Source organism: Hemiscyllium ocellatum, chromosome 6, assembly GCF_020745735.1.
Source record: "Hemiscyllium ocellatum isolate sHemOce1 chromosome 6, sHemOce1.pat.X.cur, whole genome shotgun sequence".
NCBI classification, from domain to species: Eukaryota; Metazoa; Chordata; class Chondrichthyes; order Orectolobiformes; family Hemiscylliidae; genus Hemiscyllium; species Hemiscyllium ocellatum.
In genome coordinates, this window is record NC_083406.1 from 60222712 (window position 1) to 60340438 (window position 117727).

At 40.7% G+C, this 117727-nt stretch overlaps 1 protein-coding gene across 1 annotated transcript; it reads right to left on the reverse strand.

Moving 5' to 3' along the window:
* Positions 1-9813: 9813 nt before the first annotated feature.
* On the reverse strand, positions 9814-103416 carry LOC132816927 (coiled-coil domain-containing protein 81-like). The gene is made up of 15 exons (XM_060826952.1): positions 103235-103416; positions 102906-102967; positions 102367-102520; positions 99336-99592; positions 74407-74492; positions 70010-70176; positions 64001-64118; positions 53037-53157; positions 45561-45707; positions 31159-31266; positions 26993-27162; positions 24341-24419; positions 19790-20013; positions 12525-12650; positions 9814-9943 (listed from the first exon to the last, which is right to left on the reverse strand). Exons 1-15 carry the CDS (start codon positions 103311-103313, stop codon positions 9814-9816), a joined length of 2028 nt encoding a protein of 675 aa, XP_060682935.1. The 5' UTR covers positions 103314-103416.
* Between the last annotated feature and the right edge of the window lie 14311 nt (positions 103417-117727).

The window sequence follows — 117727 nt, forward strand, 5'->3', positions numbered from 1 at the left end:
AAGTAATAGATCAACCTGCTCCAGAAAATCCATGTTATGATCCCAAAGTTTCTGATCTTAGAGTAGGATAGAGGCTGGCACAACATCAAGGGCTGAAGAATTTCTTTAAAGAGTTGCAGACCATGACTAGAGCTTGTCAGCAACCTATAAGTTCACTTATTTTGGCAGCACACTCTCTTGCGCTATCCATACTGACACTGAGACAAATACACGAATTGCCAAAAGCAAAATTTTTTAAGCATCACTTTGGAAATACAGAAACATGAGTTTGTAGAGTCTATCTCACTGTACTCCTCACTAGCAAAACTTGGACCATGTATCAGCATCATACTGTGAAGCTCAATCACTTTCACTTGACCTGCAATCAAAATATCAGATAGTGAAATGCATATTCATGCTGTCATGCCAAGCATCCAGACCACATTGATAGGTGCAATTCTGAGTTATGGGTGTAAGTTTGCTCGCTGAACTGGAAGGTTTGTTTTCAGATGTTCCATCACCATACTAGGTAACGTCATCAGTGAGCCTCCGGTGAACCACTGGTGGTATGACCTGCATTTTATTTATGTGTTTAGGTTTCCTTGGGTTGGTGATGTCATTTCCTATGGGGATGTCACAGGAGTTAGCCTGGTCATGTAGCCAGAATACCTAACATTGAATTTGCCAAAGTAAATCCTTCATGTAGAGCTTAAGTTTGAGTTGAGATCTCATGGTGGTCAAAGGATGTTCTACAAAGACCCTCTGAAGCTTCATTTAGTGGCTTTAATATTGACTTTGAGTTTTGAGCACCCTACCCAAAATCACTGCACATCATGTGCAAAATCTATTTTTTTCTGTAATTTTCATACAGATTTATACGAAGTCTACAGAAATTACATTTTAATTTTTAAACATTGATTTATTGATTTCTCGCAAAATGACTAACAATCAGAACAGTTAAGTATTAAAAACACACACACAATAATAGCAATTTGACAAGTATTTAACTTTTGCCACATTTAATAATACAACTGGGATAATGTTTACTTAAGTAATGCAACATTTTTTCCCAGAATTTTTTACTTTAAGTAAAACTTATTATTTAGGAAGTTGAATCAAAGAGTAGCCGTTTGTCAGTGCAAAATCATGATACAGTATAAAACTCTAGAAAACCCCTTTGTAGTTCCTACTCTATTATTTATGTTAATAAAAGTTACAGAGAAACTATTTATATCTTATGTTGCATACTTTCTGCCATTTAAGATGGCCTCTTTTCAGATAATTAGTAGAATTTAAAAAATCAAAAGAGCATAATACACAAAAATAATCTTTGCCCTGCACAGTGGAAAATATAGGAGAGGATTTAGTTAGTGCTTACTTCCCATCTGTCCTAGTATATCCTGGCTTGATGTAAAGTTTGTTTTGTTTCAGTAACATTCCTCATTAACTGTTTTTAGATGTTTTACCAAATTAAAATGTTGTTGAACTGTTAGTTGTTGTTGCTTGTTGTTGATTAGAACTTTACTCCTTGACTAAGTATCTTCAACTGTTTAGGGAACCTAAAGCATTGCTTTTGGAATATTAATAAGTCTTTACCATGATGCTGGTTCAGGCCTTTCCTCATCTTCTCTGGCAGATGTCTTCAAGTGGTGACCAGAGAAAATGTAAAATTCTAATCAACAACAAGCAACAACAACTAACGGTTCTACAGCATTTTAATTTGGTAAAGCATCTAAAAATAGTTGATGAGGAATGTTACTAAAACAAAACAAACTTTACATCAAGCCAGGATATACTAGGACAGATGGGAAGTAAACACTAACTAAATCAGCACAGCATACAAACAGAACTGCACACTGGTACACTATATGATACAAATCAGTATGAATTATAAAATATTATCTATGAAGCTTCTCATCAACCTCTGTTTTATGTGTATAACCATTTTTTAGTTGCAGTAAAGTTCCTTGATTTACTCAGTCATTACTGAAATAAACAAAGAAAGGCAATGCCAAATACTGCTTAAAAAGTGAGATCTGAACTTTGCTGGGGTATACCATTTACTCTGATATTTCATTAAACTAATTTTCATTCAGTTATAGAATAACTTATCCTGCTTCCTTTGGCAAGCCAGGGAACATGCCTATCTCATTTTTGTACCTGCACTCCAGTTCACAGATGAGAATGACCCATTTTCTGAATTGCACTGGGGTTAACTTAATTAACCATTCATTCCAATAACAATTGTTTTAAGTTCATGTTTTCAGAGAGCTTTTAAATTGTATAGGCAGAGAAAAATTTTTATAGCACTTTTCCCAATATTTCCCAACTCCCATAGATGACTCTTACTATAAAATCATACAAATGTTAAGGCACAGAAAGAGGCCACATCACATCTCTGCCAGCCAAAAGATGAACCATCCAACCTAATCCAACTTTGCAACATCTGGTCCAATACCCTGCAGGTTATGGAACTTAAGTGCATATCTAGATACTGTTTAAATGTGTTGAGGGTTTCTCCCTGTACTTCCCTTTAAGAGTGGGTTCCAGACCGTTACCATCCTTTTGGTGAAAGTATTTTTACTCAACTTGCCTGTGCTCTTTCTACCAATCACTTCAGATCTATGTCCTTAGACACTGACCTCTGAGCCAGTTAAATATACCCTTTCCATCTAGACAAACCAGGCACCTGACAATTTGTACATCTCAATCAAATCACTGTTCGGTCTCCTCTGTTCCAAGAAGAATAATTTCAGTCTATCCAACCTTTCTTCACAGCTAAATTTTTCCAATTTTGGCAACATCCTCATAATTCCCTTTCGTATACACTCTACTACAATTACATCATTTCTGTGTAATGTGGTGACTGAAATTGCACACTCAAGTCATGGTATAATTATTAAGGGCTTATGCCAGAAACGTTGATTCTCCTGCTCCTTGGATGCTGCCTGACCTGCTGCGCTTTTCCAGCAACATATTTTTCAGCTCTGATCTCCAGCATCTGCAGTTTTCACTTTCCCCATGGTATAAGTAATGCTTATACAGCAGTAACAGACTTACTTCCCCACTCTTATAGTCTGTACCTCAGCTAATATAGGAAAAGATTCCATATGTCTTCTTAACTAATTTATTGATCTGTTCTGTTGCTTTCTGGGATTCATGGATGTGCACTCTAAGGTTGCTCACTTCTCTAAATTTCTCATTTTCTCCCATTTATTGTGCATTCCTTTGCCTTGCTTGATCTTCTCATATGCATCATTTCATACTTCTCCAGATTTAATTCCATTTGTCTACCTAACAACCCATCAATATTTTTGTACAATCTACAGCTATCCTCCACACAATGAACTACCTGATTGATTTTTATGCAGTCTTCAGACTCTTGATTGTGCCAAAACATGCCAAAAAGTCAGAGGGCCTAGAACGGAGGTTTGAAAACCCTTTCAAACTTCCATTTGCAAAAACATCCATCAGTAGTTACATTTTATTTCCTGTCATTCACCAATTTTGTATCCAACTTGTATTCCCCTGAACCCCATGGGAGTTTTTTTAATCCATCTGTCAGGTGGAACCTTCTGAAAAGCTGTGCTTAAATCCATGTAGACCACTTTAACTGTATGGCCTTATCAATCTCTGTGCAGAGTACTTTTTACCTTGCTTATCTTGATCATATGTGAGAATATGGCTCACAAAAAAAAATAGGAAAAACGTGTCAAATGTGATTTAACTTTGGATATATAAGGCAGAATTCAATTCTCAGGTTTCAGTGGTAGATCCAAAGCCATTGCTAAATTAGAATGAAGTGGCTGGCCAAGGAGCAAGATGGAAGCACTAGGGTCCATCTAATCATGTGATGGACTGGACTGGCAGGCATCAATCACAGAATCAGTTGATGAAAAGACAAGTTCCAGTTTTGGACGTAATGCACAAGCAGGTCAACTACTTCTGCTCTTTCATTGGTAGAGTCTTCCACGTCCCATGAGAATGATATATAGCAGAGATATAGTTGAGACATGCAGTGTTCCTTCTGCCACAGGACATTCTGGCTCATTTTTTGAGCTGATGCCTGCAGAAGGGAGCCCTGATAATTAGGAGCACAGTATTTCTAGACAGTAATGGAGACTGAACCATGTGTCACAAGTCAGAAGAATGAGACTCTGAAGTCATGTTTACCAGTGAATGAAGAGATATTTGCAACAGTCATGGACAGGAGGAGGGAATATGCATATAACTAACTAACTGTGTTTTCTGAAGGTGGTTCCATGCTCCATAGTAACAGGCAGCAGTTGAGATTGGGACAGCACTGTCTACCTCTGAATAGGAGGATGAGAATCCTCATACATCATTCCCTTGGCACCCGCCATCAGGATAGAAACACTCACATTAATGAACCAACATTTGCATGTGAACAAATGAACAGGGGTAAGAATGGGTTACCAGCAATGTGTTCACTCCTATTTAAAAATACTCAAATGCTTTGCTTCTGCCACCCTTACAGGAAGAGAGTTCCAAGGACTCTCATCCCTCTGCACAAAACAATTTTGCCTAATCTCTGTTCTAAATAGATGACCCTTGATTTTTTTTTAAATAGTGACAGTAAACAGATCTTGATTCATAAAAGAAAACATCGCTGCATTTGAGATCTGCACAGTCAGACTCTTCAACTGGAGCTTATCCGTTCCATCCATTCCTTTTCTTTCTATGCATTTTCGTCTTTTGTCCTCTTTTTGCTTCCTGACCTCAGACCTCGCAGCCTTGGAACTCTCGCCATTGGAATTCCCAGCCTCAACTCAGGCCTCGTGTGGTAGCCTCCCATCCTAGCATGGCAGGCTCTTGGCCTGGCATAGCAGTCAGCTTCAAAGCCTCTTGTCCCAGCGTGGTTTCCTCTCAGCTGGTATGGCAGCAGCCCAGCATGTTGGCCTTCAGGCAGTATGTGGCAGTCTCTCAGCCTGGCATGGTCTCAGCATGGACCTTCCAGCCTCAAGTTGATACCAGAGTGATCTCCTGGGCATGTGAACCCTGAGGTGAAACCCTGCGTGGTCTGGAGTCAAGGCCCAATGAGAACTGGAGGTTAGGTGCCAGCATGGACTGGATCAGAAGACCATTCTTCTGAACGTTTTTTTCTCTATTTTATAATTCATTCTTAAAATCTGCAATGGTCTTCTGGACTTCTTTATCTATTTTTCCAAGAATTGTAACTGAAAAAGCTATATGTTGAGATCTTTGTACCTAAGGTTGCACTGTAAACTGTGACTTGTACACTTTTCACTGTACTCATTTGAGTACATGTGACAATAAAGCTAATTATAATTATAATATACTTTATGAAGATCCCTCAGGATCGTGTGTGTTTCAAACATGTAATCACCTAATCCACTAAACCCCAGTGTATACAGGCCTAGCTTGTCCAACCTTTCCTTGTAAAATAACCTTTGCATTCCAGCTATTAGTCTGGTAAACATTTTCTGCATTGCTTCAAAATGTATTCCTTCCTTAAATAAAATTACAAATACTATGCACAATATTCCAGATGTGGTTTCATCAGTGCCCTGAATAACCTAAGCATAACCTCTGTACTTTTGTATTCAATTCTCTTGTAATCCATATATTAACTCTCCTGTGTACTTGCTGTACCTGAGTACTAACATTTATGCTTCATGCACAAGGGCAAAAGGTTGCTCTGCACCTCAGAGGTCTGCAATCTATTACATTTAGATATATACTTTTTTATTCTTCTTACCATATGGATCATTTCACATTTTCCCATATTGTTCTCCATTTGTCACGCCTCCGTCAACTCACTTAACCAACCTATAACTTTTGCAGATTCTCATATCCAATTCATAACTTACTTTCTAACCTATCTTTGCAATTACATTCAGGGTCGCAAGCTACAGGGTGCAAACCTGATGCATCTGAACATCTAATAGAGGCTATGACAGCCAAAGCCACAGAATTGTGAGATGCGAGGCCCATGCTGATGATCGATCTCAAGTGTTAACCACCTGAAATCTGTTGGAATTGCACTGAGAATATCTGGTGGTGTGCTGGAGGCAATGCAAATTGAAGTGTAGATGATGGATATGTCTAACCAGGCCATGAGTATTGCCATGTCTCAGAATGTCCTCCACTCAATGAGTGGTGGTGCTCATGGAGGGCTAGATTAGCCCCATTCACAGTGAATGCCAGAGATGTAGGCAGACCTGCATACCTTTGCCTTGATTATGCACTTAACACTCTCCCTCCATGTCTTCCTTCATTTCTGGAATGCAGATAGGTGGATCAGCTTCCAGCTGCAAATGGGGACTTCTCTGAAAGTGGTGATAGAGCATCCCCTACCCCACCGTCAGTGCCAAAAGAATCTCAAGTAGCCTCAGTGGCAAGGAGGGAGCCTCTAGGTGTGTAGAATCTCTTTATCATGCTGGAGGTCTCTAGAGGACAATATTAACAGTTATCCCAAGTCACAGGACAGGGAGGCCAGCAGCCTATCTTGACTTCAGCAGCAAGTACAGGGATCAAATTCCATAGAAGCTCATGTAAATATCTTGAAAACAGTACCTGGATGCAGCAGGCAAGGTACTGATATTAAAAGGCTATACATTTATCAAAGTTGTGCTGCTTCATTAAATAGTATTTATGTTGTTGATGTAGTGAATGTTTTTTTCTCAGTTCAAATGTATACCTTGCACTCCCACCTGCCTGCCTGTATTGGAGAGATTTGGAGAGATAGAGTTTGCCCATCACTTCAGATGGTGCATAAAGTGCCAATGGAGAGGCTGGGAGCTAGGAGATGGTGAATAATAACTGTCAAGTATAATTATAATGTTAATGCTTTGTATAAGGTGATGTCGATGTAAATAAAGCCAACATGGAGTTCTTATTGAACAGGTATGTCAGGAGTATCATGTTGAAAGTTAGTGTGAACCATAGGACTCTCTTGCACATCTCTGTTACAGGGAATTATCATCCTGTGCGCCTATTTTGAAACCTCCCACCCTCCTTGTCAGATGAGCAGTGCCAGTTATTCAAATAATCCTTATGCATGCCACCCCTTATGCTCTGCGAGTTTGTACAGAGCTTAACATCTCATAGTAAAAGAAAGCTTCTCTTGTGCATATTGCAGAGCTATCGACAGTCCAAGCAACAGAATTGTAATAATAAAAAGAAAAGGCCTGTTCGATCATTGCTCAGATCAAACCCTTGGCTTCCTCACCTGCATCATTATCCATACTTACATGGGTACATCTTGTACCAAGGATCCATTCCTAAGGCTGCAGCATTTGAAATTGTGAATAGATTACGTATTATAAGGGAATGGGCAAACATCTGTAAGATGCACTTTTTGTGTTCACAAACTAATTTAATGTTGAGTGAGTGGAACCTCTTCCAGCTAATGAACTGCTGGTTGGTCCAAGAGAGCATCCATGGTCACATGGGTGTAATCAATTATACCTTCGCTGTAATGGTTGCCGAAGCCAATAGCCCTCTCTGGCTGGAGAAATAGAAGAGTCTAAAATCTCTAGTGCTCTTGAACAATATATTGATCACCTCCTCAGTTCACCAATAAGTTGCAGCTGGGATATCCAGCACATGGGTCTTGTGGAAGAAAAATTCCAGAAGATGATCAATGCAATGGTAATGTTCAGATTCATGGACTTTGTATGTCCATCCAATGAGACACCAGCTTTTTCTGCAGAATCATACACAGGTTCATGAAAGCTTCCCTCAATAGTGGTAGTCTCCTTTAGCATTGACAGTTCAGCAACTGGAGTTACTTCAGCCCAATCTAGAAAACAGGTTGGATACATCATGGAATGTGACTGTGCAGCCAGTATATTTGGCACTTTTCTATGGTTTGCTGTACCAAAGGCTGGCTGTCTTGATGCCAGTGTTGCTACAGTGTGCCTCTGGTTCTGGATCTACTTTCCCTTCGCAATTTGGAAGGAGAGCCAGGAAGATTGGATTGACAGTTCTTGCTATCTGCCTTTAATATGCACTATGCCTGCAGGAATTGTCCAGTGGGTCAATCCACCTGCACCAGTCTGCCAGTGCCAGTGGTAGCCCTGCTGAGAGATGGCAGTCGCAATCACTGCTCCTCACATTGCTGGTCTTCAGCTTCTCAGGGCAAATTTACAGATCACATAAAGTAAAGGCTGTCTGCCCCATTTTTTTTCTGAATGTTTGCATTAAACCGTAAGGTAACTTTGAAGAAGACTGACTTCGACTTGTAAACATGAGGGCTCACCTGGTTCTGTTTTCTTTGAATGGCCAAGGAATACCATGTCACTTTCTAAATTCCAAAATTAGTATTGTTATCAGATGTATATAAATTTGACTTAAGTACCATACCTGGTAAATGAGAAGAAATAGCTTGCCACTGCATTGTAGCAGCACTACTCCTCCAATTGGCATTATATAGCATTACTGTCCAGTAGAGGGCTGACATGCCCCAACATTATTCAATTCATGTAAAAAATGAGGTCTGCAGATGCTGGAGATCACAGCTGCAAATGTGTTGCTGGTCAAAGCACAGCAGGTTAGGCAGCATCTCAGGAATAGAGAATTCGACGTTTCGAGCATAAGCCCTTTAGGGCTTATGCTCGAAACGTCGAATTCTCTATTCCTGAGATGCTGCCTAACCTGCTGTGCTTTGACCAGCAACACATTTGCAGCATTATTCAATTCATCCCAACTTCATGTTCCACTCTCTTTGAATTCCACATACACTGTGGTTCAGTGTTCAGCACTGCTGCCTCACAGCACCAGGGACCTGGGTTTGATTCCTGCCTCGGGTGACTGTCTGCGTGGAGTTTGCACATACTCCCCGTGTTTGTGTGAGTTTCCTCCCATAATCCAAAAGATGTGTAGGTTAGGTGAATTGGCCATGCTAAATTGCCCATAGTGTTAGGTTTATTAGTCAGGGGTAAATGTAGGGGGGTGAATCTTCAGAGAGTCGGTGTGGACTTGTGGGCCGAAGGGCCTGTTCCACACTGTAGGGAATCTAATCTAAAATCCAGATGTGTAGCATGTAAAGTTTTGTTTTGCACTTTTGCTTATGTCATCCATAGTGCTTATAGATTGTCATCCTATATTTTATTCATTTTTTAACCTTTCATTAAGTTATATATTTCAGCTAATCAACAGAAAGTTTTATCAGCAACTGCATCAAAAAAGGGCTTGGCTGGAAGTTGGTTGGGTTGGGGAATATCAAGCACTGGTCAAGCTTTTCAGTGTTCAAGAATTAAATATGGAGTGAATGTGCACACCATTTACTAAACCAAGCCATCCCAAGGTTTCTGCCCAAAGTCTGAGTTTGACTTAGCCAAATTTGTGTCCAAGAGCAATATATTTGGAGACTATACTATTTACAGATAGAGATTGCACTTCTCAGGACTAACATGAAAATTCATTTGAATATTAGCTAATCCATTCAGATTTCAGTGGCAGTTCCAAATCTTTTCAACAAAAATTGGATGTTTCCAGAAGACTGGAGCAACTTTATAAAGGTTTGAAGAAATCCAAATCGTTACATGAAATCTGAAGATCCCAAAGCAAAAAAAAAATTTAGTTAGCCTCAATGCATTCAAGAGTAGAAATGATTGAAGTGCCAATGTTGCAAAATGGATTTATTCTAAAATGATGGAAAATCTACTTGATAAAACAAAAAGTGATTAACAGTTCAACATATACTCCCTTGCAAAAGTAGTTCCACGAAAATCTAAAGGAAATATGCTGAACCAGTTTACATTATTAATTCAGATACTGTGAAAAGTGGGAATTCCCATGATTTTGATAGAATTTGACTGTCCATTGTATTAGGAGTAAGTTAATTCACTAATTTGTTCCAGTTGTAATGAATGTACTGTTCCAAATATTTGACTGGCCAATGTTTGATAAACGTCGTTGACACTGAAAGCAACGTCGATATTTATTACACTGATCAAGTAGGAAAAGTCCTCTAGCCCTGTAAAGTAAATTAAAGATAATTAGCATTGGCTTTATGTTAATTAACGCTTACTTCTTTAACATAACCACATTTTAAAAATTTAATTATAATTTTTTTACTAAGGTTGTCCTGCTAATTTTATGATTGCTTTGACATCCAAGAGTTTGACAACTCATTTTTAATCCTTCTGAACTGACTGAATATTAGGAAAATATCTATTTTAAGTAGAAATTTAAAGGAAACTTTTCAGCCTTCATACGCAGTTTATACTAAGTGGGACTAGAACATGGTGTATAATTGCTTACTGCACTGTTCCCCATCTTTGTTGCCCAGATCCTACTACTGGGATGTACCATGGTGCTTATCATGATATATCTTCAAATATGGGACAGGAATAAGACACCATTTTTTTTATAAACAAGATGGAGCGTGGCAGCTATTTAACACTGTTCACTGGGATGGAATGATGCATGGAGTTGATTGCAAGGCTGTGGAATCTATTCAGATAATCATTTAGAACAAATTAGGAGCAATACTTATAGATCAACCACCCAGCATTGTCATAGCTAGAGGCAAACCTTCTGTTGAATGACACTTGATCCAAATGAGCCAGTGAAATACAAAAATGCATATTTGTCAGCAATTGAAAGATGTTTTTTGAACCTTTCGCACAAATATTTTAATATCTTCTTCTCTATAATGTTAGGTGTGTGATTTATACATGTTGTAATATCATTTATTTTAAAGTTTGGATTTGAAATATTATCATGTGAGTTTTAGTCTATGTGTTTGAAGGGATTAATTATTAACTTGTAGATTTTCTGTAGCCATAAAGATTTACTTTACGAACAGTATGAGAGAGATGTGGTGCTGGAAAAAAACAGCAGGCCAGGCAGCATCCGAGGAGCAGGAGAATCTACGTTTTGGGCATAAGCCCTTCTTCAGGAATGACTGAAGAAGGGCTTATGCCCGAAACGTCGATTCTCCTGCTCCTCAGATGCTGCCTGGGCTGCTGTGTTTTTCCAGCTCCACATTTTTCAACTCCGGTCTCTAGCATCTGCAGTCCTCACTTTCTCCTAGTATGAGAAAGATTTAGAGTTCCTGGTGTATAATGGAGTTTTGTTTTCACTGGAAGAGTTTTTCATAATATGAACAAAGTAAACGCATTAGGCTTTCAACTTAGAAGTTTTGAGACTGACTTTCTTTTCCGCTTAATTAAGATAAAAATTTTGGGTTTCAGTTTAGCAGTTTGCAGAAATCTCAGCTGCAGGTGGATATGTAAAACAGCTATTCCTGAGAAAGGCAGATTGTTTACAGCAGATAAGAAATAGGTTATCTCAGTGTTAGGAGTTTAGTTTAAAAGTATCAGACCATAAATGTTTGGTTAAAACCCTGAAAGGGTTATGTGAAACTGTGAAGGCTTCACGAAGTTCCACTGTTTTAAGTAATGCAATGGTGTTGGGATTGATAGGATGGTATTTTACCATGTTGTGAAATCTTTAAGTGCCTGTTATGTTTAAATGATTTGGTTTATTCTATTTTATCTTCATTGTTTTTGCATAATAAACTTCATTTTATTGTTAAAATCAAAGCTGCAGCATTTTATGCTTGTGTCTCAGTGAAAGACCACATTGTTTAAACCAGAATACATACCACAATCTGTCAAGCACATTTCAGTCTTCAATCTGACTTGTCCAGTAATAATATCAGCTATGATCTAAATAACATTCAATTTCCAATTTACATTATTAATGAAGAATTTAGCAGGGTGATAAATAGCTCAGTTTCACAAATCTCAGATTAGAAACAGGACTGTTATTAAAGTTATTTTTATATAGTCGACAAAAACTTTGTCTATCATTTCTTTCTTGATGATTATGAGCTTTTTATATGATTAGAAGAAATGTTTCACCTCCCCACAGTATTCAATAAGTCTAATCTGGCAGGTATTTAAACCAGGAACCCCAAACCTTTTCATCTAAACCTGGGAGTATACATTTGGTGATATTCATAAGCTCTGCTTCTGTCTATCCACCCACGTCACACTCTCCCCAACGCAGCATTAGTTCTCTAAGAACACTTTCTATGAGAATACTAATAAGAACTTATTATTTTATTTCTCCACACACTATTCCCCAATATTTGTCTGTTTCAAAATTTTCCCTTTTCCCTCACATGCCTGTTTTTCTTTGTCCATTGCATTTTTATTTTTAAGTGTGGTTCCTTTACGAGCTAGTAATATGGTCCTTTGTATTCTAACTTGATTTTCGCTTTAGCCAATCACCAACAACTGGGATAGTGAGAGTTCCAGTGATCAGGCGAACATTTTCTGGTAATGGCCCAGATTTTGAGATAAGAGTACTAGCAATCATCATTCGTAAAGTCTGAAACAAACAGTAACTCCTGATGATCACATATGTGGATAACTGCAGAAATCAGGAATCATTGTTGTTATGTCACAGTTCTCTTCGAAATGGTTTGACGCATTTACCTTACCAATATATTGCATAGAATGGCTTAAAGTACTCTAGTTGCATGATAGATACAATCACGTTGCTTTAAAGTATTATGTGTTAGCTGTGGTAGTTCATAATCTTACTTTGAGTATCGATTTTCTTCATAGTTTTTCAGTCGCTTCATTGTTACATTATCAGTCCATGCTTTTTCTAATGCTTTACGCATTCTCTGCAGATCTTCATAGCGTTTTTTATGTTCATTTATTAAGCTGTGGAAAATAGAAAACACCATTACCAAGTAACATAGCTGCAGATAGATACTTAGCCTCCTATATAAATTTCACGTTTACCAAACCTCACTCCAAATGAAACCTACGGCAAAATGAGCAACATAGAACATAAAAGTTACTGTGCAGTACAGGCCCTTCGGCCCTTGATGTTGCACCGACCTGTAAAATAACCTGATGCCCATCTAACCTACACCCATTATTATCCATATGTATGCACAATGCCCATTTAAATGCCCTTAACATCAGCGAGTCTACTACTGTTGCAGGCAGGCTGTTCCACGTCCCTACTACACTCTGAGTGAAGAAATCTATCACCCTTCAATTTAAAGCTATGTCCCTTCATGATAGTCTTCACCGTCTGAGGAAAAAGGCTCTCACTATCCACCCTATCTAACCCTCTGATTATCTTATACCTCTCGACCAAGTCATTTCTCAACCTTCTTCTCTCCAAAGAAAACAGCTTCAGTTCCCTCATAAGACCTTCTTTCTGTACCAGGCAACATCCTAGTAAATCTCCTCTGAATCCTTTCCAAAGCTTCCAAATCCTTCCTATAATACAGTGACCAGAACAGTACACAATACTCCAGGTGCAGCCTTACCAGTGTCTTGTACAGCTGAAGCATGATCTGATGGCTCCAAAACTCAATCCCCTACCATAAACGCCTACCCACCATATGCCTTCTTAACAACACTATCAACTTAGGAGGCAACTTTCAGGGACTTATGCACCAGGACACAGAGATCTCTCTGTTCATCTACACTGCCAAGGATTTTGCCATTAGCCCAGTACTGTGCATTCCTGTTATTTCTTCCAAAGTGAACTACCTCACACTTTTCCACATTAAACTCCCTTTGCTACTTCACAGCCCAGCTCTGCAGCTTATCTATGCCGCTCTGTCACCCACAACATCCTTCGGCACTATCCACAACTCTGCCTACCTTAGTGTCATCGGACAATTTACTGACCCATCCTTCTACACCCACATCCAGATCGTTTATAAAACCTACAAACAGCAGTGGTCCCAAAACAGATCCTTGTGGCACACCATTTGTGGGAACATTTGCTATCCTCCAGCACTACTCCTGTCGACAATGATGACATAAATATCCCAGAGAATCAGAGGATAAATCCCACCCGGCCCAGGGATCTTATCTACTTTCAGATTTTCCAAAATTGCTAAAACCTCCTCTTTGTCAACCTCAGTCCCATATAATCTTGTAGCCCGTAGCTCTGTATTCTCACTAACATTGCCCTTTCCCAATGTGAATACTGATGAAAAATATTCATTAAGCTCTTCCCTTATGTTCTCAGATTTCACACACAACTTTCCACTACTATCTTTGATTGGCCCTAATCTTAATCTAGTCATTCTTTTATTCTTGATATATTTATAGAAGGCCTTAGGGTCTTCCTTGATCCGTTCCACCAACAACTTCTCATGTCCCCTCCTGGCTTTTCTTAGCCCTCTCTTTAGATCTTTTCTGGCTAACTTATAACTTTCCAGCCCCCTATTGGAGTCTTCACACCTCATCCTCACATAAACCTTCTTCTCCGTCTTGACAAGAGCTTCAACTTCTTTAGTTAACCATGGCTCCCTATCTCGACAACTACCCCCTGCCTAATAGATATATACTTATCACGGACCCTCAGTAGCTGTTCCATGAATGAGCTCCGTATTTCAAGTGTGTCCATCCCCTGCAGTTTTCTTCTGTATCCTGTGCATCCTAAATCTTGCCTAATCATATCATACCCTTGCAGTATATACCTATCCCTGCCCATTGCTATTATAAACATAACATATTTTACATATGTTTAAATATTGATCTGTATGTAATAATGTTAATTGATACTTCAATATGTTTTCAACATTACAATATACAAATAGAGTTGGTTCTGCTAATAATGTGGTCGTTCCGTTCTCATGCAATCCCATGTGATAAGAAATTGCATAACAGCAGTACTATTTAAATTAATGGGACCAATACATACTTTAAAAGTTTGCACTTTAGAAACAGGTGGCTGCATAGTCAAATATGTACTGACAGTCTGGAGCCACCCTGCACAGTTTGTGACATTTGTCCCAGACATGGCAGACAAGGGCAATTTCACATCCCATCTTCTGTACAAGAACCTGGCAATCTTTATGCGTGAGGTAATGCAAACAACTGCCATCCCTACGCCCAGAAACCCCAGAGGAGGCCATAATGCAAGACCCTGCAAGCATGGTCTGAGGTTGCCACCCAGGTATTGCCTCCACCAAAGTAAGTGCCACCACCTTTATTATTAATTAATTTTCCTCCAAGATGAGTTGAGGTTTCTTGACATTTGGTTCCTCATTCCTTTTGAGGAGAGGACCCTAACTGTGACCACTCCAAATGGCTAACTGTTGTCCAAGCCACTTGACTGGCAAAGTAGGGCTGTGCATGACTTAATATGCCATAGCCCCTGCCTGAAGGGTGTCTCCCTTGATAAGACAGTTGAAAACAATGACAAGTTGCCAACCATGACAGGTTGTGCCTGTGCCAAACAACTGGTTACTCTGGCTGAAGGGGCAATGCACAAAAAGGCAAAGCAAGTCAAGGCAGGGATGCTGTGAACATCCAGATAGACACAAATTAAGTGAGTGCTAAGACAGCAAGTGAACTGCACTGGTATGCAGCTTGATCCAATCTGTAAGTTGGATGTCTGTTCTTGGACACAAAGTGTCCTTGCAGCATCATTGCAATGATAGTTGCAAGTATGCCCAGAAGTATAGTTTTAAAGTGCAGAAGCTATAAGTGGGTTGGAGATGTATCTTGATGATGCAGAGAGGCTGGCAGGTTTCTGATGCCAAGGTCAATAGACATAGGATGAGTGTGGTTGCTGCTCATGGATTGTGCCCTGAATTGCTGACTACTTGGTGTCCAAAGTGGGAAGTTCTTTGGACCAGGTGGCCAATGGGAGTTGGTAGGCACCTGTTCAGACTTCCATGTTGAGAATTCTCAGTATCTAGTTTCCTCACAATAATATAGGATGATGCATATTAATGAGGTGAGATTTCCGTTAACGAGGCTGCCGACAAGCGATAATCCCTTTTAAAAGGCATTTTGCTGCTATATAACAAGAACCTCATCTCAGTGCCCAGAACTCAGTTGGAAAAACTGATTGTCCCTGATGCCAAGTTAGCCTCACTCAAACTCTCATGCAATTACACCAGATTTCTCACTACAGCCAGTGTCATTCATGTCCCAGAAGGTTCTGCCTGAAGATTATGAGGGTGCCTTAGATACTAGGCCTATCACCTTTGGGATCCAGATCTATTCTGTCACTCAAGTGTGACCTCATCATATTGGATGGAATTCAATACACAGCTCAGCATTAACCCTTTCAGTTATTAATACCTCATACATCTCCACCCAAATATTTCCTTTAAATGGCCATATTTTTCCTATTAAGGTCACATATTCATGCCTGCCATCTTTAGTCCAAATGTGTCAAGCATCATGTATGGTGACATCTATTTGAGTGGTTAGCTGCCGCCCCCACTAAGACTGCCCTTCTTCCATTTATTTTTATTGTCCCATGGCTTACCTATGAGGACAACTTCTTTGACTGGATCAGAAGTGAGGCTACAGTTTTATTTTACCTATCAGCAACTCTGATGGAGGTAGCTTACACTTAAGTGAGGTAGACAGGTTGCTGGGAAGAGATGTCAAAGAGCAGCCTTGAGTTCTATGTTCAGAAATACAAATGATCTTTGTTCAAGCTCTTCACCACACGTGTGGGAGAGGCCAGAGACCACTCCAAATCTGGCCTTTACATAGGGCACAGTCACTCTCTTTATACACAGCTCAAATCGGAAGAGAGGTCAATGATGCTCTGATTTCCCCAATGGGATGTAGCATTTTTACACACTTCATGTTACAATAATAACTTATAACATTGTCATTGTTCCTTCCTTCATACATTCAATCCTGTAAAACACTTGATCAATGATGGACACCGTCGTGGATAGACCTGGGGTCCCCGTGATCTCACGATGTTTACCCGTTAATTCACATTTAAAAGTTAATGGTTATACTCATTCTCAGACATTTCTCGGACTTGTTTATCTGTAAGGGCTGCTCAAATTCTCTTACTCATTTTATTAATTGCATTCCCAATCAAATTCTGCTACTGATCTCATATTTCTCACTGTCCTAATCATAGGAGTTACAAAAGGAAGTTAGTTCTTTCTAACTGCTATAAGATTCATATTATAAAGTTAGTTACATGTAATATGTAAAGTTTTATGTTTACACCTGGGTTAGCATTCTTTAGTTAATGAATTGTGAGTAGTTTTGGTCCCACCTGACCTTGGAGCTCAGTTAAATACCGCCCCTCTATCTTCCAGCTACATTATAACTCATTATAGTCACATACCATCTTCTGAAATGAAATTTACTGCCCCTACTCTGGCTAAATCTTTTTACCTAATAAGACATCAGCTTTTTCATTGATAAGACTAAAACTCAATCACTTTCACAGCTCAATGAACTTGTCTGATCTCCTAGAGTTTTACAAGACATATCCCAAACTTATCGTTTGTCTCCATTATTGTGGGTCTTATTTTTCATTTTAATGCTTGCTACAAACTTTAGGATTCCTGTTCTCACACATCTCTTACCAAACTTTCTCCCATACTCATCTGCAGCTGTGGCTTTTACAGAACTGCCTGTATATTAATTTCTAAGATTCTTTGTTCAAAATTTGTTCAACTTTGAGGTAACTCCTTCCCAAAGCTACCATTGTGCTAACTAATGGCCTCACTTTAATGCTGGATCAGGCAATCTAATTCTGTTATTGCAGCCATATTTATGCCAACAGGCAAACATATTGTGCCATCTCTGACCAGGGCTGCCCCAATACAAGGAATTTAGCAACAGTATAAAAGTTAGCATTTTTTTTTAAATCAAAGTGGTTTGACTGCCAGGATCCCACACTCAACTTCCATATTTGGTTATAGGTACTAAGGCAAGCTTGTAATATGTTCAAATCCAGAACTGACTAGAGTAGGATGAAGCACTTGTTAGCAAACTATGGTGTATTGTCTTACAGGACCTTGACTGAGATTCCAAGGGTTGTGAATATTTTATAAAAATGCTGACAACTTCAACTGTTGTGATGATCCATAACTTGTACATCTCTGGCCAGTATGAAAAATAACAATGATATAAGACCCCACTGCCAAACATGGAAAGGCCTGGTCTAATGTATTCTCATGACCTGGTGGAGAAAATGGTGAGACTTACACTACTTGGGTCTGTGAATAACTCAAATTTCACAGTTAGCTGTGAGCCTTTAAATCATTTTTGAGATATCTGGTTACCATACTGATGACCATGTTCTGGCTCCTGTGAAATTGATTATTCTGCTTAACTAGTCAATGCTATCACATCATAAATTACATCTTGTTATTAAGACAACTGTTTCCTTTCATTAAGACTCTCTAATGATTTGTCCTCAAACACTGCTAACAAATTGGTCCTTAAACATAGTACAGAGAAAGAGGATTGGTATCAACACTCTACCTGAACCACACGCTGCCAATGGTTGGTTCTGCAAACAAATGACACTTTTCATGGAAACACAGGAGATGTTACACCTATCCTTTCATACCCTCTCCACAGAACATCCAAGACCTCACACACTCCTTAAAATAAAAGTAGTGATTTACACATATTTCTTTTAAACTAGCATACTGTACTCATTGCTGAAAGTGTAGTCTCCTCTACATCAGGGAGCCCAAACACACATGTCTTTGAAGAACGTGTCCATTCAATCTGCAAGCTTCACTTCTAGCTTCCATTGGCCTATCGATTCAATTCTCTGTCTTACTCTCATGCTGACATTTCTGTCCTTGGTACTGTACTGTTCCAGTGAAGCTCAAAGTAAGCTTGAGGAACAGCACCTCATCTTTAAATTAAGCACTTTATATCCTTCTAGAGTTAACATTGAGTTCAACAATTTCAGACCTTAATTGCTCATTTTTGTTTCTTTGTGCTGTATTTTTCTTTCAGTCGTCAGCACACCTACTCGAGGTACATCTTTCATTGCTTTGTTTATTTTCTTGTCCCATCACCATTCCCTTTGACTCTGAAGACTAACTCTTCTGTCATTCAGTCTTGCCTGAATTCACCCATACATAGACCTTCCTTTTTATTCTTGTCCAACTACCTTGTGCTCCAGACTTATTACCAACCTTTTCCAATTCTGATGTCAGGTCACAGACCTAAATGTTAGCTCTTTTCTCTCTGCTGATGTTGCCATAATCAGCTGAATATTTTATGTTTTTTTTTATTGGACAAACTTGTTATTTACACAAGTACCTCTTCAATCTACCAGAAAGTAGACTGAGCAAATGTGGTAGGATGAGGTTGGATAGGAATTGTTAAACTACCTTGTTTAATATCAGGTGAACACACAAGACAACTGCTATATTCAGACCTTTTATGTGAACTAGTACAATTTGCGTTTACATGAAATTAACAATGAATTGAAATGTCAGTCATGTCAGTCCATCAGCTTGACGCAGATTTAGTTTTCAACTCCTCTCTTGTATACACCATCCTTCTTGGAGACGTTTACTGCCTGACTGCTCTTATTTGCTTCAAACAAATATTGACTACTAGAGGATAATTTCAATGTTAGGTGAAAGTGTAAACCCTGCAACATTAGTTCAATCATCTATTAAACAATTCTGATTTTAATTTTCATTCATGATAAATAAAATAGAAGGAATTCCAACCCCTTTCTCATTTTTTCCTTTCCTATATGTGCTGCAAAACATGAATATCTCATAATGTCAAGCAGTAACGGGTTTGCGGGCTTATTCCTTAAGTAAAATATATAGTTACCCACTAAGACACAGGTTGGTGACTTCAGTGATCTCTCCCTTTCCTAAGCTTGAGGGAGTGGAGGTTCAATTTAAGGAACATCTTTGAATTCATTGGAAAATTTGGTAAAGAAAAATGCAAAACACTGGTCAGAAGAGTTAAGTTCACTAGCTTTGTTGATTTGCCATTGTTCATGCAGAAGTAAACATATAAAACATCTATTAAAGATAAGCCATGCAAAACAAGATTAGAATTTAACTTACCCTTTTCTGTTTCTTTCCAACATATCTAATTCAGTTTTCTGTTCGTACAATTGATTCAGAATGGTATTCCTCTTACGGTCAGCAGCAGCCTGCATCTGCTCTTTGTAAAGGTTATAAGCAATTTGCTTTTGTTCTTCCATCTTTCCAGCTGGCTCAGAGTTACCAAAGATTGGTTCAGAGGAATCAGGTACTGATGCTGGTAATTGACGTGGTTTCTCTTTTCTCTAGATGTGGAAGGGATAATTATTACATATATGAATAAGTGTCTTTTGTCATATTAGCTGCAGCCAAATAGTAAATAATCAGCAAGTTAGCACATTGTAAGTCAAAAGTAATTAACAATAACCACACCAGGCAGAATTCTAACTATTAAAGAGGAAGAAGGTGATGGGTTAAAGGCTGGAAAATACTGGTCCAGTTGGAAATCTGGCATGATCTCATCAACATTTGTCAAGTACCTTTGAAACGGAGTGAGAGACCACAATTTTTCTGTAGGCACAGTCATTAAAAATGCAAACAAACAGTTTATTTGTGGCTGCTTTTTCAATCAGCGCTTGAGTTTCCCAAACTGTGTGAAGAAGAAGCAGGGCAAACAAGACAAAAGCTTTGCCGAGAGTCGTTTATCAATGACATTGACAGACTGAGATCCTTTAAACAGTTCAACTACAGAACTGTAGGCTTGCCGATGGTGAAAGGCTTGTGCTCCCAGGACCTGTTCTGAAAGCCTCATTTCTTGGTTTACAGGTGACTGCTAAATTTGGAAGTCATTTCATCGACCCTGCAAACCCTATGCATAGCCTACTCACTCACTAGGGATACATCACCACCTTTTGCACACTTGCTCCAGCGCAAACAACTGTGATACCCGTCCAATTAATCTCATTCAGTTCTTCCCTTTGTCTCATTTCAGGAGAAAACAGCCAGAACAAAGCAAAGAGAGCCCGGGGTGGAGGAGGATCAACGTTTGGCTTCTCACCCCCTATGAAGAGAGGATCCTGGCTCTCAAAGGTGAAGAGAGAGACCACTTTTGCAGGAATGCCAAAACATCCCTATGCAGACAACTGAGTATATAACACTCTTCAATCCACTGCAACTCCCACAGCAATCCACTGTCAGTCTCATTAATTCCACACTACCCCCAATCATTGGCCACAACTTGGTCTCTCTCTTTTGTCTTTCATGTAGTGCCAGCATCCTCATTATCGACATTGCAAAATGGCTGGCATACCACAAAGCCATCTCCACAACCTCTGAGCAAAAGTACCAAGGCCTGAGAGGAAGAATCAGCAAGGATGCCTCTTGCACATCCTACCACCTCAGATACTGACACCTCATTGGGAACTTTAGCCATAGAAAATGTGGAACCCCAATCTGTTGAGCACCTCAATGTGACAGCTTCAGAGCTGGTCGAGGAAGAAATGCCCAAGCTGCTGGGATGTGGAGGATTGCTGAGGGCCTGCCACTTGCTCTGCCTCCTAAAGGGGAGGGCCTTGTACTGTCAGTAATCAAGGGCTTTGTCCATATGTACAGGAAGGAACAGCAGCAGCAGACAGACATGTGTGATACTATGGCCTTCGTTGCCCTGAAGCTGCAACAGTGCAGTGAGATATGCAACTGTCAGGCTGCCTCCATGGACACAATGGTGGCTACTAAGAAGAGTCTCAGAGTCTGCCTAGGACATGCACATACCTACAGTCATTCCCCCAGTCTTGTGTCCTTAGGACTGAAAGCAGGATGACAGGGGAATGGGGAATCTGTTGAGCATTCTAGGTGCTCATCCTCACAAGGACACAGGGAACGAGTCACCCAGCTAATGAACATTGTCCCCTCTGAAGTCTCCACTCAAGACACTCCAGATGTCACTAGACGCTCTTCCTCCACATTGCCTGACTTCTTCAACTTTGGAAGTTCTCCCCGAGAATGGTTGATTTGCCTCTGGCTAGAAGATTCTCTGTGTCACCAGTAAATAAACACCTATTAGTCAGCCCAATCAAATCTCTAGGATCAAGGGGTTCCACTGCTGAGCAGGCTCACTACACCCCAGTATGGATCCAAGAAGTACATGAAGAAGTAGTGAGAGAGACAGAGACAGAGAGAGTGAGTTTATGAAGAGCACTTTGGTGACACAGAGGACAACGCACCATATATTATCTGGCACTTATTAAAAATAGTACTTCTTTGACCTTCCATTTAGTAGTTTGTTTTGTAGCCCCAAATGTACCTGTGCCAGCATGATGCCTAACTTCATGTCTACACAAGTACACAGATTGCACCATGGATCAATGGCTGTATTGAGAGCCTGCTGCAGCTATCTGAAAGTAAGATTAATAAAGCATATACAGGCAATGAGTCCTGCTGACACCATCAACCCTCTTTCCTTGCCCCAGGTCCAAAAATGTTGGTGTAAATAAGGTGACCAGCAATGTCTGGGATAGAGAGCTGTGCAGCATACAGGGAGCCAATGCATTAGGATGCCAAAGGGACACAGCAGATCTATGTTCCATACGGTGCATGGGTTGGTGAATAATGTATTGTTTCCCTTGAAAATTAATGGATCTTGCAGCGCTTTCCTCAATGGTTGAGCAACGAATCCTGTCCAATCCATCTGTGTTTGCAGCTGATTTCTTCCTCATTGTGCACTTTCAATTTCCAGCATAATGTAAGCTGACAGTGAGTGCTCCTCGAACAGTGATTTCCAGCCTCTATCTCTATAGGTCCATGAGCTTCCAAACATCCAGGTCTTCATTCTGTAGTCCTTGCCGTGAACCCCATAGGTATGCACCTTCCCAAGTCACCCAATCAGATTCCACAGCCTGTACTTGCCTATCTTTGCCTCCCAGTGATGACCATATGAGGTGTGATCATACATTGTACCCCTCTTCCTTGATGCTAGGGTACTCTTGACCATGAACAAACCCCACTCCCACATGACACCCTTTCAATCTATATTTTACCTTCTATCCCTTGTAGATAATGTTGCTCCTTTCACCATTGTCATCCCCTCTTTTCTCAGCCTGCAGCCCTTAGTCCCACAGACTAACTTACCACCTCTCTTTCCCACAACCCTCTTGTTCTCCTTCCATCTCACTTTGCCCTTAGTTTTTCTGGATGGACCCGCTGGACTGACTGTTGCTCATCTCTTGAACGTTCTAAACTGGACAAGAAGTGACCAGACAAGTGGAGTACTAGTGGCGTACAGATCTCCTGAAAGGGTTAGCCATACCAACATACTAGCTGCTGTGGAGCAACAGGACTGATCATGATCCACTCCCTAGTCTACAAACGTATGGACTACCTAACCAAGATTACCCAGACATGCCCCTGACTGTGATCAATCACTTCAACTAAGAGGATAAGTGTCCGTCTTTGACTTACTGTGTGGGGACCCCCAGACTGATGGGTTACTTCATGAACTTCGGTGAAGACTACTCCTCTGACATTTTGAGATATCAGTGCTTGCTGAATGCATATGCAGTGTGTTCATTGTGTAAGCCGCTGGCACATGGTTCAGGTGTGAGATTGATGCTGTATACTGCAATACAGCCCTTAAATAAGGACTGTTGACCAGTAAATGAGTTACCTGGTTCTGTGACTTCACTAATTAGCATGGCAAGACAAGGCAGGCATGGTCCAAACATGCAGGTATGCACTACACGATTGAGAGCTAAGAATATAAGCAAGCAGCCATGCACTGCAGTCTGGTCCAAACTATGAGCTGGGGCCCTGGCCATAAGCACAAAGTGTCCTTGCAGCAGTCTTTCAATGCTAGCTGCTTGGTGTCTGTACTTCCTACACAGTTTGCAAATGTCTTGGAAATAAGCCATGGTGGTCGCAAGAACATGGCAAATTCTAGACTTCAGTGTCAAAGGATGAAAGGTATGTGCATCTGATGCCTGTGGATTATGCCCTGAGATGCTCTCTAGTCCTAAGCAGTATAGAAGTCCTTCAAATAAAGCAGCGAGCTCTGATTTGCATGGTTGGGCTTGCACCATTTCTAGCTTGTTTGGTGGAATAGGATGCTGAACATTTATGAAGTGAGTTGAGTCATTAAGAAGGAATTTGAGAAGCAATAAAGCCCTCAATCTGGCAATTTGCTACTGTCTTGCAAAAAAAAAGTACCAAGTCTCCTATAAGATCCCACCTGTTATCATGTTCAAAGTCTAGATTGTGTCCAAAGGCCCATAAATGCCTCATAAAAACAACTTGACCTCAAAATCTAATTTCAGTAAATACACAAACTGAAAACATAAATGCAACCCAGGGTGGTTTGCAGAAAGCTTTGTGGCTGGTGATTTATTTATCTCACATGGTAAAACTAAGTTGAAATTGAAGGTTAGGGTCTACTCCCTTATCTTGTCTGGGGGAAAGCTTTGAGAGCAAACATGGTAGAAGCAGGCATGGCAATAATAATATGGGTACAAGGCAGGAAATTTTGCTTTGGTTTTTTTTCACTGTAGTATATTGTCTTTGCCCCTTCAATAATTCTTACATAGATGTCTAAACGAACACTAATTATTATTTTATGTATGCACATATTTCTTAATTATTTACCTGCACATCCAGTGCTTTCTTGTAGGCCTCTATTTGTTCATGCCTCTCCTTCTGATAGTACTGCCTCTGGACAGCAAGACTATAAAACAAAGGATAATATTTAGAAAAGAATCATACATGGGACCAGTTTGTAATTTTACATTTGACAAAATATGGATCAAAATTGTTCAGAAATCTCTGAGAATTCCATAGACAATAAAAAGATTGAAAAATAAGAACAAACACCAAAAAATAATTAAGAAGCTTACTAAAGAGATTGGGCAGAGATTTACAGAAGGCCAGTCAACAGATTGATAAGAAGTCTATCCCACAGCCAAACAGAGTGCGGGTGGCCTAAATTGTTACAATTGGAAGGAGCTGCTAGCTAATCTGATTATCTTCAGTCCTTACAAAACCACAGCTCAGTTGGGAACACTGCCAAAACTGCAAGCAGTCCTAAAATGAAATAATTTAACAGACCCAGCTAAGTTGGGGGCATGGAATGGGGAGAGTTTGTGATATTTTTGATGTTCTCCCAGAAGGGCAAATAAAATTCAGCATATGATCAAGAAATCCGTTTTGATGAAGTTTTTAATGGCAAAGATTAGAGAGATATAAAAAGTAAGAAGACTTTTGGAAGAAAATTCAAGAATGCATGAATGCAATGACTAAAGATTTGCTGTGATGGTACAGTAAACAGATTATACCAGCATACACAGAATGAAGTTAGAAATGTAAATCATGCAGGCAAGAACATAAGGTTGAAGGAGATTACAAAAATAAAATAGATTGACACAATATAGAGAACTATATAGGAGCATGAGAATTTTCTTTAAATCACTACAGTGGGAATAGGACCAAGTGGAGATCAGCAAAGATAGAGGTAATAAATGATAGGAACTTTGGATAGAATATGAAAGATCCCATAGTTTTTTCAAATATGGAAATGAACCTACACAGCCAAGAATCTAAGGTAGCATACAATCATGTTACAATTATGAAGTTTATAATATTATTATATTTTGGGACTAAAATTTTACATTTAGGGTAAATGAATGGGTTCATGTGACCTGTCGTTTTGTTTCATTTATTTGTGGAATGCGGGCAGTGCTGCCTGACAAACATTTTATTGCCTGCCATTCATTGTGCTTGAGAAGGTAGTGGTGAACAGCCTTCTTGAACCATTGCAGTTCATATGCTGTAGGTTAATCCATAATGCCCTTAAAGAGGGAATTCCAGGATTTTGACCCAGCAATAGTGAAAGAACGGCAATATATTTCCAAAGCAGGATGGTGAATGGCAGGAAGGGAATTAGCAGCTGGTAATGTTTCCATTCATCTGCTGCCCTTCTTCTAGACAGAAGTAGTCATGCATTTGGATGCTCATATCTCAGGATCTTGGGTGAATTTTTACAGTACATCTTATACATTGTACATAATGCTGCTACTGAACATCAGTAGTGGATGGATTGGATGCTTGTGGATTCACGTTGTGAATTCTGCCTTACACTAATCCTGGTGATTTAATTGTTCATGATCAAAGGAAGGTTTAGTTTGTTTTACTCAGAATGTATTTATGCTGGGAGATAATAACAGCCTCTGATTAACAATGAGTAGATTTTGAGCTCCCAAAGCCCCAGAATCATGTCAGAGATATTGGGTTTAAACAATTGTGTTGTAAAGTGTACATTTACTTCTCAGATGAAAGGGAATTCAGATCAAGAATATTTATTCAATACTTTCACAACACCTGGGGGAAGAGGGCCAAGAAAGCCATTTTGGGGTAACGTTTCAGGATTTCCTTGAATGCAATAAATATTTCAGACAGGAGTTTTTGTGTGGTCAGCTAAACTATAAACTGGTTAGTTTTGTGAGCAGCCATTGCCAGGTATGTGAGGGAAACGGTCTTGAGTAAAGGAAATGTAAACCCTGGCCATCTAAGGCTTCCAGGATATTCATTCTGGCATGGCTGGTGGAATCATTTAGTAAATTTTACTGCTGATGGTGGGTTTGAAGAATGCTGTGAAAATTGAAGAAAATGCCTGGAGGTGGTCTCAAATGTTTCTTGACCAAATGGAAATATGGGAAACCACTGGAAACAGCCTTAGACAGTTTATTAAAAGGGCTGCAATTCTAAAGTGTGATGGGTGCTAACGCTGGAAAAGAATTGTCATTTATTAATTTAAAGTGTAAGTACCTACAAATGAAATTAGAATTTAGTCAATATGCTTTCAGTCTTTTGTTATAGTAAAACTCCTAAAATTTGACATTTTTAGTGCCATTCATTCAGCTATCAATTGAAAGTTTAACTTTTTTTTAACTTTATAGGTTTCCATGGAGGTCACAATAATTAGCACCACTATGAAAGTAAACGCTTTCAAAAATTATAACATTTTTGAATAATTTATTCCAACTTCAGCCTCTTCTGACCATTTTAGCTCCTTCCAATATTCTTGTTCATTCATTTGAAATTATGCACGATCAATGCTGGATTATATCATCCATTTTCTAGGTATGAAAGAGGTTAATACAGAGTTCACTATTACCTTCTCATGGGAGATTAAATGCTGGCCTTCTGAATGACATTCATATAATGTGGCTACTTGCCTTCATGGTAAAATTGCAAACTTGATGTATATAGGCTATGTCCCAACAATAAATTGAAACAACCTACTCTTCAGCCAATTGAACTTGTTCCAAGCGATCCATAAACTCTTCATCCTGTCTCTTTTTTTCCTCTCTTTGCTTTTTCTCTTGAATTTGTTCAGTTAGGCACCTTGCATACTGCTGTTGCTTCAGAAAGACTGGTGGTGTCAAGAGTCTGTTTTGAAATATGTATCCTTTCTAAAAGCAAACCCCAAACATTATTTCTCAGATATATTAGACATAAAATAAACAAATTTTCAATGCTGTATTGAATTTATTACTTTTCAAAATTGTAATTTTTAAGAAGTAAAAGCATACTTTTCAACAATTGTTTTTCAAAAATAAATACAAGTTACATTGCAAACATTTAAATACCAGATGTGCTTAATTGCATATATTCAAAGTAATTGATGTTGAATGCAATAAAATGCCTTTACACAAAATATCCTGCTGTCTCAACTTGAAATCATAGACAAATATTTAAATGATATATGTTTTAAAAGCTCAATTTACAATGCAAAATGCATTTATAGTAAATCAATATGGGCCAACAACTTCTGCATTAATTTACCAATTTTATATTTGAGGGTGGTGATACCATAGTCTTATACTCACTAGACTAGTAAATCAGAGACCCAGGCAATGCTTTGGTGACTTGTATTCTATAGCATATGGTGGAATTTGCAAAATGTCTGGAATTACGACTTAGAAATCTAATAATGATCATGCAACTGTTGTCAGTTGTCATAAATAGTTTGGTGCACTAATATCCTATAAAGAACAGGCCTATGTGTGCAGCTTCCTTTTAGGGAATGAAAACCACCACCCTTACCTGATTTGGCCTACATATCACTCACTCTAAATTTTCAACAATGTGATTAACTCTTAACTGCTCTTTGTCAGTTGCATCGAAATGCTAAAACTTTCCTAAAATGGAATGAAACCAGATTAGTCATTTGGCATCAACTTAGGTACTAGCAAAAAAGCAACAACTCAGCCATGCTGATCTCACAAACTCCTCCTTATTGACATCTGGGGGGTAGCGCCAAAATTGGGAGACTAATCGAACAACAGCTAATATCTTCATACTTCGGAATCATACTTTGCAGACCAAGTACCATTCAACACCTTTACTATCCATGGGTATGTCCTGTCCCACTAGCAGGACAGACGCTACTAGACTGGGTATGTGGCAAGTGCTGAAGGAACCAAGCGAAGAAAAAACATGCTTGACCTCATCCTCACCAATGCGTCTGCCTACGATAGTATTGCTAGGAATGACCAATGCACAATCATGTGGAGACAAGGTCCTGTCTTAACTTTAAGGATATCCACCATTATATTGTGTGGGATTACCACTGCACTAAAATTGGATAGATTTTGCACAAGGCTGGGCATCCACGAGATGCTGTGGGCCATTATCAGTCTCAGAATTATACTCAAACACAATCAATATCGCATACCTCCTGCTTTAATAGGATCACCTTTGGTTCAATAGAGTGATAAGAAAGGCATGTTAGGTTCTGTGCCAGGCATATGTAAGAATAGGGTGTCAACCTGGTGAAGCTACAACATAAGCCTGTTTACATGTCAGACAGCATAAGCAATTTGACAACTGATGAATCAGATTTAAGCTCTACAGTCCTGCCACAGCCAATAGTGAATAGTGGTGGACCATTAAACAATTCACTGAAGAAGGAGGCTCCACGAATATCCAACATGTCAGTACAAAAGCTATGGTAAAAGATTTGTAACAATTTTGGCCAAACGTGCTAAGTGGATGGTCCAACTTGACCTTCTAAGGAGGCCCCCAACCATCTTCATCTTCATCAGTGACCCTCCCTATGTTGTATGATCAGATGTAGGATATTTGCTGTTGATTGCATAATGTTCAACAACATTCGTCCTTCCTCAAATTCTGAAGCTGTCCATACCCAAATGCAGCAAGACCTGGACAGGGCTTGGGTCAGATCCCTGGCTTGGGCTGACAAGTGGTAAGTGAAATTCACAGCACACACATCCCAGGCAGTAGCAATTTCCAGTAAGACAGAATGTAACCATAACTCCCTGATGTTAAATGTCATTACCATCACTGAATCCCTCTCTATCAAAATCCCATTACCAAGGATTACTATTGATTGTGAACTGAACTGGACTACCTATATATACAGGGCTACAAGAGCAGATCAGAGATTAGAAATCCTGCAGTGAGTTACTTTTCTCCTGGCTCCTTAAGTCTATCCACCATCAACAAGAAAGAAGTTATAATGTGACGTAATAGTCCCCACCTGCCTGGATGAGAGTGGCTCCATCAACAATCACGAAACCTAATATCATCCAGGATGACACGGCTTGCCACATCTGCAAACTCTCCATCCCTCCATCACTGGCCCACTGTAGCAACAGCGAATACCAGCCACAACATACGTTGCAGAAATTCATTGAAGTTCCTTTGTCAGCACCTTCTAAGCCCATGACCACTACCATATAGCAGGACAAGTCGTGTTCAACTATAGGCCACTGCTAACAGGTATTCTCCCTTCTTCCCACTTTCATTCACACCCACTCATTCTACTTTAGCACCACTGCCAAAATTGCAGGTGGCCTAAATTGGTGGCTGCAAATCTTCTGAACAGCATCTAGAACACCACCACCTGCAAGTTCCTGTCCAAGCAACTTACCATTCCTGACTGCGAAAGATGCTGCCTGAACTGCTGTGCTCTTCCAGCACCACTAATCCAGAATCTGGTTTCCAGCATCTGAAGTCATTGTTTTTACCCTGCGAAAAATTTTGCCAATCCTTCAGTTTCACTGGATCAAAACCCTGGAACGCCCTCCCTAATATCATTGTGGGCATTTCTAAACCAAATGAACTGAAGCAGTTCAAGGACTTAGCTCACCAAGACCTTTTCAAGGACAACAAGGATTGGGCAAGAAAGGCCACGTCAAAAAATGAACAAAATAAATAAAAAATGGCCTAATGATGTTTGAAGTACTTTCAATGCTGTATTGGTTTGGGCAATGCCCTTGATACATCTGGAACAGTCATTAGGTTCCTTGCATACATTAAGAGATTTCATAATTGTTTCACAACTTTAAACAAAACCATGCAGGACTGAGCACAAAATGCCTTATATCCTTCAGTTTTTCAGAATCTTCTACTGCTCAACTAGCTGTCCTGAAAGAAAATACTGGAGGCTGACAGCATAAAGGTAAGTTCTTAAATTTCACCTTACCGTCATGTTCAACTGTAGGCAGGTATTCTCCCTTCTTCCCTCTTTCATTCACACCCACTCATTCTACCTTAGCATTGTTGCCAATATTGCAGGTGGCCTAAATTGGTGCCTGCAAACCCTCTAAACAGCATCTAGAGGCCCAATCAGCTTCTGTGACTTGAGAAAATGAAGTTGATGAAGTTCAAAGCCTGATTTCAGATAAACGTAAAGAGCTAATAAGACTTGTAGCTATCAATGCTTCCATAAAGAATTTGAACATTTCCACAAGATTTTCAAGATCTCTCTGAGATTACCAATCTGTGGTAATAATGGTCAAAAGCACCTCCAGAAAGTAAATCCATTTTCAGGTATGTGGCAGATGATATACTTCCAATAAATTCCTAAACCAAAACCCAAGGGCTATCATAAAGTTTAGATGTCTTCAAGTCTCATTCTAAAAATTACAGTGGCATCTGTTGCACCTCCAGAGGCAGCTTACCCATGTGGTTGCACAGAACTTGGGTCAGCTCTGATTCATTGAATCGCTGCTATGGAAATGCACAAGGGAGTTATTGTTCCCAAACTTTTATTTAATTCAAAAAAGACACAATGTCTGGATATGTTCCCTTCTCCTACAGAGCACAAGTTCCTAAATATGGATATGTGGCTTTGAACAAACATAAGTGAGTCATATTCCAAGCCCAATTGAGATTCTTAAATTGGTTGTTGGTGTACTTCTTGTACAATTCAGTTTTCAACCTTTCAAATTCTCTACATTGCCCTAGTTCCAGCAGAATTTCTATGTGCATGAATCACAAAAATCTTAAACACAAAGAATAGACTGTCATTTTTGCCATTGAAAAGTCATTGGATTTTCACTTTCAAATATTTAAGTTTTGGGTCATTATGATTACAGATAAAATATACTTAAAGCAAATAATTCCAGAAACAGCACTTTCATGCATTGTTTATGTCTTACATAAGAGTCTTTGCACTTTGAATTCTTCTTTCTCTTTTTGGCTTCAGCGATTCCTATATTGAATGCTGAAATCTTTTGATTGATTTCTCTGTTAGCCAACATTTCACACTAAACATAACAGAAATACATTAACTGCAATTAAGAACAAAATGGATAAAAATGTCAAGAGTATATTTATAGCACACATTGCCATTTAAAGTACACAAAATTAATTATTTCCTATATCTGTATACATACAATCAACAGTGATTACACTGTCACCATTAGGCTAACTTCTAATTCCATATTTTATTGAATTCAATTTTAATCATAGAGGAGCCATAGATTCAAGGTGAGAGGGGAGAATTTTAAAGGATATGCTAGATAAATTTCTTACTCAGATGGTGGCAGGTACCTGGAATGCACTGCCCAAGAGGTGGTAGAAACAGACATGATAGCAAATGCAACAGGCATTCAGACAGACACATAAACAGGCAGGGAATAGAGGGATGAGGACCTTGTGCAGGCAGATGGGATTAGCTGAGAATGGCATCATGGTTGGCACAGTCATGGTAGGCTGTCAATGCATAATTAACGTTTAAGAAAACTATCACAGAATTACAGCATTTGGTGGAATTTAATTCCCAATCTTAGAGCCTGGTTTGGAGGTGTAGGGATGTGTGTTGTATCATGAGGTAGGAAGGTGCAGGGTGAAGATTCCCTCCCCACACTAATTTAGTCCATGATAGGAAAACTCGAGGGTGGCCTTTCCACTGGATCTAATTGAGGCCTTTAGTGGTCAGATAAGGTAACTGAAGGGCCTGAAGTTTCATCATTGATACTGAGCCAGAGTAAGACTCTCCCAAAGTGTTGTATTTTAAATTAAACTCAAGCCCTTAATCAATGGGGTCTTCTTGTCTGACCTACGTGAACCAAACCCATACATCTTGAAATACCAGCACAGAATCTCCAAGTCACCTTTCCTTTACCTGTACACAACACTCTGGCTGTGACCAGCCAGCTTGACGGCTGAACTGAGGAGATTCTAATCTCCTAGTTACTGTTTTTAAATTCAACGTTATACATATTGGCAAACACATGACACACTACCAGTGAACAAAACAAAACTACAAAGAAATGGGATCCTGAAAACAAAAGCCTCAAAGTCCTCCACAATCAACCGGAAAAGCAATACACAGAACCAACAAAGTAAACCACATCACAATCTTCCAAATAAAAACACACAGAAAGCAGCTGAATAAGTGCATAAAAGGAAACCCATATGCCAGCACTCCCAGTGAAATGAACTCTTCCCAGAGATACACAAAATGCAATATACATATGTAAACACAGTTCAATCACAAAATACATGTTAAGATACAGCGCAAACACAATATGCGCATAAGGGTACAGTGCAAACCACGAGCAGCCATTCTAAGACATAGTCCACTCACAAAATGGGGCTGCTCCCGACACAGGCGCACTCCCAGAGTTCACCATCTCACCCAGAATCCCAAACTGGAACCTGCCTCCAATAGCAGAGTTCGCTCCCGACGGCAGGTCCTCCTTCCATTGGCAGGGTGCACACACTGCACACAAAGACTTGGTTCCCCCATGAGGTCCGGTCCACTCACACCACCACAATCCACTCCCAGAGGCCTACAACAAATTGGCCTACTCCATGAGGTTGGGCTCACCATGGATGTTCAGTCCATGCACAGGAATCGAGGCAGGGCAGGTAACAGCTGACCATCGAGCAAATAATAAGTCCCAACGCCAAGTTCCCTCTTCCACTCTCACATCTTCTCAACATCACAATACCGTTGGTACAACTAGCCAGCTGAAAACTCAATTCCCCAAAAAAAGGAATAAACCCAGCAGTGCCACTGGCTGTATCCTGTCAGCTTAAAGTCGGTTCATGAAGAAGGGGAAAAAAACAGCTCTGTTAAAAAAAAAAGCCCCACCAACCACTGGCTGTGGCCACCCAGCTCAAGAGCCAGTTTCTCACAAAGAAATAAAACCACAAACAAAATCCCCCAGGGCTACTAGGTGTGGCCAGCACAACTCAAGAGCCAGTTCCCCATTATTGAATAAACCCAAAAACAAAAACCCAGGGACATACCAGCTGTGACCAACCAGCTCAAGAGCCAGTTCCCCATAACCAAATAAAAGCAACAAACAAAAACCCACAGTAACACCGGCTGAGGCCAGCCAGCTCAGAGTCAGTTGCCTGAACTGAGGAGATTCTAATCTCCTGATTATATTCTTAAAATTTTATCAAACTGTACAAAAGACAAACAGTTAACAATGAACAACAGTTTACAAGAAGCAGTAATTTACAGGGGAAAGGGGCAGCAAAGCCAGAACCCCAAACTCCAGTGTACAACCAGTTGGCAGAAAAATGAGGACGAAGCTCAAATCCCACCTTATCTCACTAAAAAGAAAATAGTAACACAAACACATACAAAACAGTCCAATCAACCAAATGATAAAATAGTGCATATACCACAGACACCAGCAATCCACCCATCCCTCCCACTTCCCAGCCACAAGGTAGCCCGCTCCATGCCCTTTCCACCTCTCGGTCCACCTTGTCACACCTTCCAGCCACCTCAAGGGTAGTCTATTCTATACTCCCCCAGGACAACGGCAATCAGGATGGTCTATCCACCTACCAGCTTCCCTACTGCCCCTTCACACCTCCCAGCCACTCTCGGACAGCCCGTCCCAGTACCTTCCCAGGACGACAGTGCTGATGATGGCCTACCTGCCTTCCAGCTTTCGGTCTGCCCCCATGCACCGTCTGGCTCTTGCCCACCCTGATGCACCATCTGGCTATGGACTGCCCCAATGCACTTTCCGCCACCTCCAGGACAGCCTGTCCCTTCCTGGGAAAACGGTGCTCAGGACAGCCCACGCCCTTCCGGCCCTCAGTCTGCCCCTTCTCGGTCCACCCTGAAACACCTTCTAGCCACCTCTAGGACAGCTCGTCCCGCCCCTTCCACAGGACAATGGCGCACAGGGCAGCCTACCCACCTTCCAGCACTCAGGGCGACTGGCGTCAGGATGGCCTACCTACCTTCTGGCACTCAGTCTACCTTGACACACCTTCCAGCTACATCTAAGACAGCCCGTCTTGCTCCATCCTCAGGACGATGCTGCTCAGGGTGGCTAACCCACCTTCCGACTCCAGGCGACAGGATGGCCTGCCCACTTTGCAGCTCTCTGGACGGCCTACCCATCCTCCCAGCTCTCGGGGTGGCAGCTTTCAGGACCACCTACGAGTTTCCTTGCTTACAGTAAGGCCTCCCAGATCCAGGGACACACACAACAATGCAGGTGATAAAAACCAGCCAGCAAAAAATAAAGCAGAGTACATTACCAAAGCCAGTTCGCTCGAGTATGCAAAGTTCACTGCTGAAGGCAGCAAATGCAAACTCACAGCGCATATACAGGTGTTCAGTCTCTACAGAGGCCTATTCCATCTACAGAGGCCCAGGCCCAGTCACAGGTATACAGTTCATTGTAAAGATACAGTTAAATCACAGGGACTCAGTCCACTCCCGAAGGCAGAGCCACTCTCAAAAGGTAGACTCCACTCCAGTATGCAGCAACTGCTCACTTCACAGCACACAAAAAGTATTCAGTGTTCTGCAGAGGTTTGGTCTATCCACAGAGGTCCAGGCCCAACTCGCAGAGGAACGGTGCAGATGACTCACAGGGGCTCAGTCCAAACACCAAAAAGTGAAAACACATGCAAAACATGCAAGACATTCTGGCTATTGAGGGAGTGCAGCGTAGGTTCACGAGGTCAATTCCTGGAATGGAGGGATTACCTTACACTGAAAGACTGGAGTGACTGGGCTTGTATACCCTTGAGTTTGGAAGACTGAGAGGGGATCTGATTGAGACATATAAGATTGTTAAAGGATTGGACACTCTGGCAGCAGGAAACATATTTCCGCTGATGGGTGAGTGCCAAACCAGAGGAGACAGCTTAAAAATACGGAGTAGACCATTTAGGACAGAGATGAGGAGAAACTTCTTCACCCAGAGAGTGGTGGCTGTGTGGAATGCTCTGCCCCAGAGGGCAGTGGAGGCACAGTCTCTGGATTCATTTAAGAAAGAGTTGGATAGAGCTCTCAAGGATTGTGGAATCAAGGGTTATGGAGATAAGGCAGGAACAGGATACTGATTAAGGATGATCAGCCATGATCATATTGAATGGTGGTGCAGGCTCGAAGGGCAGAATGGCCTACTCCTGCACCTATTGTCTGCTGTCTATTGTCAAAAAAGGGAGTGCTCTGGAGAGTTACTTCCTGGGAGCCAGAAGGCCTGATGACAAGCAGGGATCGCTTGATTGGAATTTAATTGCATCAAGCCTCCCAGAATGACCATAGTTATGTTTCTAGCTGGTGGACCCATTGTGACCATTTAGTTATACCCATTACCTTCCAGGGAAAGATAAGCAACAGTTCTGTTATATTTTTGCCAATCAAATATTTATGTCAACCAAAGGTTCTGACATAATCTAACAATTTTTCATTCAATAAACTATTATACGACAAAATTACTCATATTAATGCTGAATAAAATATTTTTCCGAGTTCCAATGTCCCAAATGGAAAATATGAAATTTTGCTAGTTGCTTATCATTTAAATTTATTAAGTATCTGCTAGAATTTTATATATTTGAACATTACATGCTAATATGGCTGATCTATATTCCAATTTTCTGCCCATTCACTTAACCTGTCTATATCTACCTAAGAATTCATTCTGTCATCTTCACTACTTGCTTTCCCAACTATTTTTGCAGCATCTGCAAACATGGTGATAGTACATTCATTTTCCTCATCCAAGTCATGAATATATATTGTAAACAATTTTGGCCCCAGCACTGATCCCTGTGGTACACCACAACTTACAGGTTGGATCCTGAAAATGCCCCTAATCCAGGCTCTGTCTTCTATTAGTTAGCCAATCTTCCAATCATACTACAGGGTAACTCCCTCCACAGATACACCAAGTGGCATTCTAGCAAAGTCTGATGTTGATTAGCTAGAGATGGTTCACCTTAGCTTTCAAAAACAATGATGCCATGAGCAGGTAAAAGAACAGCCCAATTCTCTGCTATTTAGACAGTCTAGTCTCCCATACTGGTTGATACACCTTGAGTACATAGAGCAAAGTCAAAGATTTCTGTGCCCTATCTGTCAACCTTGTAATATGCTACTCATAATAATTGCCATATATAACTTTCAAGGATGCCAAGATGTACCTTCATATGTTCAACTCCAAAACTATGGGTATTTTCAACTTCATTACTTCCACAAGAGTATCGATCGGCTCATGAAGTACTAGAAATCCCAGGTAACGAACAGTGTGATTGAGGTCAGATAGGAAGAACACAATGTAGCCATGATAGTCAGTCAATGTCAAAAATCACATAACACCAGGTTATAGTCCAACAGGTTTATTTAGAAACACTAGCTTTCGGAGCGCCACTCTGTCATCAACGGACAACCACGTGATGAAGAAAACAGTGCTCCGACAGGTAGTACTTCCAAATAAACCTGTTGGTCTATAACCTGGTGTTGTGTGATTTTTAACTTCGTCCACCCCAGTCTAACACCTGTACCTCCAAGTCATGATAGACAATGTCCAACTCCTGTAAAGCAGAGACCTGAAAGAATGAATAGATACCAAACAGCTTACAATCCCCACCAAGATTCTCATGGAAAAACTGATGAGTTAATTGCAGATACTTTCACTCCTGTTTCAATTAAGCATAATTCTACTTTGCCAAATTTCACTCTCACTGTAGGGCAAGTCCACGTTGCTATATGTAAAACCTCACCCTGACCTGACTCTCAGCGGAACAGCAAATTAGTTTAACGTTGAGGAGAAAGGGAGGGTGTATGGGGTCCCTGCACCTGATGGCAGTGGTGGTCATGGTTACTGGTGGTAGTCTCATTATAAGTGTCTCCTCATGGACATTTCTATGCCTCACTGCTTCTGCTGGGTGGTCCTTCAGCATCCTGTCTCTGGTTGATTTGAAGGAAGAATCTAGGAGTATGATGTGATTGAACAACTTCAGTAGGTCCAGGGACATGGAAATCAGTCCTCCCCTTTGGCTTGCTGTACTCATAAAACCTCTGCCAAAGCTATGTCACATTACTGCTATCCCCAAAACCCTTGTCAGTACCTCAAAGATCCAATATCGACTTCCTTGAACAGGCTTTCTTGCATAAATGTTTTATCATGTCATTGTCTGCTCAAGCATATTGAAGCTCTTAGATGCCATAATCAGCTGCGCATCCTCAATCTAGTCTTCAACTACCAGATGGTTGGATATTTCTGTTCTATCCACAAGTCTGTCCAGCTTCTTAGTCATCATATGGAATATTTGACTAGAAGAACCATTTCTTTCCTCCGTAGTGTTAAGGGGATTTATGTGGGGAGCCTTTGCCTGAGTTTGGCATGTAGGTCTGACTTCCTCTGTCAATATCTGAACCTCCAACATCCGGTTCTCATGGACAGTGCCAGTCTCAACTCCTCCACCATCCGTTTCATTTCAGCCAGGCACCTTTCACCTTCATCCATCAAGACCTTACACATGTACCATGTGATCCTGCCGATTGCACCAGAAATTTAACATAAGATTTGAATACATGGAAAGCCCAACAATCAAGAAATGGAGATTCTTCATTCCACTGACATAAGGTCATTACAAATAGGAATGTAAATTAAGGTAATAAGATAATTATTTACAGCATTTACATGAAATGAGGTTGTGTTAACATTGGGTTTGAGAATCCTTTTTACAGTCCTTTCTTTCCTTGAGCCCTCCTTCCCGAAAGCCACCCTTTCTTTCTAGAGGTAATCTATTCAATACCAGCTTCCCTCCGTCACTGTCATGATATTAAATAAGATATAGTTTAATGCATGAAAGTAATCAAGTACAAGTTATGATGATACTTTATGGTATGATAGACATTGTTACAAAGATGAAGAGGAGGCCTGGATCCCCCAAGATCTGAGCTATTCACCCCAGACAAATCCTTATAACATCATCAAATTGGGTGAAGCTTAATGCACTTGACCCTCCCATAGCCAAGTTCTTCCAGTGCAGTAACAACACTGGCATCTACCTGACAATGTGGAAAACTGCCCAGGTATGTCCTGTACTTAAAAGCAGGATAAATCCAACCTAGGTTTTCAACAATGAACATTTTCTTGACATGTGTTTCCTTGCCTGACAGTTCTTTCACCAGTAGTCATATCACTGATGTCTCAAAATTGATTATAACATACCTTTAATCTTGAGATCTATACCTCCCTGAACACATAATTTCACTGTTATAAACTGTAACCTGTTACTTCAACCAATGTATAAGATCTAACTATGCAGTGACACTAGCTTGGTACCAAGCTTAAAGTTAATGAAATGTTCATTGATATGAACCTCTTCTTGCCAAAACAATCGGCTTGAATCACCAATTTCTCCTAGGAATGCATCAGATTTCTCTATTGTAGGTAGCTCCACCTTGCCAGTATCTCTACATGAGTAGCTATTTGACCTTTTGCTACTTTGCACATCTTCTGGAAGCAATCTGTTATTTTGCAGATATATTCTTCTTTTACAATAACTGAACACTGCACAGCTTATGCTTCTCAGGTTTAGTTGCTCCATAGCATTGACACTGACTTTCACTATTTTCTGTCTGAATTATTCTCTGATAGGCTTCTCATGTGCCATATCATGGTTTAGTGTACCTTATAAACTGAATGAATTCTACTGCATTTTTACAATAAGGTTGATCTTCTACTCTTAGGAATTCCCTGTTGTTCTTTTTGATATCTGCTTCCAGAACCTCTGAATTCTTTCTCCAAAGTCAAATCTTCTTTGCACTGTAATAAATTTGACCATGACTTATCAGCAAATCCAATAATAATCAGAGTCATACAGCATGGAAACAGACCCTTTGGTCCAAGTAATCCATGCCGACCATGTCCCCAAACCAAACTCGTCCCACTTGCCTGCATCTGGCCCATATCCATCCAAATCTTTCCTATTCATGTACTTATCAAAATGTCTTTTAAATGTTGTAACTGTACCGGCATCCATCACTTCCTCTGGCAGTTCACTCCAAATATGAACCACTGTCCAAACGCTCCTCATGTATTTTTAAAATTTTCTTCTCTCGCCTTAAAAATATGCCCCATAGTTTTGAACTCCTCACCCTAGAGAAAGACCCTTGCTGTTCATCTTATCCATGCCCTTCATGATTTTATAAACCTTCATAATTTCATTTGTCAACATGGACTTTTGTAAAACATTTGACAAGGTTCTGCATGTAGACAAATTAGTAAAGTTAGATCACATGGGATTCAGGTGAGCAGTGAAGAAGACTATCTAAGATTACAAAGAAATCTTGATCAATTGGGTCAATGGGCTGAGGAGAGGCAGATTTGGTTTAATTTGGATAAATGCATTTTGGGAAAACAAACAAGGGCAAGACTTATACAACTAAATAATTCTGTCTCTTATTGTTACACCCAGGCCCGATTTAAGATTTCTCAATTTGTTATTGCTCCAGATTGGACATCCCAAACCTTTAAATACCAGGTGAGGCGAGATGAACTGGCTTACCAGTTCATTGGTTGCAGCAAGGTTAATTTGAAAATACACTCCTTCCCTTGTGGACACTATTCTCCCAGATCCAACTTACCTTAAGCTTTAAAAGTACCCAATTTAACCAGTCTTGTTCAGTTAACAAGAAATGAGTTCAATAATCAGCACACATGAGAAGGAATATATACTCAACACGCATAAACACAGAAATGAGGTCAGTGCAAAAAGATAAAAGTTTTTTTAAAATATGTACAGATCAGTTGTGAATTATTTATAAACAATGGATAGTTGATGTCACAGTCATTACAAGGTTACTGGCAGCATTGATGATGAAGTTTAACAGTCGATCTCACTATCCTCAATTTTGCAGATTAGTTGAGATTGTATAGCTCTGATTCCTTTCGACTGATTGAATTTCAAAATTCAGGGTGAGAGAGAGTGTCTTTTTGTTGTCTTATTTTCTATCAGCTGGCTGTTGGCTAGCTGACTTCTCATACTCAGATTCTGTGGCAGCCTTTACCAGCAACAGAGAAGTGACTGGGGATAGTTCTTCAACTGTGACCTCATGGTCTGCTAACACTTGAACCCAGGTTGGTACGCACAAGAATGTTAACTCCACACTCCAGAAGATTTGAATTGGCTTGTTAACCCCTGTGCTTGCACATTCTTTGAAGGGAAAAAACATAAAATGTATCTATACTTTGGAACATGAATTTCCCATAAATGTGTGATATCCTGAGAGTCTCTTTTTCCAGAGAACCACTTAATTTCCATTTGCAGCCATTTTTAGCTGCATCAACCTCTTTTAAAAAAAACACATTGTGAAGTTACAAGTTAAAAATGTTCATAGTACTTCAAGGCTCTGTTTTGTGGTTATGAAGCTTATGATTTATGATTTCAAAGCTCTATAGTCAGAGTTTTCCACCAACCTGTATAAATTATGAAATTATCAATGGATTCCCTGGATGCTGAACTGTTCTGTTAAATCTTGCACTTTGAAGAATTTCATTTGTTCTGAGAGTAAAGCAAACGTTTTAACAAGTTCATCAGAAGTACCTCTTCTTCTTTTCTGCTTTCGGAAACAACAACATAGTCTTGTACAGTCCCAGTTGAATATGTGTTTATTTGTTCAGCTCCTAATTTAGTTGTCTAGTTTGGAAGTAGTTTTCTTTTGTGAAGATTTGTTTACTCCAAGATTTTTAAATCTACACTACATTTGGATCAGCTCTGAAATTAAATCTGGGCAATATGATTTCTGTTACAATTTCTTTCTAATTTGCCTATTTATTGTCTCTGCTTTAAAAGCACTCAATTCTGCTGTACAACAATGTTACGTGTCTGTATTGTTGTACTGAAGGATTTTTCTATGTTTTTGCAATCCAAATGGAGGAATTCTGCTTTCTGAATGCTTAAATGGAGGATACCAGTCGATGTCTAAAATCCATGTCTAAAATGGAGGACACCTGCCTTCTGCAGTCTAATAAATAATTCCCATTCTCTTTAAAGACTTCGTCAAGTGAATCCTGTTAACTGCATTCAATTTTAGAATAACAAATTTTGGAAACAACTGTGCTAAATTTAAATAAGGGAATGCAAAGGAATTAGGGTTGAGTTTGTTGGAGTGTCCTGGGAAAGGAGTTTAGGAGGAAAGACAATTCATGAGTAAAATAACTCTATGAATCTGGTATCCTCTCACCAAATCACCCTTTATTTACACATGCATGGTACATGACACTGATTTAGCCACCTCAGAGTGAGCTCCTAGAGTGAACTGGACTCTTTAAAATCAGCCCCAATCAGAGTAATCATATTCTATGAGATCTACCTGGCTGATATCATTCAAATCATTACATTCCTTCTGCTCTAAGTCTTGGGACATAGACCTGTTCTTCTTCCTGTAGCTTCTCCTGGAGCGTTTTCACACCAGGTCCAGCAGCACGTATCAGACTATAGCCTGCCTCTTGCGCCCGGTGCATCTCTGAAGAAATTCATTTTCTACTTCCAGCAGTAACATCGTCGAGGATGTGACATCTGCCACATCCATCTATCTGAGAGATTTCTTTAATGTTAGGTGGAGTTGGAGAACCCACAGGTTCTGACAGCCTTGCCAGATGTTCTGAGAGGTGGGGCATGTTTTAGTCCTGCCCCATTTGTGAGGTTGCAGCTTTCATGTGGTCCATGTCAGGACCACCTCTCCAACCCGAACTTTATACGTCATGAGACCTGAGCTCACATTCACTATGCCTCTTATCCATGCAGGGCCATTCCCATGTTTTCAACACCAAACTTCATCCCCTGAAGTAAATTGCCTCTTTAGTTTAGAGAACCCTTGTGTCCGGCATTGGCATTCCTGAAGTCATTTCACCCTTCCCAATGTTCTGGGAAGACTGGATTTAACTAGTGCAGAGTCTTCTCCCCATTAGCAGCACTGCTGGAACTATCCCTGTCTTTGCATGAGGGCTGTTTTTTTAATCAAACAAGAACCAGGACAGTTGGTATTGAGTGAAACTGTAGGTTGTTTCTTTAAGCCTGCCTTCAAAGTTTGGACTGCTTTCTCCAGCAGACCATTGGGTGATAGATAATATGGAGCTGATCTTACATGCCAAATGCCATTACACTTCAGGAAATATTCAAATTCCCTGCTGGTAAATAATGGCCTGTTGTCTATGACTAGCATTTCCAGGAGTCCGTGTATTGCAAAAGATTCTCACAGCTTTTCAGTTATCGTCCCTGTGTTTGATGAATGAACCATACGCAGGTTCAACCACTTTGAATGGACAAATACAATGACTAAGAACACAGAACCCATGAAGGGCTCAGCACAGTCCAAGTATAACCCAATCTAGAGTTTAGTGAGCCATTCCCATAAATTGTGGGGGAGTTGCTGGTGATGATTTTTGTCCTTGTTAGCACTCTAGGCACTGCCTTACCAATGTAGCTATGTCAGCACCCAATCTAATTAAGCAGAGTCATAATGGTTTCATGAAGGGAATATCATGCTTGAAGAACTGATTAGAATTCCTTGAGGAAGTAGATTAGATAGAGGGGTAAGATTAAGTAATGCCTACTGCTGGCACAATGTTGGAAGAAGAAACTTCACCAGTACTCATCATATTGTATATAATGTAGGTTTGCTGCCATCATCCCCTTTTTAGTTTACGATCTACAGGGCCCGACTGACCCAGTGTGATAGAGGAAAACCACTAAGTAGTCCAGCAAGAAGAGGTTCATATCCTAAATTAGTTGTACTTTATCGTATGATACTAATCAGGTATCAGTTACATTGGTGTGATCAACATTGTTGATAAGATTATGAGATGAAGACAACAGATCCAGAATTAGATTAGATTAGATTCCCTACAGTGTGGAAACAGGCCCTTCGGCCCAACAAGTCCACAGCGACTCTCCAAAGAGTAACCCACCCAGACCCATTTCCCTCTGACTAACGCACCTAACCTATGGGCAATTTAGCACAGACAATTCACCTGACCTGCGCATCTTTGGACTGTGGGAGGAAACCGGAGCACCCGGAGGAAACCCATGCAGACACCGGGAGAATGTGCAAACTCCACAAGACAGCCATCCGAGGCTGGAATCGAACCTGGGACCCTGGTGCTGTGAGGCAGCAGTGCTAACCACTGAGCTACCGTGCCACCCACCAATTGTTTTGTCCATTCATCTTCCGATGATATCATCATGTTAAGTTGAGCTTAATGCCTAACCGCTTTAGCATTAATCCTTACAGAACCTAACACTAGGACTCATAACAGCACACAAACCAACAGCCACTCTCAGACAACAACTCACCAGGACGAAGAACCCGATACCCAGCATGAGCAAAACCAATGTAGTGTACAAAATCCCATGCAAGGACTGCACAAAACACTATATAGGTCAAACAGGAAGACAGCTAACGATCCGCATCTATGAACACCAACTAGCCACGAAACGACATGACCAGCTATCCTTAGCAGCCACACACTCAGATGACAAACAACATGAGTTTGACTGGGACAACACTACTATTATAGGACAAGCCAAACAGAGAACAGCCAAGGAATTCCTAGAGGCATGGCATTCATCCACAGATTCAATCAATAAGCACATCAACCTGGACCCAATATACCAGCCACTGCAGCTGACAGCTGGAACTGACAACCAGAAGTGGCAGAGACAAACCACTATAAATGCCGGAGGAAAGATCACAGAAGCGCTTCACAGGAGGCTCTCAAGCACTGAGGATGTCACCTAGACAGGGGACGAAACGTCTGCAACACAAATTCCCAGCTCGGCGAACAGAACCACAACGAGCACCCGAGCTACAAATCTTCTCACAAACTTTGAATGTATGTTTTGCATTCATTTTGTTCTACCTTCAGCCAATGAAGACTTGCTCAGGATTAAAATCATTCTGTTAATGTGGGATAAAATTCTGGCAATATAAATTTGGGTGACCTGACACTTATGCAAAGTGGTGGATGGGAAGTCAGCCAACAGAGCATTAAAATATTCAAGTTTTGTAATAATAGAGGAAAGAAAGATTATTCCAGCAGAAGCTGGTGTGAGTTTGAATAAGAAGTGGGTAATGTAACTGAGGTGAATGTGTTGATAAGATGGTATGGTTAAGCGAAAGCCTAAAGAGAGAAACATAATTTCATACAAATGTACATCAGTTCATGTAGAAGATCAAAAGATTCTCAGGCTTGCAACATTTGCTATCAGTTACATTGGTGTGATCGACATTGTTGTTCAGATTTTGAGGACAAAAATCCAGAATTATTCACACCATCCATTTCCTGATGACATGTTAAGTGGAGCTTAATGCTTAACTTCTTAAGAATTAAACCTTACAGACCAAATATTTTATACAATATGCAGCTGATAGAAAGCATGAAAAAACCTTCCAATTAAATTAGCTGAAAACTTTCTTCTCTGACTTCAAAGCAATAGCCCTGTTAAATACACAGCGTACCACAGCCAAGTCAGAATCAAGCACAGAACCAGAATCTGCAAAACAATGCAGGGACAGCGGGACCAACAACACAAACTTTAGGTACGCTGAGCCTGACCACATCCAATTGGTGAGAAAAAAAGTCTGCCCTAATAATATCAAAAGAATAGGCATGTGGGATGAATATTGAACAAGTTGAATAAATTAGTGACTACTGTTTACTGTTGCACTTTCTAGTTGTCTCTTGAATGTTACTAAATAATAGAGTTTAATTTATTGTCAAAGAGTGTGGTGCTGAAAAATCACAGCCAGTCAGGCAGCATCTGAGGAGCAGGAGAGTCGACCTTTCAGGCATAAGCCCTTCATCTGGAATCTTATGCCCAAAACATCAACTCTCCTGCTCCTCACATGCTGCCTGACTGGCTGTGCTTTTCCAGCACCACACTCTTCAGCTCTGATCTCCAGCATCTGCAGTCCTCACTTTCTCTTAATTTATTGTCACTCCTTTTCATGAAAGAGAAGTTGTGTGACATTTCAGTCTATTAAGTTAAGATTTTAAAGATATTCACAAACCAATTCCAAATATTCCAAAACCAATTATTACTTTGTCACTATTATAAAATAGCAAGATGATCAATGTCAGCAGGGCATAAAACTACTGGCTTTATAACTATATATGTCCATTACATACCTTGCCCAGTCATAAAACTAGGCTCTCACCTAGTTTTAAAAAGCCGTTCCCAAATGGTCAAATTATCAGTTATCACTATTATCACATGTGCACACTCCAATAGAATTTTGCAGTTATGTTTTGCTCATTATATGTTAGATAACCTGCTCCTGGAAGAGTGCTTCCTGATCTTTTATTTGTTGATATTGCTGTAACATTTGTTCATTCTCTTCTTCCCTTTTTCTTCTGTTCTCCGAAACATCAATAGGGAAATTCTTCAGAGCACGTTGCATGCAAAGGTAGCACAACTCCTGCAACACCATACAGCAGCAAATACATTCAGTGAACTCTATTCTTTAAAACATATTCCAGTAGATTGCAAATACACATTTAATATTCCATTGCACAGTTTGCCAACTTATTGCATAACACCACTGCATCTCCAATTTTTTTTCTCTGCTCTAGCCCTTATAATTATTGTCAGAGATTTCTAAAGTTAATGTGTAGAGCACAAAAATATTTCTATAAAAGGGATTATCCCTAATATGTTACATTTGTTTCATCTATTATTTAGATCTTGTAATATTAAATAAGATTTTAAACTCAGCCATACTGGTTGTACAGATGCAAAACTGGTAAAAATATCGGAAAATCAGATTTAATGCACCAAATTATCTGACAATGTTTTTTCCTTGCCTAACATATTTTATGCTTCTCTCCTGGTCTGACGATGTTGTTCATTCCCCATAACAGTTATAGAGTCAAACAGTCGTAGAGATACAGAGCACAAAAACAGACCCTTCAGTGCAAATTGTCCAGGCCGAACAGATATCCTAAACTGATCTAGTCCCAGTTGCCAGCATTTGGCCCATATCCTTCCAAACCCGTCCTATCATGTACTCATCCAGATGCTTTTTAAATTTTGCAATTGTATCCACCTGCATCACCCCCTTTGGCAGCTTGTTCCACACACGAGTGAAAAACTTGCCCTTCCAGTCCCTCTTAAATCTATCCTCCCTCACCTTAACCCTCTAGTTTTGGATTCCCCTACCCTGGGAAAAAGACCTGGCTATTCACCATGCCCATGATGATTTTATAAACCTCTGTAAAGTCACCCCTCAGCTTTCAACGCTCCAGGGAAAAAATCCTCAGGCTGCTCCATCTCTCCACATAGCTCAAACCCTCCAAACCCAGCAATGTCATTGTAAATCCTTTCCAAACTCCTTCAAGTTTAACAATATCTTTCCCAAAGCAGGGAGATGAGAATTGAATATTCTAAAAGTGACCTCACCAATGTCCTGTACAACCGCAGCATGATGTCCCAACTCCTAAACTCAATGCACTGACCACTTAAAGCAAGATGCCAAACGCCTTCTTCACCACCCTATCTACCTGCGACTCTTCTTTAAACAAACTATGTGCCTGCACTCTTAGGTCTCTTTGTTCGGCCACACTCCCCAAGGGTCCTACCATTAACTGCATAAGTCCTGCCATGGTTTGCCTAACCAAAATGCAACACCTCACATTTATTTAAATTAAACTTCATCTGCCAGTGCTCGGCCTATCTAATCAAGATCCCATTGTACCCTGAGATAACATTCTTCATTGTCCACACCATCAATTTTGCTGTCATCTGAAAACTTACTAACCATTCCTCCTATTTTCACATCCAAATCATTTATATAAATCACAAAAAGCAGTAGATACAGCACAAATCCTTGTAGCATACCACTGATCACAGGCCTCGTGTCCAACAAATAACCCCCTACCATCACATTCTGTCTCCAATCTTCAAGTCAATTTGGAATTCAATTGGCTCGCTGCCCCTGGATTTCACGTGATCCAATCTTGCTAACCAGTCTACATGTGGAACTTTGTCAAATGCCTTGCTGAAATCCATATAATCAATATCTATTGCTCCGCCTTCATCAATCTTTGCTATCTCTTCAAAAAAACTCAATCAAGTTGTTGAGAAATGTTTTCCCAAGCAGAAAGCCATGTTGACTATTCCTGATCAGACCTTGCCTTTGCAAATGCATGTAAATACTATCCCTCAGAATCCCCTCAAAACAACTCAAACAACTTACCCACCACTGACATCAGGCTCACTGGTTTATCCTTCCTGGCTTTTCGTTATTACCTTTCCAGAGAATAATGGCATCATATTAACCATCCACCAGTCTTCGGGCACCTAACCTGTAGCTGTTGATGATACAAATATCTCAGCAAAGGGCCCAACAATCTCTTCACTCGTTTCCCATAAAGTTACGGGATACACCTGATCAGGTCCCAGGATTTTGTCTACCTTTATGCATTTTAAGACCTCTAATACCTTTCTTCAGTAATATGGACATTTAAAGTTATGAATATTTATTTATACAAGTTTCCTAACTTCCATATCCTTATCCACAGTAAATATTGGCATGAAGTATTTGTTTCGTACCTCACCCATCTCCTGTGGTTCCACATATAGAAGACCTCATTGATCTTTAAGGGGCCCTATTCTCTCCCTAGTTACTCTCTTGCACTTAATGTATTGTAGAATCTCTTTGGATTCTCCTTAACCCTGTTTACCAAAGCTATCTGATGTTCCCTTTTTGCCCTCCTGATTTCTCTCTTAAGTATACTGCTACTGCCCTTATACTCCTCCAGGGATTAACTCAATACCTGACATATATCACCCTCCTGTTCTTGACCAGAGCCTCAATTTTTCTAGTCATCCAGCATTCCCTACACCTACCAGCCTTGCCCTTCACACTAACAGGAACACACTGTCTCTGAAATCTCGCTATTTTATTTTTGAAGGCGTCTAATTTTCCAACCGCCCCTTTACCCTCAATCAGCTTTTCAAAGTTTCTGCCTAATACTGGCAAAATTGGACTTTGTACAATTTAGAAGTTTAATTTTTAGATAAGGTCTATCCTTTTCCATAATTATTCTAAAACTAATAGAATTATGATCACTTGCCCCAAAGTGTTCCTCCACTGACACCTCAGTCACTTGCCCTGTCTTATTTCCCAAGCAAAGGTCAAGTTTTGCTCTTTCTCTAGTAGGGCCGTCTACATATTGAACAAGAATATTGCACACACTTAAATTCCTCTCCATCCAAGCCCGTAACATTATGGCAGTCCCAGTCTATGTTTGGAAAGTTAAATTCCGCTACCATTACCACCTTATTATTCTTGCAGATATTTGAGAGTTCCTTACTTATTTAGTTCTCACTTACTTATTTATTTCTGCAGCATCTATCCCCAGAAAATTAAGATGCCGGTCCTTCCTGAGTCATGTTTCTGTAATAGTTATGAAATCCCAGACCCATGTTCTCAACCATGCCCTACTCTTTGACTTACTCCTGTTTTCAACTGCACCTGCATCAGACTGATCCCTTTTCTCACTATCTCACTGGGTCCCACCCCTCTTAGTAGTTTAAATCATCTTGGAAGTCTCCAGCAAACCTCCTCACCAGCATATTAGTCCCTTCCAATTTAGGTACAATCTGTCCTTCTTAAACAGGTCATTTCTATCCCAGAAGAATTTACAATGATCCAAAAATGTGAATCCTTCTCCCTTGCACCAGCTTCTCGACCATGCATTCATCTGCTTTATCCTCCTATCCTTACTTTCACTAGCATATTGCACCAGGAGTAATCCCGTCATTACTACCCTCAGGACCTACTTTTAAAACTCCTGCCTAATTTCCTATATTCCCTACTTAGAACCTCGTCCTTTTCTCTTCCAATATCATTGGTTCCAATGTGTACAATAACCCACTGCTCTCTCTCACCATTGAGAATATTTTGCACCCTCAATTAAACTGCATTTATTTCAATGCAGGAGGCCTAACAGGTAAAGCAGATGGTTGGGAACATGGGACAGACATATGCCAGCTATTACAGAGACATGGCTCAGGGATGGACATGACTGGTAGTTTAATGTTGCAGAGTACAAATTCTATAGGATGGGGGCTGAGAGAGGAGGAAGAGTGGCATTTTTGATAAGGGATCATAATACGGCTACATGTGGGGAGGATACTCCAGAGAGTAGATCCACTGAAATCATTTGGGTAGAATTGAGAAATAAGAAAGGCATGATCACCTGATTGGAATTGTACTATAGACACCACCCCTTCCCCCGCTGATCTCCCTTCTCTCTCCCACTGCTCTCCCTCATCCTCCTCCTCACTTGCCCCCGCTTCACCGCACCAACACCCAAGCCACCCCCCCCCCCCCCCCCCCCCCACCCCCCACCCCCAACAGTCAAGCAGGAAATTGAAGAACAAACTTGCAAGGAGATCTCACTTATCTGAAAGAATAATAGGGTGGTCATGGTAGGGGATTTTAACCTATTAAACATAATAGGTTGTCCTGAGTGTTAATGGCTTGGATAGAGAAGAATGTATTAAGCATGTGCAAAGAAATTTTCTTATTCAATATGTGGATGTAGTTACTAGAGAAGGAGCAAAACCTGAACTACGCTTGCAAATAAAGCAAGGCAAGTGACTTAGGCATCAGTGGGGCAAGTGATTATAATTCTAAAAGTATTATGCAAGGCTGCTTATGTGTGGAACTGCAGGAGATGGGTGAGATACTAAACAAATATTTTGCATCAGTGTTTACTGTGGAGAAGGATAAGGAAGCTAGAGAACATGGGGAAATAAATAGTGGTATCTTGAAAAGTGTCCATATTACAGGGGAGAAAGTGACGGACATCCTAAAATGCAAAAAGGTGGATAAATCCTCAGGACTGGATCAGGTGTGCCCTAGAACTTTAAGGGAAGCTGGCCCCTTGTTGAGATATTTGTATCATTGATAGCCACGCTTGAGGTGTCAGAAGACTGGAAGTTGAGTAATGTGGTACCATTATTTTTAAAAAGTGGTAAGGAAAAGCCAGGTAACTATAGACCGGTGAGCTTGACATCAGTGGTGGGCAAGTTGTTGGAGGGGATTCTGAGAGACAGGATTTACATTCATTTGGAAAGGAAAGAACTGATCAGGAATAGTTAATTATTGTGAGTGGAAAATCATGTCTCACTAATTTGATTTTTTTGAAGAAGTGATGAAGAGGATTGATGAAGGCAGAGTGGTGAATGTTGACTATATGCTCCTCAATAAGGCATTCAACATGGTAAATTGCCTAACAAGGTTAGATCACATGGAATACACCAGGGAGAACTAGCCATTTGGATACAAAACTGGCTAGAAGGTAGGAAACAGAGCATGGTGGTGGGAGGTTTGCTTTTTGGACTGTGACCAGTGGTGCGCCGCAGAGATCGGTGGTGAGTTTGCGGATTTTTGTCACTTACATAAATGATCTTGATGTGAATATAGGAGATATGGTTAGTAAATTTGCAGATGACACCACAATTGATAGGTATAGTGAACGACAGAGAAGATTACTTCACAGTACAATGAGACATTGATCAGACAGGCTATGGGTCAAGGAGTGGCAGATGGAGTTTAATTTAGATAAATATGAGGTGCTACGTTTGGTAGGACAAATTATGGCAGATCTTATACACATAATGGTAAGTTCTTGGGGAGTGCTGCCAAACAAAGAGACTTTGGAGTGCAGGTTCACAGTTCCTCAAGTGTGGAGGTTGCAGGCAGACAGGGTAGTGAGTGAGGTGCTTAGTACGCTTGCCTTTATTGGTGAGTGAATTGAGTATGTGTGTTGGGAGGTCACGTTGCAGCTGTACAGGACATTGGTTAGGCCACTTTTGGAATACTGTATTCAATTCTGGTCTCCTTGTTATAGGAAAGTTTTGTGAAACTTGAAAGGGGTCAGAAAAGATTTACAAAGATGTTACCAGGGTTGGAGATTTTGAGCTGTAGGGAGAGGCTGAATAAGCTGGGACCTATATTCTCTGGAGCTTCAGAGGTTATGGGGTGACCTTTTACAGGTTTATAAAATTTTGAGGGGCATGGAAATGGTGAATAGTCAAGGTCTTTTTCTCAGGGTAGGGAGACTCCAAAACTAGAGGCTATAGATTATAAGGTGAGATGGGAAAGGTTTAAAAAGGACCTATGGGGCAGAGGGTGGTGTGTGTATAGAATGAGCTGCTAGAGAAGTAGTGGAGGCAAGTCCAGTTCCAACATTTAAAAGGCATCTGAATGGTGTATAGAGGAACCTCGATTATCCGAATATCGGATTATCCAAAAGGAGATCTCGAGGTCCCCATAGAAACTTTACATCAAAGATGGGTTTCCAACACTGATCGTGTATTTTGTTTACATTGATTAAACAGGCACCATCTCCAAATGACTGACCTCTCGCCCTCTCTCTCTACACCCACACTTTCCCTGGAGTCTCCAGAGGGGTGTACCCTAAATCCCCTTCCCAGATAATCTCTCCAACATTGTCCTGTACAGGGCAAAGGTGGAACCTGTCATACGGTTGCAGTAAAAAAGGTGTGTGTGTGTGTGTGTGTGTGTGTGTGTATGTGTGTGTGTGTGTGTGTGTGTGTGTGTGTGAGAGAGAGAGAGACCACTTTTTGCAGTCTTGTTGTTGACTTCTAGTCCGGCTGCCCGGCGAAGGGGGCGTAGATGGAGGGTGTGCATGGGGGGACAAGCAGGAGGCGGTATTGGATGGGGGTGGGGGGTGGTGTTGGACAGGTGCGGACGGCATTGGACCCGAGCGGGTAGGGGGCAGTGTTGGACAGGGATTGGGGGGCCGACTGTGTTGGACGGGGCAGGCATGGGGCAGTGTTGGATGGGGATGGGGAGCGGGCGGGGGCGGTGTTGGATTGGAATGGGGGGGCAAGGTGTTGGATGGGGGGCTCGCGTGCTGTGTGCAGCTGCCTCATCTCCTGAACAGGGAGCGGACTTAACTAAAAGCTCCGATGCCCAGAGAAAAGGCATTTAATCGATTAACTGAATAATCGATAATCCGAACGAAATAGTGACCACCTAACTCGTTTGGATAATCGAGGTTCCTCTGTAGGGATATGGGCCAAATGCTGGCAAATGGAACCAGATTAATTTAGAATATCTGGTAGGCATAGATGAATTGGACCGAAGGGTCTGTCTCCGTGCTCTATATCTTTATAATTCTATGACTTCCTTTGAGCAGAACACACATGACATGCTATCATAGCAGGAAGTGAAATTTCTGGAAGTCTTCAGCATAACAAAAATGCATCTTAGCTGGTTAGAAATCATGGACGAAACTAAAGGGGCAGGAGACCTATTGAATGGATATTGTTGTATGCCCTTAAACTTATTTCCAGCTCAGCTCGAAATATCCCTAGGTATTGATTTGTATGGCATGATTTGAATGCAGTATGTGAAAAATGCATTGAAGCTCCTGTCTATTTTCAGCTGACAGTTTCCTCCTCTCACTGTCAGCACATCAGAAATGTTCATTATAAAAAAAGGGGTTAGAGAGAATCACCAGTATGGTTTCTGTATTTTTTGGTACCACAGTTCACTATGAAATTGAAAACATGGCATGGAGAACTAAAAGAAAATTGTCCGAATTCTTTCCTTTACAGAAGTCATGGCTCAGAGCTCCCTTAAGACCAAATCATGGTTCATAGATATTATATGTGTTCTATATAATACATGCATATCATACTACTATGGCTTTATAGCAAGAAATATAAAATTTCCCTTCAGATACCTCAGTAATGAAAGAGTGCATACCTGTCCTGCCCTGCAATGATCAGCGCAGGCAGTGGCTGGTGATGCTTTGAGTTTCGGTGACTGCCGATTTGGTTGTTGAATGCCAGGCTGACAGGATGGAGAACGATTTGGAGAAGCCAACCTAAATATGCAATCCAAAATTCTACTTTAATGATTCCAAATCACTTATCTTACATAACACACTGCAGAAAAATGTAAGATTCAACAAACCTGAAAGGGTTCAGAAAAGATTTACAAAGATGTTGCCAGGGTTGGAGGATTTGAGCTACAGGGAGAGGCTGAACGGCTGGGGCTGTTTTCCCTGGAATGTCGGAGACTGAGGGATGATCTTATAGAGGTTTACAAAATTATAAGTGTCATGGATATTATAAATAGGCAAAGTCTTTTCCCTGGGGTCAGGAGTCCATGAAATAGAGGGCATAGGTGGGTATATGAATAGGAAGGGTTTGAAGGGATATGGGCTGGGTGCTGGCAGGTGGGACTAGATTGGGTTTGGATATCTGTTGGCATGGACGGATTGGACCAAAGGGTCTGTTTCCATGCAGTACATCTCTATGACTCTTCTTGCAAACTGTGCTTCTCTTATAAGAAACTGAAAATATCTAACTTAAATCTCTGGGAAACCGGCACCAACCAACCCCACTGCCCCGTGGTCGAACACTTCAACTCCCCCTCCCACTCTGCCAAAGACATGCAGGTCTCGGGCCTCCTCCATCGCCACTCCCTTACCACCCAACGCCTGATGGCAGAACACCCCATCTTCCGCCTTGGGACCCTCCAACCACACGGCATCAATGTGGACTTTATTAGTTTCCTCATTTCCCCTCCCCCCCCACCTTATCCTAGTTCCAACCTTCTAACTCAGCACTGCCCTCATGTCCTGCCCTTCCTGTTCATCTTCCTTCTCACCTATCTGCTCCATCCTCCTCGCTAACCCATCACCATTACATCTATCTCCATCTACCTAGTGCACTCTCAGCTATTTCACCACATCATTGACTTCTGTGCTGTCTTTGAGGAGACAAGAGATGAGATTCTCGCTGCAGAATTCTCAAATAAAGAAGCTTCACATGAATTCTCTTTTGAAGTTATTGGTGGGTATCTTATATTTGTGGTCTCCCGGCAAGTGAAAATACTTGTTTTGTACTCCACCTACCAAATAATTTCAAATATTTGAAGAACCTTTTACTCAGACACCCTCAGCATTTTCTCTTCTAGAGAAAAGCACTTGAGTAAATTAGATGTACTTGGTAAGGTTAACTTCTCAATTCTGCAATCATTCTTATCAATTTTTTTTGTATCATCACCTATGTTTCTATAACTTCCTTAATGTGAACACTACAATTATGCACAGATTCCAAATGTGGCCAAAACTAAGTCAATATTATTGTCAATAAGATATGACAAAAATTAGTATTGTGTCAGATAGTATATTCTTGTACTATAAGAATAAATTGTGAAAGTCGCAGTGGAGTATATATGGGCGGCATAGTGGCACAGTGGTTAGCACTGCTGCCTCACAGCACCAGCACAGTAAATTAGGCAATCACTTCCAGATTATCAACAAAGTATGAACATGATGAGAATAAATATTGTTTATGTCTGTTTACAATACAGGAAATGACATAATCATCTCATAAAGTGTATCATTGCTTCTCAAGTTTAGAGTTCAGCTGAGATTTCTTTGTTGTGTTCAAAGTATTACATACAATGAATCTTGGAGTCATTTACAAGTTAGCACTTCTGGCACTAAACTTTACAGATTTGTATTGCACATCAGGAATTCAGGAATGAAAATCATCACACTATATTCAGTTTTAACCATTCTGAATTAGTTTTAAAATTGCATGGTCTATAAATGGTCCAACAATCTCTGCATCTGAATTCCCAACATGCAACTCTCCACTAATAATAACAACTTCTAAATCTACTCCTTTATTCCAATTCATGCAATCAGCTTTATCGCTATCTTTTTTGAATACAGATATACCAAAACAGAGTTTGATTTACACACTGGATTTATAATTGTTACTGTCCTTCTGGTAGTATAATAATTCACAGGATTACAGGGTTATTATGGCACAGAGGAGGCCATTCAGTCTATTGTGTTCGAACAGCTTTCTGACCATTTTAACTTTATGTCAATCTCATTTTTCCCATAAGCCCCACACTATTTCTATTTAAATAAACACCAATTCCTCCCGAATGCCTCAGATGAATGCTTCTACCATTCTTCAATGCAGTGCATTCCACACTGCAACTACATGCTGTGTAGAAAGGTTTTCTCTCACCAAGCATTTGTCCCTTTTGCAAAACACTTTAAAACTGTATGTTCTAGTTCTTGATCTGATTATCAGCAGAAACAGTTTCTCCAGACCACTCATGATTTTGGAAACTTCAATCAAATCTTTTCTTACCCTTCTCCTCTCCAAGGAAAACAATCTCAACATCTCCAATCTTCCCTCATTACCAAAGTGTTTTATCCCTGTAACCATTCACGAAAACCTTTCCTGTGCTTTCTCCAAAACATCCACAGCCTTCCAAACCAGAATTGGAATTGTTGGATGTCTTAAAATACATTAAAGTAGACAAATCCCCAGGCCACATCAGAGTGAATGATGGTGGAGGGTTGTTTTCAGACTGGAGGTTCAGAAATCAACAGTGATGTTCTGAGTGCTGGGTCCACTTCTTTTTGTCATTTATATCAATAATTTAGATGAGAATATAGAAGGCATGGTTAATAAGTTTGTGGATGGTACCAAATTTGGTGATATAGTGGGCAGTGAAGAAGGTTATTTAAGATTACAAAGGGATCTTGATCAATTGGGTCAATGGGCTGAAGAGTGGCAGATGGAGTTTAATTTGGATAAATGCAAGACATTGTATTTTGATAAAACAAACAAGGACAGGACTTATACAATTAAGAGTAGGGCCTTAGGTAGTGTTGTAAAACAGAAAGACCTCGGGGTTCAAGTACATAACTCTTTAAATTTTACATTATATAGAGATAGGGTGGTTAAGAAGGCATGTATAGGAGTTGGGACATTATGTTGAGGTTGTACAAAACATTGGTGAGGCCTCTTCTGGAGTACTGTGTCCAGTTCTGGTCTACCTGTTATTGGAAAGATTTTATTAAGCTGGAGAGAGTCCAAAAGAAATTTACCAGGATGTTGCTGTGAATGGACAGTTTGAGCTATAAGGAGAGGCTGGATAAGCTAGGACTTTTTCACTGGGCGTCGGAGGTTGAAGGGTGACCTTATAGAACTTGATAAAATCGTAAGGGATACAGGAAAGGTGAATGGCAGGTGTCTTTTCCATGTGATGGGGAATTTCAAGACTAGTGGCCATATTGTTAAGGTGAGAGGAGAAAGATTTAAAAAGGACATGGGGGCAATCTTTATAATAAAGAGAGTGGTTTGTGTGTGGAATAAAGTTCCAGAGGAAGTAATGGATACAGTAGTTACAACATTTAAATGGCATGTGGATAAGTACATGGATAATAAAGGTTTGGGCAGATAAGGGCCAAGTGTAGGGAGGTGTACCAGTTTAGTTTCGCTTGGGATTATGGTCAGCATAGACTGGTTGGACCAAAGGGTTTGTTTACATGCTGTATGACTCAATGGCCAGATGGGAACTAGCCCAGGATACTGCTGGAAACAAGAATGGAAATGGCTGGCACCTTGACAGGTATCTTTGCATCCTGTTTGGCCTCAGGTGAGGTACCAGAGATCTGGAGCATGGCCAATGTTTTTCCTTTTTTTAACAAGGGAAACAGAAATAATCAGGTAATTAAAGGCCAGTAAGCCTGGTGTCAGCAGTTGAGAAGCTGTTAGAGAAGCTACTGAGAGACAGTATTTATTCACATTCTGAAATAAATAGACTAGGCAGCATGGGTTTCTGTTTGAGGAAGTGATGAGGGAAGACAGTGGGTGTTGTATATATGGACTTTAGTAAGGCATTTGATAAGGCTGGTAATCATGGGACGTTGGGTGAGCTAGCTAGATGGATGCAAAACTAGAAGACAGAGTAGGGTTAAAGGGTGCTTTTCAGAATGGAGATCAGTTACTAGTGGTGTTCTGCAGGGATCAGTGCTGGGGCCTTTGTTGATTGCAATATATATATAAATCATCTAGAAGAAAATGTCAGTGGTTTGATTAATAAGTTTGTAAAGGACACCAAAATTGGCAGATTTGCAGACAGTGAGGAGGACTGACAAACAATGTAGCAAAATTTGAATACATTTCAGATTTGGGCAGAGAAATGGCAGATGGAGTTTAATCCAGACAAATGTGAAGTATGCATTTTGGAACATCAAATTTGGGTGTGAATTATGCAATAAATGGCAGAACCCTTAGGTGCACTGACATGTAGAGGGATTTGGGAATACAGATCCACAGATCTCTGAAAGTGGAAATACAGGTGGATAGGTGATCAAGAAGGCATAGAACATGCTTCCCTTCATTGGCCAGGGCATCAAATATAAAAGTTGGTGAGTTATGCTGTACAAAACTTTAGTTAGGCCACTTTTTGAAATACAGGTACACAATCCTTTATCTGAAACTCTTGGGACCAGCTGGTGTTTGGAATTCTGAACTTTTCAGATCTCGGAATAAGTGACAGTTTAATGATGAAATTTTTTAAAATCTTACTGAACAGCAGACTCACCTGTGAGTACTATGGACCCGGAGACAGAATTGACACCTGCCAGTGCTGGGCCATGCCCCAGCATGTTGTGGGTGGAGTGGGTTAACTGTTTGCACACTAAACAACCTGGTTACGGAGGAAAAAACTTAACAATAAACTCCAGATTTTGGAGCTTTTCAGATTTTGGGATTTCGGATAAAGGATTGTGTACATATATTCCATGCAATTCTGGCCACCACACTACCAGACAGATGTAGATGCTTTGGAAAAGGTGCAGGGAAGGATGTTGCCTGGTCCGGAGGGTATTAGTTATGAGGAGAGGTTAGAAAACCTCTGATTGTTTTCACTGGAAAGACAGAGGATGAGGGGAGACTTGAGATCTATGAAATTATGAGAGACATTGAGTGGAAAGTCAGAGGCTTTTTCCCAGAATGGAACAGTCAACTACAAGAGGGCACAAGTTCAAGTTGAGAGGGGGAAAGTTTATAGGAGAGGTGCAGGGAAATGTTTTCATACAGGAGAGGTGCAGGGAAATGTTTTCATACAGAAGGTGGTGGGTGCCACGAATGCATTGCTAGTGGAGATTGTGGAAGCAGACACATTACTAGCATTTCAGGCATATCTTGATAGACACATGAATGTTAGACAAACAGAGGGATAGATTCTGTGCATGGGCAGCAAGTAACCAGTCTAAATAAGGATTAGGAATCAGCTCAGACTTGCTATGCTGAAGGAACTGTTCCTGTACTATATTGCATTGTGTAATAGTCCAGCTGTGGTCTAACCATTGTCTTTTATAAATTCATCATAATCTCCCTGAGCTTGTAATCTACGACCTTATTTATGAAGCCTACCCTTAGCGTACTGTATGCTGATGTTATTGGACTGATTCCTGGAATGGCAGGACTGATGTATGAAAAGAGACTGGATCAGTTAGGACTATATTCATTAAAAGAATGGGTGGGGGGGGGGGAGAGAAGTCTCATACAAACCTAAAAAATTCTAACATGACTAAGGTGGTAAATGCAGGAAGGATATCCAGATGACTGGGTAATCCAGACCACTCATCACAGTTTAAGGATACAGGGTAGGCCATTCAGGGTTGAATGAGGAGAAACTTCTTCACCCAGAGAGTGATGAGCCTATGGAATTCTCTTCCACAGAAAGCAGGTGTGGCCAAAATACTGAATAGTTAGATAGGTAGATAAATTTCTATGAACTAAAGAGACCAAAAAGTATAGGGACAAAGTGCGAACAGGATATAGAATTGAATGATCAGCCATGATCATATTAAACGGATGACCAGGCTTCAAGGGCCGAATTGCCTACTCCTGCTCTAATTGTTTTATGTTTCTATGATTTACTTACTGCTCTTTCTACATGTCCTGGCAACTTTACTGACTTATGCATATATGCATCCAGGTTTCTCTGATCTTACACACTGTCTAGAATAGCACTATTTATATTATACTGTCTTTCCATGTTGTTCGTACCAAAGTGGACCATCTCACATTTCTCCACATTGAACTTATTTGTTGCCTTTCTGCCAATTGCACCAATAACTCTTATGGCAATAAATACAAATAAAAACTGTGGACATTGGAAATCTAATACGAAAACTGAAAGTGTTGGAGAAATTTTGCAGCTGTGGCAGCAGCTGTAGAGGAAAAAAAGGACTTAGTGTTTTGAGTCCAGTGACCATTCATCAGAACCGAAAATAGCTGGAAAAGCTCAATGCTGATTACAGGGTGGTGGGAAGGTTGGGGAAGGAATAGAGTACAGGAAATTGGCACCTACAGACAGGAAGGAGGTAAAACATGAAATAGACTGTGCAGCTAATTTGCAAAGCACAGCGAACTTGCAAGTGATTCTGTTCCACATGTCTGCTGTCCTTGTCCTTCTGGGTGACAGTGATCACAGGTTTCAAAGGTTCTGTCAAAGGAGTCTTGGCAAGTTACTGCAATGCATCTCCTGTATGGTACACACTACTGTCACTACATGTCAGAGTCGAAAGAGTGAATTTTTAAAGTATAGGATTTAGATTCGATGAAGCCAGTTGTTGTGTCCTGGATGGTGAGTTTCATCCAGGCAAGTGTAGAGTTTTTCATCACATTCTTGACTTGTGACTTGGCGATAGTGTACAGACTTTGAAGAGATAGGTGGTGAGTTACTCATCACAGAATTCCTAGCTTCTGAACTGCACTTGTTGCCACAGCTTTTATATGGCTGACCCCATTCTGTTCTGGTCAATAGTAATAGGATTCTGATAGTGGTAGCCATGGTAATCCCATTGAATATCAAGGAGAAATGTTTAGGTTTTCTCAACTGAAAGTAGCCACTACCAAGTACATGTGCAGCACACATGTTACTCTCTGCTTATCAAATTGAGCCTGAATTTTATCCAGATCTTTCTGCATAGGAACACTGGTTGCTTCAGTGTCTGAGGAGTTGCTAATCTGCCACTGCTCACTACCACATTGATAACCACTGTGGGATTTTTTCTAGTTGCATGAAGTATATGCTGAACACACAACATACATAAAACTATTGTGATTATTTTGGAAATGAAAAGCTGCAATCCTATCTTTTATGACTACATTTTCAACAAATGGAATATGTGCCTGATGTTGAAACTCTCAGGATTAGGGAATTTGCATAATAATGGCTAATGTTTGCATCTGTACTGGTGGGTGATAAAGCGTGGTGCTGGAAGAAGCACAGCAGGTCAGGCTGGTCAGAATCTGAAGAAGGATTCCACCCAAAACATCGACTCTCTTGCTCCTTGATCTGCTGTTTTTTCCAGCGCCACCCTTTATCTGACTGTCCAGCATCTGCAGTCCTCAGTTTTTCCTCAATACTGGTAGTACCTGGAGCACTTACAAGGTGGCGAGGGAAGGAAAAGAAATGGCATTAGTGTTGTTTGACTGCATAGCTTTTTTTATTTCCAGGCTGTTCACCGAAAGCCCACTGCTTATTTTCACCCAAGTGTTTCATTTCACAAATGGAAGTCTGCACTTTTTTCTCCTTTATACTATGATCTTGCAGTACACGGCACAAAAGGCAGGATCAGTGGGAATTTTAGCAGATGATGCCACTTCACCAGTTCTGTTTCCTACTTGTATATCCAGATGTAAGAAAGATTAGCTGCTATTACCTAGATCCTTCGGTGAAATTCCAGTAAGGGTTACTTCAGAGACGGAAGTGGTTGGGCCCCATCAGTTGCCCATTCCCACCAGTTCTCACTAGCCTCTTTTAAACAGGTATTAGCCTCTGGCTCCATGGAAATTAACAACCTACGAGTTTTAGAACACTTTCTCTACAAAGATACCAGGTTCACAATGTCTCTAAATGTTTTAACTGAAATATCAAATAAGTAAAATCAGGGATCCACTCTATAACCTGATTTTGAACATACCATTATTTATTTTAAAAACCTACAGGCATTATATCTAGTCTTAAATGGTATTTAAAATATGTACCAAGACAGAATAATGTCTTGTCTTTATCACATTCTTTAATCAATATCATTGAAATATAATTAATAAGGTTGCCATTGTTCTACCAGACCATAGGACTGCCCTCTCATTACAGAGAGATGACTGGTGGTCATCTGAGGGTCACCATGCTTCAGGTGAGGGAAGAGGTTGAGAAGAAGAGTCCCTCATGATAATATCAATCAGCACATGATTTGAACCCACAGTGTTTACTGTGGAAAAGGACATGGAAGATATAGAATGTAGGGAAATAGATGATGACATCTTGAAAAATGTCCATATCACAGAGGAGGAACTGCTGGAAGTCTTGAAACACAATAAAGTGGATAAATCCCCAGGACCTGATCAGGTGTACCCTAAAACTCCATGGGAAGTTAGGGAAGTGATTGCTGGGCCCCTTGCTGAGATATTTGTATCATGATAGTCATAGGTGAGGTGATGGAAGACTGGAGGTTGGCTAATGTGGTGCCACTGTTTAAGAAAGGAAAAGGTGAGGACTGCAGATGCTGGAGATCAGAGCTGAAAATGTATTGCTGGAAAAGCACAGCAGCTCATACAGCATCCAAGGAGCAGAAGAATCGATGTTTCGGGCACGAGCTCTCCTTCAGGAAATTCCTGAAGCCCTTTCCTGAAGAAGGGCTCATGCCCGAAACGTCGATTCTCCTGCTCCTTGAATGCTGCCTGACCTGCTGCGCTTTTCCAGCAACACATTTTCACCACTGTTTAAGAAGAGTGGTAAGGACAAGCCAGGGAACTATAGATCAGTGAGACTAATGTCAGTGGTGGGCAAATTGTTGGAGGGAATCCTGAGGAACAGGATGTATGAGCATTTGGAAAGGCAAGGACTGATCAAGGATAATAAACATGGCTTTGGGCATGGGAAATCATGTCTCACAAACTTGATTGAGTTTTTTGAAGAAGTAACAAAGAAGATTGATGAGGGCAGAGGGGTGGACGTGATTTATATGGACTTCAGTAAGGAGTTCAACAAGGTTCCCCATGGGAGACTGGTTAGCAAGGTTAGATCTCATGGAATACAGGGAGAACTAGTCATTTGGACACAAAACTGGCTTAAAAGGTAGAAGACAGAGGTTGGTGGTGGAGGATCATTTTTCAGGCTGGAGGCCTGTGACCAGTGGAGTGACACTAGCTGGGTCCACTACTTTTCGTCATTTCTATAAATGATTTGGATGTGAGCATAAGAGGTATAGGTAGTAAGTTTGCAGATGACACCAAAATTGGAGATGTAATGGACAGCAAAGAAGGTTACCTCAGATTACAACGGGATCTTGATCAGATGGGCCAATGGTCTGAGAAGTGGCAGATGGAGTTTAATTTAGATAAATGCAAGGTATTGCATCTTGGGAAAGCAAATCTTAGCAGGCCTTATACACTTAATGGTAAGTTCCTAGGGAGTGTTGTTGAACAAAGAGACCTTGGAGTGCAGCTTCATAGCTCCTTGAAAGTGGAATCGCAAGTAGATAGGATAGTGAAGAAGGCATTTAGTATGCTTTCCTTTATTGGTCAGAGTATTGAGGTCATGTTGCAGCTGACCAGGACATTGGTTAGGCCACTTTTGGAATATTGCATGCAATTCTGGTCTCCTTCCTATTGGAAGGATGTTCCGAAACTTGAAAGGGTTCAGAAAAGATTTACAAGGATGTTGCCAAGGTTGGAGAATTTGAGCTATAGTGAGAGGTTGAACAGGCTGGGGCTGTTTTCCCTGGAGCGTCAGAGGCTGAGGGGTGACCTGATAGAGGTTTATAAAATCATGAGGAGCATGGATAGAATAAATAGACAAAGTTTTTTCCTTGGGGTGGGGGAGTTCAGGGTGAAAGGGGTAAGATATAAAAGAGACCTAAGTGGCAACTTTTTCATGCGGAGGATGGTACGTGTATGGATGGAATGAGCTGCCAGAGGAAGTGGTGGAGGCTCGTACAATTGCAACATTTAAAAGGCATCTGGATGGATATTTGAATAGGAAGGATTTGGTGGGATATGGGCCAGGTGCTGGCAGGTTGGACTAGATTGGGTTGGGATGTCTGGTTGGAATGGACGAGTCTGTTTCCGTGCTGTACATCTCTATGAATGTAGCTGCATCACTCTGCATTATAAGCTAGCCATCCAGCCAACTGAGCTAACCAACCTCCAATACTATACCTGATGAAGAAGACGAGATATAATTTGAAGTCATTAGCACAATTAAATTCTATTACTGCACTGAGTAAATTAGATTAGATTAGATTATTTACAGCGTGGAAACAGGCCCTTCGGCCCAACAAGTCCACACCGACCCTCCGAAGAACAACCCACCCAGACCCATTCCCCTACATTTACCTCTTCACATAACACTACGGGCAATTTAGCATGGCCAATTCACCTAACCTTTGGACCTAATCTTTGGACTGGGAGGAAACCGGAGCACCCGGAGAAAACCCACGCAGACACAGGGAGAATGTACAAACTCCACACAGACAGTTGCCTGAGGCGGGAACAACCTGGGTCTCTGGAACTGTGAGGCAGCAGTGCTAACCATTGTGCCACCGTGCCGCACAAAGCAGATTTTATTTTTTTCAATCAATTAGGAATTTACATTTTGAAACAGTGGGGCTAAATTACTTGTCCTATTTCTTATCTCCTTGGAAAATAAAAATAAAAACCATATGGAGAGCAATGGTGATTCCAATTACTGTGTCATATACTAAAATTGAAAATTCCAATCAATTTGAATGCATGCAATTTACATATAGAATTCATGAACAAGGATATTGGCTCATGACACAACTGACTCAGACAATTAACTTGATGCAACTTGTCACACATTACCTTTCTGATAAATCTTTGTGCTCGGTAATCTTTTGAAAGTCTTCTGTCAGACACACAGCGGAAGTTTTGGCAGGAGTCAAAGATTGTTTAACGTGGGACTGTTTGACATGGGGCATTTCTGTAAAAAAACCAAAACAATGCTCATATTAAAATTTTGCCAGCTCCTGATTTCAGACATGAAGGCGATGATTCAGTCTCAATATGTATCAACTAGGAGGCACAGATCACAACTGTACCTTATTAATGTTAATAGCACGCTACCTCTATCTATGGCATTTGCAGAGGCAGCTTGCTCATTTGAATAAAAAATAACTTTTATTTGGTTGCAACACTCCCAAAGTTAAATTCAGAGGCTTCAGGGTATTTAAATGGAATATGGTGAACTCAGGAGAGCATTCCTATAGATGTTGTCTGCTGCAAATTGTACTTTTACGTTTTCATGCATTGACATTGCTTGGCGGATGTATTGCAAATACCACATGTGCTGCAAATTGCAAAATGCTGGCTTCCTACTGGCAAAGAATGACCAAAAGGTGGACAAGAAAAGAGAAGATAGAGAGAATTTTAAAAGGTTATAGTCAACAATGAAGGGGAAAAAAAGGAATGGCTGAGAAGCAACAATAACTGAAGCATAAGAGTGAGAAGAGCAAAGAAGAAGAAGCATACAGAATGAGAGGACAGCCAGAAATGAAATGCTGAAAAAAGACAAAGAACGCCAATAGGAAGATGCACATGAGGCAATGCAATGCAAATGCAACAAGAAGTGACTGAGACATAGAACAGTATAATACCTAAAAATGATGGTGCACTTGTGCAAGTTGGCTCCACCAAGCCAGATATTTACTCTGTGGGAGGAGAAGGCAATAGTATCAGGGTGAGGAGAGAAAATAAAGACAGTCAAGCACTAGAACTAATGATTTTTGTGGGAAAAAATAGAATACCATGCTCTCTTAGGAACCACAAAGATCTCCAAACAGCTTTGGGTGATGCGTGGAGCAGTCTGCCTAGGATTGCAGATTACACCTGTCACAGAAAAGAGGGGGAGGTGAAATGAACTATTATTTTTGTACTCCTCTTTTGTGCATATCAAATATGGTTTTTAAATTTAAAATTATCTTTGTATTTTGTTTTTCCCTTTGAAAAATACGTAGTCATGTATTTTAATTGTTTGCGAGACACATTCATGCACAGGTATTCAAAAAAGAGAAAAATTTAAATAAAAATAGCTACAAATTGCAAATTTCTTAAAATAAAAGATATCAACTTCGTTCACATGAGACCAGTAAGTCAATATCCAGTTAATGTTCTCTCAGTTGACTTACACAGAGATCTCTTTTGCAACAGGACAGATACAGTGAAATTTCTGATGCATGTGAAGTAGTTGAAAATTGGTTCATTCTGCAGATGAAGCAAAGTTTCTTTCCAGAAATCAGACTTTTGGGAGATCAGAGGCAGTAAGCCTGGAGGAAATTAATTTTTCAAAGTTGCAAACAGACTGATTAATAAATGTCAAAGTTATATAGTTAATGATGGAACAAATAAACTAGCAGTTGCAATCATGTAATTGGGCCTGCAGATTGAGAAGTGGTTAGCTCCATTAGCTGAATGGCTGGTTTACAATGCAGATTAATGCTAATCGTGAGGGTTCAATTCCTGCTTTGGCTGAGTTTACTATATCTTGGAAGGTTTTGGCAACTTTACAGTTATTTATCCATTAATCTCTTAAAATTAGATGCAGGAATTACAATCATTGCACAATCTTAAAATGTGTATTGAAATTAGTATCCTTCAGGAAACATGCCTTGGGTCATGAAAGAAGAAAAGTATGTTCAATTGTTTGAATTCGGAAGCTCGCTAATGTGCAGCAACTACTATATTTCTATGCATTTATATCTCATTACTGGCCCAACCAACTTCATTTATATGCCACTTTAAATTCTCTCCTTCCCTAAGAACTCTAACAGCAGCAAGTCTAACATGAAAGTCAGACTGACTATTATGGCAATAGCTTGCCACTTTTTGTTTCCCTGCAAAAGAACTCTTCTCTCATTTTATATATCAAAAATGCAATTAGGTACTTTTTAGCTCAGTTGTTTGGACAGCTGGTTTGTGATGCTGAGTGATACCAAAAGAATGGTCTCAATTCCTGCATCTGCTGAGGTCACAATAAAGGTCCTGCCTTCTCAGCCTCGCCCGTTGTCCAAGGTGTGGTGTTCCTCAAGTTAAACTCATCATCCTTATACACTCACAAACGTGTGGTTAAATTCCACCCCAATTCCATTTACAAATTGACAATTCCACCACCATTGTAGACCTGACCTCAAGCAATGACAAGACAGAATACAGGAAAGAGATCATGTGATCAGCGGCATGGTGTAAAGACAACAATCTCTCCAATGTCAGCAAAAAGAAGGAGGTATTCATTGACTTCAGGAAAGGAAGTGGTGGCAACCCTCCTAACTGCAAACATGGTGCTGAGGTGGAGAAGATCAAGAGCATCACGTTCCTGAGAGATCACCAACAATCTTTTCTGGTCCACCCACATTGACACGATGATCAAGAAAGCACAACGTCTCTACTTCCTCAGGAGGCTAAGGAAATTTAGCATGTCTGCAAGGACTCTTCCAATTTTTTTTGGTGCACCATAGAAAGCATCTATCTGGATGCATCACAGCATGATATGGTAACTGCTTTACACAAGAAACTACAGAGAGTCATGAACACAGGCCAGTCCATCATACAAACTAGTCTTCCATCTATTGACTCCATTTATACTTGCTGCTGCCTTAGGAAAGCAACCCCAACATAACCAAAGACCTTTCCCACCCCAGTTGTACTCTTCTCCACCATCTTCCATCAGGCAGAAGATACAAAAGTTTGAATACAGGTACAAACAGATTCAAAAACAGGTTCTCCCTTGCTGTTATCAGACTTTTGAACAGACCTCTCAAATGCTAATATTAATCTTGTTCTCTCTCTCTCTCTCTCTCTCTGCACCTTCTGGGTGCCTGTAACACTATTATGTACTCTGTTCTGCTATGCTGATGCACTTTGTATGGTACGATCTACCTGTACAGCATACAAAACAACACTTTTCACTGTATCTCAGTATATGTGACAACAATAAAATAAATCATCTGTTTCTAATGAGAGAGTGGAACATTGGCAATTTTATTTTTTTATTAATAATTTAGATCTTGGTGGGCAAGGGTCAATTGCAAAGTTTGCAAATGAAACAAAACTTGGAAGAATTATAAACTGTGAAGAAGAGAGCTGTGAACTCCAAAAGGAGATAGACTAGCTTGAAGTAAGCAGATGAGTTTCAATGTAAAGAAATGTGAGGTAATATATTTTGAAGATCTTTGAAAGACAATACAAAATTGGAGTACAATTCTGAAGGCATGTCTAATTCACAGATCATTGAATATGGGAGATAGGTGCACACAAGTCTCCTTTATTAATAGCGGCATGGGTATAGGTGCTGGGTGGTTACAATGCAAGGGGGTGATGTTGAACTTGTATAAGACATTTATTAGACTTCTCGTGAAGTATTGTTTACAATTCTGGAAGAATCTGAATTCATTGGAAATAGTGCAGAGACTATTTACAAGAATGGTTCCAGAGACTTCATTTAAGAGGATAGAATGAAGAAGTTGGGACTGTTCTGCTTGGAGAGGAGACGGCAGAGAGGAAATCTGATTTACATTTTTAAAATCTTGAGTGGACAGAGCAGACAGGGAGAAACTGCTTCTGCTTGTAAAAGAAACAAGAACAAAATGGCATATATTTAAAGTAATTGGGAGAAGAAGCAAGTGTGATATGAGAAAAAATAATGACTCAGCAAGCAGTTAGGGCATGGAATGCATTGTCTGGAAGTTCAATTGAGGCATTGGGTATTGAATGATTATTTGGATAAAAATAAGATGCAAAGGTGTGGGGGAAAAAGCAGAAGATTGGCACTTGATAAAAATGTTCATGTGAAGAGCCGGACCAGACACAGTAGGCCAAATGACCTCGTTCCATAAAGCAATCATCCAGTCTGCATTTGGCTCCTCAATGTAGAAGAGACCACACAGTAAACAGCAAATACAGTAGAATAATAAAAAATACAAGTAAATTGCATCTTTTGGAACCTTTATTTGGAGCCTCACACAATGAAGATTCAGGAAGTAAAAAGGCGTTGCACCTTTTCCAATTGCAAAGGAACACAGCATGGGAAGAGGAAAATGTGTTGGGATGATACGTCATTGAGGGAATTGTCCTTTTGGAATGCTGACATCGTGTGGGGGTGGGGGAATAGGAGGAATGTGTTTGGTGGTGACATAACACTGCAGTGGCATAAATGGAGAAGAACTTTCATATATGGAGCCCAGTGGGGAGGATAATGAGGGCAAGAGAACTCTATTATAGTTGTGGAAGGATAAGGGAGGGATGAGAGCTAAAGTGTAGAAAATGGGCTGAACACAGTTAAGTGCCCTATTAGTAACTGTGGAGAAATTTTAAGTGGGGAAAAAGGAAGAAATGTCAGAAGCACTATTATGGATGATAACATCATCAGAACAGGACGGAGACAGAGAAACTGAGAGGACGGAATAGGGTCTTTACAGGAACCAGCTTTTGAGGAAGTATAATTGAAAATTGGTGGGCTTATAAAGTGGACTGTATCCGCAGAAATGGACACACTTAAGAAATGGAATGGAAATCATGGGGATAGATCATGTGAAGGTGAAAGAGGGACAAAAATTGAATACAAAATTGATTTAAGATTCCCAGGCCTAGGGTACAGCAAGAAACAGCACTGATATGGTCCCAGTGTGATGGAAAAAGTTAGGGAATGGGATCTGAGAAGGATTGAAAATAGGAATGATGGTTGTTAAGGCCTCTGTTTAAGGAAGAAGTGGACAGCCCTTAAGGACATCCTGCCGGAACAGGGAAGTTTCATTGAAATTCATTGACATTCTTATAGCATTGCTAGCTTGTTCCTCCACACTGCCAAGGTGGCACTGACACAAGTGCAGCCCTCAGACTAGGCTTCCAGAGTCTAGTGGGGTGACCTCTTCTGGTTATCCTCTCCTTTTACTACCCTCTTCACCAGGATCTCCAGATTTCTGCTGGAGAATCGTAGCACCATATTCCCTTTCTCTGACATGTCCATTCTTAACCCAGTGAGCTGCTTCGGAATATCACTGCCAGCCTGGATGCATGGTGACTTTTTGAATATATCATAGGTGCCAGGGATGCTGTTTTTTTTAATTCATATCCAATGAGTAGCAATTTGCACTGGGAAAGAGATATTGTTAAGGTGGGCATAGAATGTAGGGTGCCATAGTAGCAGGGTAGATTGTGAATGAGATGGGTTTAGTAATATGCAGTAAGATGCAAAAACAAATATTATTAGGCTTGCCTGCGAAGATCCCACAAAAAAACTTGACACAACTCACACTTCCACAAAAAACATGCAAGATTCTGCCCATGATATCATATAATGCTATTGGTTAGCTTGGATAGTGGGTTTGCAAAGCAGACTGATGCCAACAATATGGGTTCAAATTCTATACCAACTAAGGTTTGCATGTAAGTCCTGCCTTCTTGTCCTCTCACCTTGTCTGGGGTGTGGTGATTCTCAGGTTAAACGCACCACTGGTCACCCCTCTTTAATATGGTCCTCAGGAAATGGGGCAACTTCCCTTTACCTTTATTTGGTACAATACTCTTTTTTAAAAATTGAACAATAACATGAGACATCAGCTGTGTACAAATTGTCCAGGGGTGGGTAAGATAAGTGATTCAAAATATTTTTAGCCATTTGTATAAACAGTAAAAGATAATTTCAGTGGAATGAATTCAAAGTATTTTGGAGACCTTTGTCTTTGAACATTTTCTCTCAACATGTACACACAGTTAAAATGTAGCAAAAATGCAAACAATAAAAAATTAATGTGAACCACACTACCTTATTTTTTCCTATCATTTTAGTAACTAAAGTGGAGGTAATTTCATTCATCATACCTGTTGCTTCTCTACTTTCCTCTCTTTCTTTCAGTTTCTCAACTTGCTCACTTTCTCTGTTGAGCTCATTTTGTTCAGGTTTAGAGAGGGCTTCATGGTTTTCTCTTTTTTCTTCTTTAATTGACAACAACATTGATTTTCTTTCATTGAGATCACCTGGCGAAATCCTACAGTAAGGTAACAGTTATGACCAGAGATAAATACTCATATGTCTCAGGACAGCATACAAGCCACAAGTAATATCTAAGACTGACTGGTTATGTTTCATTGTTAATATCCCAGTTTAATACAATTAATAGAATGATCTTGAAATTCCTCAGAGGTCCCATCAGATCCCACTGAAACCCCAGTGGAGGTCCAGCAGAATCAGAAAACAGTAGGATTCTGATCATGTTCCATCCTGACTAATTTTGAAATCTTTTAGTCAGACATATGAAGAGACAATCCCCAGCCTGCCCTTCACAAGAGATATGATTTTGAATACAAACCAAGTGTGAGAGTCTCTGAGTTGGAGTTCTAACCTTACTAGCTCAACTGGCTCAACTGAAGGGGAAAACAACTTAAACGTGAATTTTTTGACAAAATACTAGCAGAGCCAATATGTGGTGTATTTGAATTCTCAGGAAGCTTTTCACTAAGACCCAGATAGGAGGTTAGTGTACTAAATAAATGCGCACGGGATTGAGGGCAATACACCAGCATAAATTGAGGATTGGTTAGCAGACAAAAAAAAAGAGTAAGTCATTCTCATAAATGGAAGCAGTGACCAATGGTGTACCAGGAGGATCAGTATTAGGGACCCAGCTGTTCACAATCTACATCGACAATTTGACTGTGGGGACCAATTGTAACAGTTCCAAGTTTACAGATGATAAAACTTGTTGGGAATGTGAATTGTGAGGAGAATCCAAAGTGGCTTTAAGAAGACTTTAGGCAGGCTGAGTGAATGGTGAAAAACATGGCATATGGAATATAATATAGATAGATGAGAGTTTATCCACTTTGACAGAAAGAATGGAAATTCAGAAGCAACAAGCAATTCAGAAGACAAACAGTATGTTAGCCTTTATCAGAAGAAAGGAAGACTTACCTAAATTGTATGGAATATTTGAGAGGCCACAAGATGAATATTATGTGAAGTTCTGGTCCCCTTGCCTAAGGAAAGATATACTTGCCATAGATAGAGTTCAGTGCAAGTTAACTGTATGGCATGATTGTCTTGTGATGAGACAATGAGGTGCCTGTAGTCTCAGGAGTTTAGAAAATCAAGAGCGATCGCATACAAACTTACAAAATTCTTAACAGGCCACAAATAGGAACAGGACTAAGCCATTCAGCCACTTGAGCTTAATCCACCATTCAATAACATCGCGACTGATCTGTGGCCTAATTCCATATATCTGTCTTTGGCCCATATCCCTTAATACATTTGCTTAACAAAAAAAATCTATCTCAGATTTAAAATTCACAACTGATCCAGTGTCTACTGCCATTTATGAAGAGTGCTCCAAAACACTTACCACCTTTGTGTGTAGAAGTGCTTCATAACATCACTTTTGAATGGTTTGGCCCTAAATTTCAGATTATGCCTCCTGGTTCTAGAATCCCAATAGACCTTGGAGTGCAGGCTCATAGCTCCTTGAAAGTGAGTCGCAGGTAGATAGGATAGTGAAGAACGCATTTGGTATGCTTTCCTTTATTGGTCAGAGTATTGAATACAGGAGTTGGGGAGTCATGGTGCGGCTGTACAGGACATTGGTTAGGCCACTGTTGGAATATTGCATGCAATTCTGGTCTCCTTCCTATCGGAAAGATGTTGTGAAACTTGAAAGGGTTCAGAAAAGATTTACAAGGATGTTGCCAGGGTTGGAGGATTTGAGCTACAGCGAGAGGCTGAATAGGCTGGGGCTGTTTTCTCTGGAGCGTCGGAGGCTGAGGGGTGACCTTATAGAGGTTTACAAAATTATGAGGGGCATGGATAGGATAAATAGGCAAAGTCTTTTCCCTGGGATTGGGGAATCCAGAACTACAGTTCCACACTGTAAGTCTAATCTAATCTAATCTAGAGGGCATAGGTTTAGGGTGAGAGGGGAAAGATATAAAAGAGACCTAAGGGGCAACTTTTTCACACAGAGGGTGGTATGTGAATGCAATGAGCTGCCGGAGGAAGTGGTGGAGGCTGGTACAATTGCAACATTTAAGAGGCATTTGGATGGGTATATGAATAGGAAGGGTTTGGAGGGATATGAGCCAGGTGCTAGTAGGTGGGACTAGGTTGGGTTGGGATATCTGGTCGGCATGGACAGGTTGGACCGAAGGGTCTGTTTCCATGCTATACATCTCTATGACTAATCAAAATCATTTATCTTTACCCTGTTTTATTCTGTGTGGACATGGTCAATGCAGAAGGGACATTTTCCTGAGCTATGTGATCGAGAGCCAATAGACATAATCTCAAAATTAAAAGGCAAGCCAATTACGATGAGAAGGAGGACGAAAACCTTCACTCAACAGATGGTGAACCTTGAAATTCACTAGCCAAGAGGGTCGTTGGAAATTCAGTATTAACTAAGTCCAAGAGAGACTGTTATATATCTTTAACATCAAGGGATATAGACATAGTGCTATGACACAGAGGTGACCCCTCGGTTAATTAAACTAAGCACCCAGAAAAGCTCGCCTCGCCTCATAATCTGTTAAAAATGAGTGACAGAGAGCTCCCAAATTCCACTATTTAAAGAAAATATCAATGTTTTTTAACTCTAAAAGTGGACATTGAACAACTATTCACAACTCTAAGCCCCCCTTTCTCTTAACTGTTTGCTACCTACCTCAAACTCTATAACAATATGCTATTCCAATAAGACCCTAAAATTAAATCAACTTCATTTCAAAACACACAGTCGTTGTCTTCTTCCGTGTCTTCACTCTTCCATCTGCTAATTTCCCTGCATTGTCTTCTTTCTTTTTACTGCAATATGTTTTATATGAAAAGGCACTTTTGATAGAAAGTGTTTTCTAATTTCTTTGAGAGCAAAATGCTAAGATGGGCAATTGGTTCTCCAGGAGTTTTTCTCTCTCTATGGCAGTCGCTCTCTGACCAATTTTCAAAATGTCCACATTCTTATACCCCCAACATCAGATCGTCTCATTGGTTCGATGTTGGCAAAACAATAAATTCAAACTCGATTGGGTTTTAGTATCCTGGGACATTGGTTAAATTCGAATTACTGTCAAAACAGCAACCAAAACTCAGGTATCCATTTCATAGCCAAATGTTACATATTTTGTAGTACACTCTGGGACTGCCACCTAGTCATATACACAGGTGCTTGTAAACTCTCAGTTCACTACAGCATTCTCTCTCTCTTCAAGGTACAGTACATATATTCAACTTTATAACAGTAGCATGGGAAAGGTTTGAAATAGATAATCAGCCTTGATCTAGAATCAGGGAGTAGGTGTGATGGGTTGAATGAGGGAAGTGCCAGGGCATCATTAATGATGGATTATTTTTCCAGCAATGTAATGGAGGAGAAATTGCAAAGATTTAGAACAATGCACGGCATAGCAGCAGAGTAGACAGATGCATTGCAGACAGGAAAAGAACATCAAAGAGACAACGGAGTAGTTGTTGGGCTGAGTTACAGGCAAACATTTAAGTTACCTATAGCTTAAACTTAATCAAGTCATTGATTTAAGAAATTTAATCCATTTAGTCAATTTAAATTCATTAACTTAATTCACAGAATCATAGAATGATTACAGCACGAAGAAGGCCTCCTATTTGTTCAGGTTCTCTACAGGACCAACTCATCTGAAGATTTATCTAGCCTAATAAACATCATGCTCAATTCCAAAGGAGCACATATGATGACACTACACCCTAATTGATGAAACTTAGATGCTGTGTGCTGTTTTTTCAAGCTATTCATGTCCACAGTGAATATGACGACCAAAAAGGAATCAATGATCAAATAATTTACTTTTGGTGATACAGTTGAAGATACATTGGTCAAGTATTTTCTTCTCCATGTTTTAAGAGTAGACAGGGCCTCAGTTTATTATTTCATCTAAAAGGCAACACCTCCAACAATGCAGCACTCCTTCAGTTTTGCATTGAAGTATCAGACTAGAATATGTACTCAAGTTTGTTGTAGAATATTAGACTAATTGCAGTTTACTTAAATATAATTCTAATAGGAACATTTTAATGTATTAACCTTAACACCAAATTTGTGTTGGCCTGTTTATAAATTACTTAGCGTTATTGTTACATTTTCTGCTAACATTAAATTCTTAGCATTCTGCCATTCCATAATAAAATAGAGCATTCAAATTAGTCTTATAGATAGTTTCTTCTCAGAATTTGTTTTGATAGGTACAAGGATTCTTACCTGGGAAATAGAACCGAGTTGGTCGTGGCAGGTCGACTTGTGCACACATCTCTGATTGACTTTATTGAGTCTGCAGTCCCAGGTCTCTGTTAGGAGAGGAAAACATGTATTAATTGTAGAAGTCAAATATATAAACAAATCTAACTAATATCATAAATGTTGACCAACTTGCATGGCAAGTGTTGTTAATATCTCATTTCTTTCCAAAACATTCCAAAGAATGTGGCATTTTATGTTTTCTCTATACATAGTTACATTTCTGTGACAAATGGAAAGTTTATACCTTTTCAACATACCTCTGTTCAGTCATGACTTGGAGTACCTGGTGTTGAACTGGGATGTACAAAGTTAAAAATTACACCACATCAGGTTATAGTCCAACAGGTTTATTTGGAAGCACTAGCTTTCGGACCGCTTTTCCTTCATCAGGTGGTTGTGGAGTATAAATTCGTAAGACACAAATTTATAGCAGAAGTTTACAGTGTGATGCAACTGAGATGATATATTGAAAAATACCTGGATTTTTTGTTAAGTCTCTCATCTTTTAGAATGACCATGTTAGTTTCAGTTCTTTTATATGTAAATCCTAGAACTTTTTTAAAGTTACATTCAGAAGTGAACTTTAACAATAGGTGCCATATCAGCTCAGATAATGCACTGAAAGTGGAAGGTTAAAGTCTGTCTGTGTTCCAATGTTCAGACTGATTCTATTTCTAAAAAAGGTGATTACAGAATCTAAAATGGGGTTCATGCAGTTTTTGAGCAAAATAAAATGTAATTCTGCAAGTACAAATTCACCCCACAAATTTATATGTTTGTGTATGCGTGCACGCTGTGTAGTGTGACATGAACCCAAGGTCCTGGTTGATGCCATCCCCATGGGTACTGAACTTGGCTATCAGCCGGTGCTAGGCCACATTGTGTTGTTGCCTGTCCCAAGGTCTGCCATGGAGGTTGGTCACCCGAAGGTCCAAGGCTGAATGTCCCTAACCACTGAAGTGTTCCCCAACTGGGAGGGAACACACTTGGCTGGTGATTGTTGTGCGGTGTCCATTCATCCGTTGCCGTAGCCTCTGCTCGGTCTCGCCAATGTACCGTGCCTCAGGACATCCTTGCCTGCAGTGTATGAGATAGACAACGCTGGCCGAGTCATTTGAGTATCTGTCACGTACATGGTGGGTGATATCCCCTTGTGTAATGGTGGTATCCCTATCAACACTATGACACGTCTTGCAGCGTCTGCCATGACAAGGCTGTGTGATGTTGTCCTGAAGGCCGGGTTGTTTTGCTGCAAACAATGATCTGTTTGAGGTTTGGTAGTTATTTAAAGGCAAGAAGTGGAGGTGTGGGGAAGGTCATGGTGAGGTCCTCATCCTCATCGATAATGTGGTGGAGGCTGCAAAGAACATGAAGTTTGCCGGCTCCTGGAAAGTACTGGACAATGAAGGGTACACTGCCGGTTGAAGCTCATGTCTGTCTCCTGAGGAGGTCATTACAACTTCTCACTGTGACACGTCAGAACTTGCAGTCGATGTGTTGAGCATTGTATCCTTTCTAATGAGGGCATCCATGAGCACTTCCTAGTGCCCATCATGTTTCTCTTCATCTGAACAGATCCTGTGTGTGCATAGAGCTTGTCTGCAGAGAATGACTGTTTTAATATGTTTTGGCTGGAAGCTGGACAAGTGTAGCGTGGTGAGGTAATCCAGAAGAATGAAGTGCTGAGGTGCCCATCCTTGATAGAGATGCATGCATCCAAGAATAAGACAGATACTAGAGAGTAGTCCATGGTGATTTAATGGTGGGATGAAGATCGATATTACTGCGTAGTTGTTTCAGTGACTGCTCGCCATGGGTCCAGAGGAAGAAAATATCATCAATACACCTGGTGTACAGCATTGGTTGGTGGTCCTGCACAGAGAAGAAGTCTTGTTTGAACCTGTGCATGAAAATGTTGGCATATTAGAGTGCAAATCTGGTCCCCATGGCTACACATGGAACTCATCGACTGCCAGTTCTGATGTGCCACAGCGAGAAACTGTAACGATCTCTTCAGGAGACAGACATGAGCTGCAGCCAACAGGGTACCCTTCGTTGTACAGTACTTCCCAGGAGCCGAGAATCTTCACCATGTTCTTTGCAGTCTGCAACACATTATCGATGAGGATGAGCACCTCGCCAAGACCTTCCCCACATTCCACTGCCTGCCTTGAACCAAATTCCAAACCTCAAACAGATCATTGATCGCAACAAATTGCCCGGCCTTCAGGACAACCCACACAGCCCTGTCATGGCAGACACTGTAAGACGTGTCAAAGTGTCGATACAGATACCACCATTACATATGGGGACACCACCCACCATGTACACGATAGGCACTCATGTGACTCGGTCGGCATTGTCTATCTCACATGCTGAAGGCAAGGATGTCCAAGGCATGGTACATTGGCGAGACCGAGCAGAGGCTACAAAAACGGATGAATGGACACCGCACAACAATCATCAGCCAAGAGTGTTCCCTCTCAGTTGGGGAACACTTCAGCGGTCAGGGATATTCGGCCTTGGACCTTCAGGTCCTCCTCTGGGACAGGCAAAAATACAAAATGGCCAAGCAGAGGGTGATAGCCAAATTCAGTACCCATAGGAATGGCCTCAACTGGGACCTTGGGTTCACATCACACTACAGGTGACCCCACTGCTCTACACCATCTCTCACACACATGCACACAAGCGTGCAAGCGCGCACACACACACACTCGCTCGCTCGCACAGACCTGCTCTCATACATAAGCTCTCCCTCATACACTCACACATACATACCCCCACACTCATATCCATACACGGACCCTCTCACAGACTTATACCCCTTTACACTCACACAATTAACATATACACACTCACATCTCTCTCACACACGCACACACGTATAAGTTTGTGGGGTGAATTTGCACTTGCAGAATTACATTTTATTTTGCTCAAAAACTGCATGAATCCATGTAAGATTCTGTAAACCCCTGTTTTAGAAATAGAATCAGTCTGAACATTGGGACATAGACAGACTTTAACCTTACACTTTCAATGCATTATATCAGCTGATATGCCACCTAATAATAAAGTTCACTTGAGAATGTAACTTTAAAAAAGTTCGAGGATTTACACATAAAAGAACTAAACCTAACATGGTCATTCTAAAAGATGAGCGACTTAACAAAAAATCCAGGTTTATTTCAATATATCATCTCAACTGCATCACACTGTAAACTTTTGCTATAAATTCTGCGTCTTACGATCTTATATTCCACAACTACCTGATGAAGAAGCAGTGGTCTGAAAGCTAGTGCTTCCAAATAAACCTGTTGGACTATAACCTGGTGTGCTGAGAGTTTTAACTCTGTTCCGTCAGTTTTCTTTCTGCATTGAGTTAAAGTTGCCCACTAATAAGCAACTTAACTTCAGATAATGCTCTATTTTCTGTTACTTGTAAACTGATGAAAAAATAATCAATAACAAAGCATATGTAATATGCTCCAAATTCTGATTGTTATATTCTGAAATTATGTATTGTCAGTTGAGCCAACTTATGTGCAGTGCCACAGACATTATAATAGAAAATATATATTTAATACTTTCATCATTTAGGATTTGAGTTTTAAAAAGGCAGAAACCTTTTGGGGGTGAGTTCTGCTAAGGTGATTTTTTTTTAACAGGTCTGAAAGCCATCTGGAGCAGTGGAAAAGATGCATAATTTCCGAGAAGGCTTGTGATTTCAACTCAGTACCTGGCAGGACAACTGTGATGTCAATGGATGAATTTGCTTTGAGATTGTTAAAAATTAAATTTGATTGAGGCCATCAGTTTAACTTTTGACTTTTGTTCCCTCTTTTGAACCATTTTTTCCACACAGTTCAGAAGATTTACGAGTTACGTTCAGAAGGAAAATTAGTTTTCTCCTTGCAGGAATATCTTATTTAAGGATTCTCATGGGAACCACTCACTCTAGCTGAAGTACTGTTGGTTCATGGATCTTCCAAACCTAGAAATCTTGTCTACAACTCTTGAAGTTATTAGAACTAAGAAAGTTCAAAATTGTCAAAGGTTCATGTCAATGGACATGGAAAGGAATTATAAGCCTGTCAAACAGTGCACAGAAAATAAACCAGGAAAAAATGGTCACATAATTTTAAAGAGTTGGGAATGGACAGAAAACAAAAAAGAAGAAAACTAGAAATTGCTGGAGAAGTTTCACAAGTTCTGCAGCATTTGTGGAGAGAAATCAGAGTTAATGTTTTGGGTCAAGTAACTTTTCCTCAGAACTGATGGTAGCTCGGAAAATGTCAGTTTATATGCAGAAGGTAGGGTTAGCAGTGGTGGTGGTGGTTGGAGGGAGTGGGGGAAGGTGGAGGTGGTCAATAATAAGTGGGCATAGAGCCTTATAGAAAGAGAAGAACAGTCAGGCAGACAAAGGAATGGATAAAGGTCTGGCTAGGAGGGTGAATAGCTATTAATGGGGACTGTTAATAGCTGACAATCACATGCAATTTCAATTTTAAGTTTATAATGTTCTATTTTAGAGGTATCCTTCACTTCTTAAAGGGGAGATGCAATTTAAACTGAAGGCAGCTACAGACATGATAGGAGTAGACATTGCAAGTATCTTTTGTTTTACCTACACTAGGGAGGAGGAGTGAAATTCTGCTCCCATCAACCTCATGATAGTATTCTACTCGATGCTTAGCAGTATGAACATAAGGTTCAAGGGAGCTTGTCTAATGGACTAACTCCAATATTTAAAACAGCTGTTATGGCACAATGGTATTATCGCTATCTCTAAACCAGGGGCCCAAGTTCAAATCCTGCTGGCTCCAAAAGATGCACAATAACATATTTCTTCTGTTTGATTAAAGAAATATCTTTGAGGTTTAATGACCTCACCAAGTTTGCTCAGATAAACCTCCTGAATTTGATCCTTCACGCGAAGGACAAAAGGGTAACGAGGGAGAAAATAGGGCCCCTCAAAGATCAGCAAGGAGGCCTTTTTGTGTGGAGCCGCAGAAAATGGGGGAGATACTAAATGAGTATTTTGCATCAGCATTTACTGTGGAAGAGGATATGGAAGATATAGACTGTTGGGAAATAGATGGTGACATCTTGCAAAATGTCCAGATTACAGAGGAGGAATTGCTGGATGACTTGAAACAGGTAGAGGTGGATAAGTCCCCAGTACCTGACCAGGTGTACACTAGTACTCTGTGGGAGCTAGAGACGTAATTGATGGGCCTCTTGCTGAGACATTTGTATCATTAATAGTCACATGAGGTGCCGGAAGACTGGAAGTTGGCAAACGTGGTGCCATTGTTTAAGAAGGGTGGTAAGGACAAGCCAGGGAACTATAGACCAGTGAGCCTGACGTCGGTGGGCAAGTTGTTGGAGGAAATCCGGAGGGACAGGGTGTCCATGTATTTGGAAAGGCAAGGACTGATTAGGGATAGTCAACATGACTTTATGCATGGAAAATCATGTCTCACAAACTTGATTGAGTTTTTTGAAGTAAAAAAGAGGATTGATGAGGGCAGAACGGTAGATGTGATCTATATGGATTTCAATAAGGCGTTTGAACAAGGTTCCCCATGGGAGACTGTTTAGCAAAGTTAGATCTCACGGAAAACCGGTAGAGTAGCCATTTGGATACAGAACTGGCTCAATGGTAGAAGACAGAGGGTGGTGATGGAGGGTTGTTTTTCAGACTGGAGGACTGTGACCAGTGGAGTGACACACGGATTGGTGCTGGGTCCACTACTTTTTGTCATTTACATAAATGATTTGGATGTGAGCATAAGAGGTATAGTTAGCAAGTTTGCAGATGACACCAAAATTGGAGGTGTAGTGGACAGTGCAGAAGGTTACCTCAGATTACAACAGGATCTTGACCAGATGGGCCAATGGGCTGAGAAGTAGCAGATGGAGTTTAATTCAGATAAATGCGAGGTGCTGCATTTTGGGAAAGCAAATCTTAGCAGACTTATACACTTAATGGTAAGGTCCTAGGGAGTGTTGCTGAACAAAGAGATCTTGGAGTGCAGGTTCATAGCTCCTTGAAAGTGGAGTCGCAGGTAGATAGGATAGTGAAGAAGGCGTTTGGTATGCTTTCCTTTATTGGTCAGAGTATTGAGTACAGGAGTTGGGAGGTCATGGTGTGGCTGTACAGGACATTGGTTAGGCCACTGTTGGAATATTGTGTGCAATTCTGGTCTCCGTCCTAACAGAAAGATGTGAAACTTGTAAATCTTTTCTGAACCCTTTCAAGGATGTTGCGAGGGTTGGAGGATTTGAGCTATAGGGAGAGGCCAAACAGGCTGGGGCTATTTTCCCTGGAGTGGAGGCTGAGGGGTGATGGGCATGGATAGGGTAAATAGGCAAAGTCTCTTCCCTGGGGTGGGGGAAATCCAGAACTAGAGGGCATAGGTTTAGGGTGAAAGGGGAAAGATATAAAAGAGACCTAAGGGGCAACTTTTTCACACAGAGGGTGGTACAGGTATGGAATGAGCTGCCAGAGGAAGTGGTGGAGGATGGTACAATTGCAACATTTAAGAGGCATTTGGATGAATATATGAATAGGAAGGGTTTGAATATGGGCCAGCTACTGGCAGGCGAGACTAGATTGGGTTGGATATCTGGTCGGCATGGACGGGTTGGACTGAAGGGTCTGTTTCCGTGGTGTACATCTCTATGACTCTATGCCCAGCTTAGCCCTACCTAAAATGTCACAACCGGAAATTCCAGCAATCACCATCCTTCTCTCCTGATTTTCAGCATTTTCTTCCATTTACAGTAGCACATTTCATGCCTTCTACAATACTCGGCACTTTCTACACTTGTCACACTTTGTCTTTTCGCACCTCTTTCACCTTTTACACCTTATATGACCTTAATGTGCACATCCTGAAGTCTATTGTGGAATACACTGCATTACTTGACCGGAACAATCTTGATACTAGAAGTTTTGTCTGATGACACCGCAGTTTGCTCCATCAGAGCTTTTTTACTGCTGTCATTACATCCACATTCCATTTTTATGACTAGGTTATGAATGCAAGAAAGCCTGTTGCTTGGGTTGAAGTTAAAGGACTAAGAACTATCCTAGCATGAAGTTGTTAGAAGCAGTGGTAAGGTAACAGAGATGGGCTTCATTATTCGTTATATAAACTCAAGTCTAGATTCATCATTATGCTCCAGGTGAGCCATCGCCCATCTTAATTCATCTTAGCCGAAAAGTTTGTGGAAACACGATGGTGAGTTACTGAATCAGTTTGGAAGTATGTGTTGACCATATGAAGGTTCTCGACCCTCAGCAAAATGGTTGACTCTTAACTACCCTCCGAAATGGCCTAGCAAACCCTCTCAATAACAGTTAGTGATTGGCAACAAACACTGGCTTTGTCAACAAAAGTTCAGATAAACAAATATGATATAATAAATAGGGAAGGAGGCAGTACAGGAGTAATTTAAGTGCAGAAAGGAGAAAGATGGTGGTCCATAGAAGGCCCTACAAACAAACCATATTCCAGCAGCATCACCCTTACGTAGCCATGAGTCAAGAATAATGTCTTCATTAGTGGTCAGTAAAGGATCCAGAGAAAGAGCACTAGGATTTTTGACCCATTGAGCCTGATCTGTCACTCAATAAGATCAGGCTGAACTGATCCCAACCTTAATTCCATTTTCCTGCCTTCTTTGCCCTTAACTTTCTTACACATCAAACATACGACTATTCAGCCTTGAAGATATTCAACTGTTCAGTTTGCCTTGTTCTTTATGGAAGGGAATACCAAAGAATAATGACCCACGGAAAGAGAAAATTCATCCTGATCCCTTTATTTTGAAAATGTGCCCCTAGTTCTAGATTCCCAGCAGGAAATATCCTTTTAGTTGTTACCTTTTTCAAATTATTTTCAAACATTAGATTTCTATAAGACCACCCCAAACTCCGATAGCTTTAGTCCCAACCTTCTTAACCTTTCCTCATAAGACAACTCCTTCGTCTGAGTAATCGGCTAAATGAACCTTCTTTTGACTACTTCCGATGTAGTTATATCCATTTTTAAGGAAGGAAACCAAACCTATAACCAGTACTCCAGAAGCTGGCTCATCAATGTCTGAACAGTTATAGTAAGATGCTCCAACTTTCATACATCAGTCCTCTTGCAATAAATATCAACATTCTGTTTGCCTTTCTAATTACTTGTTTGAATACTAACTTTTTGCAAGCCAACCTTTTCTAACTCTTGTGGAAGGACACTCAGATTTCTCTGAACCATACCCTTCTACAGTTTCTCTTCAATAAAAAAAACTTTCTCTATTCTTCCTACTCAAGTGGACAACTTGTAACTTTCCCATACTTTATTACAACTGTCAACTTTTGCCCAATCTACCCATAGGATCGTTGCAGTTGAATGCATGTAATAAATGCGACATATTGTCATTTGCCCTGCATTGAAGCATCAGGGAGGTCAAGGAGGCACTGCACAGAAAGAAGGAGACTTTGATTGCTTGTCTGTAAGGAGGGATCATGAAAAATAAAAGCCAACATGGGTTCACAAGAATTGTCAGGCAATCTGTGCTCCCCACCCCAATAGCAACAAGGAATCATATCACAATTATAAAGGCTTCCACATTCTCTCTCTCTCACTCACTCTCAATATGCAGTTGGTTTATGGCTACTCCATGAAGTTCATCGTAATGATTGTCTTTTATGATAAATACATCTGCATTGCTTGCACTCTATGTCAGTCTGTAATACTGACAGCCAGAGGTCTCTAGGACGCACTAAAGCATGACTGCTTAGCTACAATGGCTGGGCCTTCCATTATGGCTGTTATGGACCAGGCCAGATCCCCCTCAAAATATGTTAAAATATGTTAAAAATGTAGCCCAGATCGATGCGAAGTGGATATCCCAGATGGAAAGGCAAACGTGAAGTGGATATCCCAGGTGTGAATGCAGCTGGTCAAACCATTCAACTTTAAGCAAAACAGAATTTATTTAAACATTACAATTGAAACACAAACAAAAGAAAACAGAATTTAGAATAAACTATTTGAAAACTCAACTGACTCAATATAACAACTGAACTAAGGAGCTGTTCCAATTCATGCAACATCCCATAAACACAACCCTTAGCAAAATGTAAATTCAAATTTAGGTTCTTACGGGTAGGAAGAAACAAATTCCAAAGAGATTTCAGAGAGAAAGCCAGTCAGTACCATCTGGGGAATTCTGGAACCTTTTTCCATTGCAATCAGCTTCTCACTATTACAGCTAAATCAAACTAGACAAATCCTGAACTCAGAGAACTGATCACTCCCCTGCCAGAGTTAAACTAGGTTCTTGCCCAGACATTCCAGAACCTCTGCTTTTATGATCTCTGTTGAAAAAAAACCAAGGACAAAATAACCTTGTTAAAATGAGAGCATTGTCACTTTAAAAAATGAATAATCAATATACAAAGATGGATTCATTTTAAAACCCCTTAGTTTTACCCTGTTACTACATTACAATACATACATTGTATTGACTATAACCATGCAAACATGCACTACTACATTGTATTTCAATCTGTTTACTCCTGCCACTGAATGTTTGTTTTTCATCCAAATCTCAAAAATATGTTAGCAATTAAGTTTGCTCATCCTGCATATGTATAATTTTCAAATTGAATGGTTGTAACAATGAGCTCCATATAAACAGCCTGGAACTTTTGTCCTTAAATTTTTCCAAAACCCTTGGCGGATTATGATCAGTATATATGATTGTCTCAGACACATTACAGGGAACATAAATGTTGAAGTGATACAACGCCAACATCAAGCTCAAAGTCTTCTTCTCAATTGTCAAATATTTCTGTTGATTAATGTACAATTTCTTGGAGAAATATCCAATAGGTCTTTAAATCCTCTCACCTTCTTGTAAGAATGCAGCACCAACACCCACATCACTTGCACCAATAATCCCCTTGAATGGCTTTGCATAATTTGGCTAATTAGCTGGAGCAATGGTTAACACAGTTTTCAGGCTGTCAAATACCTTTTGACAGTCTGCTGTCCACAGAAACTTCTTGCTTTTCTTCAGTAATTCAGTGAGTGGAGTAGCCACATTGCTAAAATTTGGTACAAGTTTCTGATAAAACCTACTCAATCCCAGGAATCATAGTAGTCCTCTCTTCGTCAATGGTAAGGGAAACTCCCCAATAACCTTTGTTTTCACATTCCATGGATCCATCTGTCTATTCTGATAACATGGCCCAGGAACGTGACTTAGGCTTTGGCGAATTCACTCTTAGTTTATTACCAAGCCAGCCTCCTGAAGTCAATCAAATAATTCTGATAAATGCTGCAAATCTTCCTTCCATGTATGACTAAAAATCACCAGGTTGTCGATGAATACCACACAATTGGGTAATCCAGAAATGACTTCAATTCTTTGAAATGCAGCTGGCAAATTTTTCATACTAAATGGCATGACTTTAAAATGATACAGTCCAGTCGAAGCAATAAAAGCCGAAGTTGACTTTGCTGTTTCGGATAAAGGTACCTACCAGTATCCTCTGAGTAAATTTAGCTAACTTAAAAAAATAAAAATATAAAAGAAATCGGATAGGAATCAGACTTCCTGTAATACTTCAGTTACCTGATTTTCCACTGGCTTTTCAACCATAGTAGGCAGCACTCCTAACTGTGATCCAGCTATATTATTATCTAGAACAAATTGAATTCCTGGATCCGAGAGTTCTTCCAGTATTCCTACCACACTTCTCACTGGACACTCTAACCTCACTCTACATAATTAAACACTTGTTGTTTCACTGTGAATTCCTGTTACTAGCACTTTTTCTGGCAGCAGTCCTTCTGAATTAAATATCTCCTCATCTCGCAACATCAAAGATTGGCATGATCTCTTATCTCTTAATGCTGTAACCTCTTTACCTTATGCTCCTGGTCTATGCTACACTAGCTTTCTAAGCGCTGTTTCTTCCTCATGTGATTGTAGAGAATAAGATCATAAGACACAGAATTCATAGCCAAATGAGTGCATGTCATGGAGACGTGACGATACATTAAACAATTTTAGATCAAGTCTGGCATCTTTTAGAATGGAATGTGTTGGTTTCTGTTCTTTGATATGTAAATCACAAAACTTCTTTTAAATCACATTCTCAAGAAAGGTCTAGCTTTTATAACAATAGGTGCCATCTCAGCTCAGGCAATGCATTAAGGTGTGAAGTTTGTCTGTGTCCCAATGTCGAGTTAGACTGGTTCTATTTCTAAAGTGGGATTTACAGAGTTTTACATGGATTGATGCAGTTTTTGAGCAAAAAAAAATGTAATTCTGCAAAATCAAATTCACCCTATAAACTTATGTGCATGCTTGTAGGAGAGACAGAGCAAGTGTGTGCATGTGAGTGAGTGAGTGCATGTGATAGAGTGTGCGTGTACAAGTGTGTGTAGGCTTGGTTAAGTGTTTGTGTGAGAGTGATGGGGTATGCACCTGAGAGAGCGTGCATGCATGGGTGAGAGTATGGGAGGTGTATGTGTCTGCACATATGCGAGAGAACTTGTGTATGACAGAGGGTCTGCGTGGGTGTGTGAGTATGTAGGAGTAGGGGTGTGTGTGTGTGTTTGTGTGAGAGAGAGAGTGTGTGTGTATAGTGCAGTGGGATCACCTGTATGACAGGAACCCAAGGTCCCAGTTGAGGCCATTCCCATTGGTATTGAACTTGGCTATCAGCTTCTGCTCGGCCACTCTGCGTTGTTGCTTGTCCTAAAGTCTGCCTTGGAGGATGGTCACCCAAAGATCTGATGCCAAATGGCCTGGACTGCTGAAGTATTCCCCGACTGGGAGGGAATACTCCTGCCTGGTGATTGTTGCACGGTGGCCATTCATCTGTTGTTGTAGTGTCTGCTTGGTCTCGCCAATGTACTATGCCTCAGGACATCTTTGCCTACAGCTTATGAGATAGACAACGTTGGCCAAGTCACATGAGTGCCCACCACATACATGGTGGGAGGCATCCCCACGTGTAATGGTGGTATCTGTATGAACACTCTAACACATCTTGTAGCAATTACTGCGACAGGGCTTTACGGTGTTGTTGTCCTGAAGTCTAGGCAATTTGCTGCAAACAATGATCTGTTTAAGGTTTGGTAGATTTTTAAAGGCGAGAAGTGGAGGTGTGGGGAAGGTTTGGTGAGGTACTCATTCACATCGATAATGTGTTGCAGGCTGCGAAGAATATGACATAGTTGTTCAGCTCTCAGTAAGTCTTTTGCAGCCCATGTCTGTTTCTGACATGATGCTATGAAAATGGATTCATGGACACCGCACAACAATCACCAGCCAGGAGTCTTTCCTCCCAGTCGGGGAACACTTCAGCGGTCCGGGCCATTTGGCATCGGATCTTCAGGTGACCATCCTCCAAGGCAGACTTTAGGACAAGCAACAACACAGAGTAGCCGAGCAGAAGCTGATAGCCAAGTTCAACACCCATGGGAATGGCCTCAACCGGGGCCTTGGGTTCCTGTCATACAGGTGATCCCACTGCACTATACACTCTCTCTCACAAACAGACAAACAGCCCTCTCTCATACACGCGCACATACACCGCCCACATTCACACCCCTCATGCACCCTCTCACAGGTGTATACCCTAAAGCACTCACACACACAAACTTAACCAAGCTTACACACACGTTCTATCACATGCACTCACACCCACACATGCACATGCACACACTCACTCTGTCTCTCCTACAAGTGCAAGCATAAGTTTAAAGAGTGAATTTGTCTATTGCAGAATTTTGTTTTGCTCAAAAACTGCATGAATCCATCTCAAGCTCTATAAATCCCACTTTAAAAATAGAACCAGTCTAACTCAACACTGGGACACAGACAGACCTCACACCTTAATGCATTGTCTGTGCTGAGATGGCACCTATTGTTAGAAACACTGGAATTTCTTGATAATATAATTTAAAAGAAATTCTTTATCAAAAAACAGAAACCAACACATCCCATTCTAAAAGTGAAAGACTTGATCTAAAAATGTTCAATGCATCATCACATCTCCATGACACTGTACTCATTTGGCTATGAATTCTGTGTCTTATGATCTTATTCTCCACAATCATCTGAGGAAGAAGCAGCGCTTAGAAAGCTCGTGTTTCCAACTAAACCTGTTGTGTGTGTGATTTTTAACTGTGTCCACCCCAGTCCAACACCAACACCTCCAAGCCTATCCTTTAAACAGATTATCCTAAATGCCAATTTATGAAGTTCAAACTCTCTCTCTCTTTCTTCCTTTCTTCTCCTTTCCTTTTTGTTCTGCTTTCTCCACTGCAAGTAGTCTCATTGTTACAGCTAAACCAAACTAGGAAAATCCTGAACTGAGAGAACTGACCACTCCCCTGCCATAGCCCAGACATTTGGCACCACTGCCTTTACAACCTTTCTTGAAAAAAAACCAAGGACAAAATAACTTTATTAAAGTGATAACATTGTCACATGGCCCCCAACCAGCATCCCACAAAAACACATAAGAAAGCCTTGCATGAAACCTACATAGCCATCCATAACAATGTAGAGCACGTTATCAGTCTCCTTAGTAGTATATCTTGCTGCTTTAATTGCTCAAAGGAGTTTCTATCATACACACCCATGTGGAATCTGTATTTGTGGTAGTTTACTATATCCTCTATAACCGTGAAATTACGAGGTCCAAAGGTAGGTCCTGGAATCTGGCTACCAGGAGAAGGGGAGGAGACCATATCCATTGCATGCAACTGAACAGAATGGGAACAACTGCTTTGCAAAACTCAAATTCAGCTGAAATGAACTTCACCATCCCAAACACTCTGCATCAGAGTCTTGGTCACAAAAACTTTTTTGTCATCATAATTAATGAAGGCCGAAAGCAAAAACTTTCACCAACAACTTTACCTAACAACTCATTGAAGATTCGAAATAAAATACAGGAGTAATCATCCTTGTCCGTTGCCTGACTAATATTCCTACATAGTATTACTACAGTATGGCTGTAGACAACAGTGCAGATCACTAGTCAGGATCTCCTCAAGCAGCTGTAAGACTGGGCTTTATCCCTTTGACATTGGTGGCAGCGGACTCAGCTGAATGCCTAAAAATGAACAGCAAGGGCACTGCTGGATGACAGTGGTGGGAGCATGAATCTTATCATCCTGAAAGAAGACCACGGATTTAAGCTTGATGGTGTCATTGCCCTCACATAGATCCTTTGTGGTGGTATTTAAACAAGCTTTATAATTTTTTGGAACACAGATTTTTTTGACTGCTGTGAGTACTTCGCATGTCCAATAGAGCACTAAATCGTACATTCACAGGGCAACTGTTTTGTGCTGTTCAGCAATAGGCAAAGATCTCATGATGTTTGACTGCACTTCTGCTACAGCACTGAGGCAATGGAAAGCTTCTGTATGTGTTGCAGCAAACGCACAGTGGCTAGTATATATCTCATAATGGGTTATTGGGAAGTATTGCCATGGAGGTCCCAGCATTTTCACAGTCAAAAAGCTTAGTGCCTAGCTCTGAGTAATGCTTTGTGCACAGTGGAGCTAGTCTCCTTCATGCTCCTTTCCAGCTACTAGAGGATAACAGGTAGGCCAGTCAATGCACCAAAAATCATGGTGTGCATTTTCATCACTGTTTTCAATGTGTTCCTAGTTCTGGTTCCCTTCAGCAGCACACTTCTGCAACTTCACTCTCTGGAGAGTATGCACACTAGCTTACTTTTCATAAGTCACCTGCTCCTGCAAGAGAGATCGCTGAATGTACACAACTCTGTCAATGTAATTAGATAGTGATGTATCATTGCTGAATAGCTGTGGCTTTGAGGAAGCATGTAGTGGCATATGCACAACTAGCATACCTGGAAGGAACATACAGGGGAGATGTGTGAGTGTCAAGAGATGCTGGTTGCTAAGTGATCAGGCGTGTGCATTAAGCAATGTGAGAAGTTGTTGGGAGATGAAGTGTGCAAATGCATTTACTCAATCTGACAAACTGACTGGATTATTAAATTTTTTCAGTACTGTTGTCATGTCCTCAGCACCACATTCTGAGCATTAGCCACCCTTACCGTGAGATCCCATCTCCAGCAGGGGCTCAATTTTTGATCTCTTTCTGCCTCCTTCCTAAACTCAATCTCTCCAATCATTTATTATCCCAAGCAGCATCACTAAAACAGGGAGGTTTTTCCCTTGGCATTGCACACAACCTTATATGTTCTACAGTGCTCCAATGTGGATTCTCAGTAGTCTACCTTTTATAAGCATCGTATTTTAAAAGGCAAAGGCTGCATGGAGCACATGGCTTTATCAAAACACTGCTCTGCCTCCTGCATTATATAGGGGATGCCAGCAGCGCTTGGAGACACATTCAGCCCAGAGTCGATTGTGGCTATGCAAAATCAGAGAAATGTAGACAGTTCACCAACTTTATGGGTGGTTCCACTTGCAGCTGGCAGGTCACAAACTGTTTCCAGAGTTGTCAAAAGTGAAATTTGAGTCTTATATATTTTAATCTTTTTTTTATACATCTTGCTTGAAAGTTGTTGCAATAAAAACCAAGCAGGTTCCATAACAGGTGCATGACGTGCTTCTTCATATTACTGCCCAGTTGGTGAAGTTTGCAATTTTTCCGCATGGATGTGATTTACAAAATAATTAAAAGTCATGCTATTCATGTCCAATGCCAAACAAGTTAAAGTGATGCGTCTAGTGTGCGGGTGAAGTCATCAAGCATGCTGTCCACTTTGTGTGCTAGTTTGCTTCTCATTTTCAACTTACAATCTGGTCAGCAGGACAAATGAAAAAGAGAGTCAAAAGTCTCTCCTTGTCAGTCCACATGGCCCCAGGTTAAAGATGCAGAGTAACATAGATAAAGGCAAAATATCCTGGAGTCATAGTGTCACAAAATCCGATAGGACAGAGACAGGCCCTTCAGCCCAAACTGGTCTGTGCCGACCAAAATGTCCATCAATGCTAATCCCATTTATCTGCCCTTGATCCATATCCTTCTAAACCTTTCTTATCCATGTATTTGTCCAAACGCCTTTTGAATGTTGTTAATGTACCTGCCTCAACCACTCTGCTGGCAGCTTATTCCATATATGCATGCCACCCTCTGAGTAAAAACGTTGTCCCTCAGGTTCCCTTTTATTCTTTCCCCTCTAAACTTAAACTGATACCCTCTAGTCCTCGATTCCCTAAGTCCGGGAAAAGGACTGCGTGCATTCACCTTATCCATACCTCTCATGACCTTATACGCATCTATAAAATCCTCCCTCAGTCTCCTGTGCTCTAAAGAAAAAAGTCCTAGCTTGTCCAACCTCTTCCTGCAACTCAGACTCTAGAGGCCTGGCAACATCCTTATAAATTTCTTCTGCACTCTTTCCAGTTTAATAACATCATTACTGTAGCAAGGTGACCAAAACTGAACACAATACTTGAAGTGCGGCCTCACCAAATTCCTGTACAACTGAAATATAACTTCCCAACTTCTATATTCAATACCTTAACTGATGAAGGCCAGCATGCTAAAAGTCTTCTTCACTGCCCTGTCTACCTATGACTCCACTTTCAGAGAACTGTGCACTTGAATTTCATGGTCTCTCTGTTCCACTATACTCCTTAAGGCCCTACCATTTACCATGAAACTCCTAGCTTGATTAGATTTTCCAAAATGCAAGACCTCATACTTAACTGTATTAAACTCCATTTGCCATTTCTTGGCCTACTTCTCCAGGTGATCCAAGGTCCTGCTGCAATTTCCGATGAATACTGCCTATTTTAGTGTCATTTACAAACTTACTAATCATGCCTTGTACATTCTCATCCAAATTATTGGTAAGAGATAACAAACGGCAATGTTCCCAGGCTTTTCTTTGCATCCCTACTTGAATAAGGGCACAACATTCACTATCCTCCAGTTTTCCAGGACTTCACCTGTGACTAATAAAAATACAAAAATATCAGCTGGAGCCCTGCAATTTGTTCTCTAGCTTTTTACAGGGTTCTTGGATATATGTAGTCATGTGTTCCAGCAACACATTTTCAGCTCTGATCTCCAGCATCTGCAGTCCTCACTTTCTCCTATATGTAGTCAGGACCAGGAGATTTAACCACCTTCATACATTCTAATACATCAAACACCTCTTCAACTGTGATATGGACTGCCCAAGATATCACCACTAACTTCTCCAAGTTCCCAAGTCTTTGTGCCTTTCTCCATGGTAAGCACAGAGGGGAAATATTCATTGAGGACCTCTCCCACCTCTAGTGATTCCACGCATGAATGTCCACTTTGGTCCTTGAGGGGTCTTATTTTCTTATTCCAGTTATTATTTTTCCTTTAATATATTTGGTGGCCTATAATACAACCTTAATAACGTCACCATTCCCTTCTTATTTCTTAGCTCCACCCACAAAACCTCAATGGATGATCCTTCAGTTATTTAATCTCTGAGTACTGCTATGATACTCATGTTAATCAAAAGTGCAACTCCCCCTCCTCTCTTTCTACCACTTCTGTTCTGCGTAAAGCAGCTGTGCCTTGGCACATTAAGCTGCCAGTCCTGTCCCTTCCTTAGCCATGTTTCTGTAATGGCTTAAATTTCCCAATCCCATGTACCGAGCCATGCCCTGAATTCATCGGCCTTACCTGCCAACCCTCTTGCATTGAAATAGATTTCATTTAGTCCAACAGGCATTCCCCACTCTCCAACCTGTCTCTTCAACTTGTTATTTCTGATTACTGTATCTCCTTCCAGCCTTGGGGTTGCCTCTCTGCTGTTGAAGATCCCACCCCCTGCCAATCTAGTTTAAACCCTTCCTTGTAACACTAGCAAACCCAGCCGCCAAGATATTGGTTTCCCCCTCCAGTTCAGGTGCAAACAGTCCCTCTTGATCAGGTCACCTCTGCCCCAGAAAAGATCCCAATGATCCAAAAATCTGAATCTCTGCTCCCTGCACCAATTCTTTAGCCACGTATTCATCTGTCATATCCTCCTGTTCTTATCCTCACTAGCACATTGCACTGAAGTAATCTGGAAATTATCACCGTCAAGGTGTTGGTTTTAAATGTTTTTCCTAACTCTCTACGATCACTTCCTATTTCTACCTATGTCATTTGTGCCAACGTGCACAATGACATCTGGCTGCTCACACTCCCCTTTGAGAACGCTCCGCAGCAGAGATCTGAAATAAAAATAAAGCGCATTGGAGAAACTCATCAGGTCTGACAGCATCTGTAGAGAGAGAAGTAGAGTGAAAGATCAGAATAACTTTTCTTCAGAATTGCCAGTTCTGAGCACTTTATGTTTTTCATTTTAAAGAACTTGGAGGCAGTTTGGCCCACAGGGATGCAGTGTAAAAGCCCAATGTACATAGATACATCCTACCACTCATGAACCAACTCATGGCCATGGGTGAATAACTCCACTGCCTTCCAGATACTTCAGGAGAATTAAAAGCTAAGAGAGTAAACTGGTCAAAAATATGAAGTAGTACCCAAAGGTGTACTGATAGAATATAGAACATTACAGCGTAGTACAGGCCCTTCAGCCCTTGATGTTGCACTGACCTGTGAAATCAATCTGAAGCCCATCTAACCTACACTATTCCATTACCATCCATGTTTATCCAATGAGCATTTAAATGCCCTAAAGTTGGCAAGTTTACTATTGTTGCAGGCAGGGCGTTTCACACCCTTAATACTCTCTGAGTAGAGAATCCATCTCTGACATCTCTGATATCTATCACCCCTCAATTTAAAGTTATGGCCCCTCATGCTAGCCATCACCATCCAAAGAAAAAGGCTCTCACTGTCCACCCTCTCCAATCCACTGTTCATCTTCTATGTCTCTATTAAGTCACCTCTCAACCTTCTTCTCTTGAAGTCCCTCAGCCTTTCCTCATAAGATCTTCCCTCCATACCAGACAACATCCTCTGCACCCTTTCCAATGCTTCCACATCCTTCCTATAATGTAGCGATCAGAACTGTATGCAACACGTTAAGTGAGTTTTGTACATTTGCAGCATGTTTAAACATGTCACTTTTCTAGCAATTCCCACAACCAGGGGTGTGCCAAACGTGGTGTTTTGAATTCCTTTAAACTAACTAGGGAGAATAGGGGAGGTGTGGTGAGGGGGGTGGGGGAGGGGGGAGTGGGGGTGTTGCTGTCTACAGCAGGACACTGCCAAGGGTCTCAAAAGATTTTGTCCAAACTGGTGGCCTGAAGAGATCATCCCTGTTTATTGCAGACTGCCAACACAATGAAGCAGCAGTTATGAGTCATAAAACCAAAACGATAGTCCTACAGCACAGGTACTGCATTCTATGGTATAAGGGACCATTGCACCCCACAATTCAGTTACCACCCAGTTCAAATCACATTGCCTGTGACTAGTAAAGTACTAGAGCTGAAAACGTGTTGTTGGAAAGGCGCAGGTCAGGCAGTATCCAAGGAGCAGGAGAATCGATGTTTCGGGCATGAGCCCTTCTTCATTCCTGAAGAAGGGCTTATGCCCAAAACATCGAATCTCCTGCTCCTTGGATGCTGCCTGACCTGCTGCGCCTTTCCAGCAACACATTTTCAGCTCTGATCTCCAGCATCTGCAGTCCTCACTTTCTACTAGTAAAGGACTAACCCACCATAGTCCATTTACTTCAAGAGCTGCTTGGCACTTAGAGTCACTATCAACAAGTGGACAAAATCCATGACACCAGCTGTCCAAATGAAACAATACGAAGACAGAAGGTGCCAGTTCTTTGATTGTCAAGCTGTGTTTCAGCACCATGTACATGAATTGGATAAACAAACTGCAGCTGGTCGACAATGCATGTTGTTACAGGCAGTTCTCGCATAACGCGCTTTCTGACAGTGTGATTTGCTTATAATGTCAGTGATGAATTAAAACAATGGGAGTTTCGACAATACATACCTGTTTGCAATAGCACAATTCCAGCAGTGATTGTTTCACGTTTCGTTCTGCGCATGCACCAATGTCCGCGACAAAACTTCTGCGCCATTCTGCGCATGCCCTGATGTCAGCGTCGATCTTCATGCTGTTCTGCACCTGTGCCAGTGTCAGCTGCCAACACAGCAGCTTTCTGTAAGAAGTACTGTACAGACAGCAGCTTTCTGAGAGAGATACATCAAGCAGCTTCCTGGAAAGGTACACTGCTCCTAGCTTATCCCTTTTTTTGGAAAAAAATGGAGGGGCGTAGTGACAAGAATGTTAGCAAGAAGCATCCTGGTGATAAAATTGGGGTGGTAAATGCAAAAGAAAGGCTATAATAGCAGAAATGAAGCTAGATATTATAAAGTGTTCTGACCATAAGGAAAGAATATGTGACATAGCTCGCTGAACAAGAATGAGAGAGACTACCTAACTCACCATGATGACCATCTGCCCCATCTTAACAATATTTTTAAAACTTTTTGTGTTAAATTCACTATTGTTTGTTTATAAATACGATTTATGCCTTCATTCAAGCTGTGCTATTCTTTGTGTTAGACTTTTGGGTGATTTTTGAGCGATTGAGAGTGATTTTTTTTTGCTGGTCTGTCCCAACCCCATTTTTCCACAGGCCTCATTATTTATATTAAGCAATTTTCTATTAAGCAAGGTTTTTCTAGAACGCAACAATAGCATTATAGAAGAACTACCTGTAGTTGGGACCAACATGGAACGTAATAGGTTAAGCATTTACATACCATCTCTATAATATATCAGGCTCATGACAGCAGATCTTTGAAAGTAAAACATCTGTTAGGAGAAGCATTCGGAGGAAATATATGAGGAGTATATAGGCTTTCTGTTTGGAAATCACTGTGTTTAAAAATAGAAATTCTGCAAGTGTTCGCTTTATTTGCCTCAACTCAAATAGGGACAACCAACCCTCTAACACTGGTCCACTGCAAAAACAAAAGATGTGTTCTATGAGGATCTTGACATTAGTATCAGAACATTTCTATGTTACAACATCATCACCTATTGGAGGATTTCAACTGGAGGGTATGGAGCATGACACATGGTTCTCCTGCTTCATACATGATGGCCTCGGAAAGATAAATGAAAATGGATAGAGACTACTTGAGCTTTACTGCTACCATGAGCTTTATGTAGCTGATACATTATTTCATAACTATTCATACCACAGCATCTTTTAGAGACATCTAAGATCAGGCCAGGATCAGAGCAGGATCTGATCATCATCAGACCTGACTCTTTCAATCGCACCGTCAACATACACAGTTACCTGACTGTGCTGTGATACAAATCACCCCTTTGTATACACTAGGTTGAGTATGCAAACCTTGAAACGTTTTCATTCAGAGTAGAAAAGCTACCTTGCATCAATGTCAATATTACTGCCTACTCAGATTTAAACTAACAGCGACTCAGTTGAATAGATTCTCCCCGGTATTCACACAGAATGCAGAACGCATTTTGAGAAACTACCTATAGTACCAGTACTCTCAATACATGGGAAACATGAATGGAAAATTCTGAGTGGTTTGAGGCTAACATCGCTGTGATAGAACCTATCTTTCTACACAACATATGGACTGTCACCAGGTAGATCGAATAAAGCAAAGTGGACAGGAAAAGCAATTATAAAATAACAGCAAAATTTGGAGGAAACTTTTAACAGATGTGGGACACCTGTATCATCACAGTGAACTGAACATTAGTATATGGAGAAACTATCATTACATTTTAGGAAACATATAACCAACATAGCGTACATAATCACTTCATTAAGATGTATGACATAAATAAAGATCAGATGTATGAAAGAACATACTGTAAGAAACCCTAACACAGACTGCCTCCATATCAATCTAAACTGAGAACTCTTCTTCATCTATAGTTGCTGAAATAAATACAGTTGAGAACAGTATAGCATTATACATCAGAGAAAACATGCATATATGTAGGTAGTAGATCTCATTATATAATTAGATAATAGAAACAATTTTAATTTTACCCAGTTGATGGATATCCAGTGCAGGGTCAATTAAGCAAGATTCTTACCCACCAGTAAGAGATTTAATCAGATCTTCTGATGAGGTTGTAGGGAGGGCTACCTGAAGCTGTCAGGATATTTGTCACTTCAGGTATTAATGGCACCATTGGACAAAAGGTGTCTTTTTTCCTTTGTAGGGCTGCAGTACTCCTCCATTCCCACAAGAAACCCTAGGCTTCTTTGTTCAACTCAAAGGTCATCAAAGCAGAGTTGGAGGGTTTCTTCTAAGATATCTCATATCTTGAATAGTGGGAATACAGAGGAGAAACAAACTGAACTGAGAGCTATTGTGTTTCTTGCTTTTATCCCAAAGAATGAGAAGAATCCTATAAAGTATAGGGGAAGACCTGAATGAAAATAAGAATGTAAATGGAGAGTATGCTGTTGAGGTTTCAGGTTTAAAACATAAGTGTTTACAAAATGTATGTAAAATTAAGTTAACTATACTTGCTTTGCTTAACTTTTGTACATGAAGTTTTTGTTTAAATGTGAAATCTTCTAGTTTCTTTCTTCTAGTTAGTAACCAAGTTTGATTTTTTTAAAAACAGGTAACCCACTTCACCAAAACTGTAACACAAATTCCACACTCCAGATGCTACCTTAAAGTGCTTCCAGCATTTTCTAAGATCTTCATAGGTCTGACCACACACCTCCTTCATTTCTCCTGGCAATCCTCCAACAACCCACTGATGTCAAACTATTAGATATCCTTGCAAGCCACAGGTCCAGTGTCTTGTGTTTCAGTCAAGCCTGCTGTAAATCATTCAATTTCCTTTTGGTCTGGATTGGTGGATAACCTATGCTGACCCATCCTAGTCATCCTCTGATCATGTACGAACCAGCTAATATCCCATGAACCTGAATTCGGAAGACAACTTGAACAATAGGAATGAGGTCAAGGAGTAGAGCTAATACCACAGATAGATCCAAGAATGTAAAATGATCAGAAAAAGGCAGTCAGTAGCTTTAGGCATCTTGAGAAGTCTATGGTAAAGTCAATGGACCATCCAAGGCCAGAAATATTTATATTTAAAATGTATCTTAATATTCAGTATTAAAGTGTTACTTTGAAAATTAAAAGCCAATATTCAAAGTTCAATAATTTATTCAACACCTTTTTGAGTAAGATAAATGCAAACCTTCCTCCACAGGCACCCAACGATTGCACAATCAGCAGGACAGATATTTTCAAAAAGCTAAGAAAAACATGTGACAAAATTTTAGAAGTGTTGAACACAGGAACTTAAAACTGCATGAAAGTCAAGTTGGGTTGCGAGATAATTGGATCAAAGTGGTCTAAAATTGAAGGAGGGAGGAAAACAACATTAGGAGAAGAAGGTGATAATGAGAAAAGGGGAAAAGCAGGGAATAGATAGGGATCAATGTAAGGAAGTATTAGATGTTCCAGGAAACAGGTTCATGAAGGGAATAGAGCTTTGCAAAGGTTGCAGAACATCCAGAAGTACAGAAAGTCTCAGTCAATGTTGTATGTCTTAACATCACTCATTAAAAAAATACAAAGTTGCAACAATCACTGTAAGTTTGTTTGTCACAGATTTCATGTTCTGTGGTCTGCACGTTCAAGTGCACACACAGTATTTTCCTCAGCAATGTTAGGATCAGAACATGTCCTTCCCCAATCCTACTCAAACTCTCAGTCCTGAAGTCCTATGATCCCCAGCTCCTGTTTTCACATCTATTCCTACTTTTAAAGTACACAGGGTCTGTTGACACCATCAGGACTTCAGCTGGCTCCTCTTCATCTCATTCCCATTTTCTGCTCACATTGAAGCGTTGATATGTCTCCAGCAACTACTCGCACTGACCAATATCTGCCACAAGATGGTGCCCAATCAATTAAAAACCAGGCAGCGGGTGAGTATTATCTTTTTTACATTTATATTGGCTATGTTACTTTCTTTAACATTTTAAATCTATTTTGTTTTAAAGATTCCAGTTTGTTTTATTAACGAATGTAAGTACTTAGATATGTTAAGCATTTCAACTTATAAGGTTTTAATTTTCTTTTTTGAGGCAAGTCCTAAAATACTTAAACACGTTATTGCTTTTATATTTAATGATTTCTTTTCAGCTTTTCTTCAGCTAAAAAGTGCATGGCACTGCACATGTACAGTACAGTATTTCAATGTATGCTTTGGGTTTTCCAAGTTAGGAATGTCTGACGGTGCCTAATTCCAGTTTTAACATTGATTCCTATGGGAATTTAGACTTCATTTAAACTAATTCACTTGAAGTTGAAATTTGCAGGAATCCAACAACAACTGAAATGAAGACATGTGCCTTTTAGTGTGAGAAGAACAGGTGACAAAAAAAGTAAAAGTACAATTAAATCAAATATTACAGTTTTAGATACTTAAAATTAAGAGTACAATATAACTTTAAAAAGCTCATCTGCAGTTCAGTGAAATGCATTGTCAGGCTAGTGTAAGCAGACTTTACTTTTGGTCTGGGTTATACTGACAACAAAGCATGTAAGGTTAACACCGGGATCCAAACGTGTAAAGGTATTTCATTCTTAGGACTGACATCCTTTATCTTGAGAAGAACAAAAAATGGAAAATTAAGAAGATTCCATGTGAAGAAAGTACTATTTCAGAAAACTATTTAATTTTGCCTTATGCTGAAAAAAGAAGCCATTTTATTGGCATCTAGTAAAAGTAAGTTGCTGGAAGCCACTTTTGCTTCTCATACACTTTTTTTCTTCACTTCATAGTGACTACAATGTGTTAAACAATCACATAAAATTATTTTTATAAGTTTGGTTTTCCAAAACTCTTGGTGTACTTACATTTGAAAGAGCTTTCACTAAACTTCCACTACCATCCATAGCATTAAGAAATTCTCTATAAAACTTCATTTTGATCTTGTTATTTCGTATCGTTAGCACTCCAATATCTTTAAAAGTGAAATGCACATTACGGTTACTGGCAATGTAACGATACATGATCTGCAGAGTCTCTTTGACACATCCTTCAACTGTATCCCGATCATACGGGCTCTCCAGAGCCAGGAATGTAAAATTTAGTTCAACAATTGGTATGTCACCTACAGAAAAATAAATGAAAAAAGAAACTTAGAAAATTTGGAGAAATCTTACATAAGAGAAATTCACTGATAGATTTATTTGATATTTGTGACCTCTAATTACAAATTTTACCACCAATATTGGCAAACAATATACTAGATGATAACTTGATACTGTAACAAGTTACAGGTTTAAAACATTTTTTAAAAAGATTTTGCACTGCTTTACATAAGAATACTAAGGTGCTTTTGTTTGCTCTTCACAGTTTTCACTGACACCTATTTAAGGTTGCACACATACACATTAATGACTTGGCTAAGTTAATCCTCATTATCCCCAGAAATCATACATTGTGTCACACAGTTTATGGTCAAAGTATACATTTGAAGAAATTAAGTTACTTCAATCTAGTGTAGGAAAAAAAGACAAAATTAATAGAACAGAAAAAAATTAGAAATAATTACAGTAAAAAAAATCAACTTTAGCCCTTTTTAGCCCTTTCACAACTTGATCAAAATTAGTACTAAAATTACCGACCCCTGATAGTGAACCATAGATCTGGAAATCTGTGATACACAGCAAAATATTTAGGAGAAAGTGAGGACTGCAGATGCTGGAGATCAGAGTCGAAGAGTGTGGTGCTGGAAAAGCACAGCCAGTCAGGCAGCAAGCAAGGAGAATCGACATTTTAAGCACACGTCCTTCATCAGGAATGAGGCTTGTGGCTCAAGGAGGCTGAGACATAAAAGGGAGGGGGTGGTGAGGGGGAAAGTAGCTGAGAATGCAATAGGTAAATGAAGGTAGGGGTGAACGTGATAGGTTGAAGAGGAGGGTGGAGTGGATAGATGGCAAGGAGTATGGACAGGTAGCACAGTTCAAGAGGGTGCTGCCAAGTCAGAAGGCTGGATTGGGATAAGGTGGGGGGAAGGGAATGAGGAAACTGGTGAAATCGACATTGATCCTGTGTGGTTGGAGGGTCCTAAGGACCTAAGATGATGCGTTCTTCCTCCAGGCATCGGGTGGTTAAGGTTTGGTGGTGGAGGAAGCCCAGAACTTGCATGTCCTTGGAGGAGTGGGAGGAGGAGTTAAAGTGTTTGGCCACAAGGCAGTGAGGTTGTTTAGTGCATGTGTCCCAGAGATGTTCTCTGAAATGTTTTGCAAGTTGGCGTCCTGTCTCCACAATATACAGGAGACCACATCAGGAACAATGGACACAGTAGATGACATTTCTAGAAGTACAGGTAAATCTCTGTCAGATGTGGAAGAATCCTTTGGGGCCTTGGACGGAGATAAGGGGGTAGGTGTGGGCACAAGTTTTGCACTTCTTGCAGTGGCAGAAGGTGCAGGGAGTGAGTGGAGGTGGATTGGTGGGGGACGCAGACCTAACAAGGGAGTCGAGGGGGGAATGGTCTCATTAAAATGCAGATAGGGGTGGGGAGGGAAACAAATCCCTGGTGGCGGGGGGTTTGTTTGTAGGTGGTAGAAATGGCGGAGGATGATGAAGTGTGTCTGGAGGTTGGTGGGGTGGAAAGTGAGGACCAGGAGAGTTCTGTCCTTGTTGTGATTGGAGGGGTGTGGGGTTCAAGGGCGAAGGTATGGAAAGTTGAGGAGATGTGCTGGAGAGTATCATCAACCACATGGGAGGGGAAACAGCGGTTTTTGAAGAAGGACGCCATCTGGGATGTTCTAAGGTGTAATTGATCCTCGTCGGAGCAGATGCGGTGGAGGCAGAGGAATTGGGAGTAAGTGTTTTTACAGGAGGCAGGGTGGGAGGAGGTGTAATCCAGATGCTTGAAACGTCAATTCTCCTGCTCATCGGCTGTGCGTTTCCAGCACCACACTCTTCGAGTAAAATATTCTGCTCTAACAAACATATAAAAGAACTCAGTGACTTTATAACTAAAATTAACATCTTTCTTTTTAAATTCTGAACACAAAGAAATTTTTGAGCAATGCCGCATGAAGATATATTGATTTTTGGTGTTGAAGCTGTCAGCATTAATTTGAAAGGTATATAAAACAAATTCGTATGATGCCATAGTTACTTAGCTGTCATTTGTAACTTACATCGCCACTCTTAAGAAATGTGTAAATAATATTGCTGCACAAAAGGAGCCTTCATGTTGTCATGAAAAAGACAGAATTATGTACTTAAAATAGTAGTTACTTCACAGAAACAGCCATTTAGACCAAATAGTCAGTGCAGTATATATGTTGATACAAACCTTCTGCAATGCATCTTCACGTTATCTTGCATTCCTTTTTACCTTATGCGTGATCTAGTTCCCTCTTAAAAGAATCTGCACTTCCTCAAGCACTACCCGCCCCCGCCGCAATGTTCCGCCTTCTCACATTTAGATTAGATTAGATTTACAGTGTGGAAACAGGCCCTTCGGCCCAACAAGTCCACACCGACCCGCCGAAGCGCAACCCACCCATACCCCTACATATACCCCTTACCTAACACTACGGGCAATTTTTTTAGCATGGCCAATTCACCTGACCCGCACATCTTTGGACGGTGGGAGGAAACCGGAGCACCCGGAGGAAACCCACGCAGACACGGGGAGAACGTGCAAACTCCACACAGTAGGTCGCCTGAGGCGGGAATTGAACCCAGGTCCCTGGCGCTGTGAGGCAGCAGTGCTAACCACTGTGCCACCGTGCCGCCCTAATTATACAATATAAGCTTTTGCAAAACTTATATTGTATAATTAATCATATGTTTTAACAATTCTAACGTATATATTATTTGGCATACATTTGTCCACTATAAAATTAGACAACTTGTCACCTGATACGTGTTGTTTTGTGTAGGATAATCCATGGATCTGTATCAATTTTTCAGACATCACAAATACTGGCCTCTGAAGTAAAATTAATTTATGGCCGACATCCAGCTTTTGCTGTGAAAATGTAAAGGTCCCCAAGCCTAATATATGTACTCCCTGAAATAAAGGATACAAAAGAAATGTATACTCTTAACCGCGATTTTGTTACTGAGCGCAAATACATTATTTTCATTCAAATATTGTTAAAGTTCCGTCGCTTTCTGATGCGTTATGATTTGGAAAGTTATTCGCGCCTTATAACATAATTTTTACTTAAATATTTGCAAATTTTAATTGAGCCAACAATAAGTGTTTAAATCGGAAGGAAACATAAGCCGACGTACTGCAAGTTTTCCGGATAAATTATTCTGACTAGCAATGAAAACAGAATATATTGCCTCTTCAAAGATGTAATTTTAGCGCCTGGCTAGTGTTTCCGTTCATTTACAAGTTTACTCCGCGACTTCGGTGTTTGCTTTTCTAAAGGCAGGGTACTCTTTACCTTCTGGAGGGACATGTGCCGATCCACAAAAGCAGAAACATTTGCCCATATGTTGACAATGTCTGGTGAGAAAACAAGGGGTGAAAATAACCAGTAAAACAAGTTCACAGGTGAAGACACTAGAATTCGGCCGACCCATAATATCATGAATACTAAAGTATTATGAACACTAGATAAACAACCCGATTATGCCTCACTCGCTCCAGAAAGATAAATTAATTCGTTTCAAAGGCAACAATTAATGATCGTGCAACAGATGTCAGTAAAAATAGGAGTCAGGGACTGAGCGACTAATCATTTCAATTAAGTATTATTGAGCAGATTTTTACCGTCATCCGTCAGGTTGGAGAGTGTTAGAAAGTAGTTTCTACCGATTTCCTCGATGGCGTACTGTACGGTGTCCAACATTGCTGCTTGATTGATGTGATATTGCCCCAAAGTCACTTCTTTCTCCCACTCCCTGGGCAGAGACTTGCTGCAGCGCCGTTGCTAAGACGCGACCAGCGACCTTTCACCCCGACTCGGTTACCTAGTGTGACGTCATCGGTGTCAGCGGCAGGCCGCGCGGGGGCGGAACTCTCGCGCGCGGCAGTGGAACGCTCCGGGACTTTCAGTCGCGTGCCGCCCCCATCTTACCCTTTGAATTTGCCGCCACCACCATTGACGGGCCGTCATCACAACATCAACCAATAGAGACTCTTCGATAAGCTGGTCATACAAACAGGCAGACTTCGGCACTACAAGAAAAAAAGGAGAGACTATTTATGTCCTGAAGAGTTTCTCAGCGTCCAAGGCCAAGCCAGTCTATTCTCATTTAAAACAAAATTAAAGAATTGCAGATGCTGGAAATCAGAAACAATAACAAAAATTACTGGAAAAACTCAGGCAGCACCTATGGAGAGAAATCAGAATTGACGACGTTTCGGGTCCAGTCACTGTTTCAGTTTATGCTCTTCTTTCGAACTAGTGCATATCGTGCCGTTATTAAGATTGGTTATTTCTATTGCCCGAGGATTAGTTGATAGTGCACCTGCCTCAGCTGTCTTCCTGCTGAAATCCACACTAATGCTTTTAATAGCTGTAGGCTTGAAGTTGCACTTTTCTACAGCCTCTCATTTTCCATCTTCAATAAGCGGGAGATCTCCAGAGTTCTGTTGCCCAGGCGCATATTTTCACAAAGTACCATTCACCCAACACTGGCAATGTTAAGAAATACGTCAAGGTTCAAGTTATCAGCCTATTTTCCTTGAATCCACTCCAGACCTCATTCCCTTCACTTTAAAATTATGCACCCACATTACTGACTCTTCAACAAATAGGAACAGCTGCGTTCTACCCAAGCCTGGTTAGTCTCCACATGGAGTACTGTGAACTGATCTGATCGCCCCACGTTACAAGGGATATAGTGGTTTTGGAGGGAGTACAATACAAGTTTCTAAGAATGAACCTGGACTTCAGGGGTTAGGTTATGAGAAGAAATCATACAAATTAGGCCTTTTTTTTTCTCTAGAATTCTTCAAAATTGGGCGGCACAGTGGTTAGCACTGCTGCCTCACAGCGCCTGTAGACCCGGGTTCAATTCCCGACTCAGGCGACTGACTGTGTGGAGTTTGCACGTTCTCCCCGTGTCTGCGTGGGTTTCCTCCGGGTGCTCCGGTTTCCTCCCACAGTCCAAAGATGTGCGGGTCAGGTGAATTGGCCAAGCTAAATTGCCCGTAGTGTTAGGTAAGGGGTAAATGTAGGGGTATGGGTGGGTTGCGCTTCGGCGTGGACTTGTTGGGCCGAAGGGCCTGTTTCCACACTGTAAGTCTAATCTAATCTAATCTAAGTCTAATCTAATCTAAAATAAAGATTAACAAGGTTATTGCCAGGGTTGGAGGATTTGAGCTATAGGGAGAGGCTGAATAGGCTGGGGCTGTTTTCCCAGATCATCGGGTGACCTTATACAGGTTTATAAAATCATAAAGGGCATGGATAAGGTAAATGGACAGGGTGTTTCCCCTAGGGTGGGGAGTCCAGAACTGGAGGACATAGGTTTAAGGTGAGAGGGGAAAGATTTAAAAGGGAGCTAAGGGGCAACCTTTTCACAGAAAGGGTGATGCTTAAATGGAATGAGCTGCCAGAGGAAGTGGTGGAGGCTGATATAATTATAACATTTAAAAAGCATCTGGGTGGGTATGTGAATAGGAAGGGTTTAGAGGAATCTGGGTCAAGTGCTGGCAAATGGGACTAGATTAATTTAGGATATCTGGTCAGTATGGACAAGTTGGACTGAAGGGTCTATTTCTGTGCTGTACATCTCTATAACTGGATATTAATAGAAAAGAAAGGGTAGATAAAGACAAACAATTTCTATTATTTGGAGATTCCACAGCTAGGAGGCATTGTCTGAGGATTAGGGTGAGACAATTCACGAGAGATGTTAGGAAGCACCACTACACACAAAAGACTGGATATTCTCCTTAGTTCCCTCATCTAAATCATTAATATGTTATAATTAACTGGGATGCAAACACTGATGTCTATGGTACCCCATTAATCACTGCCTATCATTCAGAAAAAAAACTATTTATTGCTATTCATCGTTTCCTGTCTGCCAATCAGTTATGTATGCATGTGTGTTCATAGACAAAAAAAAGGTTGCACTTATCCCAGGATAACTTATCCACTAAGTTAGTATGCATTTAAATAAATAAAGACAAATGGAAGGCTGGCCTTTACTAAAAGGGGACTGCAGTACTAATATAAAAAATTACTGTCAAAACTGTAGAGGACTCTGGTAACACCAAACCTGCAGTACTGTGCACAGTTTTGGCCTCCATTGTTAGGGAAGGATATCCTGCCTTGGAGATAGTATGGTGAAAGTTCAGTAGATTGGTTCTATGGTTCATACATTTGTGTTTTGACAAGATGCTGAGGAAATGGAAGAGAAGGCATTGTGATAATGTCAAAGGACAAGTAATTCAGAGTTCAAGACTATTGCTTTCAGTACACAATGATGTGGCTTCATTTCTTTTTTTTATTAACCCCCGCACTACCGCCTAACTGCGGTAGTGCTTATTTCTTTCCCCCGCACCCATGGTGTGTGTGTGTAGGTGTGAGACGCAGTGAGAGACACACAAAGTGCACAAATCTTTATTTAATTTCCACCACCAGGAAGAAAGGAAACACCCAAGTGGCCTGTGACAAGCAGTGCCCTTCACATCAAAGGGCAATGTTGTGTGATCAAAACAGTGAAGGGGAAGGCAGGGACTAAATCAAAATACAGTTGGAGGGGGAAATGAAACACTCCACTCCCTGCGGCACCCACCTCTCCCTGAACAACTCCAGGGTGTGGGTAGACACCGCATGCTCCTTCTCCAAGGACACCCAGGCTCTAACGTAACCGCGGAAGAGGGGCAGACAGTCGGCCCTAACGACCCCCTCCACAGCCCCCTGCCTGGACCTGTTTATGGCCAGTTTGGCCAGGCCCAGGAGCAGACCTATGAGGAGGTCTTCAAACCTGCCCTCCCTCCTCCGCACTGGGTGCCCGAAGATCAAGAGCATGGGACTGAAGTGCAACCAAAAGCAGAGGAGGAGGTTTTTGAGAAAATCAAAAAGGGAGTGCAAATGCCCACATCCAATATACACATGATCCACGGACTCCACAGCGCCACAGAACAAGCAGTTGGGCTGGGAGTACGTGAACCACTGCAATCTGCGGTTGCAGGGGACTGCTGCATGCAGCACCCTCCACCCCAGATCCCAGAGAGAAAGGGGGAGGACTCCCGCGTAGAGGGCCCTCCACTGGGGATCCCCACCGGCCAGTGGATGATGTGGCTTCCTTAGGGTAAAACACCACAACCAATGTGATATGGCCTCAATGATTTCCAATAAGTTAACCCACTTAGCAGATACCATGAAGAATGGATTCTTGTTAAGGCAGATATCATGACATTTGTTAACAGTTTATGCACAGGTTATCCTCATTTAAAGTTGGGGCTGCATTTCTGAATATTGCAACATTAAAACTTTATGGAGAATGTTGATTCTCATAGGATCTAACACTAAAGCAGGAGTTAGGAAAACTCTACGTGAGCTAAGCAAAAAGAAACTTAAAACATTATACCTGTACACCAAGTTGAAATATAGTATTTTAAATAATTGTATTTCTAGAATTGGTAAAAAAAAATTGGTTAAATTAAAATAAATTGTAAGATGTCTCCATAGAGTAAAAGATTTCATTAAAATGACATCAGCACTGGGACTATGCGAGTTCCTGACAGCAGATCTTATTCTAATATTTCTTATAGCCATTCCACGCTTTTAAACCTAAATTCTAAGTCTGTAAAAATTAATGTTCTTTTAAATCTACCTATAGGTCTGAAGATCTTACAGACAAACAGAATGGCGATTCCCTTGGTGGTCGGAGATGGTGGCAGACATAACTCCTAAGGCAATGAGGCGTGTTGGCAGGGGCAGTGGCAGCAACAGCAGGGACCTTCTCCTGGCAATTGGTGTTGGTGGCAGCAATAGCACCAAAGCACCTCCAGCAATCAGAGCAATGGCAGCAGTGGATTTTTCAAGATGGCGGCACAGGCAAGGTGACATCTCAGTGGAGGACAACAGGAGCGGATTTCTTGGTGAGATGGCAGTGGGTGTCCTGTCTGGCAGGGGAGCCAGGGATTCCTGTTTGCAGCAGGTCCAGAGAAGGGAGTCCATGCTTTGACGAGGCTGCGACTGCAGTGGTATGCTCAGAGCTAGGACTCCTGGAATCATTGAGGCAACAGCAGAGGACCCAGCATCAGTGGCAGCAAGATGGGCCCACAGTGGAGCAATGACACTTAATGAATGGCGACACCAATTCTGGTGGGTCTGGTGCACACGGCAGCTAGGCAGTAGAGGAGGTTCAGGGCTCTGCACTCTCTTTCAGTTATATCTTTCATGCTTTTCATTCTTAAACTATTCAAAATGGTTCTGAATTCATTGTATTTTACTATATTATTCACTGTAAAATGCAGACAATAAATAAATCACCATCAAATGGAACATTTCACTGATAGTACCAGAGCTGAAAAATGTCTTGCTGGAAAAAGGCAGCATAAGCCTGAAACATCGATTCTCCTTTGATGCTGCCTGACCTGCTGCACTTTTCCAGCAACACATTTTTCAGCTCTGATCTCCAGCATCTGCAGTCCTCACTTTCTCCTAATTATAGTACCACCCAAGGTAGAGGGTTAGAATCCTGTGCTCTGAAGTCACCTGTTGTTGTAAGCTGGAATTTGGCTCCGGAGATCAAAAATGGTTGATGTCCTGTTGGCCAAAAGGAGCAGTTCCATCATGGCCAGATTTGTCCTGGAATGGCAGCTGTGGACAGGTTGCAGCTCCAGCAGATGGGTGGGGCTTGATTAGTGGGAAGTCTCTGGTGCAGATCTCAGAGTGGTCATGCATCTCAGGGAGAGGCCACATTTTGGAGAGAAGGAAAAGTGCACCAAAATGAATCAGTATTGGGTCAGATAATGTATATTATGTACTATTGTAAGTATGTGTAATCTCACAATGCTCAATGAGATTTTTGGTCCAAATATCTTAACATTAAAGCAAAACAACACAAAATGGAGTGACTTTAAATGCAGACCCTAAATATAGTTTGCATTCTTTGCTTACCTATAGGGTGTAGGTTTGCTCGCTGAGCTGTAGGTTTGATATCCAGACGTTTCGTTACCTGGCTAGGTAACATCATCAGTGGCGACCTCCAAGTGAAGCAAAGCTGTTGTCTCCTGCTTTCTATTTATATTTTTCTCCTGGATAGGGTTCCTGGGGTTTGTGGTGAGGTCATTTCCTGTTCGTTTTCTGAGAGGTTGAGAGATGGCATCTAGATCTGTGTGTTTGTTTATGGTGTTGTGGTTGGAGCGCCAGGCCTCTAGGAATTCTCTGGCATGCCTTTGCTCAGCCTGTCCCAGGATAGATGTGTTGTCCCAGTCGAAATGGTGGCTTTTTTCATCCGTGTGTAGGGCCACGAGGGAGAGAAGATCGTGTCTTTTTGTGGCTAGCTGGTGTTCGTGTATCGTGATGGTTAACTTTCTTCCTGTTTGTCCTATGTAGTGTTTGTGGCAGTCTTTGCATGGAATTTTGTAGATGACATTGGTTTTGTCCATGGGATGTACTGTGTCTTTTAAGTTTGTTAGTTTTTGTTTGAGAGTATTGATGGGTTTGTGTGCTACTAGGATTCCATTTTACCTTGCCAGGTGACGAAATGTCTGGATATCAAACCTACAGCTCAGCAAGCAAACCTACACCCTAAATCTCAACCTGAGCTACAAACCTTCACAAACCTTGCAATTGCTTATGTTACCATTACATTATATACTAAGCTGACTGAGTAACTAACAAACTGACTGCTTATCTGACCCTATGAGATAAGATCCTTTGTTATAGAGGAGGATGTCATCTGATTGTCTTAAAGGTTTAGTGTCTTTCTGAAATCTGTGCAATAATAGATTTTTCCTTTTAAAGAATGAAAACCTATTCTAATAAACATGTACAAGGATGCACATAGATACATTATCTCTGCACATTAGGATAATGCATTGGCAAACATACAATACAACCAGATCTATTTCTTATACAGTTATCATAACTCAGCTATGTAGCTTTACTGTGCCATTATGAGTGGATGTGTATTTTTCATTTTAGTTACTGTGATAATCTCAGTCTCAGGGTCAACACCTTGCATTGTTGACCATTGATCATGTATAATACAGGTATTTTTAGCCATGGCATTTGACAAATGTTTGTGACAACATCATATGAATGGGCTAGACACAATGCATAGTATCTTTCCACAAAGATCTTGAACTCTGATACTTTATCCTTGTTAAAATTAGGAAATCTGTCTGCATGCTTGTCAATTATGCTGTGGTATCATTTTCTATCATGCATGTGATTATGTGACAGAAGGATTGTGTTGATCAGTGTTCTAAAAATGAGAACTTCTGGTGAAGGTAAATCATTACCTTGAGAAATAGCCCATAGACTTAACATGGCTAACTGAAAATCTTGGCATGTTACTTTACACTGGACAATTATGTTTTTCACCAGTCAATTCATACTCTAAGAACACTGGACTGAGAAGAGTCAGATGTACAGCACAGACACAGACCCTTTGGTCCAACTCATCCATGCCGACCACATATCCTAATCTAATCCCCCCCTGCCAGCACCTGGCCCATAATACCTCCAAACCCTTCCTATTCATATACCCATCTAGGACCTTTTTAAATGTTGCAATTGTACTAGCCTCCACCTCTTCCTCTGGTAGATCATTTCATACACATACCACCCTCTGCGTCTTTTATATCTTTCCCCTCTCACCCTAAACCTATGCCCTCTAGTTTTGGACTCCCCCACCCCAGGGGAGAGACTTTGTCCATTTACTCTATCCATGCCCCTCATAAACCTCTATGAGGTCACGCCTCAGCTTCCGATTTTCCAGGGAAGACTGCCCCTGTAGCTCAAATCCTCCAACCCTGGCAACATCCTTGTTAATCTTTTCTGAACCTGCCAAGTTTCGCAACATCGCAAGAACAGTATTGCACACAATATTCCAAAAGTGGCCTAACGAATGTCCTGTACAGCTGCAACATGACCTCCCAACTCTTGTACTCAATACTCTGAGCAATAAAGGAAAGCATACCTTCTTCACTATCCTATTTACCTGCGACTCCACTTTCAAGGAGCTATGAACCTGCACTCCAAGGTCTTTGTTCAGCAACACTCCCTAAGACCTTACCATTAAGCGTATAAGTCCTGCTAAGATTTGCTTTCCCAAATGCAGCACCTCACATTTATCTAAATTAAACTCCATCTGCTACTCAGCCCATTGGCCCATCTGATCAAGATCCAGTTGTAATCTGAGGTAACCTTCTTCACCGTCCACTCCACCTCCAATTTTGTGTGTCATCGGCAAACTTACCAACTATACATTCAAATCATTTATATAAATGACGAAAAGTAGTGGACCCAGCCCTGATCCTGTGGCACTCCACTGGTCTTAGGCCTCCACTGTGAAAAGCAGCCCTCCACCATGAGATCTAACCTTGCTCATCAGTCTCCCATGGGGAACCTTGTCGAACGCCTGATTGAAGTCCACATAGATCACATCCAGCACTCTGCCCTCATCAATCTTCTTTGTTACTTCTTCAAAAAACTCAATCAAGTTTGTGAGACATGATTTCCCACACATGAAGCCATGTTGACTATTCCTGATCAGTCTTAGCCTTTCCAAATACATGTAAATCCTGTCTCTCAGGATTCCCTCCAACTTGCCCACCACTGATGTCAGGCTCACTAGTCTATAGTTCCCTGGCTTGTCCTTACCACCTTTCTTAAATAGTGGCACCACGTTAGCCAACCTCTAGTCTTCCGGCACTTTACCTGTGACTATCGATGATACAAATATCTCAGCAAGAGGCCCAGAAATCACGTCCCTAGCTTTGCACGAAGTATAGGGTACACCTGATCAGGTCCTGGGGATTTATCCGCTTTAATGTGTTTCAAGACATCCAGCACGTCCTCCTCTGTAATTTGGACATTTTTCAAGCTGTCACCACCTATTTCCCTACATTCTACACCTTTCGTGTCCTTTTCCACAGTAAACACTGATGCAGAATAGTCATTTAGTATCTTAACTCCTGTGGTTCTACACAAAGGCCACCTTGCTGATCTTTGAGGAGTCCTATTCTCTCTCCCTAGTTACCCTTTTGTCCTTGATGTTATTGGGAAAGACCCACTGGATTCTCCTTAACTCTATTTGCCTAAGCTATCTCATGTCCCTTTTTTGCCTTCCTAATTTCCTTCCTACTCGTATACTCCTAGTACCTTTATACTCTTCCAAGGATTCGCTTGATCTTTTCTGGCCATACCTTTCATATGCTTCTTCCTTTTCCTTAACCAAACCCTCAATTTGTTTAGTCATCTAGCGTTCCCTTTAACTACCAGCTTTGCTTTCACCCGAACTGGAATATGCTGTCTCTGGACTCTCGTTATCTCTTTGCTGAAGGCTTCCCATTTTCCAGCTATCCCTTTACCTGCGAACATCTACCCCCAATCAGCTTTTGAAAGTCCTTGCCTTATACTGTCAAAGTTAGCCTTCTTCCAATTTAGAATTTCAACTTTTAGATCCAGTCTATCTTTTTATATCACTATTTTAAAACTAATAGACTTATGATCACTGGCCACAAAGTGCTCCCCTATTGACACTGCTGAAAGTGTGTTGCTGGTTAAAGCGCAGCAGGTCAGGCAGCATCCAAGGAACGGGAAATTCGACGTTTGACCTGCTGCGCTTTAACCAGCAACACATTTTCAGCTCTGATCTCCAGCATCTGCAGACCTCACCTTTTACTCTCCCATTGACAGCTCTATCACCTGCCCTGCCTTATTTCCCAAAAGTCAAGTTTTGCACTTTCTCCAGTAGGTACATCCACATACTGCATCAGAAAATTTTCTCTAGTAGGTACATCCATATACTGAACAAAATTCCTTTCCATCTAAACCCTTAACACTCTGACAGTCCTAGTCTATGTTTGGAAAGTTAAAATCCCCGACCATAACCACCCTATTATTCTTAGAGATAACTGAGATCTCAATACAAATTTGTTTCTCAATTTCCCACTGACTGTTTGGGGGGACAGGGGGTCTATAATACAATCCCAATAAGGTGGTCATCCCTTTTTTTTATTTCTCACTTCCATCCAAATAACTTCCCTGAATGTATTTCGGAGAATATCCTCCCTCAGTACAGCTGTAATGCTATCCCCTTATCAAAAATGCCAGTCCCCCTCTCTTGCCTCCCTTTCTGTCCTTCCTTTAGTATTTGTATCCTGAAACATTAAGGTGCCAGTCCTGTCCATCTCTGAGACACGTTTCTGTAATTGCAATGATATCCCAGTCCCATGTTTCGAACCATGCCCCGAGTTCATCTGCCTTCCATCAGGTCCCTCGCATTGAAATAAATGCAGTTTAATTTATCCATCCTACCTTATCCTCTGCTTTATCCGTACCTGCCCTGTTTCACTTGCTTCTTTTCTCAACTAAGTCTCAGATTGATCTCTTTCCTCACTACTTCATTGGATCCCACACCCCGGCTCCCCTCCACCTTACTAGTTTAAATCCTCCCAAGCAGCTCTAGCAAATCTCCCTGCCAGTATATTAGCCCCCTTCTAATTCAGGTGCAATCAATCCTTCTTGTACAGGTCATTTCTATCCCAGAAGAGATTCTAAATATCCAAAATGTGAATCCTCCCATTCATCAGCTCCTCAGCCATGCATTCATCTGCTCTCTGTATTTTTCAATGTATAATTTCAGTTACGTCACGCTGTAAATTTTTGCTATAAATTCTGTGCCTTAGAATTATGTCCTCCACTATCACCTGATGAAGGAGCGGCGCTCCAAAAGTTAGTCCGCTTCCAATTAAACCAGTTGGACTGTAATCTGGTGTTGTGAGATTTTTAACTATGTTTAAAATGGTTGACCATAGTTTGTTAACAAACACCAAATACATTGAATAAGATTGTTAGCATTATCACTGATATTGTGCTGGTGGTCCATTTGCTTTGTCTCTCTTTGGCCTATTTGGCAAAATAGTCAGTCACCAGCATGTCCCTGAGATCTTGTGAAAAATCACAACACCAGGTTATAGTCCACAGGTTTATTTGGGAGCACTAGCTTTCAAAGCCCTGCTTCTTCATCAGATGGTTGTGAAGCAGGACCACAAGACACAGAATTTATAGCAAAAGACTACAGCGCATGCAGCTGAAATGATAAACCTAGATTAAGTCTTTAATCTTTTAGAATGGATTTGCTCATTGCAGTTCCCAGAATTTCTTTTGAGTCACATTCTCAAGATAACTTCTGGTTTTCTAACAAATGGTGCCATCTCAGTTCAGACAATGCATTAAAGGTGTGATGTTAAAGTCTATCTCTGACCCGATCTTCAGTCAGACTGATTCTAAAGTGGGATTTATTGAATATTCTATGGACTGACTGTAGGTTATGCATTTTTTGAGTAAAATAGAACATATTTGCAAATATAATTGTGCACCTTGGACAAAAAAAAGTATCAACTTTGATCTTGCACCATGGCTCAGGAGGAATTTTGTGTAAGATGTTTCACATGACATGTCCAGTTCTGGTCACCCAGTTATAGAAAGGATATTGTTAAGCTAGAGGGGCTTCAGAAGAGATTTAATCAGGATGTTGCTGCATGAGAGGGGCTGGATATGCTAAGCTTCTGCAAGATGTAGTGAGTCCTTATCTGGAATATTGTTTTTTTTTTGAGAACTACATTTTTGGAAAAGATATAAAAGTCCTAGGGGGAAAAAATGCACAATATATTTACTCGAATGGAACTAGGGATGTGGGACTTCAGGCATGTGAAACAATTGTAATACAATAAGACATAAGCATAGCCATTCAATTCATTTATTCTGCTCCACAATTTAATATAGTTGATCTGATAATCTTCAATTCTATTTTCCTGCATTTTCCCCTGTAATCTTCGATTCCCTTGCAATTAAAAATCTGTTTATATCAGCCGCAAATATAGTTGATGACACAGCTTCTACAGTCCTCTGTGATAAAGAACTCTATACATTCACTACCCTCAATTAATTCCTCATGTATCTTATAATGGGCAACCCCTTATTCTAAAACGATGCTCTCTGGCCTTGGACTCTTCCACAAGGAGAGTAAATACTTCTTAAATTACTTGATGGTTCTTACTTCTGTTATCCTTTTAGGCTGTTTATTTGGAACGCACTGTCTATGTGAAAAAGTTTCCGAAAAAGTCAGTGGGAACTTTCTAAAAGCAAGGTTGTCCCTTATTTTTGAATGAGTTGAAGGTTGGACAAAGGGTTTTTTATGTCAGGGGTAGCATGTTGGCATGGATACAAAGTTAATTGGCTAAGAGCAATCAGCAAGTATGAATAAATAGGCTGACAGGATATCATGAATGGTGTACCACAGAGTCAATGATAGGGCCTCAACTCTACAATTTATATAAAATGACTTAGATAAAGGAACCAAAAAGAGAAGGGGTCATGCCCGAAACGTCGATTCTCCTGCTCTTTGGATGCTGGCTGGCCTGCTTTTCCAGCAACATATTTTCAGCTCAGTAAAGGAACCAAAGGTATGGTAACTAAATTTACTGATGACAAAAAGATAGGTAAGCAAAGTGAGTTACAAAGAGGACTTAAGGAGGCTAAAAAGGAAGTTAATAGGTTAAGCGATTGGACAAAGATCTAGGAAATGGAGTATAATGTGGCAGAAATATTTTCACAAATTGAAATGGTGATAGGTTACAGAGCTCTGAACGCATAAATATCCTGGTGTCCTAGTGCACGAAGCACAGAAGTCTAGGATACAGGTACAGCAAGTAATCAGGAAGGCTAATAGAAAGTTATATCTTACTGCAAGGTAACTGAATGCAAGAAAAGGGATGTTGCGCTTCAGTTAAACAGGGCATTGATGCGACAGCATCTGGAATACAGGTCACTGTATTTATAGAAGGATGTTAGTATGCTGGAATCAGTTTATAAGTTTATTACACAAATACTTGGAATAAATTGACCACCTTATGAGGAAAGGCTAAGCAGGCTATGCCTATATCTTCTAGAGTTCAGAAGATTCAGAGATTACTTAGTTGAAACATACAAGTTTCTGAGGGAACTTAACAAGGTGGATGTAAATAGGATGTTTTCTCTGCGGTGAGATTCTGAAATTGCAGATAGTAGTTTAAAAATATTTTAAAATTGAAGCCACGAGGAATTTTTCTTCTCTGATAAGATTACATGTCTCTGGAATTCACTTCCTTAAAAGACAAGGGTATCCAGAATCTTTAAATATTTTGAAGGCATAAATATTTAAGGTTCATAATTATAAGAGGAATGATGATTATGGCAGACAAGGTGAGGTTAACATCAAATCATCTATGATTGTATCAAATGGTTGAACAGGCTTGAAAAGCTGAGTAAACTATTTTTGTGCCTTGTTTATATGTTTCTAACTCCTGCTACCATATGTCAGCAAGAGCTTCCATGTAAATTCAGGAATGGGTGAAGCCATAAGAATCCCAGAATCTAAGTAGAAAGAGTTGGTGCGAGGTAAGATCAGGACAGGGAAGCTAGTGGCCTGTGGGAGCGAAGATATGGCATATGGACTTGGAATAGGCAAAGGCAGGGATAAAGGACAGAATGAACTATGAGGTTTAGGGCAGGGTGGTAGTGAGGCAAGACCCAGGTAAAACCCAAGACTAGAGCACAAGATCTGAGGAAGTAAGGACAGTTGTCAACACCATTTTGGGGGAACGAAATATTGGCTAACTAATTGGAAACAGAAGGCATAAATGTTTTTCTTTCTCATTGGCAAGATGTAAAACGTTGCATGCCACAGGGATCAGTGCTGTAACTTCAACCTTTTACAAGTTATATGAAAAACTACAGATAGGAAAAAAAGTTGTGAAGAGTACATAATCTATTTCCCTTTGTACCTTCCTTAAGTGAGGAGGCAAACATTTAACAAATGGAGTGTAATGTGCCAAAATGTGAAATTGTCTATTTTGCCAGAAAGGAAGAAAATGCATCTTTTCCAACTGGTGAGTGATTACATAGCTGAGATGCAGTGTGCTCTGGATGTCATAATTCATGAATCACAAGATTAACTTGCTGCGCTTTTCCAGCAACACATTTTCAGCAAATAATTAGCAAAGTTAATCCAATGTTGTTGTTTACTGCAAGGAAAATTGAAAACAAATGTAGGTGATTACGCTTTAGTTGGGCGGCACGGTGGCTCAGAGATGAGCACTGCTGCCTCACAGCGCCAGGGACCGGGGTTCAATTCCCACCTTGGGCAACTGTGTGGAGGTTACACATTCTCCCGTGTCTGCGTGGGTTTCCTCTGTGTACTCTGGTTTCCTCCCACAGTCTAAAGATGTGCAGGTTAGGTGAACTGACCATGCTATATTGCCTGTAGTGTTAGGTGCATTAGTCAGGGGGAAATGTAGGGGAATGGGTCTGGGATGGTTGCTCTTCGAAGGGTCGGTGTGGACTTGTTGGGCCAAAGGGCCTGTTTCCACCCTGTAGGGAATCTAATCTAATTGAGTTGTACAGCATTTGGAGGTGCTGTTGTTGGATTGGGGTGAAAAGTAGCAGTGCTCCAAAAGCTTGTACTTCCAAATAAACCTGTTGGACAATAACCTGGTGTGCGATTCTTAACTTAGTAACAGAGGGCATTGGTGAGACCACACCTGCAGTACTGCATACAGTACTGGTCTCCCTACTTGAAGACTAGTGCAAACACACTGGAAGCAGTTCAGAAATGCTTGACTTGAGTACTAGAGATCAAAGAAAGGTTGAAATTAGAAGTAGGGTTCACAGTTAAAAATAACTGGGCACCCATTTAAGGCAAAATAAGGAAAATCTATTACTCACAGGCATTTTTATGTAGAAATCTTCCTCATAAGTTAGTTGATGCGGAAACTTTGAATACTTAAGGCAGTAGATAAGACTGCAAAGAGATGAAAGAGCATCAAGGATAGGCTGAACTGTGGAGTAACCAGATCAGCCATTGCCCTACTGAATGATACAGTAGACTTGAGGGGCTGAATGGTCAATCCCTCCTCCTAATTTGTATGTTAACTCTAAGTTGTTGCCTATCCTATGTTAAAAATGACATAGCGATGAGCAAATTAGTTGATATGTAGTTGAAGGAATGTGTGGAAAAGAGGGGGTTTAAAAATGAGGATTTTAAACTGAAAATATGGAGGTGGAAATAGGTGAAAACAGTA

Coding starts and splice junctions, on each gene's coding strand:
- LOC132816927 (XM_060826952.1), bottom strand. CDS start 103,313: ATGTTGGACACCGTACAGTACGCCATCGAGGAAATCGGTAGAAACTAC. Junction 45,708..53,036: donor ATCATTGCAGGGCAGGACAG/GTATGCACTCTT, acceptor ATGGTGTTGCAG/GAGTTGTGCTACCTTTGCAT. Junction 9,944..12,524: donor GAAGAAAATCGATACTCAAA/GTAAGATTATGA, acceptor TTTACTTTACAG/GGCTAGAGGACTTTTCCTAC.